This window comes from Lepisosteus platostomus, chromosome 4 (genome assembly GCF_059453375.1).
Source record: "Lepisosteus platostomus isolate fLepPlt1 chromosome 4, fLepPlt1.hap1, whole genome shotgun sequence".
NCBI lineage: Eukaryota > Metazoa > Chordata > Actinopteri > Semionotiformes > Lepisosteidae > Lepisosteus > Lepisosteus platostomus.
Window position 1 is genome coordinate 19,855,436 of NC_142614.1, and position 144,179 is coordinate 19,999,614.

At 37.0% G+C, this 144,179-nt stretch overlaps 4 protein-coding genes across 11 annotated transcripts; 2 read left to right on the forward strand and 2 right to left on the reverse strand.

Annotated features, from left to right (window-relative positions):
• Positions 1-1,612: 1,612 nt before the first annotated feature.
• Positions 1,613-76,494, forward strand: LOC148672911 (putative E3 ubiquitin-protein ligase HERC1). The gene is made up of 79 exons (XM_088628907.1): positions 1,613-1,864; positions 8,355-9,308; positions 10,565-10,660; positions 11,591-11,773; positions 12,710-13,021; positions 13,168-13,264; positions 13,554-13,697; positions 14,158-14,285; positions 15,183-15,327; positions 15,949-16,120; positions 17,086-17,220; positions 20,227-20,392; positions 20,561-20,686; positions 21,572-21,781; positions 22,414-22,566; positions 23,034-23,166; positions 23,385-23,576; positions 24,037-24,249; positions 24,786-24,959; positions 25,552-25,666; positions 25,966-26,092; positions 27,326-27,506; positions 27,955-28,261; positions 28,908-29,013; positions 29,152-29,200; positions 29,506-29,741; positions 30,911-31,108; positions 31,587-31,707; positions 31,940-32,180; positions 32,575-32,741; positions 33,269-33,430; positions 33,788-33,885; positions 34,283-34,381; positions 34,783-34,950; positions 35,202-35,441; positions 36,415-36,498; positions 37,670-37,901; positions 38,606-38,897; positions 39,563-40,323; positions 40,690-40,909; positions 42,114-42,271; positions 43,724-43,807; positions 44,603-44,801; positions 45,500-45,627; positions 45,954-46,162; positions 47,421-47,689; positions 47,984-48,036; positions 48,153-48,350; positions 48,769-48,943; positions 49,284-49,533; positions 49,947-50,160; positions 50,377-50,606; positions 51,005-51,132; positions 51,975-52,096; positions 52,561-52,776; positions 53,524-53,651; positions 54,004-54,203; positions 55,737-55,842; positions 56,090-56,230; positions 57,220-57,321; positions 57,844-58,017; positions 58,754-59,038; positions 59,804-59,869; positions 60,496-60,621; positions 61,150-61,288; positions 63,076-63,257; positions 64,025-64,180; positions 64,826-64,948; positions 65,132-65,234; positions 65,564-65,733; positions 66,706-66,844; positions 67,689-67,858; positions 68,561-68,730; positions 70,017-70,182; positions 70,863-70,939; positions 72,227-72,479; positions 73,209-73,361; positions 74,078-74,383; positions 74,881-76,494. The coding sequence occupies exons 2-79, from the start codon at positions 8,370-8,372 to the stop codon at positions 75,064-75,066; spliced, it is 14,376 nt and encodes a 4,791-aa protein (XP_088485033.1). The 5' UTR covers positions 1,613-1,864; positions 8,355-8,369; the 3' UTR covers positions 75,067-76,494.
• Positions 76,495-77,301: 807 nt separating this feature from the next.
• LOC148672912 (long-chain-fatty-acid--CoA ligase ACSBG2-like) lies at positions 77,302-96,251 on the reverse strand. 8 transcript variants are annotated; one of them, XM_088628900.1, is made up of 15 exons: positions 96,124-96,251; positions 90,175-90,278; positions 89,302-89,870; positions 87,904-88,187; positions 86,989-87,077; positions 85,290-85,410; positions 85,030-85,110; positions 84,524-84,673; positions 83,534-83,701; positions 82,347-82,528; positions 81,726-81,959; positions 80,704-80,921; positions 79,197-79,336; positions 78,519-78,762; positions 77,302-77,692 (listed from the first exon to the last, which is right to left on the reverse strand). In XM_088628900.1, exons 2-15 carry the CDS (start codon positions 90,264-90,266, stop codon positions 77,616-77,618), a joined length of 2,649 nt encoding a protein of 882 aa, XP_088485026.1. In that variant the 5' UTR covers positions 90,267-90,278; positions 96,124-96,251; the 3' UTR covers positions 77,302-77,615. The 8 variants fall into 8 exon arrangements, with proteins under 8 accessions (XP_088485026.1, XP_088485031.1, XP_088485028.1 ...); XM_088628905.1 differs by having other exon boundaries at positions 89,302-89,798; positions 96,124-96,250; XM_088628902.1 differs by lacking the exon at positions 96,124-96,251 and adding an exon at positions 95,301-95,454 and having other exon boundaries at positions 89,302-89,798.
• A 3,406-nt stretch (positions 96,252-99,657) lies between these two features.
• Positions 99,658-102,358, reverse strand: LOC148672913 (uncharacterized). The gene is made up of 5 exons (XM_088628909.1): positions 102,192-102,358; positions 101,536-101,688; positions 100,689-100,793; positions 100,195-100,267; positions 99,658-99,961 (listed from the first exon to the last, which is right to left on the reverse strand). The coding sequence occupies exons 1-5, from the start codon at positions 102,306-102,308 to the stop codon at positions 99,870-99,872; spliced, it is 540 nt and encodes a 179-aa protein (XP_088485035.1). The 5' UTR covers positions 102,309-102,358; the 3' UTR covers positions 99,658-99,869.
• A 92-nt stretch (positions 102,359-102,450) lies between these two features.
• mrps30 (mitochondrial ribosomal protein S30) lies at positions 102,451-107,053 on the forward strand. The gene is made up of 5 exons (XM_088628908.1): positions 102,451-103,063; positions 103,614-103,759; positions 104,649-104,754; positions 105,467-105,643; positions 106,667-107,053. The coding sequence occupies exons 1-5, from the start codon at positions 102,481-102,483 to the stop codon at positions 106,933-106,935; spliced, it is 1,281 nt and encodes a 426-aa protein (XP_088485034.1). The 5' UTR covers positions 102,451-102,480; the 3' UTR covers positions 106,936-107,053.
• The last annotated feature ends 37,126 nt before the right edge of the window (positions 107,054-144,179 follow it).

The window sequence follows — 144,179 nt, forward strand, 5'->3', positions numbered from 1 at the left end:
CAATAGCTTCTATCCACATGCAGTGCAATTGGTGAACACATTTGGCCATGCCCCCCGGACCACATCTACATCATCTACCTCACTGTAATTTTATTTATTGCACAGCTGCAGTAATCTTTTACATGTCTGCATTGTTTACATTTGACTGCTTACTTGTTTACTTCTACATTGTCTACTGTTTATTTGTACATTGTCTTGATGCACTGTCTGCACTTTGTGTTTTACACTTTTTTTAACAATCAAGAGACTTTCTTTAAGTAAGAATTCCATTGTACCAGTACATGTTACTAATGGCAATAAAGCTCTATTTTAAAGAAAACAATCCAGTTTATAAAGGCAAGATAAGGGCAGGAAAGGCAATATGGGAAGCTTTCCTACATTTGTTAAAATGCTTGAAAAATAAGCTACATTTATTTACATAATGCAGAAGTACCTTTATAAGTTTTGTTAGGGTTATTAATTATCTTGTTGAAATAGAATTATGACTGTCTGATAATTTAAGACCAAAAAATCAAGACCCATTACAAAATCAGAGAGTTGTCCTGTAACTGGTGATGCTGAGGCAACACCAACCCAGCATGCCTAAGGTAAGGTTTATTTGCAGTCTTTGTGCAGTTAACATTATAAGGACAGCATCTTGCAAGCTGAGTAACAGTAAGATGTTTAGTCTGGTGTGAATGTGGATTTCTTGGCTGTCTTCAGAAGTAAGAGCCCTATAAGTACTGCCTTTACCCCATGTAAATAATCTAAGAAATAAATGGGCAGAGAAGGAGCATTCCTTAAGAAAATTAACTTATCTTGGTTGGTTCAGCATCAGACTGTCACACGCCGTCACACAGACTGTCTACTGTATATGACAGTTGGAAAAGCCTATAAAGTCAGCATCATCACATAACAAGATTCCAAGAATTTCTCAACTCCTGAAAAAAAAAACTTACTGTCTTTTTTTTTCATGCCAAGCTTTACAATATATTTGCATATACAGTATAAGTACCTACTGTACCATATTGTCTATATAACAAGCTACCTGGCCATGTTGTTAAAGCCAATATATAAATACAATTATAAAACTCATTAAAAAGAAATAGAATAAAAACAGGAATAAAACACGGTACAACATGATCATATTTAGTTTAAATGAGTTCATTTTGCAACGAGAAAGTTGGATAAATATTACAGTATGTAAAATTTTGAATTGACGTTCTGTTCTCTTACTAGGATTTATTTCAATGCATGTTTTCGAAAACAAACAAACAAACAAACAAACAAACAAACAAACAAACAAACAAACGTTGTAATAGAATATTCTCCTCAGGATAGCATACGTTTTCTTCCTAAATATACCCCAGATAAAATTGTTCTTACATGCTTTATAACTCATATTGGTTCCCCAATATAAGGAAGTTATTGTCAATCTTCACTCTTTCTATATTGAAAATTAACGGAATTAAATCTGTTGGATATCGGTTGGATAGTTAGAATTAAAGAAATAAATTCGTAATGAAGAAGTGGGAAATAATGGATAAGCATTAATCTTTCAAAACCCTAGTTCATCCCAGATGTCTAGACAACGCAGTGACGTTTAGTTGCAGCTCCTACGACACGCGTGTGCACGCACAATGCGTGGAGGGCTGCGCTGTTTTTCATGGCAACAAACGGTAGAGTTGTTTAGAGATAGGACCACGGACAGTGTCACAACAATTACACAGCATTACTGCTGAATATCAGTTCCAAGGCACGAAGATTGCTTTTAATACCTACAGATAAAAACGTGTTTTTCTTTTTTTGTGAGCCGGGTAAATTTGTTGTCTAGTATAAGAATCTGACAGAGGGCACTGACTGGGGTGTGAATGACACAAGAGAGGTAGGATTATCAACCTTCGATTATTTTTATGCATTATTACTGTCATAAAGTCACGGGATTACAAATGTATGTAGTGACATAAATTATACTGATCAGACAAAATGTAAACGGTACCAAAGTTGCACAGCTGTGGTGGTGATCGGTTATGTTAGCGTGGCGGACAGGGGCTTATATCTCCCAATGATTAAACAAAATGTACAAGAATCAGCATACTATTTATACTAAAAATAGGTTTTCATTATGTTGCACAGTGCGTGAGACTACTGTAAAATACGTGTTCGTTGACAATAAGTGGTGAGAACCCACACTGGTTCTGATTAACCACTTCATATGGTTGAAATAGTCAGCGAAGTGTGAGTTTAAAGTAGGTTGTAACCTGTACAGTACCAGTAGCAATTAAATTTAACCTCCCCAAAGTAGTCGATTCGCAGAATAGCCTGACTTTTTTCTGTCTCTCAATTACTGTTAAGTACAGCATACTGCATTTCTTGTTGACCAACAGTTCTGTTTTTTTACTTATTCTCGTTTTCTAAGCGTTATTAATGCAATGTCGGAATCGGCTTTGCAGAAAATTATGTTTTGCACAAAACGTAAATAGGGAGCTACAGTATACTGTATGTATTATTGTATTCCCGTAGCCTGCACTTGGGTTGTCAGCAGGCTGTAACGTGACCACACCTGTTTGAGTCGGGACGTCCCAAGGCGGTAATCAAAAACAGTTTTTGGCTTGAGCCCCACTACTCCTTCCCTCAATCTTGACTGTTAATTGAAGTGATACAGTATTTGACCTTTGATTAAGTCTAATGAAGTGTGTGGAGTTATAGGCACGGAACAAATCTTTATGGACAAAATCCAAGGCCTCCAAATAGTGAACACGTAAAACAACATAAATTAATTGGCAATAATAAATCTGGATTGAACAAAATGTTACAATATAAAAGAGTCACTATTACAATAAAGACGAAGTAATTTTGCTTTAAAATCAAAATGTGTGAAATGTCATAATAAAACAGATGGGAATCACAAATTAGAATTATTATTTTTTAACAGTGGAGTCCCCAAACTACTGGTTTTGTGCATACAAAATGTTTTTACAAGATAACATTTCAAAACATAGGTCTGTTTTGAAGTATAGTAAATTGTGGTCCTGATATTTAGTTTGAAAAAACTGTGAGGTGTTAGATCATGAGAAGCTTCCTGTTATTTATAAATTCAGGAAATTGTATATAGCTCATACAATAAATTTTCTTGGCCTGTGATTAGGCCTTGACAGTTGTAGTGCTTTGCATTGCTTCATGTGATAGCCTCAGAGGAGACCACTCCAACACTGGTTCACATTTCTCAACAGAGAATCTCATTTAAATAAAGAACTGAATCCAGTTAATAAACTTCAGTTTGATGTAACAAACAAAAATTCTAGTGATATTCACGTCAGGCAACGTTAGTGACTATCCCATACACTAATTAGGTCCCAAATTTCTATGAAATAAGAAGTTTCTTATGCTTAAAATAATGCAACCAAAAATCTCCATTAGTTTCAGTTTTGGGTTTTTGTAATCAACTTTGTATGTTGTACAGATATGTAACATGGACAAATAACTAATTCTGCTGAGGAAGCTAAATAAACAGCGAGTGTATAACTCAGACTTTTTTAACATTTTAAGACTTCAACAAAAAATTCCATACCTACAAATATGAAGTGGTGGTGATTGGGCATACAGCATCTCTGTTTTTGAACACCATACTGTAAATTGCTAAGGATATGTTACAACAATTAGAGTCTGACAACAAGCTGCTGTTTTTAAATGTATTATGCAGCAGTTGTTTGAGAAAACATAGCGTGATATTTACAGTACATGTGAATAATAAGACTTGAACTAATCAAAATTTCTTATTAACAAAAATAGTTTTTTAATAAATAATGTGCAATCAAAGGCAGAATAAAATCCTTAACTGTAAAATGGAGAGTGCATTCAAAGTGTGCAAAATAAAATTGTATTGTACAATTGTATAAAATGTTAAAATTTGTGAATCAATATTTGTTCTACAAATTATGCATCTAAAATAATAATCTACACCATAACTAGTGTAATACCCTTACCATTTCTGTTAAGATAGTTAAGGCAGCATCTGAGAGAAAAAATAAAATAAAAGAACAAGCAGGAAGAGTTAATTCATACAGGTATGACAAAATACTGTAGGTACAGTATGTAAACATATTGCTTGTTTTAGTGAGTACTCTTAAGTAAAGTGCTCATTTAACAGGATTGTGTACCAGCAACTGAGTTATGACTAGTTGTTTCATATATTACCAGTTCTTGGCCAAAAAAAAACCCAAGTACAGTGTTGTTTACACTATTGCATACAGCTTTCTCTTTCCCTGTTCTATGGCTGAAACGTATAAAAAATGTTGTGATACACAGACATAACTATACTATATCACTTCAGTTCTGTTTTTTTTGCACTAAGGATATTTAGTCTAATGCAAAAACACAGAACTGACAACTTGATTTCAAAATATGTTTTATTATACCTATTCTGGTGTTCCACTTTGTAATTATAGATATATAAGTACTGCTCAAAGCTTTAATTTGACACAATTGCCATCTCCCTACTGTAACAGTGTATGCTAAGGTGATACAAAGTGTTACTGTGGCAGGTGTTGCTGCACAGCAGGGGAAGGGCAAAACCTCATAAACCATTTGCCATCAGAAAATTGAATTTTGTTATATGTCATCTTATTTATCAACCCCATTAAACTTGTGGGTCCATCTCCATCATCTAGTAGATTTGGAATTCAATAAAGGTGGCGTAGTTTTGTTGGGCACACCCCAACTGTAATTGTGTATTAAGTTGTTTTCACTTTTATTAGTAGTTAAGGTAAATGTTTAAGATGTGTAGATGCTGGGGAGATGAGAAGTTGTGCTGTTAAATTTACAATACAACAAGCACTTTGAAAGAATCAATTAAAGTAACAGATTTATCAGGGATTTGACAGTGTGTAAGAATGTGTTGCATTTTTATTAACATGTTCTGTACGAGCTCTGCAGGTTAAAGGCGGTTGACGCTGTCTTCTCTTTACAGATCATTCTAAGTTTGATGCAACATGTGACGCAAAAGGCTGTAGGACTTTGTCTTTTCCTGCTCAATTTAGACTCATTCTCAGGGCTTTAGAAAACATGCAGAGAGACTTTCAAAAGTACCACTGTTCCTTTTAACCTGCCTTGTCATTCATGATGATTGGATGGCGGCAATTTGTGAGCAGTGATCAGCGGCCCTTGAGTTGGTATCCTCATTGGTGGCTGTTGTCTTGAGGCAACCCAAAGGCTGGCTGGGACTTGTCATGTGATTGATGGGGCTCACTCCACCTTGGTTGGATTAATGAAAGGAGATCTGGGTTCTCGGTGACTGCCGGTAATTGGCTTCAAATTGAAGGTTAACTACGGAGTTGTTGCAAACTGGCACCAAATCAGCTGGCTGCTCATAAGTCTCTGCTAAAGGCTTTGAGATGTCAGAGTCGATTCAAATTGGTTTACGGCTTCCTTAATGGCCTCCCTTATCGTCTAAGGGGGAGAGGACACAGAACAAGACATCAACTATAGTTCGTCTCGGTTTCAGTACGTTAATTCCATAACAGAATGTATGTGGCAGTGGGTTGTTCCTGTAGGCGTATAACTAATGTGCTAAAATAATTACTTGAAAACTGTGCATAACTACTGGAAAGCTTGTGCTATATTTTCACATTTTGTGATCAGCTGAAATAATCTTATTACTGTATCACATATAACATATATTTGTGATACAGTGTTCTATAGTCGTGTTCTAGTCATTGTAATAGAATAATTTTATAACCAATTATCAAGACTTACAAATCTTATTTAGAGGAACCTTGGAAACCAGCTTTAAAGCAATCCATAGCCATGCAGACACTGCAAGTGTTGGTGAAATAACTACAGGAGCGTTTCTGTTGGGAGAGAAAAGTAGTTGTCATAATCTAGGGAAAAAAGAAATGCTCTTTGTCATAGAAAATTCAGAGAATTTAAAGGTTTTAAAAACACTTGTAATTTATTTTGGGTATGTAATTGGTCATACATGGATTCCACTAATATCAGTAAAATACAATTTTATAATATTTTAAAGTGAAAAACGAGGCTTTCAATTCCTCTTCATTTCAGCCTCAGAAAGCCAGATTTCCTGTCATCATTCAGCCAGGCGTGAATCATACTGTTGATTGACAATCATACTGTTGATTGTCATAAGCTACAGTACACTGCAGGTCAGAAGCACTGCCTCACAGCTCATGCGTCTTGAGCTCATCTCTGAGGTGGTTTGTCTTTTGTGAGGAGTTTGCACATTTGCCTCACGTTCAAGTATATTTTCTCTGTACACTCTGGTTTCACTCTGGTAGAATTAAAAGGTAGGTTGATTGGATTTGCTGAAGTTCCTTTTCCATGAAGAACAGAAGCAGAACCTCTTCCTCATGAATGTGCTTTTCCTGCAGCAGCTCTGCTACAGTGCTAATTGCAGTGTACTTTGAATAAGGTTCAGGTGTTTCCTGCATAATGAAACAAATGGCTTCAAATTGGTTGCCTTTCTCGTGGATAGCAGAAAAAATGTATTGTATGAATATCACATATATCACAATATTGTAACGCAATGGGGTTCAGGTGGGCGCCCTTGCCTTCTGTCTACACAGGTCGGCCCCTGCACCGTGGGGGACGTGAACCCGGGCCTCTGGCGTCACTCAACAGGGACCCAGCTTGTTGAGCTTGTTGAGAGATCTCTCTACAGCCCAGTGGCTGTAGTCCTGCTATTACAGGGAAGGGCGGTGACGTCACCGCTCTGGTAAGCCGGCTCTTACACACCACTGACGGCCGTATGCGTTACAATATTATTATGCTGGTTGTGGCAGAGCTTTTACTGGTTTGTTCTTGGAGTTATGTTTCTTAAATCATATTCTCAAATGTTCCTTTAGAAAAGAAACACATCTACTGCTCTAAATAAGGTCATCGGGCCCAGCAGATTTAACAGTGACGTGTTAATTCAGCAGCATTAGCACTGCATAGCTAATCTCACAGAGTATGCTTGGAAGCTTGTGTGGTAAACAGCACATGTTTTTTTCAGCTCAGCTCATTTAAAAAGTCTGTTTAGGTTATGATTATAGGAATAAAAACAAACTTTCATGACTGTCGTTTCCAGGACAAGGCTTACTTTTTGGTTTCTCTATCCGTTTCTCTTTTTAAAGGTTCTCATAATTGTTAGAGCATTTGGAAGGTATTTCTGCAATGAAATTGTTTTGCATAACGGACACTGAGGTATTGCAGGGATTAAAATGACTCTAATGACTGGGACTGGACGATATTTTCCTACCTGTACTTAAGGAAATGAAGGATGTGATTCAAAGAGCCTTAATTACAATTGTTCAACTCTGACTTAGAATGGGAGCTGTACACACAAATCGGTGAACTGCAAACTCAATAATTGCAAAACGGAACCAGAATATATAGACCAATAACTTTTATTTCTTTTACTGGTAAAGGACTGAAAACATTTGAGCTGAGCTAGAACAATATCTGCAAAATAATCACATTTATAGAGCTGGGTAACTTGCTAACTGTAAAGCATGATTTTCAGAAATCTTTAAATAAGATTCCATATAAAGATCAATCCTCAAATTAAAAGCAATAGGGACTTAATGCAATGTATGTGCATGGAATAAAAACCAGGTAACAGTTAAATGGCAAAACAGCAGGGGTATGACCTCTACCTGTACCAGTGTAAGCAGAAGTGTATAGCAATGAACCAGGGATCATACCAACAATGTAGTTTGTGGTCTATTTAGCAAATTATAAAGCACAGAATTAGTGGGAAAGAAACACAAAGAAGCAAAATAATAACAAAAACTCTGTGAAAATCATGGATTGGGCAGACAAGTGGCAAATGAAAGGAAGGAATGCATACTATACATGTCTCATGGGTTGATTCTGAGTTGCAGGAAGCTACTGATAAAAGGGATTTTGGCATTTATGTAGATTTATTTTAGGCTAACATCCTCATCAAGACAATATGGGGAAGCAATGAAAAGGTAAAGAGAATGCTTGTGTGTATAGCAGAACACATAATGTGTGAATTACAAAAAATAATTTAATTATATCATTATACTGTAAGTTTCCCTTCTTTATGATGCGCTGCTTCTTTCATGGGGGTTCTGTACAATACTTTTTTATACAATATGTACATAGTGTTCTGGTAATACATAACAAATTAATATAAATAATAAAAATACAAATGTAGTTTTCTATTTTAAGTCAAATAAAATGATAGCCATAAGCTCAGATTCTGTAATGCTAACTTTTTGTCTTCAATAGTTAATTGTACTGCTAGTTTGTTGCTAGTTTCTGATGTTTTTAATATCAGACCTGTTTTATGTCAGTTGCAAGTTCATCCCTTTTGCTGTCTATTTCTGAAACACTGGCATGTCTCGTTGCAGGATTATGTTTAGAAAATGGTTCCTTGTCAGACCCATGTGATGTTGAAGTGGCAGGAGCATCTGAATGCCTCATGGGCAGCAGAGGACAGTGTCCAGGTGACCATTCGCCAAGGCGCTGCCGCCCTCTACAGCAAACTCCTCAGCAACAAGGAGGTGGTGGGATTGGCCCAGCCTGTTCAAGACCTACTCGGCCCCCGGCTGCCCGACTTCCAGTACGAAGCGAGCGCCACGGAGGAGCGGGAGGAGTACCTGGCGGCTCTTCTCCACAGCCAGCGCTGCCTGGTCCGCCGCACGCTGGCCAGCACGCCCTACGCCCTGTCCCTGCATCACAGGCTGGTGGTGCTGCAGAGGATCTACTACGCGCTTCACAGCAAATACCACGACCGCTTTCGGGTGGGGCCCCCGGCCCAGTCTGTGCCCAGCGCGGAAAGTGGGGTGTTGGAAAAGGCCTCGGAGACTTGGCTGCAGGGGACGCGGGTGAAGTCTGGAACAGATGTGTTGATTGAGATGGGTGTGAGGACAGGCCTCAGCCTGCTGTTTGCCCTTTTGCAGCAGAACTGGCACCAAGCCCAGCTGGATCCCAGCTTGGCGCTGTGCAATGACGTCCTTTCCACGGCATCCTCTGTACTGTCTTCCCTTCCCCCTCTGTCCCTGGCGAACGAGAACAAGATCCCGCTGGTGGGGCTGGACTGCCTTGCTCAGGTGACGGCTTTTCTGAAGAGGACCTCGGTCCCCAGCTCAGGGGCAGACGTGGCGGGGAGGCGGCTGGCCCTAGAGCTCTTACTGGGGCTGGCCATGCAGCGGGGCTCCCTCAGGTTTCTGCTGGAGTGGATTGAGGTGGCGCTGACTGCTTCTGCTGCGGCGTGCTTGGGATCATCCAAGCTGTCTGCGAGTGAGGAAGGGATTGGCCATGACTTAATTCTCCAAACCCTGGCCCAAATGAGGCAAAATTCGGTATGTATTTCTTAAGAACATAAAGCATGCTTGCAGTTCTTAGACAAACAGCCATCAGAGGAATCAATACATGATAATAATATTTTGTGTGGAGAAGGTGGCCTAAAAGGTCATCTAAAAAAAAACATATTTACAAAAGGACAAATAGAAAATGTAAAATAGGTATGTGAAAAAGGTGAATTATAACCCTTTTTAAAAAAAAACTCTGAAATCCTAGGATGCTTATCATACTGCAACTATGGCCATCTTATACAGTATAACTGTCCACTCTGCAAGAAGAGATATTACAGTAGGATAAGGCAGTAGGCAATTGTTACGATTTTCAGTTTTGAATTCTGCACTCCTTATTCTACCTACATGAGCATTTGGCACTATTATAACAATGTTTTCATTTTCATTTGGGCCATCTGCTCACATTTACTGAAGCTTTTTTAATGATGAAGTTTTGTTTTTCTTCACAGAAGGAAAATGCACTTTATCATTTTTATATTGCCAAAAATGATCAGTCCAAGATTATATTGTAAGAGCTTATCAGAATCTGGTGTCTCAGTTTCAATAGAGAATATAAAGAGTAGATGTACAATTGTATTGGACAGGTGAGTGTCACCTGCACCAATTTGTGAGACTGTTAATTCCATTTAATTTAAATTTAATTTAATTCTTTATTTTACAATCCACTATTGTAAAATTACTTAATATATTTCTGTTATATATAGTGCATATCTCTTTTTATTTCTTAGCAAGGTTAATTGGTCCAGGTGTGCATTGTGAGGGTTTTCCTACAGTAAACCATATACACAATGTTAAATATGTATATATTAAATAAACCAAAAAAGAAATCACACATGTTGATTGATTGTGATATATTTTTTGGTAGTCTCAGAAATACACACCAAAAACATTTCAGATAATGCTTTAAGTGAAACTGGTCTGTATAGTTGCTGGAATTTATGACAAATTGCAAAAAGATAATCACAGTGAATTACGTCCCATTCTATATATATATCACTTTACAATCAAATGTTTTAAAATAAATTAGCATTACAAACCAGAAACCTTCCAGCAATGAAGTGATATTCAGGCACATACAGTACATATTCCAGTGATTATGATACTTGAACATTGTCAGGAGAGAAATATGAACACAGTCCCTTTTTAAAAATGGAGGAAAGAGGAAGTACTGTTGAAATACCTGAGTTCTTGCTTGTTACTGTGTTTGTAGTGAAGTGCATACTGTTTTTATTATTGTTCCCCAGGGTTTCCGTGGCGATTCTGTCAATGGTCCGGAGCTGAAGAAGAATGTGGATGGACTGTGCAGTCTTGCTCATGTGGCTCTCTGTCTCTTTGATGAGGTGTGTGCTTTCCTTTTGCTGTACAGCACCATCCTGAAAAAACTGCCTACCATCTTAGGAGTGACAGACAAGCCTTGGCTGTCAATCAGACCCTGTAGGTTAGCAAGTGACATCAACCCAGAGTATCACATGAGGCATATGAACAACTCTAGTTTATCTGGCGGCCATTTCCTCAGTCAGACCAAGCAAGACTGAATCCATGACAAGTGCACACTTCTAAATACTTGGAAAAGTACAAATAAAAAGCCGTTTGCATTATTTTTTTTTATTATTATTCTGAAACACAAGAATACACGTTATGTATGGAACTATTCCTCTTGGAATCATGCTAACTGAATATCAGCTATGTTACAAAAGCTGCAAACATTAGCAATGTATCATTTTGGGATTCAGTTCTGTGATATGTTTATGGTGAATTTCACAAACCTGGAAAACCAAGGTATTTTTCACAATAACAGTTCACAGAAAACGAGTCACACCTCTGCAGGATTTGCATGTAGCAAATCCTGTTAATCATGAATTTTCATGCCCTGCACATTGCATTGCATCGCATCTTTTTTCAATTAATTAAGATGATTAGCCATTGTTTTTTGGATTCAGTTTGAGAAAGATGAATTATGTGTAAATTAATTATTCCCATAATACATTGCATTGTACGCATCTCTAAATAATGTCTTTTTTTATACAGATTTACATTTATTTTTAGCCACTGAAAATGGAAAGATATACACGTTTTCTCTTGGTTAATCCAAACAGTGTTACCATGTATGTATATGTGTTTTGAAAAATGGTGTTAACTTTAATATTGTATTTGAATTGTAGTTGAAGATAAGACGTAGATAAAATAAGATCCAGTGTTTTACATGCAGTTACAATGGTGGTATTCCAAATATAAATCAGTGCCTTATTGGGATGTTTTTTTTTTTTCAGATCTGTAACCTGGCTTCAAGTTGCTTGTGTTCCTGCAACACCGGCACTGGATCCCTGGGGATAGAGAGTGACACAGTGATGGTGTATGTCTGGGGTAGTAACAGCAGTCACCAGCTAGCAGAAGGCACTCTGGAGAAGATCCTGCAGCCCAAGCTGGCACAGGGATTTAGTGATGCTCAAATGGTAGTATTAAAAGACATCAAATGTGTTTTCTTAGTAAGATTACAAATTTAAGAATCCACGGTAAAGAGGTATTGTTTATATGCAAACTGATGACTTAAATAGATATTATAAGCATGACATTTACAGTTGTGGGGTTTGTTGTTAATAAAACGCAAAAGGACCAGAGAGATGCTGCCTGTGGGGCAAAATAGAGACTGCTTTTGAAATTAACATCTCTGCTCTTTTTTTCTGATTTTACAAATCTGGCAAACGATTTGGTGAACACTGTCCAACTCTCTACAGTGAGACTCTGCTTTTCCCATGTGTGTCGGTGGACAGGAGTCTGTGGTTTAATGAAATCAGTTGAATAATGAGGTGTGACTATCTTTGAAGAGAATGCGGAAAATTTATGAACCCAACAAACATTTATGGAAGGTGTATGTACTGTAACTGTTTCAGTAAGTGAAACAGTTTGCATATTACCTTCATCAAACACTTCAGCATAACCCCCAAAATACTCTGGTTTTCCTAGACTTATGCTGTAAGTGCAGTGTACATGCTGTACCATCTTGTGCTGCAAAGTTACTGAGTCCAGTGACTGCTCCAGCTCACCTGCAGCTTTTCCATAAAAAGCCTATTAGATTAAATTCAATAAAGTATAACACAATTATTCTTTCAGTTTCCCCATTATACTGGTAGCTGCTTTGTGTGTCATGCATAAACTAAGACATATAATTGACTTATAGGCAAATAAATCTGTGTAATGTCTTCTTTCCTTTTTAAGTCATGAAATTGAGGAATTCAGTATCAATTATACTTAAAAGGTGAACCTTGTTCAGCGCTAGTTGAAAACATGAGATTCTGTATTTACAGCACTGTATACATTGAGAAATGGGTTGATTCCTAACTCATATTGAATTTTAAGCTGGGTTTGCCTTTCTGTCTGTGCTTTTTCAGATTGAAGCGGGGCAGTACTGCACTTTCTCGGTATCTGCCGATGGCTCTGTGAAGGCCTGTGGGAAAGGCAGCTATGGGAGACTGGGGCTGGGAGACTCGAACAACCAGTCTGTGCCCAAGAAACTGGTGCTGGAGCCCCCTCGAAACATGAGGAAGGTCTCCTCTTCCAAGGGCTCTGATGGCCATACTCTGGCAGTAACCACAGAAGGGGAAGTCTTCAGCTGGGGAGATGGGGACTATGGAAAACTGGGGCATGGAAACAGTGCTACTCAGAAATACCCTAAACTCATCCAGGGACCATTACTTGGCAAGGTAAAGAACAGATATAATTTCAAGTGTTTCATAATTGAACGAATATCTTGTAGCACTGAAAGTCCTCTGAAAATTTGTTTGCTAAAGTCTCATGAGGCGTTTGATTGATTCAAGAGATAAACTGAATGAATTGTATAACCTGGCAGGTGGTGGTGTGTGTGTCTGCTGGCTACAGACACAGTGCAGCAGTGACTAATGATGGAGAGCTCTACACCTGGGGAGAAGGGGATTTTGGCAGGCTTGGTGGGTGTTCTCTGTTTTTTTTTTTTACGTTAATTTTATGTAGCAAACTAAATGTTGCTTAACTGTTACATACAGGTATGTGCAGATATGCAAATAAGTAATTTAATCTAGGTTTTCTAACTTGTATTTACTTTTGAAAGCAGAATAATTTGGTTCCGTTTGTGTTGTTTCAGTGTTTTATTGGGAATATTTCAAGCAAAGTTTATGGGAGTACGTTTATTTAAAAAAAAGCAGTTTTCAAAACTGCTCCTTTTGCACTTCATTAGATGCATATTTTGACCTGTCACAGGTCACAGTGATAGCCATAGTCGTAATGTCCCAACCTTGGTGAAGGATATCAGTGGAGTGGGACAGGCAGCCTGTGGCAGCTCTCACACTATCGTTGTGGCTCAGGACGGAAGAGTGGTGTGGTCCTTTGGAGGAGGAGACAATGGTATGTAGTTCAGAAATTGAAAGAAACAAAAGAAGGCAAGAATTCTATGAAAGTACTGTATATTTGCAATTCAGAACTGAAAGATTGATGGGGTGAGTGTTCTTTATACAGTATGTATACTGTAGAATCCATGAGATGTTTAACATTATTTATATTATAATGTTTGGGTGGGTAAAATGATCAGTGTACACAGTACACTTATTGTACATGAATAACTGAGCTGATATTAGTAAAACACATTTATAGCCCATGTTGTCAAAATTTAAAAAGCACAATTACTGGTAAGTTAAGAAATCTGCATTATTTGTTTCTTGGATGACCTTGTATTATGGTATTTTTGCTTAATTTATTTTATTTTTTCTAAATTGTGCCACATAAGATTCTTAATATCCTTATACTCACTTAATAAGCTATCTTGCAATTGTATTGAAATGGGTACCAATCATCTATTTTTTAACAGGTAAACTCGGTCATGGAGATACAAATCGTGTTTATAGGCCCAAAATAATTGAGGCTTTACATGGACTCATTATCAGGAAAGTGTGTGCTGGCAGTCAGTCTTCACTGGCATTGACATCTGCAGGACAGGTATGGAAAGAAGAGTTATTGCTGGTAACAGAGCATTGGGAGACTGTTTTGTTTTACTTCTGTATGCCTGAAGTAGGTTAGAGGAACTGGAAATTCAAGAATTATCATCAAGGAATGCATATCCCTGCGATTGACTGGTGTCAAGTCCAGGATGTACCCTGCCTTGTGGCCATTGCTTTCTGGAATAGGCTCTGGCTTCTCCATGACACTGAATTGGAAGAAGAGGTTAGAAAATGGTTGGATGGAATGTGTATCATTCACCAGTTTCAAGTCAAGATTGCAGACGAAACGGAAATAGTAGGATAAGCAAAACATACAATGTGATGAAACAATAAAAAAAGACTAACAAAATGTAAAACATCTAGAACTCAAAACAAGAGATGTTATGTTCTGCGATGGATTGGAGTCTCATTTAGGGTGTCCGTTGCTTGCAGGTTTAGCCTCTGGCTTTCCCACCACGCTTTATTGGATAAAGTGGTTAGAAAATGGATGGATGGATGTTATGTTAAAATTGTATAGTGAACTAGTCAGGCTTCATTTATAACATTGTGTACAATTTTGATCACCATGCTACAAAAAAGATATTGCAGCTGTTCAGTGAGGAGCAGACATGTATTCTGGCACTTAGGATAAATGTTGTACACTGACAGACTGAACTGTAACTTTTTAGTTTAGAGCAGAGAAGGCTACAAGGGGAACTGTTACAAGTATTCAAAATCCTCAAAGGCATTGGATTACTCCAAATATTGCATAAGATTGCCTTGTTGTTCAGCACTGTGACTACACTTTTCTTGTTGTTCACCCTCTGAAACTTCAATTTGTCACAACAATTGAATATTTTTCCTGAATCTCTGGAAGTGAGCTCTTTTAACACTCTTTCTCTGTGCCTGTGTTGAGGTGTTTGCGTGGGGCTGTGGATCGTGTCTTGGATGTGGGTCTTCCGAAACAACTTCCCTGAGACCCAGGTTCATAGAGGAGCTGGGTGTCACTAAGATCATTGATATTTCCTGTGGGGACAGTCACTGCCTTGCATTGTCACACGGTGAGTTGTTTTCTCATTGCTTCGACCCTGTACTTGGTCTTTATTTATCTTTACTTGACATGTTTATCTTTACTTGATACAATTCTAGTTTGAATAAAGCGTTGTCAAAGCAATTAATGCAGTAGAATAAAATGAACAACAGTAAAAAAAGTACACATCAGCAAAGCATTTACTGTATTTTAAAAAAAGACACAAGGATTTATTTGGTTCTTTTTGTGTACTGTAAGTTGTAGTTATGCTGCGAAAGTATAAGCTTTTTATTCACAAAAAAGGCTGTGTGACATTTCCACCGTATGCATTTTGTGTCTCATAATAACTGTTGTATTTCCTTTTTAAATACTTCAATAAAAAGAAGGCTCATAGAAATAGTATCTCTAGAAATTTCTGAATGGTATATTAAGTAGTCTAATTTTTCATTAACAGTCAGCAGATTTGTTTAAGAACAGTAATACGTGATTTATGAACAGATGCTTTGAAGTGTAATAAATGTGAAATTATTCAAAAGAGAAGAAAAGAAACACAAAGTTTCTTCGCAGCCGAATAAACCTTTACCTGTTCCTTTGCAGCCTATGAATGCTAATGCAGCTCTCTACTTGAATTATTCAATGTTATTGATTTCAGAAAATGAAGTGTATGCATGGGGTAATAATGCGATGGGTCAGTGTGGACAGGGCCACACCTCTACCCCAGTCACAAAACCAAGGAAAGTTATTGGACTGGAAGGAGTGGCCATTCAGCAGATCACTGCGGGTACCTCCCATAGCCTGGCCTGGACTGCAGTGCCTACAGACAGGTAGGACTTGAGCAAGAGAAGCTTTATATTTTCTTTCTGTGGCAGGAAATCATACACTAAAGCTATTGTAAGGCCAAAACAGCTTTATCAGCTTCTAGCCTGATCTTGTCAAAGGCTAAGCAAAAAATGGCTCTCATCAATCCTAGGCTGGGCACCTACTGTAAAATTAAAATCAGTAAACACTACCGGGAGTGGTGTTTTGGACCAGTAGGTAGCACACGTTCCTCTGGACAAGAATTTTAAATCCATTGCTTCAGAGTGGTGAATGTGAACACTGTACTAAAGGAGGTGCCTTTGTTAGGATGAGTCTTTAAATGAGGTTCCTGACTTCTTGGTCATTAAAGATCCTGCTGCACTGTTCATAAGACTGAACTCAGTAATTCTCATAACTGGAATATAATTAGTTCAACTCAATTATATTAAACTCTGGTGCCTTGCTTAAATTTGGCTCTGGGATTCAACAGTCAATAAGTAAATTCTCCCTTCTGTTCTTAATTGTATTAGATCATTTCATCTTTTGAAGCTGGTGCATCAAGTACTTTAAGTCAATTATGACGAAATTGAAACTCTGGAAGAGGTTGCTAAAACTAATCACAATGAGTTTGTAAACAAAACTGGACTTTAGTGTTTCTTCAGATGTTACAATCTGTATTAATTAAAAAGTTGCATTATAACTGTGTGTAACTGATTAACAATAATACAAACATGCTACATGGTACCATGGTGATACATGGTGACACCAGATCTTCTACCCAATACTAATACAATACCTAATATTTTCAGATATTTATTTTAATTTTACTAACTTAAAAGTATCTGTGGTTTTGGAAAGATTAAATTGTCAAAACTTGTGAGATTTTTTTCATCTATCTCTAATCTCTGTATCTCTAATATCTAATTTTTAAAAATGAGCATTCTGAATTATAGCCATTGTCTGTTATTGACCTCCCTAATTTTATTTTAAGACAACTTGTGGCTTGGCACAGACCTTTCTGTGTGGATCTTGAAGAGAGCACCTTCAGTTACCTCCGCAATTTCCTTGAACGCTTCTGTGATGGATTCAGCTGTGATGTTCCTCCACCCCCTTTCCTGTCTAAGAGGTACTGGAGATCTTATTTATATGACTAAAAACCTTTGGCATGTGTCACCTTCTGATTGAAGAGTCTCTCATACACTGCCTCCATCACAGTGTCAGTAGTGTACAACACTGGAAGTGAGATGGAAATAATGGACAAAAAAAATGTAGTTTCAGACTTACAGTATATAATTTTTAGTTATGCTTTGTCGTATTGTATTAGTGGTTGAGTCATGTTCTCTGTCTCTGTGACTGAGAAGAAAGCAAGCATTTTTAGGGTACATGTGGAAAGATTTAATAACATAAATGGCGAAACATGAGTCAATTGTATTTTAATAGATCAACTCCTAAAGTCTGTAGACATTGAATATTTGTGAAAATAGGCATTTCGTTTAGAGCTTTGTTACCATCACTCATTAGTGTGGCAAAATAAAACAAATGGCAATCATAATGGAAAAGGCAAAATTTTCAGTCCTACTACATGAATTTGGCAAAATTATATGTATGTAACCTTAATCTTAATTTATTTAGTCTTGTGTGTTTTTTTTACGCTTTTTATACACTTGCCATCTGCTCACCAAAATGTTATAGGTCCTGCATTAGCAGAGATGGGAAACAATACTGTGCACTCTGTCCTCTGACACACAGTCAACATTTAGTACTGTATGAGCCCACAGCGCATCACAGGAGACTTTACATTGATTAGTATCTAATGCATTTCCCTCTGCACTTCCACTTTGTGGATCTCATGAGTTAGTGATGTGCATTAAGGATAACTTGAGCATTACTCTGATCTTTGAAACCCTTGAGTGTCACTGCTCAAAAAGTCTTCACTAACTAATGGTGATACAGTCTAGACTCCCATGATGAAGTCTGTTTGTGCAGTCATTGGAGCTACTGTATTAGTGGGACCCTAATTTCTATTATTTATCAAGAGTGTTCAACATTATATGCTGTATACTATACCATAAATTTGTACTCTGACATGGATAATGTATACAGTAGATGTAAACTAGAGTCAATATTTAATGGATCTTGTCACCCAAACCCTCCACTGGCTTAATATGGACACTTATTTCAATACCATTTATGCAGCATTTTTCAGCTGATTGGAAAGATACATTTCTAAGAGTTTGTTTTAAGTAGTTTTGATTGTTTTAAACTTTATATTGTTGTTTTTTTTAGTCAAATAGAACATGTATGAATCTGGTGACTGGAGAGCTTCAGAGACAGTTTGCAGGAATGCTCTGTTGAAACCCCAGCTAGGGTTAGCATTCCCAATCTACATTTTTACACTTACTGCTGGATTTTGGGTCCCTGTTGGATGTTAAGACAAGTGATAATTTGCTCCTATCTGCAACTTTTTTTTTGGAGACTTGCTTGGTGAAATTCTATGCTGCATGGTTCAGTATTTGTATTTTAAAACTGAGTCAGATGAAAAGTTGTAAAAAAAACTTTTATAATGGTTAAACTCTCTTTAAGTTTTTCATTTAACTAGATGCACAGTATAACTGGAGTCAATATGTAATGGTTCTTTTTACCCAGAGCCTACAGTGGCCGGTAATGAACACTAATTTCAGTATCTTTCGTACAGCATTTTTCAGGTGATTGAAAATTTGCTTAAAGAAGATGTATCATTGAAGAAGTTGAATTTCCAAGAGGTTTTTTCAGTGGTTTTGATTGTTTTAGAGTCACATTTTTTGTTTTTAAGGGACATTTATAAATCTGGTAACTGGAGAGCTTCAGAGGCAGTTTGCAGGAATGCTCTGTTGAAACCCCAGCTAGGGCTAGGGTTAGCATTTCCACTCTAGTTAGACATTTTTTATGCTCAGTGCTGGATTTTTGGTCCCAGTTGGATGTTGGGACAAGTCATAATTTGCTCTTATCTGCAACTTTTTTTTCGGAGACTTTTGGCTGCTTACTGTATATTGTATATTGCACGGTTCAGTATATGTATTCCAAAACTGAGTCAGATGAAAAGTTGTAAGAAAACCTTTTATAACGGTTAAACTCTCTTAATTTTTTCATTTAATGTGCAACTAGATGTATAACTGGAGTCAACATGTAATGGTTCTTTTTATCTAAAGCCTACAGTGGCGGGAAATTAACACTTATTTCAATATCTTTCATATACAGTACTGTAGCATTTTTCAGCTGATTGAAAATTTGCTTAAAGAAATTGCATCATTGAAGAAGTTGAATTTCCAATAGCTTTTTTCAGTGGTTTTGATTGTTTTAGAGGATGTTTTTTGTTTTGAGGAACGTTTATAAATCTGGTGACTGGAGAGCTTCAGAGGCAGTTTGCAGGAATGCTCTGTTGAAACCCCAGCTAGGGTTAGGGTTAGTATTCCCACTCTACTTAGACATTTTTTATGCTTAGTGCTGGATTTTGGGTCCCAGTTGGATGTTAAGACAAGTGATAATTTGCTCCTATCTGCAACTTTTTTTTCGGAGACTTTTGGTTGCTTACTGCATATTATATATTGCACGGTTCAGTATTTGTATTCCAAAACTGAGTCAGATGAAAAGTTGTAAGAAAACCTTTAATAACAGTTAAACTCTCTTAATTTTTTAATTTAATGTGCAACTAGAAATATACAGTAACTGGAGTCAACATTTAATGGTTCTTTTTATCCAAAGCCTACAGTGGCCAGAAATTATACACTAATTTCAATATCTTTCATACAGCATTTTTCAGCTGATTGAAAATTTGCTCAAAGAAATTGCATCATTGAAGAAATTGGAGACTTCTGGTTGCTGAAATTTTATGTTACAATCTGTCAAATTAAAAGTCATGTTCAGATTGGTGATCTCTCTTAGTTTTCTAATTTAACGTGCATCTACCATAATGTACATGTACATTAGAAATATTTCCTGGAACCAAATTATTTCAAATATTCTTATTTAGCCGCCAATGACATCGATTGTGCTTGGTCTGCAGATGTTAGTGAAACAGATTAGTGTATGTGCTGAGATTTCGGGATGAGTAAGTTCCTTGTATAGTAGCTGAGATTTCAATTTCTTTTCCCAGGGAGCACCACCAGTTCGTGCTGCTGTGTATGAAGCTGCTGTCCACTCACCTGTCCCTGGCCCACACTGGAGGAACAGGAGCCACAGTCCTAGGAGCCCAGGGAAGGCCTCTCCGCAATCTGCTCTTCAGGCTCATTGACTCCAGTGTTCCTGATTCTATTCAGGAGGTACAGTCCAGTACTTTCTGTCTCTCCTCTCCCCTTCCTTAATGCTTGTCCAGTCTGAGGAGTTTGACCGATCAAAATCTTTGTAAATGTCTTACAGTAAAGCATCAAGGATTAGATGGAAGGTGACTAAAAGTGTCCTTTTAACCAAATTATGCTGTTAATTTCCAGGCAGTGATGAATACTCTCTCCATTGGTGCTTCACTCTTGCTGCCTCCTCTCAGGGAGAGAACCGAGCTCTTGCACTCACTTCTACCTCAGGGCCCTGATAGCTGGGAAAACCTTACAAAAGGCCAGGTGAGAGTACACCTTAGTTTGTTGCCATTCTCAGGTTTTTTTTTAAGGTTATATAACACAAATCGTGTCAGCTACGTACAGTATGTCCTTGCATCCCCAACAGTTTCAAATAAATGTTCATGAAAATTGCAATTTGAGTCCAGCTTCTCAGAAGAGAGAGGAGAAAGAGATGCATTGAAAAAGAATGTATCCCCTGTGGTTCAGAAGTTGCAACTGATGGGATATACAGGCAGATTCACAGACTTGAATGGAATAATTAAATCTACACTCGGTATTGTTTGTCACTTTAGTTAGATCTCCATCATACTTATTTCTCACTTACTTTTATGCTAATCTATCTGCTAGTGTGAGAAGGGCAATGATGATACTGTAAGTATTTAAGTAAAATAATGAAAATTTGGAAAAAAAATCAAATACAGCAAGAAGATTCTTCATCTCAGTTTTCTGTCTCCCATTCTTTTTGTCACATCACCTACAATTCCAATATTTGGCTCATCTGTCTGTCTCACTTTGCCTCTATCCCGCTGTCAGCCCCTTGGTTTCTCTCTCAGCGGTTTGGGTCTTCGGCTCATTTGTGTGCTCTCTCTATTTCTGTCAGGGGCTTCCTTACTTAGCCCTTGAGTGTGCCTTTTCTCGCCTTCTGCCCGGCTACCTCACACACCTTCTGGAAAGAGAGCACTATTTTATATGGAGAGGACAGCAGCTGTCATCCATCACAGTAGAGATCATCTCCAGCTGCTTCCTCTCCAGACTCCCACCAGCTGACAGTCTGTTACAGTATTGTATTGATTTGTTCATATATTGACTGAGATCTGCGGCTTACATTTGTTTTTAAAAATGCCAATGAGAATCCATGTAGGGTAAGCGGAGACTTGTGTGTTTCAGAGACTGCAGCTGGATATGGTGCTGAACAGCCTTCAGGAGCAGTCCCACGTGGCCTGCTTGCTGGGGTACAGCTCACCTGGGGAGCTCTCTGTAGGGTTAACCTTCACATCTTCACTTGAGCCCCCATCAGGCACCTTGGAGACACCTGATCACTTTCACCTAGCAGAAGTCCTGTTGAAAACTCTACTACTGAATATTGGTTATTACACTGTGAGTACATCAGTTCTCTGTACCAATTCATTTTTTAATATTGACTGCATATTTCCAAAGAAAAGAGACCAAAATATATTGTCCCCTGAAAATAATTGGAATTTGCATCAAGTTCAGTACTTATTTGAAAAGATTTAGCTTTTTGAGGCTTGCCAAGGTTTTTTCTATACCTTGGATCACATTGTTGTTATAACTAGCAGATTTCCTTTTTAATCTGCAGTTTGTGATGGAAAACATTGCTTTATGTTCAAATTTCCCTGTGAAGGGTAATTAAAGATGCATGTTTTATCTTTTTCTTTTGAGCTGGTGTCAATTCAATTACCATGTACTTCACACTGAAGTCCAGACCTCTTTCGACATACTGTATAGTATATTTAATGATCCTGCAAATATGTGTGGGCACACTTCTCATCATTAGTATGGATTCAGTTTGATCTTTTTGCTCATAATAAGCCGAACAATAGGACTATACAGGAAAGATCACAATGCCTCCCCAATTGCTGTGTGTGCCCTGGATTTAGAACTACAACACTTTCTGTGATTTACAGTATGCATACAGTGCAAAAATAACTGTAGGTTCCCAAAAACACCATTAGAAAACCTAATGAAAAAGACACAATGTGTACTTGCAGGAACGATCTTTTGGTGAACTGGAGAAGAACAGTGACAAACAACAATGCAGCAAAGCTCAGAAGCAGTCCGATCCACCACCTCACTTTCATCGATTGCTGTCAGCCCTCCACAGACACCTCCTGGCACACTGCTACATCAGTACCAGCACCAAGGTATGCTGTCGTTTGCATTCCCTGTATACTCCCTATTTTCATTAGGCCTTTTCTATCTTTTTTTCCTTAGTTTAGTAATGTTCAATTATAATTGTCTTCACATAGTGTAGCCCTTTATGAGAAACTTCAAAATCCATTTTAAAATAACACATGGCCACAAAGTTACATCTTATTGCAAGTAACTAATCTCTTTTTTTTTCTATGACACCAAGCCCAGGAGTTATTCGCTATGTTTTATCACATTTCACTGCGTACAAAAGACTTTCTTTGCTTAGTCAAGGAGAACAGAGAAGTCGGTTTTGACTTGTATCGTTCCATCCCAAACCGGTCATGGCAACCCAGCTGGTTCAGTACGCTCAGCGTGTTCTCTCACTGGGGAACTGCATACCTTGTAATACAAAGTTTTTATTATTTTATATGTATTATTTCAAAAATTCTTAAAAAAAGATTAACTTCTTTTTGTTCAGGAGGACTGCAGCGAAACTTTGCTTCACAGACACCTTTGCCTGCTTTTGCCTTGTGCTGCAGAAACCTTCAAGCGTTCTACCATTTTTCTAGAAGAGAGCTCTCTTGACAAGCATGTTATCAGAAAATTGCACAGTAAGTTTAACATAAAATACAAATAACTTTTCAAGATAAATGTTCTTCTGAGATCCACTGCATATTTGTTTAAAAGAAAATTATTTCGATTTTGCTAAAACACTGAAGGACCACCATGCATTTTGTGATCTGTGCAGATTATGGGTCAAAGATCCTATCAGTGCATTTGTAACCATTTGTTCAGCTGTTAACCATTGATGTCCCTGTGTGGATTTCAGCTGTCCTGTTCAGCTCTGCAGCAGGTAGCCTGTTGTGCCAGGTGATCTACTCTCTCTTGCTCCTGCCTCTCCACGTTGTGCGGCCCCTGCTGCCTCATCTGCTCTCTCTGTTGGAACACATCAATGAACTCAACTGTTTTTTGCCTGACACTGGGCTTCTGGAAGAACAGGAGATGGAGGGAATGCCACTAGGTAAGAACATCACAGGCAGTACTGGCCATTATTGAAGGTCATTTCTTTTTTCAGGGCTTTGTTTGCTGTGTAACAGGTGTACTGTATGCATCTAGGTGAACTCATTTCCTTTTACTGTACATTGATGATTCATTCACAAATGTCCATAATACACCTGTGGTGTTGTTAATAAACATGCCTTTTTAGGATGAAAGTAATTTTTGTAAGAAATATTGAAAATATTACCTTCAAGAACAGTAATTTACTGTACTTTACATTGATCTACAGCCAAAAAACAATGGAAAGCTATTATATTATCAAGAATCTACATACCTTTTCTTCTGGTCTACTGTATAATTACACTGACATATTATAATTATCAAAAGGGGCACTGATAAAAATTGAAATTGAATTTTTAATAGATATAAGATTGTTAGATGTTTTGAAGTTGTGAATCCACCTGGAACTGACGTTGTTTCAGAGATTTCCGATGGTCAGGGGTTGTCTTCTGAGGATCAGTCTGTGGGCTGGGTGTGGCTGCTGGACTTGGAGAGATCAGTGGCCCTGGCCATCGGGCGTTGTCTGGGTGGTATGCTACAAGGGCAGCCTCCTTCCACACAGGAGATAGCTACAGAGTTCTGGCTGCACAATCCCCTTTTCAGAAATGGTCTAGAGATGGACTATGAACAGTTAGGTATGGATTTTTTGAATTTACAGTCATTTGTTTTCTACAGTAGTATTTAGAAAATACTTGACTCATTACACATCTGCACTTTTGCGTGGTTTACTTTGTTTTTTTTTTCTCATAACTACATATTTATTATCCCACAACATATTTTTTGTTCCGGTTGTTATTATTTAATATGTTTTTAATGTACTGTGTTGTGTGTTGCCGTCTGTTGTACTGTGTACGTATGTCCCGAGAGATCAGTGCGAATAAGAATTCCAATGTACATGTACCTACTGTATGGCCGAAAACTACTCTATTATTTAGGTATTTTCTGTGCTCATTTTACATAGTAATGTGACCTATTAGGGATTACAAATGACAGGCCTTCTGACTTTGAATGCCTTAAAAACTCAGGTTATCCTCTGAAGCCAATTATTGGATTGTAATAAGATGTACTGTAGTTCTCTGAGTATGGTTATATAAAGCAAATGTTATTGCAAAATAAACACCACTAAATCATGATTGCCTTATTGGTAAGATGTGTGTTTTTTCTTCTGTAGACTCCCTAATGACCTTGCTGACAGAGGCAGCTCTCTCTGGCTGTACTGATGGCAAGTTTGGTGATTTGAAAGTGAGTGAGGAAAATTCCCTGCTGGTAGATCTGGCTCTGGGCATATCAAGAGAGCCTGCTCTTGGACTCTGGAGAAAAATGAAGGATTACGCCATCAGCAAAGGTAAACTACATTTGTGGACAGAAAATGCTGAAAAATATACTAAATAGGTATACGTATAATCATAGATAGTCATGAAAAGGAATTTTTGGAATATTAACTTTTCCACTTATCAATGATTGTTTCAATCTACATGTTTTTTTTCCAAATAACAAAGAAGGTTTTATTGTTTATTGTTACATAGCATTATTATTTCATTTTTGTAAATTGTTTATTTTGCTTTTTAATTTAGAAAACGTTCATGTATTAATATGTATAAATATGGAATCTAGAATTTTAAAACTGCATGTCTCAAACTGCTAAGTATGAAGATTTTTTCATATCCCAAAGTCTTCTGATTATCATTATTTTCAGTGAGAAAGAATAACCATCATCAGTCATTAATGAATATTAAAAATGTATCTCAGAAATGTAAACTTTCTCGCCTTGCCAGGTGATGATATTCGAAGTCTATCCCTTTTCATTTCTCATAAATGCACAATGATATTGAACCATTGCACAAATTGCAAGGCGTTTGTTTACTTCATCAAAACCTTAGGTTTATAAAGTATTTGTACAATTTATGATGTTATTCACCTTTGGCAAACCCCTGAAGACTGGGACAATGGCAGTACAGCTGGAGACTCCCTGCTTGAAACAGCATGTCGCTGCAGTTTTGCTGCTTTACTGAAGCACACTGGCCTGCTTGATGAAGCTTACTGGCAAGACAGGTGAAAAATTAGAATCAATTACAAAAAATATGATTACATCTTTTTTTATAAATACTACTTTTACAGTGAATAAATATTGAAACAAAATGCTTGTAACTGCAGTATAATCCCTAGTAATAGAATATGTTTGTACTGTAAAAATTATATGACATTTAAAATTAAAAATAATGTTTTTGATGCTTTTAAAGGCTGTGTACTGTAAGTGGTTTATAGCTTTGCAATTTCATTAAATGTTATTGTTTCAAGGCATAAAACAGTGTAAGATCATTTTTAACCTTGAGCTTCTAATCACCTTGTAGGTATGAACCTTCTGAAATACTCATTGAAATCTATCAAGCTGTGTACAAGGTTCGAAGTACTCTTATATCATATAAAGATTCTACAGGGAGCACTGCAAGTTCTCAGACATCGACCTACACCAAACAGGTAAAAATTGTGTTTATTGCATCCTGATTTAATAAAAAGTTAAATAATATTTACAGATGTCATATTAAACACTCTTCAGTTTAACTGATATTATTAATGGCTCTTAATAAACTTCCATATTACTGACAGTTGGTATTAGTATTGAAATGTATATATTTGGGTTGAAACTTGGTTGAATGGATAGAAAACAGAGAGTCCAGTTAATTTCTGAATGAGCAGTCTCAGATAATTAGTGGAGTACCACAGGAATCCGTACTAGGACCACAGCTCATTTTGATATATAAATCTAGATAGATCTATTGTAGATTGTGGTATAGTTAGCATACTAGTCACATTAGCAGTAACATTACCAAAATAGGAGTACTAGAATACTGTACATTATAGGGACAACAAGGGAAATTCAAAAGGATTTAGAAGACTGGACAAACACTGGCAGATAAAATTACATGTAGACAAATGCAAGGATTTGCATGCAGTTAGCAAAAACATAAACTATAGATATAAAATCGGAAACACATACTGTAAGTTGAAAAGGCTGCTTTTGAAAAATATTTGGGCATTTATTGTTTGTGACATTGTTTACATATTCCAGACAATGTGGAGAAGCAATAATAAGGAAAACAAATTGCTAGGGCATACAGTGTACAGTTTCTAGAATTCTACAAATAAAATGTAGAATTTGAATCAAGAGTTGTTATTAAAATTGTGCAGTTTACTACTTAAACCTCATTTAGAATATCATGTACTATTTGTAATACCCATGCAAATGCATGGCAAAGGTGAAAGGATTGTGGGCATATGCAGCAAGCTGCCCAGCCATTTTTCAAACCTGGAATACCCTGGCTTCCTTCATGGAACTGCTGAATGAGATCTTTGAATCAGTTACAAAAAAAATGTAATCCCTTTACCTTTGTGTCATTTGTAAAGAGTACATGGGGATCTTAAGTTGCTTTAGGAGTTTCTGTGTTTGTAGTCAGTTCTCTGAGTGTCTCGGTGTGTGCGTGTAATCAGTTCTCTGATTGAGTGTCTGGATGTGTGCGTGTCGTCAGTTCTCTGATTGAGTGTCTGGATGTGTACGTGTCGTCAGTTCTCTGATTGAGTGTCTGGATGTGTGCATGTCGTCAGTTGTCTGATCGAGTGTTTCGAGGTTTGTGTGTAGTCAGTTCTCTGATCGAGTGTTTCGAGGTTTGTGTGTAGTCAGTTCTCTGATTGAGTGTCTCGATGTGTGTGCAGAGGTCTGTAATATCTCAGAGCCCTGGTGAGGGGGGGCAGGAGGTGTCCAGTAGCGGCTTTGTGGAGAGGGCAGTGAATGGCAGTGAAGGCCAGCAGGGCAGCCAGGCGGCCACTGCAGAACACAACCAGGATGAGGAACCGGAGGAAGACATCCCCAGCATCAGCAGTATGTACTTGCCTGGTAAACACCACACCTCTTTTTCACCACAGCCCTGGGAAACCTGTGGCACAGAAGCAAAGAAAGCTTGGCCAGTCGATTTTTTTTACACTTATATTGTTTAAACCTTTTTTTTAATAGGATGTCTATGTTTTGTGAGTTTAATTTGCATTTTAACATACCCTGTTCTTGCCCTGGTTTTGTCCCCCAGTCCGAAGTCATACAGTATTGGCAGCAAGTGAATTGAAAAATGCCCTGGCGTGAGCGTGTTTGTGTCTGTGTTTGCCCAGTGATGGACTGTAGTTCCGTCCAGGATATACACCGCCTCACGCCTGTTGCTTACTGGGATAGGCCCCGGCTCCCCCATGACTCTGAACAGGATAAAGCAGTTAGTCAAAATAGATCATAATAGATAGATGGAAAAGCCTGCATTCAATACAGGCACTCACGGGCCACCTGGGCTGTATTCCAGAGGTTCTGCAGTGTTTCCTGGCCACGCGAGAAGCCATGCATCTCCATCAGACTGAGACGGTGTACGAGTCGTCGGGGACAAGCACGCGGCCCAGCAGCAGCGACAGCCCCGGTTCCCCCGAGAGGGAGGTCAGCCTGCTGCGCCGTGACTGGGAGAGGAAGAGAGGGGGCTCCGAGGAAGGCCTGTCCTTCCCGGCTGCTTGCCAAGCCGTCATCTCCCGCTGTGCCTTCCTCATCCTGGGAGTCCGGGCTGCCTGGCAGGACAGAGAAGAGCTGACCGACCTGCAGACACAACATCTGGGATATAGGTGGGGAAGCTTATGTTTTGGAGCAGGCCCACTCAAGTTGTGGGTATTCTGATCCATTGCATTGCAGTCCTGTAGTATAGCAAACTCTTTAATTCTTTAAATACTGAACAAAGAGGTCAGTATAACAATTAAGGTGCTCTTTGTACCGAAGCTGAGTAACTCTACATTGCATGCTGTATGTGGTTATTAGTCAGGGAGTTTTCAGAGTTGTTTAAATTGTGTTGTAGACTTCAAGTGTGTTGTAGTCTCTAGTATCCATCTGACATTACCACCAAAGCTGATAATGTGCAGTAGCCCATGTTACTTTTTATTTACCCATACAGGTATGCAACCAAAACAAAACATTAACCCTAACATTATTCCTTAGGTGTTGAAATGTGTAAATAATGTTGGACACAGTAAAAAAAAGTGGTAAAAATAAGCTTTTGAATATAAGCTTTTCATAGTGAAGTAAGGATTTTATTTAATTTGAAGCATTCTAAAGATATTTGTTGTACTTTAAATACATATTTTTGGGAGGGGAGATGTGCTGGTAGAAAATTAGAAAATTGCTGGTCACAATTATCACAATATTGTGTTGAGAATGAAGTAGAAGACAAAACACAATTCAGATGATTGCCTTAATTTTTTTTTGTGTGTTATGCAGGCAATCAGTCTCTTCATCAGAGGGAGAACATTTACTTAATTTAAAGTCAGGATTCAGTGTGTGTATGTCTGGCATAGTGGAATCTGGAACAGTGGAGAAGAAAGCTGTAAGTATTGCATATAGACGTACAGTACCTCCATGCAAACGTACATGTTGAATGAAAATGGAAAACATTTGCTGTTAAATCATTAGCCTATAAGTTGCATTGTCTGTATTAACGTTTAGTGTTGCTCCTTGTGTTAAGTCTCCAGATCCATCAAGGGTTCCAGCTGGATCTTCAAAAAACAGAATGGGCAAGTTATTTCTTAATTTGCTGTGTAACCTTTTTTCTAATTCTTGTCACATTCATTTGTATGAATACATCTCTTATTTAGAATTAGAAAACTTCTACCTCTGTAGTGTAATATATTGCATTTACAATATTGCTATTTTATGTTTTAAATGGATCAATAATAATAATAATAATTATATTATTATTATAATCAAGGCTAGTTGCATAGTAAATTTGCTACTTTCATTAACTGTATTGCCATCCGGCCTGTTTTTGGAGACGAATTAAAAGCTAAGCGCACGTTGTTTGTGTTTGTTCCTGTGGCAGGCCTTCCCCTCTGTTCCCTGGGGATCATGAAGGATGCCTGGGAGAGACTGCGGCAGTGCATCAGCCCGACTCCTAACCATTGTGTGGGCTCAAGCTCCTATGTGCTCAGCCAAGTCTTGCACTTCCTGTGTGGGAGCCTACTGAAGACGTCCTGTCTTGTAGAGAAGGAGGCAGGCAGCCAGGCAGACCCTAAAGCCATAACCCTGGCAATGACACAACAGCAGCAGAGGGCCGAGGTAGGGACTTAATAAAGGAAACATGAACCGCTCATACTGTGTAAAATGGTAGCGGTTCATCCGTAGGAGCTCACCATTTGTGGGACCCAAGTTCCAGTTACTGTATATCAACTTTGACAAGTGAAACAGTAAAGAAATTATAACATATAGGACACTTCAAAACTTGTACATTACACCCGGATTACATTACATTGACACACGAAACAGGCTCCGCAGCCGAAATGTTGTGTTTTCTTTCTTCTCTTTTGAGCATGGAATAAACCTATTGCCTGTTCTTGTACATTACTGCAGTTCAGTATGAATATTGATATCCCTTCTGTCCATTGTATTAACGGTGTCTTCCTTTTTAATTCAAGAGATCGGTGATAAAGGGCTGACACATTAAAAGAAGAACTAATAAAACAAGTGACTAATATTCCTTATATATTCCTGATGTTAATAATGCTTCCTTTTTTGAAAAAACCTTCTGAACCAGAACTTTTCCCTTTTTACCTTTTCTTAAGATAAATGAGACTACAGGACTTCCCCATCACAGGCTTATTCGCTTTCAAATGCAGATACCCATTGAAGAGCTGGACTAGCTGGAGCATTTGCGTTAAAGTATTTTGCTCTGACATAAAACAGCAGTTCCCTAATTAATAGAGGACCTCTGATCATGGGTCATGGCCACTGCTCCACACTGCACAGTTTATGAATGATTTATTTTTTTTATTTTGCTTTTGGAAAGTGACAGTTTATCATAAGTCGGCAACGTTTTGATAAAATGGCTTATGATACCCATGAGATATTCCTAATAAAGAGCAAAGACACAGTATTGATTTAAAGTTATACAGAAATGTTACTGAAAGAAAAGTTGAGTATCATAGCAAAGTTTAGATGTCTTCGCTAATTAATCTGCTGTTTCAGTACAGTCAGCATTTTAATTTTGTGCACCTTTTCACAGATTGGGATCTTTATATTTTAAGTTTGCATTAAGGCTTGAATAACTTCATACCTGCAAATAAGAGGGCTTGAGATCAGAATCAGTACCATCAGTAACATAATATGCTTATATTGTGGGTGATATGCTAATGACCTTTCTAAATATTCCTGCAAATCCATCTGTAAGATACTGTATATGACATGGAAATTGATGTGAACTCAGCCAAAATGTCTGCTATTCATTGTAGGTGCGTTTAGAAGCCCTGTGCCAGATTTCTTCTTTCCTCTCTGAGATGGAGGATAAGAGACACAGCTCCACAGTGCCACCGAGGTTCCCTGGCTTGCTTCAGTCAGTGCAGCTGCAGTTCCTGTCTGGTTGCTTTGATCTTGGGACCCATGTGTCAACAAACCAGTCAGGGAGCAGTAGCAAGATGAACCATTACTCTGTAAGGCTATGTTAACATTTTGAAATAGTATAATGAAATTAGACATATAATGAAATTGAATAAGAAATGATAATATAATAATAATGAAATCCTTAAAATAATTAAATTAAGTGAAAACACAGATCAGTGTGTATTTCTGCTAAATTGTAGATTGATAGCCTACAGTACATTCTAATCCAGTTGTCAGATGCATATTGACTGCATGTCCCTGTTATACTGTATGTTTTTTTACAAAAGGTAAGCTAAGGTTTTGTTCATGGAACTCTTATTGCTATTTATGTGGATTTTCCAGAGTTTACAAACTAATATGGTTTTGTAGGATAACGTTTTATTGATTCCTATACCATATCAAAAACTTTTTTTGTGTGGTAAAAGTGATGCTTTTATCCTTATATAAGCCCAGCTGAAATGCTACTGTACAGTACATGAGAAGCTGAAGTGGTTCAGAATTAACATTTTAAGCTTTTCATCTCCCCAGTCTGGAACACGGTCTGCCAAGATGAGCACACAGCAGGAGCTTCAGGCTGCAGCGCACACCTTCCACCAGCAGGTGGTGCGAGTCCTCACACAGAAGGTTGTGACTGAGAAAGAACTTTCAGGTGTGTGTAAAAAAGGAAAGAAAAAAGAGATCAAAGTCATCATGAAAATATATTTAAATATACTGGCATTACTCTTTTCTAAACAGCCTTTAGTTATGTGCATACATGAAGAATGCCAGCAGATATGCATATATTGCACTGATAAAGTTTTCCCAACAATATCGGTTTTAGGTCCTTCATTGTGATCGAGAAGATCATTGTGTCTATTTCTCTTTTCCTTTTTGTCCTGCAGGGTCTTATCAGCATCTCCTCCTTGCCACTCTCTTTGCCTTGAATTTCCATTACCAGCCTGTTGACTTAGTTATAATGGTCAAGAGCGGCATTTTGGAGATTCTGTCCAAGCTGACAGACGATACTTGTATGCTCCTCAGCCAGTGCTGGCTTGCTGCCTCAGTGTCCGAACACATGTTGCTCAGTGGTGCGGTCAAGCTGGCGAGCGCAAGACTGCTGCAGATACTGGCTGTTGCTGCCAGGTACATTAAACCTGATACGTTCTCCTAGATTTAAAGGATGAGAAGCAATTCCTATTTGTTCTGAGACCGTGTTGAATTGCTAATATAGAAATTACAACATATTCAAGCCTTCATACTTAACAAGGTGCAAAAATGAAAAAGATTAGCAAATACTGTATGTGAATATAGTACTGTATGTTATCAAACTATATTACACAATCTGCAAGAAACATTCAGTTATGTGAATAGTATTAATATACGATTATACTATAATACACTAACAGAATAGTAAGGTACAGAAGTGAGATCTTGTCAAGATGAGTATAAATTATACAGATTAAAAAGTATTGCTGTACTTTCTGACTGTGTAAAATCTGCAGTCACGAGCGTAGAAATATTATGTGCGTCTGAATAGCTCCTGTGAAGATTCCCTACCGCTAGAGGTTCTGCAAGCCCTGATGGATGTCATGTGCGACCAGCTGCAGAGCCTACTTCACGTGCTTCACCAGCTAGATGTGCTGGAGAAAAATACAGGGGACAAAGCAGATGTCGGCGCTTCTGGCAAAAACTCCAAACAAGGAAGTGAGAAAATTTAAAACAATATCAAATATGAGAAATGTTCAACCATCATTGCTTTACTTTTCTGTTGTTCTTTATATTCCGTGGTTTTTTTAAGATGTTTTTCACCATATAAAATTTCCTTTGTTTCATTTTTAGTAAAAAATGAATGCAAGATATACTGTACATGTACAGGTATACAGTATAGTGAGATATAGTGAGAGAGTGTAGTGTAGGTTTGTGAAAATAAATGTTTTATCCTGGAAGCTTGTTATCATATTTATTGACTCACCGTTGTGTGTCAATAAATGACTCGCCTTGACATGAACTGCAAGCATGAATGCTTATATATTTAAATGCATATTTAATATTTTTAAAAATATTTTTACAGTTATACCTGATTAAATAAGTACTTTATACTTATGTGTTTTGGGGAAAATAACTCCTGAATATATAAATTTACAATTTCACAAATATCACTTCTAGTGGTTCTATTTTGTTTCCCTTTTGTTATTAGTGTTGATGCCATTCTGTGTTATGATTTGGTTTAGAAACAGAGGTTGTGAGGAGCAGCCGAATTGTGGAGTCACAGCTTGCAGATTTCTTGGTGTTTCTCCGTCGGATAGTCTCCCTGAAAAGCACCAAAAGAATCTCTGTCTTTGCTAAATGGATTGATCCTCTCATGGCAGTGGTGTCCCAGAAAAGCTCCTCAGGTAATAACAGTGGTGTAAAGCACGCTAATGATTTCTGTAGAGGGCTTCCATCTTCATAGTATCTATACAGTTTTCCTTGGCATTTGCTTAAGACCCATTTCTTCCTCTGCTGTGAATTTTCCACAATTTTCTGTCATTCAAGGACAAAAATGCCATGCAGTTCTATAAATAAAGTCTAGATTTATTTATTAACCGTGGTTTCACATTTCTGTCTGTATCTGTATTTCTGTCTGGATTCATTAGTCTTTTATTATTTCGGATCAGGTTGCTTGTCAGATAGACATAGACAAGTATCACATACTGTACTGATGCAGTCATAGGCTTTTTTGTCTTAAATATTTTTTTTGGCCTTGGTAGGTGTTCCACTTATTAAAAATCTGCGAACCAAACTGCTCACTTTTCACATTTTGGAAGCGCTGCTACCTGCATGTACAGACCCAGTGCAGGTTAAACAGGTGAGGCCTGTTCTGCATGTTTGGTTATTATTATTGTTTAATATCCACGTGGTTTAGTGCACTTTCCTAGCTAGCTTTCACTTTTCCAGTGTAACACTCTACCGAGATTTACATTTGAGAATGTTAACAACCGTATGTTGTCAAGCCACTGAACTTAGAGCTGGGCCTTGACAAGGTGCTTCTCTGAGTATGGGCTTTAGGGATAACTGTAGCTTACAAAAATAAAGACAATATTTCATCCATCTTGAGCTCTTAAATTCTAATAGGTCATTCACCCCAAGTCCCCACCCAGATATTTCTTGACATCATAAATCAGATATTTTCTAGATAATTGTTCTTGGCAGGAACTCCATGTGCAATTTTAAAATACAATATTTTTAATTTTGCTTTCCTTCAGATTGTTGATAAACTCTTTGGGTTGTTATCAACATGTATGTGGGAGGAGCCTCTAGTTGCCAGCAAAAAACAAGAGAAATCCCCTGAAAGCTCCAAACAGGTAAACTTGATCGTCCTACAGCATTCAGGATTTCAGTGTGCCGCAGGTCCTTTTCGCATGTGTATAGTTAATACAGTATGTCTCATAATCATTTGACTGATATCACGGTTAATTCAGTATGGAGGATAATGTAACTGTAGGATTGGTGATAATAATGTAGAAAATATCAAAAATACTTCAGAATGTATTTTGTGAACTTTATTATTGATATTGCTAGTTCTATAGTATACTAATTCGAGTCTTAGTTTTTCAACAACTTTACAGTGTACTGCGCAAAAAAGCTGAATAAGGATTCAAAGTAATTGGTAGATTTCTTATAAGTATTTTTTTTTCTTAGATATGTTTATTGCCTTTATCTGTGCATTAGTGGAACCGTTTAGATTGACTGTCCTTTTTCTTAGGATTCCATGACTGAAGATGAATGTATTCCTATTGGAGATTTCTCCTTTGATCCAGACAAAATGGTTTGCTGCTCACTGGAAAGTGGGAATGTTCTTTCACATGGGTCTGGTGGAAAAGGCTACGGCTTAGCTACAACAGGTGTAACGTCCGGCTGCTTCATTTGGAAGGTATGCTTATTAAGGAAAAAAAAAAGAAGGTACAATTAAAGTCACTTGCACAAATTAGATGCATAAAGGATGCAGAATAAGTAAGATGCAAGCACAGTTTTTATTTTTAAATGCATATTTTCATTTTTAACCTATTTAGCTTTCTTGATTGTTATTGATCAGCAGGGAAGGTTTTTGTTTTTTCCCCTACCGTAAAAATGTTGTTTTGTCTTATATGGACAATAAGATAATTTGATATCTTGTCTTATCAGTTTTACATTACCAAGGAGAACAGAGGCAACGAAGGCACGTGTGTGGGAGTGTCACGCTGGCCTATCCGGGACTTCAGCCACCGCACCACCACAGACATGTGGCTGTACCGAGCCTACAGCGGCAGTCTCTACCACAGCGGAGAGATGGGTCGCTGTCTGCCCTCCTTCACCCAGGGTGACACCATCACCTGCATCCTGGACATGGAGGCTCGGACCATCTCCTTCGCCAAAAACAACAAGGTAGTCACACAGGCCCATCCCTGCCACAAGACCATGGCACATTGCCCCATCCTGCACTGAATCTGTGTATAATGACACGCTACTGAGGTGGGACTTGTAGTGCAACCCAGGAATATGAGAGGACTCTCTTGCTGGGCGAGAAGCAGCCAAGTTGGGAAATCTACCTGCACCATTCAGGAAATAACTGAAGCTGCTTTCTGACAGGCGAGCTGAGTCACCATGCACGCAGACAGACATGGTGCTGTGACTAGCTCAGAAACCAGAGAGCTCAGTCAGCAGTGAAGGCAAATCTAAAAATCGTGGTTGAGTAACAGTCTAAGTTCAAAGCTAGGAAAACACTAAGAGATGTTGCAAGGGTTAGAGCTGGAAAAACACTCTACAAACACTCTGTTGATCCGAGGGGTGACAGGGTAATTACCAAGTATTATCAAGACGTGAGTGTACTGAACGAAGTATAACTAGGGAAACATAGAAACAAGGCTTGAGGGCTTCAGTGTCCAAACTCAATGAGCATCAGGTCCGAGTATTCATGTTCAAGAACACCTGGGGCTGGCGTAGTCATAAACCAGCTTCAGGTGCTCCAAGTCTCCAGGTAAATAGTTTCCATGGCAGCTGGTGCTGGGAGACTGGATGACAGTGATTTAACCAGCTGCCACGTCACAGCAAGCTCACCCCATAGGTGAGCAGCTGGGGTCAGCATGACATAGTGTTGCATTTTTCTGTGGTTACAACAAGCTCTATTTAGAATGAAAAAAATATTTTTTATCCATTTTTTTTTCTGGAATTTTTTACTTCAAACAAATGAATCTGAGTATTGAGTAATGTGAATTCTGATCATTCTGTTGCATTCAACAAAAAGAAAATGGGAAAAAATAGATAAATAGAATCCTTGCAAACACTGACATCAAATAAATACAGATTTTACATCTGGCATAGTAATTACTGTACATTAATAGATTTGTTTTCCTTCTAGGAACCAAAGCTGGCGTTTGAAGGTGTTGATGCCACTGAGCTGTACCCTTGTGTGATGTTTTACAGCAGTAACCCTGGAGAAAAAGTATGTGCTCAGGGAGTATCTCATTGCTGTTTGAAAATCATGGGCCTGGACTGATACTTTCTCACATGTCACAGCAGGCGGCCCTAAAAATACAATTTAGACTCATACCTAATTATATTGATTCTATCTCAAACAGTATTTGCCTCAGATTTCTCATATGAACCGGATGTATATAGGCAATTAATTATAGAAAAAAACAAATGTAATACTGTAAATAAAAAGTGTGATATAACCTTTTATACTATCAAGCTAATTGGATTTGCTCTGTAACAACTTCACTGGCTGCTTTTAATTATACACTTTTCTGCAACCAGTTATGTATCAATTAACAAAGTTTAATGGTAAAAAAATTAAAAGGTAAACTAGGTAAATCAACTTTGATGAATCATGCTAGCTACTGTATATACTGAATTATTCTGCTATACATTACTTCTTTATCTGATTATTCATAAATATATTGTCCTAGTTATGTTGGTTGGTTAGATGGTCTAACTGGTCTTTGCCAGTTAGATATTCCTAGATATAGATATTCAAGATATTCATTTCAAGGCATTTGTCCAAACCATGGGTTGAAATTATTACACTGAAACACCACTGCAAATATACAGTGTGTAATACCCTTGTGGACCAGATTCAGTGCCACTTACCCTGAAAGTCAGTGGGACAGAGCAACGTTTTGGATTTTGTGTTCATAATTCTGGGTGTTTCGATATAAATCCAAGTCTTCAAAATTTAGTAATGAAATTCAGAATAAAATCTTTTAATCTATATTAAGAATATTTTCGTTTAAAATGAACTGTTATTCTCCTTTTGTCTGATGTGAGAGTTATTAATGTGAATGCACATCTACAGATTGCACTGTATGGGTAAGAAAGAATAATTGCTTTCATTCCTGCATAGAATACACTCTTCACCAGAATGTATACTGTATATAAAATTGAATATTTGTCACTGTGATTTTGTTGCAACATTTCTTTCCCCAGAAAAATCAAACATTGTAAAGTGTTACTGTAAATCAGATTGCTAATGTGAGAGTCTCTATTTCATGTTTTTTTTCAGGGGGTTTGTCTGTTTGTTTGTTTTTCCTTGTCAGTGAAGTGTGGTGAACTTAGCTTTGCAGAAAATGCTTCTGAACGTGCTGTACCCCTTGTCCCTGGGCTTGTGAGTGCAGGTGGCCCTGTGTGACCTGCAGATGAGAGGGATGCCCAACGACCTCCTTCCAGGGGAGCCTCTGTGCAGCCCCCGAGCCATCGTCCAGCTGGAGGCTGCCATCCAGCTGCTGCGTGTGCTGCATCGGCACGACAGCTGGACGCCGCACATCAACAGGCACATGCAGACGCGGCTGGAGCTCCTCAGGCCTCTCCTGAAAGACACGGGGATGGGGAAGTCAGGCAAATTACAGAGTGAGTTCCCAGATGTTCTAGGACGCTCATGCCTTTTCACTTGATCAATCCAATCCCCTTTTCCTGCTTCTCAAAAATAAACTGAATTGCAGCTTCAGCTCTACACTCTGAGAGGGGAAGCATTTGAATTGGAAATTTAGAAATAGAAAGTAAATTTGGCCGTATTTTCCTTTTGTTGTCGTCGTCGTCTTCGTGAAAAGCGATGACATACAGTTCTATAAATGCTTCTGTTTCATTGTTCTTCCCCCAATCGGGCACTTTAAAGCATTTGAAAGTTATGACCTAAACTCAGCTTACTGTATATCATGAAAAAAAAGAAATGTGGCCTGTTTATGTAATTCAGTGGCTACAAAAAGATAGTCATAATTGGGTGTTGAATATACTACATCTCTTTCTCTTGAGCACATTTTGAAAGCAAAAGGTATTTAAATGCAATAATATCAGATAAAAACTTGATTTACATATAAGAACTCTCAGTATTAGTTAACATTAGGAATACTGTTAGAAATGTATTTATGTTCTTTCTTACAAGCCTATTTCTAACCAACAGTATTGGCTACATGGTAATTGCTTTGAGACTTCAACTAATTTCACATTCTTTATTTCAACCCCTTTATTTCATCTTTTAGTATTCCTTTGTACAGACAGTAGTGTGATGCCCTGTGGTGGCGGTGATGAAGTAATGTGGTAATATTATTCTGCAGTGGAGGCACCAGGTCACAGTAAGAAAGGTCCTGCAGATGACAAGGAGTGGAGTGGCGCGAGAGACGCAGACTCGGTCCCTGGCCCCTCCAAGCTGTCTGAGCCTCAGCTGACTGCTCTGTGTTGCGAGGTGTGGCCAGTGCTGGCAGTGATTGGGGGAGTGGACAGCGGACTCAGGGCTGGAGGACTGTGTCTACACAAACCCAGTGGCCGGAGGGCTACCCTGCTGGGTGTGCTGAAAGAAGGGAGCACTTCTGCCAAGCTGCAGTGGGAGGAGGCTGACCTGACTGTCAGGTATGTAACAGCAGGATCCCTATTTTCTTGTCTTTGAATCTGGAGAGAGAGCAAGACGTTTACCTGTAGGTGTTAATAACAATGTGTGTTTAAACTAAAATACTTGAATTTTTGCTTAAAATATGGTATATCATAAAAATATTTACTTTATTGTTCACTGTTGATCACTTGCAGTGAAACAGCTTTTTTTTTCATTTCAAAATAAAGCCCATTGACAAGTACAATGAGCATGAAAAGAAAATCTTATATCTCAAGTTAGCAAAAAGTTGACAGTGAAACACAGTTTGAATAGTAAACAATAATGAAACAGTGGTTTGTAAGTCTGGGTACAGCACTAAAGTAATGTGAAAAATCTTAATATTTAACAATGAAATGTAGTATACAACTAATTTCAGCTTACTACACTGATTTAAAAAGCTATTTATCTGTGTTGATTGTAACTGTGGAATACAATGCTGAAAACTTTTCTTCTGGCATATTTTTTGCATGCTTTACATTTCCCTCCTTTTATTTCCATCTAACCATTCCATGTGTCCACTTCCCTTTTGTTGACCTTTTTACTTTCTTTTCTTTCTGTTTTTTCCCCTTTTGTTTCTTCCTTCTCGCCACGTCTTTTGCCTTCCCTCTCCATGTTGCATGTCACGGTTCTCCTTCCACTAATCAAGCTTCCTGAATTCTTGGTCACCCAGCGACACCCCCCTGTCCTCCCTGGAGCCCTGTGAAGTTCCCCAGTTGGATGTCACCAGATTCAGAGGCCTGAAACCTTCTGTCTTGTTAGACCTGATCTGTCTGACGGGGGTGCTGGAGGAGCAAGATGGCCACATCCAGAGGGCCTCAAAAAAGAGCTGTCCTGAGGGTGGTCAGCGGAGCGAACTGGAGAGGAGACTGGACGAAGACATAGCCAGAGTCATGATGGATGAGGAGGGGTGTAGAGTAACAGCAACTGCTATGAACTCTGAGAACACAACCGCATCAGAACTCCTCTGGGAAAAAAAATCTCTTGAAGAAACCAAAGAGATTCGAGTTGAACAGGAAGGCAGCTCATGTCCCCAGACAGTAATCCAGCCAGATCTCTCTTCCTCTGAGCTGCATGCTATCCGGGTGTCTTACCTCTTGCTTGGTGCCTTGAAGTCTCTTGCTGTCATTTTGAGCTGTGGTAAATACGCCGATATGCTCTTAGTACCAAAGTTTGAATCTGCCTGTCAGAGCAGCCCCGATTTTTCCAAGCATCTCAGCAGAATGGAAAACACGGAGCTGCAGTCGGTCCTCCAGTTTCTGGTGCGAAGCATGGTGAAATGGGCTCTGCAGTCATGCCCCATTAAAAAGACTTTGTCCCTGGCAGACTTAGAGAGAGCTCAGGTCATGCTCTTCAAGGGAGCTCTTGACAGGATGCATGAGGAATCTGGAGCCAAAGACCATCAAAAGGGTACAGTATGTTAAATTCACTTTAATCTCCGGTATAGTTATACTCAAAGTATTTTTTGAGTATAGCTAGTAAAAAAAACTAGTACTAAAAAAAACTTGGATGGCTGGTTGTCTTTGGGAAGAAGCAGGAGGCTTCTGGATAACAAAATTACTTTGAGCACTTTGCAGTTAAGTTTTGGCAATCTTGCTCATAGATTTTGGTTATAAAAAAGCAACAGGCTTGCTTATCAGCTTGATACCATTAGTTACATGTGGTGTACTGTATATTGAAATATTGAATATATTCTATACTCACTAATTAATGCCATTAAATGTTGCTTTTTTATTATTTACTCAAATTCTAACATTAGTTCTGTTTTGTGGACAGAATCTGGGCTGTCGGCACAAGTCCCAAACCAGACAATGTCTGAATCTTCAAGCACAATGTCTCTGCACAGCAATGGCTCAGAGGGAAACAACACATTCTGCTTGTCTACAGCAGCTTCTACTTCATCCTCCAGCAATGACCTGGCAGCCTCCTTGCTCTCTGCGTTACAAGCAGATGGGCTGGAGAACTTCAACCCATTCCTTCCCATCAATTTGCTACAGTGAGTGCTCTATGGCAGGTGGCAGGTGCAAATAGGCACAGTGAAAGGAGAGGACATTTCTTAGTGTTTGAGCTTCACTTTCTGTACGCATACATAACTGTTGTAACTAAAGCGGTGTGCTGTTCCAGAGAACCACTTTCAGGAAATTGCCTAGTGATTTTCGGGAAAGATTAGTTTAATTAATTATTTTGTTTCCTAGTTATCTCTTAATGCTGTCTCCGGCACTAAGTTTAGCATTGCTAGAAGCAACACAAAGACAGAAATATATTTAACAGTACTTTTGTTTATGGATGTTTTGCATTACAGTTTTGTTACAACTTTCGTGAGTGAGTCCTAAAATTGTTTAACTTGCTTCTGAGGGTTTTCATGCCTCTTGAAGTAGTAGACATACTTTAAGTTCATGTTTTCCCTTTGTTTTTCTGCCAGTGCAGATTACCCAGAAAGAATATGCAGATATGGATTTTTCAAAGAAATAATTTTAACTTGAAACAATATCCTATCACATATGCTGTACATGCACGTTTAAGTTGCATCAAAGAGATTTACTGCATCATATACTTTTGTACCCGTTTAGTTTACTTTTCAAAGAAAACATGTTTGTGAGGTGTTTGACGGCTGCTGAGGTTGAGCTGGTCATTAAGACAAGTTTAGTATTCATGCTTGGGAGACCCTGTGATTTTGATTACTTTTCATTATGCTTTTAGTAAGACTACAATATGTACTGTACCATTTCTGTAAAAATGGAAAAGTCACTAATCAGAATAACTTGAAGCAAATTTCAAAGCCATTGATTTCATTTAAAAGAACCCACACATGAGAATCCTTTGACCAACTGCTTTGGGATGTTTTTGCTCCAGCTCTTCTACAGTAAGTGAATCAGCTGAAAAGCAGGTGACAGGTAAGCTCCTGGGCAAGTGAGCTAACCCAGAGTGGTTTGATTTGCAGAAAATCTAATCCTCTGTTCTTTGTATCCCAAAGAAAAGCAGATATACATGTACAGGTATGGAGAAACAGAAATTGTTTTATATTATTAACAGGAAACAAAGTTTTTTTTTTCAATATAGCCTTTTATAGAAATACCGAAAAACCCAGGGTGCATCTGCAGGGTCTGAGGCCCTTTTGTTTTGATTACACTGTTCGAAATGTAGCTCTGCTCTCTTTGGAATAGAATTTAGACCATCCTTCTATGTTTTGAATTTTTTAGGCAGATGGTCTTAGCAAGGTTCCCCACTTTGGCTGGCCTGCTCAATAACCCCATGTTGCATCCTGGCTTCAACATAGCAAATTCTGCTTCCTGTGAAGGCTTTACAGAACAGCATCCAAGCTTCTTAGGATCATGCAGCAGAATCAGTAATACAGCTGGTAAGGAAGGGGAGTATTCAGAAACAAATGGGATCAACCTTTTAATTTGAATTATATTTGGTGTAGATGTTGGAGATTGGCTTGCTACAGCATGCAGTGACTTTCTTTTCTGAAAGGAAAGAGCCTCTAATACCTTTGCTATCTCATCATAGATCATCGTGATCCCTGCATTGTAGCATGCTTAGTGTGTTTTGTGATGCTTGAAGTCTTGCCTGTTCACACTACCTTGCAAAGTAAATACAAAGTTCATAATTCAGGCGTTAGGTCATTGTTAAAAAAAGTAAAATGGAAAACAAAAATGAAAATAATTGCCCAAGTATAATTGGACCAGAAAATGGAGATCATTATTTGCAGACTTTGTCTCATTTGCAACTCAGATTGATAAAAAAGATCATTGAATTGAAGTGACAGATTTTATTTATCAAGTCCCGTCAAGCTACATTACAAAGACAGAGTTCAATATGGCATAATTTGCAGGAAATGTGTGTAGAACACGCAAGTAATCAAGTCAATACCATTTTTGATGAAGTTGCATCTTGGATACGTGAGTCACTTTGGTCATTTCACATTCCTAACATTTATTTTATAACATTTTTTCAAGTATTCAATCATAGAAATACTGTATCTATGGTATACTGTATATAGAAATGTTGCTATCAAATTATTTGCTGTTCTTTCGACTTTGGCACATTAAACTAATATTATTTCTCTTATCATTCTTTTTTTATTTGGATGATGCTTTTATCCAAAACAACTTACATTTGTGTCCATTCATACAGTTGGAGTTACATCTTAAGGGTGTGACAGAAGTGTCTCACCTAGTATTAGGACACACAACCTTGGAATTACAAGTCCATAGCCCAAAACCTCTGCTCTACCAGCTGTCCCGGTGGATGAGGTTGGGTGATTAAAATAATTTTTGGATTTAACCTGTGATATTGCCAAAATAAGAAAAATTAATGAATGTTATTGTTAAAAGAAGTTATCCTATATGTAAAGGCTTACATGGACTGTTATAGGGTATATACAGTATATATTTATAGAATTAAAAAAATTGTTCTACATTAGTATTGTCCGTTTTACAATAAGTGTATTTCTATTCTTAAAACAAGACTCTATATATCAGAGATAAAAATTAGAAAATAAAAATATGTAACAATTAACAAATGTTAATTGTGTTTAAAAATGAAGAAGTCTTGGATTGAAAGCCCATCTTGCAACTCCCTTGTTCTATTATGCAAATTAAAATGCGGTACTAGTACAGTATACAGTAAGTCAATGATTAAATTCTGGATGTGTTATGTAGAAGGGAATGATGAGTGATAGTTTCTTACTTCTTCAGTCATGGGATCCATTGATATAAGTTTACAACACGTGCCGTCGATTAAGATTTCTTTTTAGGCCAGTTTTATTGTTGCATTTTGTTATTTGGCGTTCTTTTTGAAATTCCAGAACGACCTCAAATCTGTGTTCCTATGCGATTACTAGAAATGGGCTTCACTATGAGACACATCTACAAAGCTATGGAAGCTGCAGGTACACTGGAATCTTCTACAGTGCCTTTTTCCAAATCCCAACATTTTAAACAAAAATATTGATCTGCTTCGATGAGGCTATGAGCACTTGTTATATAAAGGGCATGCAAAAACATGAAAACATTGTAAACATTTAAATCATTTGTAAAGTTTGATTTACAATACCAGAATATACTACTGTACTATGAAAAACCGAGACACTGTTTTCATTTAATGTTGATTATGTTTTTGTTCCATTACTAAAGGGAAGTGGGTTCAGGTCTTCAGCACAGACCTGTGTATCCTTGAACAAAGTATTCTGATTGCTCACAATTTATTTATAGATTAGTTTCCTTCCAAGGGAAATCTGCCAGGATTTCTGGTTCTATGAACTCATGAGGTCCTGGGAAGGACCATACCCTTCAAACTTATCAAATTTCATGTCTGGGTATATTTTTTTTTCTTGCCTAGACATGATTATTTGTAGCAGATCAATCATTAGAATCAATCAATACATCGAAAATAAAATAAAAAAATAAAAAATACATCTTAAATATTTTTTTCTGTACACCTTGTTACCAATTCATATTGTGCTGCTTTTTGATACCATTTTCCAACCATAACGCTTTGGCTGCTGGACACTGCTTAATACTTGTCACAGTCATGGTTTTAGATCTGTCTTTTCCTTACAAAGTTGCATTGCAGTGTCAAACTAAATTTTTTATTATGATTGTAATGAAGGGTGTGAAATATTTAAGTCGAATGAAACAACTATCATTCTCAAGCCTATTTTCTATTTCGATTGTTTCTTTCCAAGGAGTGACAGGGGAAGCAGATGCTCACACCATTGAGATTCTGGCCAGCTGGATGCTAGAACATCCCCTGTCAGAAGATGAGCCCCCCACAGAGATCCCCGTTCACAATGAGAATCTCTCTCCAGAGGGACCAGAGACTGTCCAGTGCCCAGAGTCTCCCACACGAACCTCCCTCCAGGAAAGCACTGAGGCAAACGACAGGTACAGTACATACTAAAATAAACAGTGAAACATAAACCACAGGACACAAGTATAAACCACATGGAAGTGCATTTAAACCCAAGAACAGGAGGCACTTTTTACCAAAAGGATTGTGGGAGTTTGAATATGAAACTAGCAGACCAGCCAATATTTTAGCTTCCTTCAAGAAACGGTTGGATGAAACCCTTGGATCAATAAGCTAGTAACTACCTATGAGGCAAGACGAGCCAAATCCCTATTCTAAGGCATAAAGAATCCGTTTTGCATGGCAGACCTTAGAAATCTTCTGGTTTCTACATTTAATATCAATATTTCCATTTCTGTCCACATTCATGGGCATTTTCATTTATCTGCATATGTCTTCATGGTTTGAATTATTAACTTAATATCTGAATTGAAGAGCTTGAGATAATAAGAGATAGAAATTCAGACCCATGGCCTGTGCTTACAGATATATTTTGGACATTTTATGAAGAATTTATTCTGTGATAAAATACGTACTTCTGTGAAAGCTAGTGAAATATCAAAGAACTTACATCAAATAAACAGAAGAGTCGAACAATGGAGAAATAAAACCTTGGCTTGCATTTTTATGTTTTTTCATGTTTTACTTTAGTTCACATTTAGTTCTTTACTGTGTGGCAAAGAATCTTTCCCCCTGATTTAAAATTCTTGATGTTTCAATTACCTTTTTTTAGGTTACTTGCAGGTCTAGACCTAGTGGAAAGAGAGAATTTCCTTGATGTCCATCTCACCAGGAACAGGCCTCCTCCAGCCCGCAGACAGCGCTCCGCTGTGGGGCAGAGGACTTTCATGAGGAGAGCAGGTAAGGTTGTGTGAAAGAGGCTGATGTTTTTATTCAAGACATCAAGACATTTTATTCAACATCAAGTTTCCTTTTGAAAATAGGCTTTAGATTTTAGAACTTGAGTGCTTTAAAGCATAAACAGTAATATGTACAGTACATATGTGTATAGACTTTAACAAATTAAAGGGTTGTTGGTATTGTGTGGGACAAAGATGCAGCCGTGTCGCAGAAATAGCAGAAATCACCCATCTTGGGACATTCTTTGAATTTCTAGCAGACTCGGGCCTACAGCTCAGTTGCTGCCTGTGCAAAGTTGAATTTAACAACGGAGGATTATTTCTCAGATTCTCCGTCGCCCAACCTGCTCCCTCCACTCTTTGGCCGGGAGCAGGGGATGTTGGAGTGGCCGGAGAGGGCAGAGACTCATCCTTTCCCTGCTGAGGAGGAACCTGAGCTGGGCTTCATGGATGACCCCCAGCAGGAGGAGCCTTACGAGGAGCTCCTGACACCTGAATTCACTAACAGTGAGAGGGACACACTCTGGGTGGTTGAGGTGCTACATTAGTTTTATTTTTTGTTAAATATTCAGTGCCTTTTTCTTACCTTGATTTGTTAAGTTTCAATGACAATACCAGAGTATACTACTATGTAAAATTGAGACAGTGTTTCTTTTTAATTATTCTAATTCTATTTAGTGAATTTCACAGACTTTTCTATTTCTATTTAGAGAAAAATAATCACAACTGCTTGAAAGCAGCAAGTGATTTGCATTAATGTTATTAATGGGTTTATAGCAAAAGTTCATGAGGTATAACAACAGCTAAGTTCAAGCAGACTCAGCTGTCAATAATTCACAATCACTCCTGACTTCATTTCCTCACCTAAAACATTATAAGTACTGTATGTTATTTTCCCTTCTCTGTCTCATCTTTTTTCATCCCACCTCCACCCCATCTCCATCTGCCCCTTGGTCATTCCTCATTCCTGTTCTATGGACCAGGAGGTTAGCCCTCAGCCAAGCTGGTTAAACCAAAGTTTGACTAAACATTCCATAATCTTTTCAATTGACTTAATTCATGAGTGTTATGTTATATGTGTTACTGACAGTGTAGAATTTAAATGAAAGCTCAAGAGACACTATTTTTACTTTTTTCATATACAGTATGCAATGACCAAGAGAGGGTAGCATGATGATGCATGATGCATGGTGAGGCATGATGAAGGTGTTGAACAAGACATATCCTCCTTGCTCTTATTGAGGGTACTGTTAATACAGTATACAGTAACAAGGTTCCAAATGATAAAGTTCATTTGGTTGCTAGTGGTTAATTGATCCAAGGATTTAAATGATCCAAGGATTAGCCATTTGTTGAAAGAAACGAGGGTACAGTATTTGCTTTAACAATAAAGTTGTGTAGCTTGTTCCATACTCCCACAGAATTTGTTTACAAACATGCTTCCTGTTCTCAGTTTTTAATTCCCCTTACCCATAGAGTCCATTTTGTCAGTGATACTGTGCATTTTGAATACTTGATTCAGATCCTCTTTTAGTCTTTTCTGTTCTTCACTAAAGACTGTGAGGGGAATGTTAATGTAAATGTTAATTACAGAGGAAAAAAAAACTCTCTAGGATTCCTGAAATCTCCCTTACATTTCTTCTGGTATCTGAATATAGTTAAAAGGAACTTGTGTTTGAACATGTTATATGAATTTGGAAGGAATCTGGTGCTCTTGAGAATCTGAAGAACCACAAATGTAATGTTTGACAAACAGAACCTCCAATTTCTTTTTTTCCCTTATGACTGTTACAGGGGGGAGAAGATAATACTGAAGCCACTGATATGGTGGAGTGTGAGCTTTGTGACACTCTGACCTTACAATTCAACAGTCACATGAAACGCCATCACCCAGGTTGTGGGCAGAGTACAGGTCGACGAGGCTACCGTAGCAATGGCACGTATGTGGATGGCTGGTTTGGAGGGGAATGTGGCTCTGGCAGCCCCTACTACCTTCTGTGCAGAACCTGCAGGGAAAAATACCTCACTGCTAAATTGGGGAACTGGCACTCCAATTCAAGCAGGTGGGTATCTGTAGTCAGGAACTCTATTAAGATTGTTAACCAGTGGACGTTTTTGTAAATTTTGGAGCCCCTTGGGAAATTCTGTAAATATTATACCAAGAATTGCACATCTTGAATTAATTACAACTCCTTCCTTTCAAAGGAAGGCTGTAAAATCACATTTCTGCTGACTTTGTAAAGAACCTCAATTTTACATTTATTACACACCATTTATTAAATAGATACTGTATTTACAAAGATTGTTAAAAAGCTTTCCATGTATACTGGTCTAATTGGTGAAACATATATTTACAGGATAAAAGGTTTTGCTTCAGATTTGGTTGGAAGATTGGATAGCAGTTCAGACGGTAGGTGCTCAGATGATTAAGTTTAGCTCTGAAGACTTATTATTTTACAGCCCAGTTTGCATGATTTTTTCTTATTTGACAAATACTAATTGAGGCTGCTTATTGTGCCTGTGCAGATGAGTGGGAGCTTATAGACCGGGAAGACAGCGACTGTGACAGGCTGACAGGATTTGAAGATTTTGGCGTCCTGTCAGGGCCCCTTGGGCTGAGTGAAAAGAAGCTTATTCCAGACCCCATCCCTTTCACAGAGCCTGACCCCCTGGGTGCTTTGGTTACCCATTCTTTCAGCTGTGAGCAAAGCTTACTCTACAAAGGTATGGGTTTCTTTATATACTGGCTCTGTGTTTACATTGGGCTATTTACCCAATGTATATACACTTTTTAATTATTCTAACAATATACTGCCGATCGAAGATTTACCTCCATGCTGTTGTGCAATTCCAGCAGCTATGCAATCACAGAGTTAATAGTTTTAGAAAGACTTCACTCTTCTGATACTTGCACTACAGTTCAATGAATGTTTCAATGTTTTATCTGAAATATATGTCAGCATTTTTAAGGATTATTTATTGTATTTGGTACAATATCTGCATAAAGAACAGACAAAAGGCAAAGTTCAGTATATTGCATGTTACACAAGAGCCAGGTACAATATATACTGTAGTATTATAGGAGGTACAATATTGTGTGTTACACACTGTGTTTAAGTGATCGTGTATCTCTCTTCTGCAGGAGGCTGCGATATGGAGGAAAAGGCTTCTTCTTCCCAAGTGAGTCTGGGAGAGCAGGCAGCTTCCCTGCGAGACCCCCAGGACCGACTGCTGGCCCTGAAACGAGTCACCTGTGCGACACAGGTCCTGCTGGCCCACAGCATGGTCATGAAGGCACTCTCACGGATCTCTGCCAGGTGAGAGCAACTTGTCTGACTGCTGTATTGAATTGTAACATTTGCCTAACAATGTTTTGCACTGTAGGTAGGAAATGAAATATAACTGATTACAGTTCATTTTCAAAACTTCGAGAAGTTTTTTTTTTGCTCAAAGTGAGCAAGTACTTTTCACACATTTTAGAGAAGATTTATGGAAAAATCTTGGGTGTAAGTAGGGAAAATAACTTATATAATAAGCCCACGGCGATCCACTTGCAGGTTTCAAAAGCTATTTGGTGCTGTTTTCTATTTTAGAATATTTTCTGCAGAGGGATTTGCAGAATATCTGTTATTATTCTCATTATCTGTGTGTTCTCAGTGCTTCACTTTATAGCCAGTCTAGTAGCCTGGAGGCTCTAGGACTTGCTGACATCCGTATACTGGTGCGACTGATGTGCTTGGCAGCAGCAGGAAGAGTCCATACAGCCATAAAGCCCCTGGGATCTGGACAGAGTGCTCCATCAGAGAGGACAGGCTCCACCTTCCTCACATTTCTCAGCTCAGCCATTGGCTGCCTGGTTTCAAACAGTCCCAGTGCCTATAGGGAGCTAGTTGACATCTGCACTCAGGTAGTGCCAGCATTCTTGCTCCTTATTTCATGAAGTTGTACATGTGCTCAGATAAGTACTGTACACAATATGAAAGCTTGAAAAATTTTATTGGATGAGTTTAGAGCCTATGGATTAAAGTAAATATGATACAGAAGAATCTTAAAGAGCTCTGAGTTTGTTTATAATTATTTGAATCTATCTATGCTTTCCAGTTATACATATATTTTGTGAACTTGTATGTATTAATTAAAGGAGCCAAATATTTTTCCTGTTTAGTAGCTACAATGGGTCATGTAAAATAATTTTGTTAGTTTGTATGTCTATTAATCTGCTTACCTACCTACATAGAGTATCTTAGCAGACATATTGAATTTATTACTCCCCATAGCTGAATTCTCCTCACACTCTGCTATTCCTTTGCAATTCACAAGGATTTGAGTGCTGCAGCTACTGGAATGAATATTGGGGCAATCAGTGACCCACAGCAGAGACGCCGTCTCATTTCCGCAATTAAGGGACCAGCAAGAGATGTCAAAGAGTCAACATCCTCAACTTTCCTGGTTACTCAGAGCCTGGTGTCTCTGCTGACAGAGAAGGGCATCCGTTACCGCCAAAGCCCAGAGAAAGCAGAGCTTGAGGTCAAAGGTGAGAGCTTAACAGACCCCCCCCCACACAGAGAAGCTTATAATGTTTTCAATATAGTTTCTTCCGTTTTTCAAATCCCTATCATTCTACAAAATATTATGTTTGGCTCAATATTGGGTGAGGCTTTATGGAGGTGGTCTGTGAGATGACGATATACTGTATGTAATCTAAGAAAAAATGTGTTAATTTACATTTTATCTACTGTATGTGTTGCAGATTCTCAGCCAGCGGTGAGGGTTGGACCACTGGAGCTGGCAAACGCGCTGGCTGCCTGCTGCCTCTCTGCCAGGCTGACCAGCAAACACCGGCAGTGGGCAGCTCAGCAGCTGGTCCAGGCCCTTGCAGCTTCAGAAAGGGATACTCCCATCAGGCCTCAGACCTACACAGACATGACAGGAGACTTGCGCAAGTGCCCAGTGGTGAAGCTGGAGGGGCATCATAACAGGGTAACAACAGACAAGGCTCTTCCATTCTTCTTTTCTCAGTGGAAATGTGTAATTATTTTAATTTCAATGTGAATTATTTCAGTATAATTCAGGAAAATGCATTGTTTAAATACCATAATTGAACAATTTGATAGTATCAAGCAAATGGCCTATAGGGGGTTTTGTGCTTTGTTGTGATATAGAATATAAACGATGCTATGTACCAAATAACATTTCACTTCCATATTTCTAAAATTAGCTCATATTTGTTATTTTATTGTTTGGGAATGCAATCATGAAAACTTGATCATATTTCTTTATGTTTCTGCTTGGGAAGCTGTTAGGTTCCTGATAATAATACTGTACATACTCTAACTGTCTGGAGTCTGGATAGATTGGAGCTCTCTTTTTCTGTGTAGGTCACAAGCTGTAGCTGGTCTAGTGAAACAGGCTTGCTTGCGACCAGTGCTCAGGATGGAACTGTACGTCTTTGGAACATCACCAAGACTGCCTGGGAATTGCACAGCACACATGCCTGCAGTATAAGGTACAGACTTAAACTGGAACGTCAGTCCCAATTTCTCAGACTGGTTATTAAATCTCAGTAACAAAATAAATTCATTGAGGTTATAGAATATCTTCACAAAGTTCAAATTAAGTACAAAATCGTGAACTTTGTGAAAGTACTGTGAGTCACCATGTTGTCGCAAACTTGTATTCAAGTTCCCACAAATTGCAACATGATGTGGGCCTTCCTGCTCACTAGTCACTATAATAACTAATGTAATGTGATGTACGAGCAAATATGTACAGGTTGTGCAGCAGATATTTTGCCACAGAAATAGTCCAAGGTGTTCTGCATGCAGACTTAACAAGTAGGTAGTATCTGTTGACAAATATGTCGCATTGCAGTTCCCCTATAAGGGGTAAAATCGAAAGGTGAATTAAAAAGAGACAGCAGGCAATTTGTAGATACATATTCAGTGTAGCAGTGGTGTAGTTTCAGACCAGTGGCTTTTCTCTCTCCACTGTGTTAAGAAATTGAACAATTTAAGAGGAGAAGAATTAAAGAGAAGATGTTCAACTGTTTCACATTGTTTTATGTTTGATTAAAATATAAATGTTGTTACATGAAAGTGTTAGCCGACACCTTTTACTGTCTTTTTGATCCCCTTCCTGGATCAGTTTTGCTAATGCTATAAGCTAATGTTAATTTAAAGTTTCAAGCAGTACAAGATCAGCATTACTTTCATAAACAAAAAAATCTAAAGCTTTGGGCCTGTCTGGGGGATTTCTTACGTAATGACAGTTCATAAATTACACATCCAGTTCTGAAGAGAAAATACAGTGCATCATATCAACATAATTTCTATAATCTATTGCCTATAGAGAAGAGAAGCTAAATCCAGAGAGTGGCATGGTGTTTGAGATATCTTCTGTTTCCTGGAGTCCTGGGGGTACCTATTTGGCTGCTTTTCTAAAAAAAGTCGTCTGCATCTGGACAGTGAGTGGTAAGAAGAGTTCAAGTCTTATCCCAGCTTTGATATTCAGTATATTTAAGTATATACTTATCTACTATAAGTAGATATTAAGTATATTTAGTTTCCTTTGATATTGATTCAGTCCCACATGTGCAAATTGTCTAAACATTGTACCAAACACTCATTCATATCTCTTAAAATAATTGAACTCTCAGCCATTCTAGGATTTGTTAGGATTTCTAATGACTTGTCACATTTAAGGCGTGTAAATACTACTGTGTGCAACACTGTGATTGTCTGTGGGTTGCATTTATAGTACTGTAAATGGTGCTGATACAAACACAGCAGTGCCTGGTTGTTTTGCTCTTTCCTTTGTGATGAATGTTAAAAGGTTTTGGGAAAGATAGTCACTTCCATAATGTGTAAGACTTGGGTTTACTAAATTCATCCTTTGGGAAACATGTGCACTGAAAACTGTATTTTACCTACCATAGGGTCTCAGTTCCACGAGGTGAGTCAGACCTCATGGGTGACAGCTCTGACCTGGCCGCAGAATGGCACTCTCTGCCCTAAGGAGGAAGCTGCCAACAGGCCCAGCACTGCTGAGAACCTGCTGGTGGGCAGACTGGATGGATCTCTGTGCTGGATAGAAATCACTGAAGCCTTCAGTGTCAATAGCACTGAATTAACATGGTGCCAGAGAAAGGAATGTAAGTTCCCCAATTTCTTTTTGTTTCAGAGTAGACAAATTACTGCAATAATAATCAAAAGTAGTCAGCAAGAATAAATCTAAAAGAAATCGTTTTAATCTAAATGAGCAAACTGTGCTCATTTTTAATTTCTATGATACTACGTCTGCAACTTCATCACTGTGCAGTCCACTGTAGCTTGCTTTATTGATTAATTTCAGACAGATGAAAACATTGTAAAAGACTGATTATATGAAAAATAAGAATAATATTTTTAAAGTAACTGATTCTTTTTTAAAGGCTTTAATAAGTAACTGATCCTCATCTAGACAGCACAGTCCATGTAACATCCATATTCTTCTTATTAAATGTCTTGTTATATTTCCTTTTATTATCTATGTTTTGTGAAAAGTATTTTTATAATAAAATGTAGTGATCCCAACAAAAATAATTTTTTGTAAGTCTTGGTGGACATGACTGATCTAAAAGCAAGTTCTGCTGTGTCGACTATCAGCTAAGTAGTGTGGAATAAAGTCTGTAAAATACACACTTGAATCTTAAATCTTACCTTCTGTCTCTCTTTTCTGAAAGAATTAACAAGGATTTTAATAAGCAGACAATGATTAAGAAAAAGCATTATGTACAGTAGATTCATCCAGTGATGATAAATATTGCAATGTGAGCTACCCCTAAGAGTAACCTTCATGATATGAAATTTATGTAATGTCATGGCACATCCACTAATATTGTCACCTTGTTTCCTAACAGCTGTACAGTGTATTGCTTGGCACAGACTAGATAAGCCTTTTGCTGTGGGTTACCAAGATGGGAAGATATTGATCTCCTCAACAGAGCCCTATGACACAGAGCAGCCTCTCATTTTGTCTGCATTTCCTGTAAGACATGCAGATCAAATTATTTTGTACAGTTTGTGATTACTTCTGAAGAGACCTGATACGTTCTTTAATTTTAATTGTGTTACACACCTTACCAACTTGTGTTATTCAGTTTATTATTCTGCTACAGCGATGAAAACGCTCAGATTTGTAGCAAAAGTCATTATCTTAACAACAAATGCACATGCATTTATTTACTGGCAGGTTATTTAAAATGTACCACTGTTGTAATTAAGCTAACAGTTAAATTAACACACCCTTATTGGCAGTTTTTCACATCTTGTCTAGATAGAAATGTTTTACCATTTTGATTTTCTAGTGAGTTCTATAACAGGTCACCTTTTTTGTGCAGGAGGGTGTAAGTGGTTTAAAATGGGATCCCACTGGCCACCTGCTCCTGTCAGTGGCCAGAACAGAAGTGGTGAAGATCTGGGGTCGCATGGGCAGCACCTGGCTGGCTCTTCACTCGCTGTTTCACACAGCAGCCATCAACACTGCGGAGTGGTGCCCGCTGCCAGGCACAGGGCCTGACCCCAGGCTGATGCTGGCTGTGTAAGTGCTTGACGTGTAGCAGAGACCCATTTCATTTCATCCACCGCTGAAGTGCAGCAGACACATGGAGAAATGCATGGCAGCCAATGTACACCAGCTTTCATGCTATGCCGCAGTTCAATTGGAGAAGTAAGAAATTGAATTAAGGGGGAATTTAGATAGAGCAGACTGTGCAAGGCCCAAGTCAGATTTAGTTAGGGCACTGGGGTTAATACACCTACAGTACACTACAGTACACAGCCATGGGATTTGTGGACTATGAAGTGGTCAGAGCCTTGGTTTATAGGCTCTTCCAAAGGATGGCACCTCCTACAACATGATATTCTCATTGATCAGGTATTGGTATCTGGTAGAGTGTCACCTGCCAGACCACCAATACTACTCAAAGCAGCCACCTTCTTTTCCTGAGAGTAATGTATGTTTGTAATGTTCCTAGAGGAGCCCTGTGTCCTCTGGAGCATGCTCCAGATGAGGTTTTAATCACAGGATAATTGGATTCAGTTTTCTCCTTGAGGCTTGTTTTTAAATTTGCTTTCATCTGTTTAAATGTTGAATGAGATTTGTAATTGGTATCAACTCTGTTGTAATTAGTAAGTTTCAGAACTGCTCAGATTCAGGTGTTAGCTAAAACGCACTTTCCAACTTGGAAAAATACAGTGTTAGTGTCAGATCTGTTATCATTTTCAACAAACAAAGCATACTGCTCACCTATTGAAAACAAGTAAGCTGAAATTGCTGGAAATAATGTACTTTAGCTTTTGGTATTTGTGAATCCAAGGCATGAGTGCAGACAAAGTCTAAACAAGCACTAGTGATAGCAATAGTGATAGAGAGCCCAGATGCAGTGAAATCCATCCCAGTACTAACCAGACCCTGCTGTGTTTAGCTACAGAGATACAATGAGGCCAAAATACTGGCAACAGCTACAGTAATACTATGTTCAACATGTCTATACAGTAAAATGTTCTATACATGTCCCCACCAATATTCCACACCTTATATCCACTCATCCACCCACCCATTCCTAAGCACTCCTTCCAGTTTAGGGCTGTGGAGGAGCCAGAGGCTATCCTCTCAGCAAGCAGAGAAGAGTACACCCTGAATGGGGATGCCAGTACATCACAGGGCAGACAGACATAAGCACAGACATGCACACACTCACACCAGGGCCAATTAACTTGCCAATATTTGTTTTTTGGACTATGGGAGAAAACCAGAGCACCCAGAGGAAACTCACATGAATACAGGGAGAACATAAAAACTCTACACAGATTACACCTTAGGTCCAGGATTCAACCCGTCCTGGGTTTCACATTGCTGTGAAGCAGCAATGCTAAACACTGTGTCAATCTACACCACATAATACAGTACATATATACCTTTTTTATACACATATTTGCATTATTCTAGTTTACATGTTCGACAGTGCCCATAATGAGAAGAACACCTGTGTTTCATTGTGATGAAAATTTGTAATTCATTTAATTTAACATTATTAATTTCAATCATTGGTTTCTGCATTTATTTTTGTAGGGGCTGTCAAAATGGCTTGCTGTGTATATGGACATTACCACAAGGGGGCACTGAAGCATCATTACCTAACTTTCTGAACACCAAACAGAACAGAGAGATCACAGAGGTAATGAAGTTTCTCCGGGGAAGTACTTGAGATGAATTTAATCTTTCACAATGATTTGTCTTGTAACAAATCATTAAAGATCATTAATATTCTATCAAAACATTAATGATACAATTTTCATTTTTTTAATTAAGCATGATGCATACATACCATAGGAATTATTACATAATTCAGTGTGTTTTCCGTGTAAGTGGCAGTATTTTCTGGTGTTTTTTTTATTTTTCACTTTGTCTTTTTTTCCTAACAGCATCAGCAGCGTGGCAATGCAAAGTGTGTCTTCAGACTGTACGGTCACATCACAGCTGTAAAGACGCTGTCTTTCAGTTCCGATGGGATGGCTTTATTGTCTGGAGGAATAGGGGGCCTCATTAACATTTGGTCTCTTTGGGTAAGCAGTTTTTAGTTCAGTTTTGCAAAAGGAAGTATTACTAGATAAATGTGATAGGGTTTCTTTGGGGTCCAGAAACCAAGAAATTCTCCGGGTTAGAAGGGCTGGCTTTCACTAATTTAGCTTTAATTTGATTACTTTAACCCTTCTCCTAATAGCTATTAAGCTATTAATTATTAAAAACCTACCTATAAAATCTGCTTGGAACGCCTAGTTTATGGAATAAGTAAGAAATAATATAAATGCATATGATTTACATTTTTCCAAGTATATTTTATTTTCTTCATACCTACAGAACTTCACTGTAATAAAATAAAATAAAACACCGCCATGCTAAAATGAACACCAATCAAATGTATCCCATGCATGACCAGAAAAATGTCATTACTGTCATGACAAAGTAAGGGGGAACAAGATATCGAACAATGCAGTGGGTCAGTTTAGAGTAGCTACTCAGCTTTGACTAAGATGTGTTTTTGTGAACATAGAGGAACTAAGAGCAACTGAAGAAAATCGATGTAAACTCAGAAAGAGCATGCAAACTCCATTTTTAAAAGAACTACTGAGCAGAATCAAACCCTGGACCCTGGTGCTATAAGGCACCTGGTGCCATAAGTGTCAATCATCGTGCTCCAGCAATTTAAATCCTAATGATACACATAACATCCTTCTACATGGACATCTGCACCAGGCCTTACAGGATGCACAAGACCAATATACTGTACTGTATATTGGACCTTTTCTTTTGTATTCACTCAGTTTTGTAAGAATATTTCTTACTGTAACAACATCAGTTTGCAAAGTGAGATACTCAATTAAGAGGCCCAGCTTCAGTTTCTTTATGTACTGTGAGCTTAGAGTTGTTTCATTTATTTAGTTCAAGTCAAATGTAATGAGGTTCACAACATCTTACTTAACCAGTACTTAACCTCTTACATCACAGCCACAATGTATTTTTCATTTCTATTTAATCCTTGTAATTCATACAGGATGGTGCAGTGCTGCAGACGGTCATGACAGGCCTGGGATCAGTCATTAGCACAACTTGGATTCCTGATGTTGGGGTGGCCGTGTGCTCTGGAAGGTCAAAGGTAGATATTTATCTGGAAAATTACATTTGATTTTAGTGCAAACTATAAAAGAGCTTATGTTTCTTGAAATATACATTTTTTTCACAACTATATGTACAGTAACCAGACTAAATTATATGACTTGTTGGGTAAATGTTTCCAAACAGAGAAAAATCGATGGTGAGTTGGTAAAATAAAGACCAATAGACCAATTTTTATTGCTGTTCATAAAGCTTACAGTATATACTGTAAGCAGCTGCTGAATGATCTCTAAAGTTTACAGTAGTTCCACTTATACATCCATTTTATACATAAAATGTCATTTTTTCAGATCACTTTTTATGCATGATTTTAGTATTGTCAATTTTCAGTGTAATTATTTTTATTATTATTTTTGTAGCTTTGTAACTTATTTTTCAATCCATGGAGTAAGTTTTCACCTCCCAGAAAACATCCACTTTACTTGAGACAACAGTGTAAATCCACAGTGCAATTCTTAAAGCACTTCTAACAATTGCATTTCATGCCATCCATTTTTGGCAGGATGTGCTGCTGATTCGCTGCTCATCTGACTGGATTTCTCAGAATCATGTCCTAGCCTCCTGTCGAATGGTCTTAAGATCTCAGGGCATTGTGGGGCTCAACAAAAGCCCCTGCATGGCTGTCTTTCTAGAAAGGCTGCCCCTTCTCCTACAGGAGCAGTACATCCATGAAAAGGTACTGTAACTAGGGTGGCACACATTCTGGTTTCTTCCATTGATCCTCTTGCCTCAGACTATACTGTATGTTATGATTTTAAGCTTACTTGTGGAACATAAGAAGAGCATCTAAAAACTATTTTTTATAATCAAACACGTGTCATGTGAGGTTTGCTGCCTGAGACATTTTTATATAATTTTTTTTTAGTTTGTAAAACATATTTCATTGTAACAGAAGTCTGAAAATGGATAAACGTCTTCCCAAAGTAACCAGATTCTCTTTATGCAGATCATAGAAGCTGACACCAGGGTTAAATTTAGTGAGTTCCTATAGCAAATCAACCATTTATTTTACATCACTTACTGTAGGTTCTGGGACTTCAGGCAGCATCAGCATGTGCGGCATAACTGGAATTCAAACACACAGTTTATGAGGCTGTATGCATCAGATTTTCAGATGCATACTCTAGGAGGCAAATAAAACTATGTCTAAATCAACTAATATGTTGACCCATTTGCCAGTTGCAATTTGTAAACATAGTACTTGATGGTGACATATTTGGGTGGGAGAGACTTCATAGAAACCTGCCGTGCAGAGTTCTGTGACAGGCAGGTGGTGTCGAATTGTTAGCTTTAATTTGGGCTTTTCAGTGTGGGCCATAGGCTTGTTCAAATGATTTTGCAAAGCAGCGTTATTAATAATTTTTTGAAGTTTTTTTTTGTCCCTGAGACTCTTTTGTTTTGTTCTGCCTTAGAGCCATGTTACTTCAGGAGAACAGCTCATCCACAGTGCCTTCCTCCAAAGCCTGGCCTCCTTGGCAGTGGGGCTTTCTTTAGATCAGCTGCTTTGCAGGACACCCTGCCCGCCTCACCATGTGGGCTGCGGTCTGGAGCCCGGGCCGGCCGAGTGGGGCTGGCTCTCCACCTTCTCCACCGCAGTGAAGACTGCTGAAGCGTTTGCCAAAGGAACCTCCTTCCCAGAATCCTTCACCGTTCCTGAATTCAGGCAGGCTGGAGAATCAGAGATTAGTAGACCACTGGTAAGATAGATAAGAAAATTAAAAATTCTTATTGCTCTATGTAAAAGAACAATTTACAACAGTGAGAGACCCCTGCTCTAGGCACTCAGTCACACAAGATGAGTAGACTGTCAGTGTAGACTCCATTCTGAAGTCATTATCTTCATAAACACACAGTATTCAACCTGATCATGTCTTCTCTTCAAGTACGGCTGCGAAGCTTATTCTACAGCACTATGGTGGGATTAAGGTCGGAAGAAACTGTCATGGCAAATTTGAAGTCTGTTGCTTTTCTTTTTTTTAAGTTATATGGGTTTAGTTGCCTCCGTTAAGAAATTCTATTATTTCAGAGATTGATGTGATATACTGCAGCCACTTTACTATAACTCATTGTGCATTCTTCTTTTTTTTTCCAAGTGTGGATATCCAAAGTTTTCATCTAATTGGTTGATAAAATATTAGAATACTGACAATATTGTGGAACTGAGAATACGTTATGGTACAGTACAGTAATATCTCTTGCATGTAGTTTTTTTAAATGTAGTGTTTCATGTACAATATTAGAAATTGTAATGGAAGTAAAATACAGTCAAATCAACAGTAAGAGATTTCTGTAAGAAATTAGTAAATATATTTTTAGAATAATAAAACCTAAATTGGAGATTATTAAATTTTTTTCATTGGAACATTAAAAGGAATCATAAGAACGTAGAATGTTGCAGTACAACACTGCACTGTTGTTGTCTGTGTGACCAAATTACTGTAAATTCCTTTACACTTTTATAGGACAATAGTAAATGGACCTTCATGATGGATGAGCATCTAATGTCGTGGGCCACAACCAGACCTGAGGTAATTGACTCCTCTTGCATGTGCATTTCAGTGAGTCCACAGGGTAATTATTGCATCGTTGAAGTAATAATTCTTATAACATACTGTATATGTTACAACATGGCTGGTGATTGGTCAGAACCCAAGCGAAAGGAACCAGAGAGTGGCGGAATGCCCAAACAGACCCAATCAGTTGGGGCTTGAGTGCTCCGGGACTGGGGGAAAGTGAAGTGAAAGGAGAGTGATAATAGAATAGTAGATTACTGGCCAGCAGGGCTTAATAGCAGAACAATAAGCCTGTTTAATATTAAACTTCATAGGCTCATTCTTTGCCAGATCATGACGCTTAATAAAATTGTCCAAGGTTTTATACAATAAATAAGGAGAGTACTGTGTGATTGTTTTCAAAAGATCATACCAATATTTACTGAACTATTACATGGTTTCCGAACTTTAAAGTTTGGTGCTGGATATCAATATAAACTAGATACAACAGAGAAGGTAAAGACTTTTTAGACATTCTAGAAGTCTGCTGTTTCTTTTCGCCATGCTACTGTGTATTTTATGTGTGTGCACGCCTTTTCTGCATGTGTATCTGTAGGTGTGTGTGTTGATGTGTGTGTGATACTGTAACTTTTCTTTGGCAGGACTGGCAGCAAGGTGGGAAAAATGAGGTGTTCCTCTGGGGGGGAGGGCGCCATGGGCAGCTGGCAGATGCAGGGACAAACCTCTTGGTACCAACCCTGGCCCCATCACTCTCTCAAGCACAGCAGGTAAACTGTGAACCTAAACCGCAGGATAACATTATTGCACACCTTCAGTGCACCACAGTTGAAAACAGAACATTTCCAGTTCTTGAACGGCACTTTGTGAATGTCCATTTATTAACATGAACAGAGCATTCAGCTTCCTGCAAGAAATGGAAAGGATTATGTCCTGATCAGATAGTCTGTTGACACGCATGATCTTTTCAACTAGGTCCCTATTTAGTCTTTTTCCAGCGTTGTAATAGGGCTTCCAGGAAAATCTGCCAATACTTAACCAGTAAATAACACTTTGTAGTTTAGCTTTGCATGCTCATACCTAGGCTGTGTTTAGTATGTCTTACTGTAAATACAGATCTGGACATAGGCCCTTTATACATTTTAACATTTGGCAAGACTTCATTTATTGCTTTTTTCTTAGGGTCAAATATTGCACTTTGCTTTCTGTAGGTTTGCAAATAATTGGCCAAGATAATAAAAACTTTTGTAACTTGGATATCTGTGTTCCAAGCTTTTTTTTTGCCTTGCGTCATGTAGGTTGTTTGCGGACAAAATTGCACATTCCTGGTTCAGGCCAGTGGGACAGTACTGGCCATTGGTGAAGGGAGTTATGGGAGACTTGGGCAAGGAAACTCAGATGACCTTTATACCCCCACTATCATCTCTGCTTTGCAGGGTAAGGCTACCTCTGAGAGAGGCTGTCATTTTCTTCTTTTACTGTGCATATCCATCAACTGAGGAAAGGCTCAGTTCTTGTTTTATCCTCCTTTGTTTCAGTGTGTTTCATTTCTGAATAAACATTGACGTTTCCGCTTCTTTTTAAATTATGCTTGTGCTCAAAGAAATGAAAAAGAAACATGCATACAAAAAGTGTCCTCTGGTGCTTATGTGTGTTGAGAGTTAAACATGGTATTGAATAAAATTTGAAGACAAAAATCCAGAGCTGTAAAAATGAAAATACCATGTAATTGCTGTTGCCGTTTGTTTTCCTCAATTGTGGCATCTTGTACTGTACTGTACATCAGTTTTGTACTTCTCACAATCATCTCACAAACTCACAACCATACAGTACATGTACTGCAGTGATATATTTTTTCATTTCTTGCTATAAAGAGATGTAATGTGCAGAAAAAGAGGATGCAAGCTCCATTTTTCCCTACAGGTATATCAATAATTATCCTGCTCAAACAACTAAATATGTTAGTGTTGCAGAATAAAACCATTAAGAAGCATTAAGAAACATCACAAAGTACTTCACTATGTTGTAAAATGTCAGCTTTAACACAGACCTTAAAGTATTTTAAAAGTAAGTTAAGATTTGTTCTAGTTAGAAGAGTTGTCAGACAGTGTGTTTCAAGCTAAAGAAAATTTGGTGACTGGTACCCATGATCTCTTTGTTCTTAATCTACTCATCCAGTGACTTCGTCGCAATGCAATGTTTTACAATTGCAATGAACTTTATTTTTTAAGCGTATTACTCAAGTAATTTTGCCTTAAAAATGAATTTCTATTTTACAGTATATCACTTTCCAAACTGCAGTGTATTTCATAATTCCAGCCCTAACTCCAGAACCAGTTGGGCAGCTGTAAACTGATGGATGCAATTGAGTAATGTTGAAATTGTTTAGTCATTTATTTGACATTTGACTGAACTGACCAAAAGTGACCTTAGTAGCATCAGCTGTAAACCTTGAACATCAGATAACTGTGTCAGAGAGCTAGATTTACCAATGTCTCCCGCTGATCGCTTTGTGAATTCTGAATTTATTTTATTAGTACTTTTTATATTCACAGTAAACACAGCAAGAAAGACTAAATAAGTTGTTATTTAAGATTAATTATATGTTTAACTTGTATTATTGCTACTGTATAATAACAAATTATAAAAATCTTCAAAACTAAAAGCTTTGGGATATGTAATGTTAATTGTTTTTTCAAGATGGCTTTGTCATGCGCCTGTTGCTTTCTTGGTTTGACCATATCATACCATTTAGAGTGATAACTTCATTTTCTATGTAGGAGGATGTGCAGGGATTAGTTTTAAACTTAAAGCTACTTTGATTCCCTTTAATAATCACAGTAGGAAATATGCATTTTTTAAAAAAGAAAGTGGAAGGTAGTGGAAGCATTAAATGCTTGCTTATTGTGAAAAAAACAAGTCCTCATTTGCTGTTTTATTATTACTTATAAATTCCTCAAGCAAAGTGCTTACATGCATGTTGTTATAATCAGAGTTGACTAAAAATCTGGTGTTATATTGTAATATTTGTGTACATCAAAAAATACATTACAAATGTAAGGGATCTATACTGTAGTTCGAAAGTCTGATCACAGAACCTGACTTGAGTCTTCTCTCCAGATGTGTTTTTGACGCAACTTGAAGTATTAGTGTGCTCCAGTTATCGGATCCTTTTTTCTGTTCACTTAGCCTTATTTGGACATGCTTTCCCGGGCTCTCTCCAGGTTATGTGGTGATCCAGCTGGTGACCTCGTGCGGGTCTGATGGCCACTCCATGGTGCTCACAGAGAGTGGGGAGGTGTTCAGCTGGGGAGATGGGGATTATGGGAAACTGGGGCACGGCAACAGTGAAAGACAGAGAAGGCCAAAGCAGATTGAGGCCCTGCAAGGAGAGGAAGTGGTTCAGGTACACTAGTAACAAGTTTTCCCATCCTAAATGTTGTTATTTACAGAATAATGAATACATGGGAGTACTGTAATACTGTAAGATATTGTAAAACTCTCAGTGTCTTGTAATATGTGTAGCGGAGTAGCTAGATAGAACTGTATCTACAGTAAATCCACTTTTGATCTGTTTTTTGCTGTTACAATTCCTACTTCAAACCGCAAAACTAGTGTGACCACACAGCGATATTCTCGGAAGAGGGGAACAGACTGACATGCTTTGAAATTAAATTAATATATGTTTTAAAACAAACATGGTAAAAATTACAAAAGTAGAATAAACTTAACTACAGTTAACCCAGTACTGCACTTTGATTATGATATTCTTATCATAAGTATTATATTCAAGTGTTATACTCTTGTAAATGTGTAACATACAAGGACAATTGAATGATACTGAATTGTGTGTTTCTTAATGATCAATATAAATTCCGTTCATGCATTCAGAAACCTAGATGTGGCAGAAGACAAAGGCAGAAGTGATGTTCATGTCTCCGTAATTTACAAAAGTGTCCTTGTAAATGAACACTAATGTGGAAAAGAAGCATAGGTGGTGGTTTTTAAACTTCTTTGACTGTAAGACTTGATAGTGATATCCCATTTTATTTACTTGGTCAAATTTACTTCAGTAACATTTTGTGGAGAACGTTGTTCATTTTAAACCTTTTTTCTTAGCTTTACTTTCTTGTTTGTACAGTATCATCATTTTTTAATTTTTTGTATTGCAAGCTTGCCTGTGGCTTCAAGCATTCAGCAGTGGTCACAGCTGATGGGAAACTGTTCACTTTTGGTAGTGGAGATTATGGACGTCTAGGGCAAAGGTCAACATCTAATAAAATGTTACCCGAAAGAGTCATGGCCTTGGAAGGGTACAGTATAGGTCAGGTAAGCAATACTGCATGTTTGAATTAATCCTGTTCTGTCCTATTGGACAAAAAACTTTGTATTAAAATCATGGATAAATCATTTTGCAAATCTAGCCATCTGCAAAAGGCAAATACAAAGATAGTTTTTCCTCTGTCTTATCAGAGACTCAAACCTTTTTATTGACTGTACTGTATGTTTTGAGGTCACTTCACAAGTAAAGTGTATTGGTTCATCTGAGTTTGTGTAGTTCAGTAGACATTTTTGGTCTATTATCCATTGCAGATAAGGTCAGAGCATTGTTTTATTTGCAGAATAGATTGTTTAATAAACCTCGTAAAGACCCCAAGGCATTAGCTAATACAATACATACTCAAATTTATAGGGAAATAGAGGGTGAGGTGAGGTGCCTTCTCACTTTAAAAGAAAAAACACTTTCAGGAAGGATGAAATGTTGTTCATTCCACAAATTGACAAAATTTCATTCAGGCAGTTCTTCCTCTGGTTGGAAAAATTGTTAAAGAGGGACACCCACTAGTGATCTTTACCCTAGTTATAGTTTAGCAACCTGAATTCCAGTGTCACTGAAATGGGGCAATCTAATCTCTAGATTTCAATAAAAATTAAAAGTGCCAATACAAGCTAATTTCCTGTGCTCATTTTCAGGTGTCCTGTGGTTTGAATCATACACTGGCAGTGTCATCTGATGGCATGACAGTCTGGGCATTTGGAGATGGGGATTATGGGAAACTTGGAACAGGCCCCTGCAATGTAAAGTGCTATCCTCAGGTATTAACCATTGCTTTAATTAGAAAAGCAGATATGATAAAAAATTAAGCTTGTCATGCTGTTACAAAGGCTAAGACTATTTTAATAGTTACTCTTATTTGTAATTACTGTCTCTTAATAGCAAACAACATGATTCATTGTGGAAGTAATATGTGAAGTACTGAGTCTTTTTTTATTCTTTAGACAGTGGAACATCTGTGCAATAAAGGAATAAAAAAGGTGGGGTGTGGGACTCAGATTTCTGTTGCACTGACAAAGGATGGACATGTGTACACTTTTGGACAGGGTAATGTTTTTATACATTTTGCTCTTGTTGATTTGTTCATTATGTGTATCTGTCCTAAAATAGTCAAAAACAATTATAATTGTTAAGTGGCCTACAATGGTAAAGATTGCTGAATTTCTATAAGATATACAGTAAATATAGTTTGAAGCTTTGGGGACTGGAAGAAGTAGAACCTTTGTGTTATGGAGCTACTTATTTTCAGCAGAAAAGGTTAAGTTTGCTTCAGGATCTTAAAATATTATTTGTGTCTGTACAACAGTTGTGTTTCTTTAGAGGCAAGTCATAGTATCCTAGCCTCTCACTCGTTTATCTGTCTCTTTTCCTGTCAGAGCGCTTACTCGGTCTCCCCGACTCAATGCTGAAAAATCACAACCGGCCCCAGGTGGTACCAGCCCTTGAGGGTGTGTTTGTGGAGGACATTGCTGTCGGGTCAGAACACATAATAGCCCTTTCTTCTACAGAGGACGTCTACAGCTGGGGCTGTAACTCTGAAGGCCAGGTAATTGGGGTAAAAAAAAACCAAAACTTTTGATTAGAGAAGTTCTATGAATCTAGTAATCTTAAAATATTTTCTAAAATTATTTGACAAATATTTACTGTATTTAAAAAAAGCGTATTATAATTCAAATAGAATTGTATCATTTTTTTCCAAAGAGATTTTTCCATCAACTGCCAAGCTGTTAAGATATTTGTGTAGTTATTAATGTTCCCTCTCGCTAAACAAGTAACGCTTTAATACTTTTTTACTTATACTAGTTGTGTTTGGCTCCAATGTCTGCTCTTAATAGGATGGCACCCATATTTTTTCTGGCTTTCTTCTCTCTCCCTGGAAAAATGCTCTTTAGTGTGTTCACGTAATTCTTTTTGTGGACATTATCATTATCTAATCATTTCAGCGTCACTCCTTTCTGACTTTATTTTCTTTATTAATCCAGTTTATGCATTTATGTTCTTCACTGCTGTACAATAGTGCAGGTACAATAGTGCGGCTATATGTATACAGTACAGTAACACATTTAGTGGGTGATTACTGTGTAGGTACCAGAAATTACTTGTTATTACTTTGTTATTTAAGTACTATTTTAAGGTCCAAAATTAGTAGATTAAGTGATTATATAGACCTCCGGAATGCATTTTAAGCTTGTATGTGAAAAATAATGTGAATTTAGTTCTCACTATCTGAGGTTTTGGTTACGAGCCTATTTGTTTTATTTTTATTTTATTTATTTTAAAAAATAAAAAATTATATTTTATTTATGTCAGAACTAATTGAGATTGTGTTGCAAGAGGTGAGTACTCCATTCTTGGTATTAGTTTTAATGCTCTGTGATTTAAACCACTAAAACATTTGGCAACTTTACTAGTTCTTTTAGAAAATAACTGACAGATAAGGGGATACCTTTGTCGATAATGTTCTTTTTTACCTGTATCTCTGTTTTTCTTATTTATGTACTTATAATTGTCATTTCAGCTCGGGCTAGGCCATTCAAATCCAGTGAAAGAGCCCACCTTGGTGACCGTTCTGCAAGGGAAAAATATCCGGCAGATCTCTGCAGGACGCTGTCACAGTGCTGCCTGGACCACTCCCTCAACAGCACCCAGGGCCCCAGGTATAAAGCAGCTTATACTCTACATCAAATGCTTAGTTCAGGTGGGTAGCTGCGTCAGCATGCGTAGGCTGCAAAGGAACAAGTAATAGGTTTATTCCATGCTGAAAATAAGAAGAAAGAGAACACAACGTTTCGGCTGTGGAGCCTTCTTCAGGTGTCAAACCTGTCAATCAAATACTTATATTGCTCCCATGAAGCAGGTAACCCTTTTTATTTTTTAAAGAGACGCAGGCCAACATCTGTGTCATTCTTACGCTTATTACCTCAAGAAAAAGCTATTACATAAACGTAAGCAATTTAAAATATATTACATTATCATCAGTGCAAATTTCACAGAAGCCTGTAGCTTCAGAAAGTTGAAATAGATTCCTGTTTGTCATTGCCTTCATCTTATGTTATCAGTAATACTGTATATTAAGAGCCCCAAAGAGCAATAAGGTTTTATCCATATTTACCAACTGAAATGTGTACGCAAATCCAGTAGGTTAGTTCTCAGGGAAGGGGTGGTAGCATTGTTGTGTTTAAGCATTTATTTTCATTGTCCATTTTTACAAGCTGACCTACAATTACATTTCACTGTTTCTTTGTAAGTACTGTATCAGGCTCTTGATGCCTGACTCTCTTGAGCTTTCACTCAATACAAGTAACAACTTGTATTGTTCCTCATAAACAAGTACAGTATAGGTCATAAACATAAAAAAAGTTTAAAATAAATCGACTGGAGAAGAACAAGCGATTCAATATTAATTTGGTATTCCTAAAAAATTCCAGCTACATTAAATCGAGTGAAATGCTTTGACTGTCCATGTTTAATTGTACTTCTATCTTTATGATTGTCATCCAGGCAGTGCATTACCCCTGCAGCTGGGCCTTCCTCAGTCAGTGCCCCCTCAATACAGCGCTCTGATTGGCTGCAGTCCCGAGGTCCTCAATGCCCGGCTCAGGGTCCTGTTCCATTTCTCAGACTTCATGTACAAGTCCTGGAGACTGCTGAACCTCAACCCCAGGAGCCAGGTTGCTATGCTATCATATAGAATTAGTGTTACAGTCCAGTTAGTGAAATGAGCTTATCATGCTGTAATACTGTTGTAGCGACTTCACAGTGTCATTGTGCTGCACCAGCTAGAGGACCATGTTATTTTAATGGATTGTTAATGCTAATAGTAATAAATGTTAATGCTAATTAGTACTGCTAATGCAGTCTCAAGTCCTATTCTTTTTGCCTTTCATTTTGTTTAGTAATCAAAGAAACGTAGCACCCCAGTTACAAACATTTAGTTTATGCCTGCTCTTGCCCTGTAAAAGTGTGTAAATGCACAGAACTCTGTCAGTCTTGAGGTTCTCTTGAACTGTGCTACTGTTCATGTGTTTTTTGTATGTATGTCATTGGGATTTTAAAACGTTAACTAGTTACATGGAATACAAAGTAGACATGGAATACAAAAATGCTTAAATTAAACATTAAATCGATGGCAATAATAAAAAGCTTAAATCCTGTGTTATTTGTCTTGAAAAAAAACTAAAAAAGCATAAACACAAAGATCACCGTGCTTTTGTTCATTTCCTTCATTGAATAAGATTATTTTGTGTTCTTCTGTTGTCAAGAAACACCTTCATTGTAGCATATGCCTGCTCATACAGGCTGATTCAGAGGCCACTATATAGTATCATGATACTTACAGTACAATGTACCTGCCCTTTCCGTTTCCATTGCAGATTTCTGCCTCACGCTATAGCTCAGGAACCTCAGCAATTGTGCAGGGACACCTAAGAGGCCTCCTTGCTCCAAAAGTGAACACTCTTCCTCTGGTGAGATCGATTGGAAAGACCATGACACAGGGCAAGACTTATGGACCTCAGATTACTGTCAAGAGAATCTCAGCAAGGTACAGTACCTCCTTAATGATGGCATTTAGGTCTCCTGAGATATAATTAGTCTGTTTATGTTCTATGTCATAAAGGCTCAACCAGACTTCATGGACACCTATAAGGGTAAATTACTCTAACATAAATGTCAATTTTAGTCACAGCTATTCTACAGTATTTTCTTATTAGATTGGTATTATTTTCATGGTAAGAAACTTACTGTCCCATGATATGCAAACATTCTGTTTTCGGTTGCCATGGCAGTATAGCTTAACTATCACAGCAAAATAGGAGCTTGATTCAAGGGGAAACAAAGCTCTGCTTTAAGTCACTAGAGGGCAGCAACATTTCATAGATGTAAGAAAGTAAACTACCCTGTATGAAGTTATACAGTAAATTGCAAAGGAACAAGTTAAGGTTTATTCCATGATTAAAAGGGAAAAGAAGAAAAGAAACAAAACATTTCAGCTGTGGAGCCTTCTTCAGCTGTCAGCTGTCACACCTGAAGAAGGCTCCACAGCCGAAATGTTGTGTTTCTTTTCTTCTCTTTTCAGCATAAAATAAACCTACTGTATACTTGTTCCTTTGCAGCCTACGCATGAGACACACAGATGGGGAGAGAGAAGCTTGGGTTCAGAGCGCAGGCTCAGCCATTTATACAGCACCCCTGGACCAGTTGAAATGACTTTTGAAATATTCTTTTGCAGCTGGACAGAATAAGGCATTACCGTACCAAAAGGGGTGTATACAATACTTCTACCAATGAAAAGCTTCTACTTTTCTTTGATAATTTTGTTTACGTCCTACTGTACTTATGTTTTCTGCTTTACTGTTAAGTGTTATTTCGAAATATTTCATTCTCTTCATGTTTTCTGCCAGGCCATGTTATCACAAATACGTATTTTGATTTTACGTAAAGATTTTATAGCATGTTCACACCTAACACCTGTTTTGGCAAGATTCAGGCGTAGCAGTTTCTGTCAGTAAATTTCGAGGTAACTAAAAGTGAATGCTGCACTAATAATACTTATATGGCACAATGGCAGAAAAATATTATATAAAGATAACACAACAAGGTATATTTATTATATACATGTACCTTGTATATTTATTTTCAATGTAGTATATTTACTATGTCATGTTTACATACAAACTAAACTATACAGGAATTACTATCCACAAAGTACACCATAGATGGTAGCAGTAAGTAAAATCTGACTTGCCTGACTTGGTAACTGCTTTGTCTCTGTGTGCATGTGGTACAACAGTTTGTTACTGTGATTCTCCCCTGGTCTGTTTCCTGCAGGGGACGTTCCAGCAAGCCCATCTTTGTGCAGATTGCCAGGCAGGTGGTGAATCTGAACCCCTCAGAGCTGCGGCTGCCCTCCAGGGCCTGGAAGGTGAAGCTTGTCGGGGAGGGGGCAGATGATGCAGGTGGTGTATTTGATGACACCATCACTGAGATGTGCCAGGTGAGTCTGAATCGCAGTGCAAAACTGTCATTTGGCTCAGGGATGAGGAGCTGGTCTTGCACACAAAATATTACACTATGCCTAGTGTGCATAGATTAAAAAATGGCATCTTAATTTTGGGTAATTTCCTCCTAGGATCCAAGGGAAATAGCAGGGATTTAGATCAGTGATAATCTTGGTGTAGGGATCTAGGTACACAAAGAAATGCTAGAATAATTATCCTGGTCCTCTCTTTGTCGCCAGGCTTTGAGTTTGACTATATGAACAACCGATTCTACTTCACCCATAGAACATACAGTAGTTTTTCTTTCAAATTTACTGTTGTCTTAATGGCATCCCTAACTAGATTTGTCTGGCTACTCAGTCTGGAAGGTCAGTCTCTGAAGTGAAGTTAAACCTCTTTGATAACACATAAACAGAGATCATTGTGCTAATGATGTGAGCTTTCGAACTATTATTATGCCCCTGAACTGGCAATCTCACTACCATATTTCTTTAGCTTTATCATTTTGGCATAGATTGTGTAGATTCTATAAAGCCCTCTTTGAAAGTGTGATGATTACGGGCTCAGATGGCAACAAACAGCAGGAGAGTAGATACTTTGCAAGGCACTGTATACTGTATGTATTGTTTTAGAAAGACAGGCATGTTGAATTAATGTGACTTTTCTTGCTCCTCAGGAATTGGAATCTGGTGTTGTGGACCTACTTATTCAAACCCCTAATAGTTCTGCTGATGTAGGGAGCAACACTGACAGGTACAGACAGTGCTTGTAAAGTTCATTCTATTTCTAGTACTTTCCATTCACTGTACAAATGACAGAAAATGTGAAATCTTTCAGTAAAAACAAAGTAGGTTATAAAGTCTCATGAGACTCCAAAGAACAATATCAGATTTACGTGCATTATTTGTCAGAATGTTTTTCAGATTTCATCTGTATTTGTCCTTACAGTTGCCCCATTTTCAGTCCATATGAAATTAAAATCATTCTGACATTTTTTGGTTAGAAAAAGGAGATTTGTTTTCCTAATTGATGTTGTTTGCTTGTTTTAAATCTCACACTGGTGCTTGGTACTGGTCCCTTCAAAGATGTTCGAAAAGCATATTTTAAACTTTCACCAAACCTTTAAAAAGACCGTGTGGATTAAGTGCTATCCACAAAGCTTGGCTATTGTGATTTTATTAGATAAAAAACATTGTCTCATGAATTGTACAGTAGATTGAAAAAATAAAGGTGTCTATTTTATCAGTTACTATTACGGTAGACATTGGATGATTTAAAAGATGACCTGCGTCCTCTGGCCTCTCAGAGAAGCCATACTGTACCATCCATACCAGTGGTACAACTGTTATCTACCCTGCTTGTTCTTGCCTTTGGCTCTCTTCCTGGAACTGTGGCAGCAGTTGCTGGCATCGCCCAGTCTATATTTTCTCACTAGCAATACTAATGCTTTATTATGACAAACATTTTTAATTTCCCCTAAAAGCAGGTTTGAACTACAAAACATGAATAGATTTGGAGGAGTAAGACTGCACCTTCTGATTATTTTAAGCATTTGTATAGAAATAGAAATGCACCTACAGTACTCTATGAATGTGAAGGAGCAACTAATAATTACATTCATCTAGCTGTGTGTCCTGGGCTAGTCTGTGGCTCTTATATTCTTATGGGCAGCTCTTTGTAAACCCGCAATGTGAAGAGACATGACATTTCCAGCTCCTCATTAGAAAAATAACATTTTTTTTCATGCCTTCTCCTCCACCTCAAGTACTACTGTAAGCCATGATTCTATGACGACACATAGGCAAAAGCAATTGTTTGTGCTGCTTTAACTTAGAAACATACAAACATAGGAGGTTTACAGATGCCAGGCATCCCATAACCACTCTACTTTTATTTATTCTGAAACCTGACACAAAGTTTCACAATTCTTTTCTCACTAAAAGGTTTTGGAAGATATTTATGTTCTTTGCAGCTCATTAAACTATCGTCAGTACACCCTGTTTAGGAAAAGATTTTAACAAACTGTAATTGGTTCTGCAGGTTCTTGCTGAACCCTTCTGCAATCTCAGAGGAGCACATGATCCAATTTCGATTCCTTGGGATCCTGATGGCTGTGGCAGTCCGGACCAAAAAGCCTCTGGACCTGCATCTAGCACCTTGGGTGTGGAAGCAACTCTGCTTTATCCCTCTGAATGCTCAGGACTTGGAAGAAGTGGACCTTCTCACCTCTCGTAGCCTGCAGGGAATACTGCATCTGGAAAACAGTGGCATCACTGAGGACAACTTCCCTGTGGTAAGGGGGGGAAGGCAGCGTCTGAAAAGTCGAAACTGTATCACCACTTACTCATTCTTGAGTAAGAAATTCATTCATGCTTTTTTTCCATCCGGAAGGATCCATAAACCTATGGAGGGGATATATTTTTCCTCTACAGAATTGTAGCCTCCACCTGGGTGATGCATAGTATACAATATACACAGGTAGCCCCATCTACTGCACAGTGCCCTATCACCAGGATCACAGAATTCTGGTCCGGAGAACAGAGTGCCTCCTACTGGTGCATAAATGCTACTTACAGCAATAACCTGGTTTACATTAAAAGTCTTCCATCCCAGTACTAACCTGGTCCAACCTTGTTTAGCTTCTGACATCAGATGAAATCTGGCTAGAAGGTGATAGCACTGTTGTCAGATCGTAGACCTCTAATCCAGATTTCCATTTTAAAAAGGGGATTAATGATCAAAATGAAAGCAACAGAAAACTACATTCTTTTCCAGAAAATAGTCAGTGGAGATTATCACCACTCAAAAAATAGTAGTGATCTGGGTGGTAGCATTGATCATTTTTAGAAACTCCTGATATACTTTACATAGTTCAATCTCTCCGAAGTGGGAAGTTATCTTGAATAACCTAAAAAATATGAATCATTGTATCAATAAAATAATGTGTACACAAATTGAATTATATGTGAATGGGGATAAAAGAAAACAGTTGTGTAAAAAGATCTGCATGTCTTTTCCCTAGATGATTCCACTGGACTCTTTTACTGCACACAGTGCTGATGGGAAGTTGGTCCCAGTAGTTCCTGGAGGGTACAACGTCCCTCTGACATTTGCAAACAGAAAGGAATATGTGGAAAGAGCTATAGAGTACAGACTTCATGAGATGGATCTGCAGGTAAGTGAAATTTGGATTACCATTTTCTGTCCATTTGTTTGGACACTGCTTCTTTCAATTCAGGGTCACGGGGGAGCCGGAGCTTGTCCCATCGAGGCAGGACGCCAGTCCATCCCAGGGCAGACAGACACAAACATAGACACGTACACACTCACACCAGGGCCAGTCTTCCCAGAAGCCATTTAGCCTACCAGTATATTTTTCGACTGTAGAAACACAAAACTGAGCACCCAGAGGAAACACACATGAACATGGGGAAATTGTTCAAATTTCACATAGGATTTGAACCCAGGGCTCCAGTGCTCTGAGGCAGCAATGCTGACCACTGCATCCCCCATACTGCCCAATTTGGATTACAAAATTTGATAAAACGTAAAAAAAAATCTGTAACGACACTGCTCACAGTGGAATAACTGGGTAGGGAACTCACCATCTTCATTTGTTTTCTGGCAAGACCACATCAACCTGCCAGATACCTGGCAGATTTGTGGTGCTCTGATTCTGTTCTATACTTTGGAAGTATGAACTTAATGATCAGGTTTCTTAAAGCTATTGCCTCCATTCTTACAGGTAGCTACGTAGACTTGTGACTTACCTTTGTACATTTCCTTCAAAGACTGCCATTTTTAGTAGTCTGCATTTTCCCCTATACTAAGAAAGGTCTGACAAAATGGATGCCTATCGCTGCTGTACATAACATTATATTCTGTGCTTAGGTGGCAGCAGTGAGGGAGGGTATGTCCTCCATCATTCCTGTGCCCCTTCTGTCTCTGCTCACGGCCAGACAGCTGGAGCAGATGGTATGTGGAATGCCCGAGGTCCCGGTGGAAACGCTGAAGAAAGTTGTGCGGTACAGGGATGTCACTGACACGCATCAGCTGATTGGCTGGCTGTGGCAGACTCTGGAGGAATTCACCAATGAGGAGAGGGTCCTGTTCCTACGCTTTGTATCAGGGCGTTCAAGACTGCCTTCAAACACAGCTGATATCACCCAAAAGTTTCAGATTATTAAAGTGGATAGGGTAAGTGAAAGCAACGAGCTTAATATTCCTAAATTAACTGGGTTACTATGCACTATAAATATGCACGCAGTAAATAATGAAAAATGTTTTTCAATGGTGTTAATTAAAAATATAATACTAAATATGTGCTGCTAATGTACAGTATTAACCGGTGCAAACAACTTATCGTTCCGGCTTTGAATCTGCTACAAACAGAAAATAAAAGTGAATATAAAAAAAGTAAGTTATATGACAGTAAAAACTACACTTTGAAAAACAAAAACTAAAATGTATTGGATGCATAAGTATGCATCCCCTTTGCTGTAGTAAAACTACTGTAATTTGGTTCTGGTGCACATTCTGTAAGTAAGTACTGTGACATGTCACAAGACTTGATCAATGGCCTCACATAGAGGAAAACCTTCTTCAGTTTGCTAACACTTAAAACTGGGTCAAATTAGAATGTAGTGGCTTAAAAAATTTTTTATAAGAAATATTTTTTTCTTCTGCTCCTGTAGCCTGTCAATGGCCTTCCTACAGCACAGACGTGCTTCTTCCAGCTGAGACTGCCCCCTTACACCAGCCAGGCCGTCATGGCAGAGAGACTGCGCTACTCTATCTACAACTGCCCTTCCATAGATATGGACAACTACATGCTGTCCCGCAACACAGATGCTGCAGAAGGCTTAGAGACAGAATACTGAGAAAGACAAACTCTCACTACCTGGAAGCACATCCCTCTCTTCTGAATGCTGCATTAGAGTGCTCTCTATGCAAGCGGAGAAGTAACTGCATGTAAAGTTATAAAATGTTGTAACTGAATTGACTAGTGCCACCACATTCATTTAAGGATGCACACAGAGAAAATATCCGATATCTGAGAACTGTGCAAACCCTAACTAAATAGACTAAATAGACCGTTGTTATGGATGACTTTGGGTCTTCAACTTTGTGCACAGAAAGTCCCAAAAAACAAAAACTGCCAATTCAAAACATTTTATTTGGCAAAATCAGAAAGTCATTGGCAAATAAATTAATTAATTGAAAGAGTTGTGACTTCCCAAAGTGAATCAAGTTTTTAAATCTGAAAACAAGATAATTATCCCTACCCAATGGGATTTTAGTTTTGAACTACATTAATTGCAGTTCAGCAGTTTCATAATTTTTTGTTGTTTATTTCTAATGTATCTGGAAACAATTTCTTAATTACTGCCCCCTATATCAAGATGAAAAAAGCAGGACCTCAGCTCTGCCTGCAGCACTAGCTGCAACATGAACAACTGGCTAGTGATAAAGACAGTTGAAACTGACTGTTACTACAACTGTAGATGATACAGAAGATAAGGATTCTATTTAAACTTTAGACTGCAGTATTGTCACTGAAAAAAATGATTACATCACAGCCTCTCAGGAGTGAATGTACAATATATATATATGTGAAAGCCAAGCACATATGCACTCAAATCACTTTTTTTTTGCCAAAAAAATGGTACTATTGCGTCTTAAACTGAGTTTTAGTATTTCATCACAGTAATTGACAACTGCTGCTGTTGCATTGAAAAATGTGTAGAACTCTAAATTTTTATTATTTGCACTTTTCCTACAAATTCGAAGATGTTTTGAAAGTACTACGATTTTAAGTAGCCTTACTATTATTGCTGTAGTAAGTTTGGCTACACAACTTATAAGGCTAATACAGTTAGCTGTGAAATCTACACCTTCTTTGAACATCTGTCAATATTTACTCTTATGAAAGGCCTACAGCCAAAACTGGATTTATTATTTGGGCTCTACAGCATGATTGCAGTGATATTATAGTTACAGCTTGCAGCGTGTTCTTATTTTACATTTCAAAAACCGTTAATGCTATAAGAAAACTGATCTCAATAAATGCCCGGATTGGTCTTTTTCAGGGTTTTAAAATTCACATTGGAAAAGTTAGGTACTTGATCAGGCACTATAATGTGTGGTGTTACAGTAACTGGCATGGGTGTTGACATAGTGTTTGCACTTTATAGACTTGGATGTATTGCTGAATGAGTGATGGTTTGTGTTTTATGCTTCTGAAGAAAAGTCATATTCAAGAATGTTACAGGCACTAACCTCTGTAAGCATTAAACATTTTAACAGTGGTAAGCCTGCTCATGTTGAATGCTTCTCAAATCTATAGTACTGTACACACATTTCCCCTATAAAAATACAGCTCACCTCAGACACCTCTTCATTAAAGATATCAAAATGGGTGTGTAGGGAGATGGAGAATGTTGGGGGTAATTTTAATATATACTGTAGTACATTAATAGAGCATTACAAAAAGGTAGTTCTTGGAGAATCTTTGAAGTGTAACTGTGATCACTACATTTGGAAGCCCCTTTTCCCAGATGCTAAGTGTTCCTTGTCAAATACAATTATTCCCATAGGGGATCGGTGGCTTTGTCCCTTCAGCTGTAGCCTCCATTTTGTAATTACAAATGTAGGGACATTGCCTTTAATACTAGTTATTGATCAGCTTGTAGAAATGTGAACCCTCTGTATCCTAGAGTGGGTTCTATCATAACTATTTTTTTTTATGGAAACATGGAGCTAGTACTGTTTCATGATTGTTTAAAATAAAACTGCAGTACTGTATAAGTGGCAAAGTGACATTAACTGTATAAAGAAATGATTCAAAAATAGGTACACTAAAAGCTGCCCAGGTTTAGTTACAAAACAAGGAAAACAAATGTAATTTTATATATTGCCAAGCTTCAAAGTTCAGCTGCTGAAAATAAATCCCTAAAGGATCAAAAATATTTCTTTACAGTTGCTACTGTAGGGTGATCATGGAGCCCTTTGGAACATGCATTTTTCTTAAGTGAGAAATAATCAATAAATTGTGCTATGAGCTATACTTCATTAAAGAAGTTAAGACAAATACTTCAGTAAACAGAAACTGCAGGTTTTAGATAGTGATAGAATTTAATTCAACAAGGGCAAGATCTTAAAAACAGCAAAAAAGGATTTTGAAAATGTGTACAAATTGTATTTTGAAGAATGTCATTAAAACTTACCTACAATAGTGCACTTTAACGGTGTAAAACTTCATACAAGAACAATTTTAAGTACAGATATGCTGTAGTCACTTATAAGTGCTTTGTGTCAAAATTAAGAAATGAACAATCCTAACAAAAGCATTTGAATTCACATTTCAAAAGCATTCTGCTTTAAAAGAGCCAGATTTTCACCATTCCTCTTCAGATTTTGCCTTTGGCAGTCACTCAGTGTAAAACTTTTCAATTTCTTCTTTGTACATTTTGTGCACTACTGGTCTTTTAAGCTTCATTGTAGGACCTGAGAAGAGAAACAAGAAGTCAGTTTACACATCTCTCCTTCCTCTTTTCCACAGAAGGTTGATAATTTAAAACCTTTAAAATAGTCAAGAGAAAAACATTTGCTTTCTGAGCTTTCATCTTACAATTTATGAAGACGTACATCTCTTTAAATGCTGTATCATGATTTCACCAAAAGGTATCGGCATCTTATTATGGGTCTCCTCCATTTCAAGGATTGCAAATACAATGGACATTTATGAATATGACCTGGGTTTTAACAAAAGTAGGTCATACATGTACCTTAAAACATTTTTTAAAGATCACCTACTGTATGGTTTTACCTGCCAAACCAGTTGCAAATAATTGGAGGTATTCAGAAATGGAATGCAGACTGATCATGTGATCTGTAACCTAACATTAGAGGATTTGCATCTAGCAGTCTTATTTCAATGTTTGTTTCAGCCTGAGAAGAATCCCTAAACAGTTTAGACTTTAAACCCACAATTACACAGTTCACATCCAAGTTCAACTTGGATACATCCCATTAAAAAAAAAAAGTGTACATTATGGCTACACTACTCCCATCTTTTGTTAAAGATTATACTAGGTCTCCCATATTTGTCTATTAAAATTACTTAACATTGAACTTACAACCAATGACTTTCTATTGTACAACAGATCTGAGTTTTTACTGCTTTAGCTGGGACTTTAATGGGTATTTTAAAGTCTTGTTAAAAATGCAGTTGTTTTAAAAAAGGGATTTATTGCTAAATCCCTCTTTAATTTGTACACATACAGAATACAACACATCACATTGATTGAAGTTGGCACTTATTTTCACTCACCCAGCTCTCCCCCTGAAATGGAGAAGTCTCTTTGTAAGATGGTCCACTTTTGGATCTTCTGTGCATTTGAAGTGGCCCTGCTGTTAACCCTGTCTATTCCATCCTGGATGGCTTTGAAAACAGAGGGATTCATATTGGCTGTAATATCAGATACCCGAGTAGCTTTGCAGTCCAGCTGCTTGAAGAATTCCACGGCATGGGGGGTCAGTTGATCCAGGGGGTCCCCAGAATCATCCACATTGCTCTAGTATGAAAGAAACATACTTACAGCAGCTCCAAAAGCTACAGTGGAAAGACCAACTGGCACAACCTTATAGTTAAACTTTTGATCAGGCTGATGGTGAAGAAATGTCTATTCTAGCATCAACAGTTTAACCTTTTATCAGACTCTACTATAAACTCATTTTAATTTAAGGGAGTAAACTACAGTATATGTATTACCAAATGCCTACACATATGTTTATGGAAAGAAGGCAATTATTTTTAGTTTGCCAATCCAGATGCAAAAGTAAAGAATCTTGTTTTGACAAAATGACAAATACAGTACCTGACATTTAACAAGGAGACGCGCTGATCCATACTGAAGTCTTAAAGTAATATTTTCTGTTGAATGAGCTTATGCATATCCTCTAAATTAAGGATAAAAATGGTACAAATGTTAATACTTCTGGAGCCTACCTTCAGTGTCAACAGGACAGAGAGGAACTTGCGCTTATCTCCCACCAGCATGGCATTGCTAATCACAGGCAGCTCCTCTTTCACAGCATCTTCTATGGGAACTGGAGGAATATTCTCTCCTCCAGCTGTGATGATCAGCTCTGTACATCAATGGAACGGAAACAGCAGAATAAAGATGGCAAACACTGATAGCCAGAAAACACGATGAGCATATAGGTCTTTCCAAACAGCCTCCATGACACCGGACACTTAAACAATTTCATTTCTGTCTACAGAGTTGTAAACAGTGAGAAATAGTTGCACTAACACCTGTTCTTTGAATCATTCCAGTTTTAAGTGCCTTGTCATTACGAAACACTTAAGCAGTTTTCCAACATACTGGTTTATGGTTTATTATGATTATGTTTTAAACATGGTTTATTAGTTATAGCTGTGCTGATATTAGAAATGGACAAATCCCACCAGATTATGACCGATTCATAATACTACAGTACAGTAGGTTGTTTGAAAAAGACAGGCCAATATGGGTTAATTAAGTGATATTCCAACCATTACATCATACAACAGCCATTGATTTGAATGTAAAATAACCATATATTGCCAGATTTTTTTTAAGTGCGAGATTGCACTATAATGTGTCCTATCATTGGTAAACAATTCTATTTCCTAATTTCTTTAAAGTCAGATGCTAACAATGTAATATATTCATTTTAGAGGATAATGAGTAAAGCTTTGCCATTAGTTTTAGTTCAGTGTTTTTCCCCCAGTTTTAGTTTTGTCTCAATACATCACTTAAATTTAACTGCATGGTTTCTGAAGGTGGTAAAAGATTGCTGTTCAGTTTATAAATGCTTTACCATTTACATTAGGCTTACAACCATTTATCAAAAGATTGTATTTAGCCCTTTAAGCTAGTACAAAAATTCAAAAGGAAATGTGCCGCAAAACATTTTAGTCAGATTTTGACATAAAAAGTGATTTTAGTTTAAAGTTATACATCATGTTTATGGCAGGTGCCATAGTACACTGATACAAGATAAACTTGCATTCATATTTATGAAGCTTACTGTATACTGATGTAGCAATATCCAATGAAAACATGCAACCCTTACAAAATTGTATTGTTGTATATACAGTACGATTAAGCCTGTTTTGTAACCCTAAAAGTTCAGATATACCAATAAACACTCTTATACTTGCATCCATCTTAAGCAATCTGGGAATAGCCTTTTTACAGTAGTTAAGAGTTTACTAGTGGTGTTCTAAACTAATATACAGAGCATTTCCTTCAAGACTAAGAGATTAATCAAGTCTTGAAGTTGGGATTTCCTTAAATTTCCATTAAATTAATGCGCCTTACTTCTGTTCCAGGGTCATCTCTAGTTAATTGAGGTCCAGCTATGGCTCGAGCATTGTTCTAGACCATGTCAGAAGTACAATGAATGCTTGAAGGGTAACAGATGGATCGTTGAACTCATGCACACTAAAAGCAAAGTCTGTTCAATACCTTTGATCCTGCCAGTGATGTAGAGAAAGCCATCCTGGTCATGTTTGCCCAGATCTCCAGAATGTAGCCAGCCCTCCTGGTCCAGGGTTTCCTCAGTCTTATCGGGCATGTTGAGGTAACCCATGAACACATGCCGCCCCCAGAAGCAGATTTCCCCGGTCCCATCCTGGTCAGGTTTATCCAGCTTGGTACTGCAGCCAGGAATCACTTTGCCACAGCTTTACAACAAGACCAAGGTACAGTAAACATGTCAACATCTGAAGCCCACTAGTTTGCATTCTTCACAAAATACTGGGCTTGGAGTCCGACAAGAAAATCCTTCAACGACTAAATTGAACCTTAAAAACAAGATCTACAAACCTCTCAAAAAAGGTTTTTAAGAATTTGCTAATTCAATTATACATATGGAAATCAAGCAAATCCACCTCTCCCAACAGGATCAGACACTACACAGAAAAAACAAATTGTATGTCAATTTCAGTATGAAATTGTTTACCAGTTTTAACAGAGTTCCAAAACAGCCTGGGATCACTTTTACCCTCTTGGTTTGAAATGACCATTTATCACCTCAGTTTACTGCTGAAACCTCTGTTCGCACAGTGAATGAGTATTTGTGCAAACAAATTATACTGTACATATCTACCCATCAAGACCATTTAACACTGGGCACACTTCAACCTCCCATGGCACCTCTCACTGATCTTCCTGCAAGGCTCACAGGTGCAAGAAAGTCCCAAGAGTCACTGTTGCACAGAAAGCCAAGGAAACAGCTGCCACCTCATGCCAAATACAGACTACACAGGGGGTTGGGCCACAAGTGAAAGGAGGCCTCAAGATCAAAACAATCTGCTCTGCTACAGTTAGGAAGTTTAAATCTTTCTCCAACACTTGCACTCCACAAAATGATGATTACGGTTTCAAATAACCTGCCTTTGGGTTTGCCAAAGCCAACTAAAATTTATTCAAGGACCAGGTTTAACAATTCCCACTGAAATATTCAGGAAGCACCCTCCCATGCCGACCTCATGATGTGGTAGGCAGCCTCGTGGGACACTGTGTGCGGGCCCGTGCTCTCACTCATGCCATACAGCTCGAACACTGGGATGTTAAGGCTCATGAAGTATTCCAGCGTGTCCTTGGTGATGGGCGCCGCGCCAGTGAAGCACCTGGTACAGCGGTCAAGGCCCAGGGCCGCTTTCACCTTCTTAAACACAAGGTTGTTGGCCAGCATGAAGCCCCAAGGTACCGACTCATTTCTATATCCAGAAAAAGGTGGGACATGTTAACCATTTAACCTTTCCATGCAGTAGTTATGAAAACTGCAACACAATGACTTTCCACTAAAGACTCTTTGTAAGTGGGGAAAAATGGCATCTTCACAGGAGAATGTCTTAACAGAGTGAAGACTTTCAGTAAAATTAAAATCAAGACACATATGGTCAAACCTTCTAGTAATACCGTGTAACTTTACATTCATTAAAGTTAACATACACAGGATAATTTCTACAGGTCCCATCTACAAATTAGGGTGTAGTACATGATGGATGGAAACAAGCTAATGATTCATTTAATTGTCCTAATTTACTGTACAATTCTTGATCCCTGTGCAGTTTTTAAAAAAGCATACCGTACGTCCTCCATACCCATTCATGAAGTTGTAGCCAGCCTGCAGTCCAATGTACTTTGCCCAATCCGCAACCATCCTTCTAACAAAAGAGGACTTTGCCCCCACGGCCTTCATCTTTTCCTGCATCTTCTCCCAAACCCTAGGCACTCCCAGGAAACTGGTGGGGTGCACCTCTCGCAGAGTGTTCACCAGAGATCCCTAACACCCCACACAAACATGGGAAAACTGATTTACAAATATTGTAAAACTGCAGTCTCCTGTGACAGTAAAAGGAACCTCAAGCATATTACGCGAGGCCTAGCTGGTACGTAGTGTCTTGTTAGTGTGTGCTGTGTGTTCCATAGGCTCACTTCTTTTTCTGAACTCTGTGGCTCTTTCACTACTTTGGGTTGAAAGCAGATTTTATTCCAATTAAATATTCTGGCTATCTATATAATCCGATTAAATTGACTGACCTTCTGAAAAATGCAGTAATAAACATGTTCAATAAAAATTCTTTCCAATGTTTAACTTCAAGAAGCCTTTTCTAAAACATTCAGTCCAAAATAGCAGTATTGATAGAAATTATTCAGCCATTTGTTGCACATTTATATGATAGAATTTGGTGACAAGAGAGAGTCCCACAAGGTTTTGTGGAATTTAAAACTTATACCTGTATAACAAGACAAAAAAAAATTGTGACAGTGCCACAAAATAAGTATAATTTAGTCCATTTTCATCAATAAAGTGATTTACAATCCTAGAACTCAAAGTGTTCTGACATTCCCTCCGAGCTTGTATTCAAATAAACCCTTAACTGCCCCTATCTGCGACTTAGGCATGTTGTAATGTTTGATAAGATCTATAACTTTTACAAAGTTGAAAACAAAGGTAACATTATGTTAATTGTTCAATTAAGGATTTAATTTTTAAAAACTCAGCTACAAAAAACTTGAAGGCTCTGTAGTTCTTTGGACCACTAATCATGAATCTATGAATAAGGAATAACATTAAATTACAGGGCATATTAGAAACATTGCATTCACTACAATTTCTGCAAAAGAAATCTGTGGTTATCAGTCAAAATTAAGACTTTCCCATGATCCGATTAGATTTGGTCCACATCACGTTCTTTACTTTCAAAAAGAATAATTTTGTATAAGCAAAGTTCCCAGTTACCATTTAATATAGGCAAGAAATAATTAAATAAAAACAAATGTTCACCTTCAGTGCATCCGGGTCTGCAAAATACACAGTTGCTGCAAATCGCATCGCCAACCACATGTCATTGACCTGGGCTGCAACGTGGCTGAGAGGCAGATAACTGACCACAACTTCTGTTCTCTCCTTCAGCTTCACCATGCTTCCAGCTGCGTATGCTACCCAGGTCAGCTAGATAATAAACCACAACAGTTTTTAATTACCATTCTTTTTCACAACCCACTAATCTTCTTCATAAAGGAAACTTGATCCACTAAATTACCTTACAAAAACATCCAAAGAAATAACTAAAGAAAGAAATGGTAACCTGAATCTAAGTTCCTTTTTATAGAGTTCCCAAAACTTGTTTCCCAGGAACATTTTCTCCTGACTTCTAGTTAAATAATCAATCATTAAATACAGTAAATGGCTTAGAACTATTTTTCAAAACAGACAAGCGTCTCCATAGAATTTGGAAATCTGAAGTTTTTAGAAGCTCCAAAGAGTTGTCCATGACATTAAAAGGTTCAGTTACAGTACATAGTATTTTGCAGAAATAACATCTAAACAACTGAAAACTAAAATTAACCAAAGGCAATGGTGATAAAATCATGGAACACATTCTTGTTCACTATTTTTAATCAAATAAGATATGACATCTGTTTAATATATCCACGTACTCTGCTCACAGAAAGAAAAGACTCAAAGGATGTCGCAAAAGAAACCACAAAAATCATGCAATCCTAAAAAGTTACACTTACACGGGAAAGATCTCAGTAATTAAACCTTTTGAAGCAGCTAAATACCAGCATGGTTCTTTACCTGTGTTTGCACACATTGTAACTTATTTTAGACAAGTGTAGGTTTGTATACCTGAAGAAACCCATCACTAAGAAAGCTCGTGCTGGAAGGCTGTAAAATACTGTAGGTTCTTGATCTATGATCCAGGTTAGCAGAGATCTTCCCACAGTGGAGGAGATCCTATGGATTATAACCCACACTACCAGCACTCACATTGTCATGGCTCAGCATGACTCCTTTGGGCTGGCCTGTAGTGCCTGAGGTGTAAATGAGAGTACAGCACTGATTGGCCTTCTGGGAGTTACTGATCTCATCAAGATCCTCATCAGGGACATCTTCCCCCAGCTCCAGGAATTCTTTCCACTGCAGAAAAGAAATATAAAAAGTGACTATAAAAAAAAAAATTAAGCTCTTCTGTAGTGGGCATTCATATTTTCAGGAGCCTTCCCCAGTAATCAAAACTTTAATTTCTTGAAGTAAGAAATTAGGAAGGCACTTGCTCATTTGAATGATACATAGATACAACCTTCAATAAAGCATAAATCTTGTATGTTGAAGGCCACACTGAAAATTCATTCATCCTTCAGTTGAATGCTTGATTTAAACCTGAATCTTCTGTGCACAGAAAAGACTTTATTAAGACTAGTTTAAACTTAAGCTTGAAAAGCAAAACTACTTCCAAACTTATGTTTCAATTTAGACTCCAAGTTGCACTCTACCGTGTAAAGGTTTGGCAGCTTTTCTTCCAGTTCATCCTTGTACTGAACAATAGCTTTCAAGTGAGGGAGCTGGTCTTTAACCTGAAAGGGAGAGATGGTACAGTAAATCAGTGGGAAACTAATGAAAATATCACACTCATTTTTCACTTCTACTTACCACGACAAAAAGTCAAAACTAAACCATAGTATTCCACATCAGCAAGAGCAGACTGATAGGAATCCCAGTATGAAAAAAATGGCAGACAAGTGACCAAACCAACCTTCAGGATTTTTTCCAGTTGCTTCCGATTCTCTACAACAAGTACATTAGCTTCACAGTTATGGGCCACATATTGACAGGCTTCTGGAGAGTTGGTTGTGTAAATGCCAGCTGCAAGGCCCCTAAGAACACCAAAAAAAAATCTTATCTTTTGTAGTAGAGGAAACCTTAGTTTAACAGGTCTCACTTTTTCCTTCCTAATTCATAATACATACAGTATAGAGTAATTCTTAAAATAACAGACACCGAGATTTTAAGCTGACCCAGTCCCTGTAAGACATTTCTGGAGTCTAAGGGAATGACTAATTTGAAGAGTTTAAATTACTTTTCCTCAAGACCAACTGAGCTGGGTAATAAAGGATGTTGTCCATTCACCCCTAGCTAGAATATTTCACTTTGAATGGGAACAGTACTCCCATATTGGAGAACTGTAACTTGAACAATGTCATCCAGAAGGGTGACATCTTAAAGGAACTACGCACCAGTTTGTTTACAGAAATAGCAAAATATTTATAAATCCAAAGTCATTTAGAAATGATTGACTAAGCAAGAAGTACAGCTGAGAATGCTAAAGCATTTGCTATATTTATGTCTTCAAAAACACACAGCCCCCCCCCCCAAAAAAAAGTTAAACCTTTTTCAATTCAAAGTAATGGCAATGTAGGCATGTACTGTAGATTGAGAAGTAGTTAAAAGAGCAAAAAGCTGTATGTCTTAAGGGACAAACTCCAATTGGGCAGATCTAAGCAGTGATTGGTGTACTGTATAGCCAGAATTGTGCTGACCCATCAATTTAGACCCTGGGATAGTTAGCAGTTAACTAGTTGCTGAAAACACAAAAATAGGAAATACATTTTTACATTTCCTGCAGTTTCCATTTATTAAAGTCTTATCAATTCACTATTGGCAAGTGCAAAGTGATTCAACAAAGATGTAATAACACTACGTAGCTGATTGTACATGAAAAATGGGTTCTTCCATGTCTGGAGAAAAAAAAGACTTTGGATAAATAGCAAAAAAAATGTGTTCTAGGGTGGTTATGATCAAATGTTACAACACACTGGTAAGACCTTATCTAGAAATTAATACTGTTCAGAAAGTAACAAGAATAATTCATTGACTCAAGAGAACGCCTTATTTGAATAGGTTAATTCTTTTCAGTCATAAACAATGGAAAATGTATGTTATGGGCATTTAAATTTCAGATCCAGTAGCAAAATATGGGTATGGGGTCACAATCACAAACAAAAAGGGAATTTGTTTAGGATGAAGAAAAGATAGCTCTTCGACCATGTTTTTTGTGGTCTGGAAAAGGCATTCCAGCCAGGTGGAGGATTTTTCATGACAAGGCTGAATAATTTAAGATTCACTTAGCATCTAAACTACAGCCCTTGCTTAGAACCTTTGAGTTTGATGAAAAAATATTTAAATGCGTCTGGATGAACTACAAGTTTTCTTGAATTCCTTAATTAATGTTCTCAGCCCTCAGCCTTTACTAATCGTAAAAACAAAACCATCACACTGTCACTCAAATGTTTCAGTACAGCACAGTATATGATTTTTAACCATGCATTAATTATCTGTAACAATTTTCAATGTAAGTACCAAACCATTAATACATAAGTGAAGCCATGTCGATTGTTAAATAAAACTAATATTTATTTGAAGAAAACCACTAATTCTAAAGATACTGTTCTTACCCTGCCAAAATTGATCCAATATTGGCAATAAACCACTCTGGCGAGTTGAACCCTAGAATACCAACACCTCGGTAACGTTCCAACCCCAGCTGTAAGAAAAAAAAAGGTTCAGAAATAAAGAATGGTAGCAACTAAAGTCCATCCTATTGAGAGGTTTATTTTTTTCCCCCCCCAAAGTTTAACTACATCATGTAGACTTTTGCCAGGGTGTGAAACTAGATCCTAAAACCAAGCCACACCCGAGTGCTAGATTTCAGTATTCATGGAAACTACTGAAACTGTGGCTGGAGGTTTCTATCACTGCAGAGGTGATACTGAATATTTTGCAATGCTTGCATTCATGTGTATGCACTAAAAGTTACTCTACATTTTACTGTATAATTTTTCCACAAAAGATTTAGACTAAAGTCAGTACTTTCGATCTAGTCTTGTGTGGAGTATAATACATAAATTGTCACATGAATTAAAGCATTTGTAGAAGCAAAATGCTTGAAATGTGAATTGACATGCTTCGACTAGCTCAATTGGCTCTCAAGAGTTGAATGTGAGAGCATTCATATATATGTTGTAAAAAAAAGATTTTCTAAGGAAGTTCTATCCAGCATACACCCTGATGTAAGGGGCTAAGAAGGATGACCCAGTGGATATCTCGACTTGGAACTTCAAGACTGCTCAAAATCATGGATGGGGCACCGATGCAGTAACTCAAGCAAGATATTCAACTCCAATTTACACAGTTGATCATTTTGCTGAAGAAACAGGCACAAATATTAGCTGCTTTTGGATAAAAGCTTGAATCAAATTAATAGTCCGTTTCCGGAAGTGAAAGACTACTAATCTACTAATAAAACTGCAGGACCACAGCCAGCTCCCCCAAAACTTTAGAGAAATGTTTGAAAAGGAAACATACAATACCTTTAGAAAGCTCTTTGCGGCACTTCTACACTGCTGGTAATATTCCTTATAAGTCAGAATCTCCCATTCACCATTAGTCTTGGCACAGAGAGCGGGATGGTCTCCATGTCGCTCTACCACCTGCTGGAACATCTGACTGATAGTCACTGGGTCCTCAGACCCAGGCCCAGACTCGCATATCCTCAGCTTCACCGCCTCCTCTCGGATACAGCTCCACAGCTTCGCCGCGGGGGCCAAGACTGGGTTCCCCCGGGAAGATACTGCTTCATCCAGAGATATCCCTTCTGGGGGAAAGCCAGAACAAGGGCAGCACTTCATGAGTCAGTTACCTTTAGTTCTCCAATAATCCCACAGAAACTTTTAAAAGATTCCAAAAAGCTGCTAAGGCAAACCAAAGCAAAACTCTCCCTCTCCTTTTAAGAGGACATTTTAATCCACTGTCGTCTCTTGTCACAAACAAGAAATTAAAGTCACCTGCGGAGAACAGTGTCACACCTTGAAAGAAAACGTATTACATAAAAGAGCTCAAAGTAGATCATGTTACAAAAATACATCCAGAGAAGGGAAGGAATGTAGTTTCCAACAAGGCACAGCACAGTGAGGAATTCTAAACATACAGTACAGTAGACGCATATTCAAAATTGAACATCTATTAAGTCTAAAGCCTTCTTCATTGGAGTAATTTCCTGATTCTAAATTAGTACTTTGATTCACAAAAACAGAGCAGTTAAATAAAAATATCACCATGATGTTTATGAAGCTTAAAAAACAATCATTGTCCCTCCAAGTATTAGGTAAAAGGTCACCATATATTGAAGGATTAGAGCACCAAATCGCAATGCTAAATTTTACATCTGATACCAATGAGTAATAAATTAATGTCTTTCATATAAATGCTTTCTAGAGAAAACGTAAGAAATGCACCAAGTACAGTCTAATCATTCTAGTTTTTAAGAAAACTCTGGGAATTTTAAAAATTTCTGATCAGGTCAACTGGTGATAAATCCAAAAATAATTCCACAAACAAAAGCCAGTTCCAATGGCTGAAATTACCTGAAAATGTAATCTATAACAAATCCAACTTTCTGGGTAGATATCAAGGAATACAGACTACAGGAAGAAAACAGAGGAGTATCAACTAGCAACTTAAAGACAAGAATTTAGCTGGGTACTCCAAATAGTTTTTGTATTCCATATTTTTATATTTTAATTGCCTCAAGCTAAAAGCTCTCCCCATTTTTAATAGTCAAATCATGAAACCGAAGACTTAAACTTAAGTGATCAAAACAATTTAAAATAAACAGTCCCTTGTCTGAGCTCTAGAATCTAAAAAAAATCAGTCATACTTCTTCCCTTTTATCAACTCCAACCACCATAAATCACAGCCAAGTTGTTTACCTCTGCCCAGTGAAGGTCCATCTGGTCCTGGAGATCTGGGTGACCCTGGTGGAGGAGGACCTTCTAACCGCAGTGCTGCTGACACGTCAATGTGGTGACTATTTGAGGAAATATCCTGTTTTGGCTTCCAGGTTGTTTCTATGTCAGCAGGGAACTCCAGTAACAAGTCATTTTCTTGGTCCTCTGCAAAATCTACCTGAGAAACTTTGGGGGTTGAGCATGGTATGTGCGCATTACTCTTCTGGGGCGTTTCTAGTGGTGGCATCGACTTCAATTCAACTACCGAACCCCGGGCTTCCAGATTATTTGCCCACTTGCCATTCTCCAATTCCTCTGCCAGAGTTGAAGAGTTAACGTCATGTTTTTCCACAGAGGATGCGTCGTTCTTTACTTCCAAATACGCACCAGCTTTCTTTTCACCCTCTTGACGGGCAAGAGAATTTCCCCCATTAATGGCAATATAGGGATAGCTTCTATTGGTTGTGACCTTGAAATCACTAAAAGAACCAGAGTTCATTGTAAAAGGGCTTCCAGGTACATCTTTCACAAAAGGCGAGATATCTACAAAACTAAAAGGCATAGAATTAATCTCCATGCAGCATTTGAAGGTCTAACCACAAAAAAATTTAATATGCAGGCCTAATATTTCGATGCATGTGATTAAAGACAACAATAAAAGCCACAGGTCAATTTCCACAGATTCAATACAAATTAATGAAACTGAAAATAATTAGTTGATAGTCTTTTGTTTATATACCTGTATTTACCTGTAAGCTGAATATCTCCAAAACAATGCAACATCTCTGTGCTTTAAAGACAAGAAAAATCCTAAGTGTTCCAGAACAATTTTAAGACATGAAATGCAGAACTCACCTGTCAGACTTGCTTTCCAGAATATCTGGATGAACCCCATTAGAAGGATGTATATGATCCTCAACTGGGTGCTCAACACCATTGACAGACATCTTGCAGAATCACTAAAAAGAAAAAAAATTACAAAGTCATGGAACTATACAGTATAAACATACTGTAAACTTGCTGGCCAGTGCTCTATTATCCAGGATATTTGAACAACAAGATCTCTCTACCTGAATATTTTTGACTGCAGGTATCCAGCAGATAGTTTGCACAACAAAAACCTTTGCAGCTTTTGCTCCAGACCACAATACAGTACTGTAGATCATCAGAAACAATGCAGATTTTAAGACCAGAAAAAGGCATGGAGAAACTTTATATGCACCACAAGTGTAGGACTGGTCCATTTTCTAGAGGCATTGCAAAATCCTCAAAGGAACACACTGGTCATGTTTGCATTGCATAATTTGCATGACAAGTGACGAAATTCAGAAATGTGTGCCAACCAACTGGTCCCAGACTAGTGCTGTCTGAATCTCTTCTGGTCAGAAGAAAAGGAATATTTCTTCTTCTACTAAAAAATACTGCTAATGCAAGGCTTCCACAAGCACAAAGACATTGATGTTGGAGATTAAGGAAAAAATGAAGGCTGTTTAATAATACCACTCACCAGTTATAGTTATCTGTGTTTTTGACACTCGGACACTACACAAGAAAAGGTTGTTGTTACTCATTCACATGGTAAATCCAGTTAATGTTTTATCCAACAAGGAAACTGAATACATTTTGGTTTCCTTGTTTTGGGGTCTCAAAATCCATTTCTAATACTTTATAAAGCAAATATACAAGGCTTTCCACATCTAGCCCTATACTGTATATTGAGTGGGCTTACACATGAAGGACAGAACATTCAATTAATCTGGATTGTGAATTACTGTAGTATGACTGCTATTGTTAGAATTGGTGGTTTTATAAGAGAAGAATGGGAGAAGTGTAAACACTGCCAGACTTAAGAATTCCATTAAACATACAAGTAAAAAGCAATTCTTGTAGGTTTTCACTCAGATTGAAAGAGCTTTCACTTCTATCCTGCACAAAGGCATCTCTAAATCCATCCTGGAAATATTGCATAATTACTCACTCCCCCTAATTACTTTCAGTATTTAGCAAGCTTAACAAAGGGCACCTTAAAAAAAATTACATAACCCATTTTATGAAGCCAATAATAAAAACAAAAGTAACTCTCACCATTCGTGTTCTCCCTTAGAAATGTGATACTATAAGCTGTGCTTAACAATCACCAACGAAAAGAGGTTGAATCTGAACCTCTTACTTCATATAATTTTCAAGGCTAGACAAGACATGATGAAATTCAGTAGAGACTGAACTTCTCTATTCCAGCATGATTTTGTTATGCAAACATCATCTTGGATGAAATGGACACTATTACAGTACATCAAGATGTTCATAGACAGGGAAGTTTATTGCTGTTCTTGCTCTCATGTTCTATGCTCCTACTTCTAAACAAACTCTTCCAAGATACCAGCAAGCATGCGTCAATAACAGAAAAAACTGGAGCAGGGCACATTACTTTGTGCTTTATTAAAGCTTTATCACATATGGTCATCTAAAAAGTATATGAAGAAATAAAGATTTAGATTCAGTTTTAGGTTCAATCTAACTCAGTATGGAGATGTTCTCACCTGAAATGCTGCCAAGTAAAAATCTATTTCCTTCTGTCAGTACTGTGAAACTGAGTAGCAAACTTAATGAAGCAAGCCAGTAACCTTTGCGTACCTTGGCTAGGCAGAGGCTTAAGTACAGTGTTATTGTTATAGCCATACACAATTAAACAGAGCTAGGAAATTTGTTTACTTTTCTCATCGAAAAAAATAGAAATGGGCTCCCTAATGTACAGTATTGCCCTTCTGGGATTTTGCAGTAGTCAGGTCCTGAGAGTGCTGGACATGAAGGCTCAACTTATGCATTGATAATTATCCTCACAATCTGGATTTTGACAGGCAAGATATAGCACCTGTAGGTCACAGATGACCACCAAAAGCATTAAGACTCAACTCCAAAATAAATGTTTTGCCAAAGAGAAAACAAGTGAAAAAGCTTAGTGTACTATATTTTCACAAGGTTGCATTAAAAAAACCTTTATGACAACCGTAGCTTACAAAGGACAAGGTTCTCTTTTAGCAGTTACTTAATGACCTCTGTAACAAATTACATAACAGAAAAAAAATAAGGCAAGGGCTGTGGGATGAATGTAATACTACTTTGAAATGACCAGTTTAAGACATCACAGTCCTTTAACACTCATTATAAAAAATAAATGAGCGAAATAAATACTTAAGATGTGGCTCATTAAAGGTTTTCGACCTGTTCAATTTGTCCTCAAAATCATGAAAAGCATCCATTGCTAACGAAAGAAACTTGCATGTCAAATTATCTAAATGTGAACTGGACTTTTCACCATTCTTTAATCATCTTTGCATCCAACTTAAAGTCATTGCCAAAGCTACTGTACCTCATGTTTTTTTTCTGCAACTTCTACACAGCAGAAAAGAGAATTATCAACAGACATCAAAAGTTTCAAAGCAGGACAGAAGATGGTTTAACGATTGGATACAGTTAAATGACCTTTAAAGATGGCAGTAATGGCTACAAATTAACATTGTTTAATTTGAGAGCTCAACATTGTATAAACAATGGGATTTATAGAAGCAATTCAGTACAAACAGTTGCAAAGTATATTGTTGGTTCATTGCTATTAAAAAAATGAAACTGGTGACTCAGAATTGCCATGAAAGGTGGGTCACTGGAATAATACATCACCTATCTTCCCTCATCAAGCCTTGAAGAAAGGTTGGTTTTGTACAAAAATGGGGTCAGATGCTTGGGACATATTTTACTTAAGATCTAACATGGCTGGGTTATGTAAACCTTTGCTTCCCCCAAACCCCTCTACCATAAGATTTATCCAAGTAGCTCTTTGCTTAACCGATTCTGCTCAGAAATATAACGGTATAGCCCAAAGATCTAGAACAAAGGACAACGAATCAAGGATGTGCAACTATTTTAAGTGCTTCACATCTACAGTACCATCAAGAAACCATTTTCAAAATCACAGAAAACCAAACGAACTTTCAAGGGTATGCTAGCCTAATCCTTCAAATACGACTGTAGAAAGAGGTCCACTGATGCCACCTAATGGCAAGAACGAGTACATGCACCTTTCCACTTTAGTGCAGTAGTTCATAGAAAGAAAATTAAGATGTATACAATAGCTCATATAGTTACAGAGTCAAACCTTTTCTAAAATAGCTAAATCATAAGATATTTAACACCTAACGCATTAAAAAGAAAAGATGGCAATGGTCAGTAACAGGACATAACGATTATGCAACCCAAACCTAAATATTCTATTCCTATACCTATCTATGCTAGAACATTTAAGGATAATGAAACGCCCTGATCATGATAAGTATGCCACTATCATCAATAGTATAGAGATATTGCACAATGTAATCATGCAACTGAGGAACCTTTTCACAAATGGCTGATTATCTTATGAAATTAGATCTTAACTAATTTAAAATCTGGACATGCTTAAACCAAGGTACCTACCTGTAACACTGTTTCAATGTCTCTGCTCAACAGTTCTTAGAAACAGACGAAATTTCACAAATTATCTGACACGTAAATGTTTAGGATCCCTAGATCCTTGTCACTGGTTACATGACACGCAAAGCAAAGGTCAGAAGTATAATAAAACTTTGCCCATGTGGCACTGTAATCCAATCTGCTGGACTCTTGGACAGAACTGAGCAAATTTTTTACCCGTTGTCAAACAATTCCACCTTACACAGCAAAAAGGTGTATTGTATACAAAAAAGTTGTTGTTTTTTTTTTACTTCAAAGAGTGGCTACAAGAGACAAGCTGTTAAATAATGCCAGTTAAATTGGTGTTATTTTGTTAATTACTGAACGTATAAAATAACCTATTATACTTTCCAATAAAAACATCAAGGAATACCAACAGGCTATATAGTTACAGCAACGTTATGCAAATAGGAAAATTATAACGGAATCCATTTTTATCTGTATCAAGTATATACACATAAAAAGTACAATACTCTGTTCCTGTTTTCCACCAACCTAACCTCATTATTCCACTCAACTCGGAAAAGATGTTAAGTGGGGAAAGCCATGATTAATTTCATGTAATCGTATTTGAAATTGAAATGCTGCGAATCACCAATAAAGCGAATCAAATTCAAGAAAATCTCGAAAATGTACTTGTAAACATTTAAAGCCTTGGTGTGAATGCTAAACCTTGGGGAAAAAAACCCGTGTTACCGTCAAAAACAAATTGCTTGAAAAAAGGTCTTGCTGTATAAAATACATTGTAAGCGAACTAAGTTTCTAGATCTTCACGAACCTTGTTTAAAGCGTAGGTACTTAAGATTCTCAAACAAGAATGGTCTTCGTTAAGTAAGCACCGTGCTTTTTGATATACTTGCTTCAATTAAATTGAGCTTGAAATCGGTAGTCTATATATTTATTTAGACAAAATAGTTTTTTGTTTAACTGTTTAACATAGCCTAATGTTACACGCAATTTAAAAGACTGAGTTCAAATAGAGAAGTGAAAGGAAAAATGCTACGACTTGGTAAATTTAACATTTACTGTACATATCAAACCCGAGTATGATATCTTCAATAGGAAGATGTTGTAATTTAAACAGTTCTAGTGGCACTTAGCACAAATCGTAAGCATCATTATAAAAAGATAACATGTTTCTAATCTTTAATGCAACATTTAGTACAAACCGAAAGCATTTGTCTACTAGCAATAGTTACCTCTATATACTTTACTCCTAATAAAAAAAAAACTGAATTAGGTTGTAGCATAGTATTGTCCAAACTGTACAATATAGAAAATAAAAGCGCTTAATCAAAACTGAACCCTGAAAACAAAACATAAATTCTTAATTCTAAAGAAAATCAGCTTTGCTCCCCCCCCCAAGCACAATAGAAGTTGAGATTCACAATTTAGAAATGCAGAATTCAAGAGATAACAGCTCAAAATGTGATTAATTTTTTAAGAAATAAAACCTACTAAAATAATTAACTTACCTTAAACAAATTTATGATAACCCCCTTATGTCTACTCTGTTTAACAGGGTTTGCTAACCACACAAATGCAAAAAAAATGGTGTGACTACTAAACAGAATGCAACCCCCTGCAGCGCTGTATTACTAACTGGCTCTGCTACCAAATCCTGCAGGTTATGTGACAACTTCCTCAACACCTGTTTCACTTCGCTTATTAACCAATTGGCGGCGGGAGTGAAAAATCGTTTTCTTTTGTGTATGCTTAAGCGTTTTCTTCAATTAGCATTAATGAACATTATTTCAGTTTTTATGCACATCTATCAAACTTTATATTATGGCCAGCTATGGCATTATTGTATAAGTAACATTATTATATATTTAGGAAGTGTTCGTGCATCCAGTGTAGATACTGTACAGTACATTTGCACAATCCTAAATTTTTGCAAAAAGATCATTTAAACTAGGGATGAAGAGGACAGTGTGTCTATTAATGATCTGCTAAAAAATAAAAAATTAAAAATGGATGATTTTGACTCCACTCCGTTCCGAATTCTGAAGTGTTCTATATTTTAGTTTTAGAAGTGTTATACATGTACTGTACAGTATGTCGGTGCGTTAGTAGTGATTATGTTAGTTCTGGGATTACAGAGACTTGGCTAACAGATATTACATAGTACACAATAATAGGAAATTAAACGTGACCTGAACAAATCAGTATTTCAAAATTTAAATGGGTAAAATTCATTGGCAACAACTCCCAGAGTTTAAAATATTAATTAGTTTGATTAAATACTCAAAAATGTAATAGGAACATCTCACTACATAATAGTAGATTGTAACTTACCCAATACAGGATAGAATATTCAAGTTTGAAGCACTGTAGTCTAAACTGTGATGGTAGAAATGGTTAATTACTCTTTTGACCCAGTTTGTCACAACATTCAGGAGAGGTGGTGTTTATATTGATCCAGTGTTCCCAAACAATGAAGATAAAGTAAGGGGAACAAAGGTAAGAGATATACTAGAGAGTTGTAAACATAACATATTTGTTAGATTTATATCTATATTTTTATAGGTAGATTCTAAAGTTAAGTGTTATTTATGTTATGTTATTACATGTTACTGTTATTGCTATTGTGTTACTGTCTATTGTCTTATCTTCTGTCCTATTTATATACTGCACCTGAGTGACTAATGAGAAACACTTTTCATTATACTATGCACCTGTGTAAGTTTAATGACAATAAAGTTGAATTGAATTGAATTGAATTAAGATCTCTAATTTTTAGAAATTATGACAATGAAGAAGCAAAATGTCATTTTCAGTACAGTATATAGATTGTGGTCAGACATACTGTATGACAAAATAGATACAAGTTTTAAAGACAAGGCAAATTCACCCCAATATTAAATCAAAATGATGCACATTTATAAAATTAATAGTTTATTCAAAACTTGAATTCTCAAACTGAAGACTTCAAAGGGTAGGGTAGTATGTTACTTTAGATTTCAGCAAAAACTAAAGAGAAAAAGATGATTGCTTAAGTACTCAGACCCTTGAACTCAACATTTGGTGAAAGTACTTTTAACAGCAATTACAGCTGCACTTAGGATAACACCAACTACAGTATATCTAAACCAACTTTGCACACAGGCTTGCAATGTTTGCCACTTCTTCTTGGCAGATTTGCTCTCTCCTTTATGGATAGCACTTTTCAGCTCTTTCTACGTATTCTCAACAGGATTCAAGTCAGTACTTAGGGCTACTCAGGGATATTTCCTGTCTTGTCTTTAAGCCACTCCAAATGCAGTAAAGTTTTGGTCTTGTGCTTTGGTTCATTGTCAAATTTCCCAAAGTACTTTGCTCCACCTACATTCTCTTCAGTCTAGACTAGCCTCCCGGTCTCTGATGAGATGCAGAACTATAACATACTATACTGTTGCTGACACCATGATTGACAGTAGAGATGGTGTAGACTGCGTGATGCCATTTTTTCTGTTTGTCTAACCACAAAACCTTTTGCCACATGTTTACAGTATCACCGAAATGCTTTGTTGCAAACTCATTTCAGCTTTTGAGAAGGGATTTCCACAAAACAGTCCAGCTTTGAGGATCTTGTTGAGTGATGGACATCTTCTCCCTTCTTAGCCATTGAACTCATTGAAGATTTTTGAAAGTCACCATTGGCCTTATACAGTACAGTACTCGGATGGACAGCCTGATGTAGGCAGTGTCTGAGTGCGCTCCACTTTTTAATGATTGACTTCACCATGGTCAAAGTAATAATTTTGTATCTTTATTTTATACCCTTCTTCTGATCTGTGCCTCTGTACAATTTTATCCCTGAGTTGTTTTGACAGTTCCATGGTCTTCATGGCTGAATCTTTCCTCAACCTTCACTATCTGACTGGAGACAGGTGCATTTATTGTAAACTCATGTAACCCACTATTATTACGTACAGATGGAGAACACGTAACTCATTGTGTGGTTCATTAAGGTAATTTAATGTACCTAAATTTAATTAGATTGGACACAACAAAGGGTTTGAATTTTTATGCAACCATGAATTTTCCATTTAAGTTTAATTTTATTTACTTGTTTTTTTTGCAGTAGGATGTGTATAACAAATATTAATTGCTACTTCAAAACACCATAATACCAAGCTTTAAAATTGCGAAAACTGCAATAGATGAATACAATATTGAATACTTCTACAGGTCATTGTACATGGAATGTTTGTATGATGATTAGACAATTACCAAAGGTTTGTACACTTATTTTCAGCCTTAAGTCAGTATATTTGATTATTATGCAAAGGAACAAGTAATAGGTTTATTCCATGCTGAAAAAAAGAAGAAAGAGAACACAACGTTTCGGCCAAGTTACTGTATTACCTGTTCCTTTGCAGCCTACGCATGCTGACGCAGCTACCCACCTGAACTATTTGATTATTATACCTTCATTCTTTCCTTGTCTGCGCAGCTTCATAAGGACAGTAACTATGCAGTGGTATACAAATCTCACATTTCTCATGAAACTTTTGGACAACACAGCCAAGTTTCAATTCGGAACTTGAACTAGTTGGTAGAGGTTGCACAAGAACAATTATGGTAGTACTTGAAAAATGAATTAAGTATACAGAGTGCCTGTCTAAATATCTAGTATTTCAGTGTCAACCTGCTATGGTGCAAGCTTTTAGCAGTTGCCATAGAGAACTCACCTGGTAGTTTAATGGTAACTAACACGGCCACTATTTTATTCTAGATAAACTTGCAAATCCTGCTGCTCAAGGACATTGGGTCAGGACACTGAGAAGTACACAAATTAGTGAACTAAAGTTCTGTTCCAGGTTTCTGAAATACTCCTCTGCAACCTCTGCCTTGGTATTCAATAATAATTAATGAAATTGACAAAAATAAAGGGTCATGAAAAGTGTCCTCTAATATGCCTTTATAAAACAACTTTTTTTTAAATGGTTTATTATATTTCTGAATCATCAGTTTTAATGTATCTTACTGTATGTGACATATTAACTGAGGTATGAAGTTAAATGTAAAGAGAAAAAAGTTAAAATAGACAATGATTAGGTGTGGTGCTGGATCTTCTATTTAAAGAAATCTATTTTTCTACTACCTTTGAAACACGAGGCAAACTGTGATAGAGAACAACCTTCAGGAGTTTCCGAGATACTTTAATGCAACTTATACCTTAAAACAATGAGTTGCATTGTAACATCTTTTCAGTCCTTGAGCTTTACAGTAATCCTCCTCTTTGGCACTGAATAATTTTCTCATCCCTTTTTCAGCCTAATGTCATAGATCATCATTTATCCATTATGTATTTTCTGATGATTAGTATAGTAAATACACACCCAGCACCCAGAGGTTTATTAATTTAAGTGACTCTGTTTAAATGATTAGCAGTTTTACTGTTAATGACTGTTGGGCATGTGATGTAACACAGGTATATCAGTGCTCAATAAAACATCTAAATCAACTTATCATAGACAGGCAGAAACTGCAGAACGCATTTTATTACAACAAAGATGACCTGATGATGCAGATAAAAGCAGTCTTCATTTTGGACGTTTTCAGCTCAGGAATAAATTTGTAGCAACTTACACCATGTGACCATGTGAAATTTTCTTATACATACTGTACATTCATGGAAAAGCTGGCTTCCAAATACACTAGCTAATCTGTAATCTGGTTTATCTGGTTTAATCGTGTACCAGGAAAGCAAAATCTGAAGCCAAACAGTTAACAAATTGGATATCCTTCTGTCGTCAGATCCTCTGTAGGTCAGGATGACCTCAAATTTCACTCACCTGATGAATGTAAATATGCTGGCTAACAGATACACACAGAATTCAAATATAGGTAAATTACAGGTTTTCAGGCTTTATTGTAAGTGGCTCATACATTGTGTGTTTAAGCTTATAATGACTCCTAGGCACTCTGATGTGAAAAGGGCTTGATATTACTTACAACTGTTTAATCACAACAAGACAATCCATATTCATAATTACCTTAATATATATGTATTTATATCAGTACACCAACTGGAATGTTTTAAGAAGGCCTGTCTTCTAGCCAGGAGGCCAGGACATTTGTCGCCCTCCGAGTACGTGGATGTGCAGGTGATACACTGATTGTGCTCCATGCTTCCCATCATTAATAACTGTAAACACAAAAAAATTAAGACAAAGAAAAAAATCACTTTATTTAATATGCCTTAAATTCTTGGAAAAATAATTTGTTATTGAGGCTGCATATAGTATGGAGTTAGTATATAAGCAATGAAAAACCAAGCAACATCTGTCTGGAGAGAAGACCCTACAGTACAAACCATAATGTTCACTGTGACACACAAGAATAACTCCAATCTACGTAATTCCCATTTTTTCCACTTACCCACTCTGTAGCCTTCTCGCAATCCCTCTTTTGCTGCCACTTTTTTAGCCACTACCAAGAGGTGACCTAAAAGCTGGAAATAATGAAAAAAACATCCACGCACAGATATGTAAAAGAAGAGAATCTGAGCTCATTACACTTTACTAACAAATACTCTCTGCTTGTGAAACCGTATATTCCACTTTATTTTACTGTGGTGTATTTCTCCTCTCAGGAATAGAAAGAAACAGGAAGGGGCACTTTACTGTCATGGGTAAGAGTTTAGCATTTTCTCTACATCTACATGAATGTTTTTCCAGTTGTCTCTTAACCCTGGTCCTGGAGAAACTCCCAGTTAGGGCATTTAGGGTGGCTTGTAATGATTTCTAAAGATTAAGTAAACTTCTACGTACTGAAATTTATCTTAAAATAGTACAATATTTTAAGCTACAGGGCCTACAAGCCTTTGAGCTTAAGGCCTCTGTTGCCTCTACTGTCAGAACTGAAAATATTACCTGTGCTTCATCATCTTTTGCCTCACTGATTCTTGGGATTGGAGTCCTGGGGATGACAAGAAAATGCACGGGAGCCTGCGGACTTATATCTCGGAATGCCAGGCACTGCAAATTAAAACAAAAATCATTGTTTGGATTAATTTATCTTTTGATTTTCATTGAAATTGTAAAACGGATGCCGAGAGCCTAAAAACCATTACAGTGTCCCAATTAGCTTAGTTCAACAAACCTGCACTGGAACAGCATCTAATTTGGCTAGTTTGGTAATCTCTAAACACAGAACTTTACTGTATATAATTGCCACATACAAAATTAGAATACAATGTCAGCACATTATACCACAAAACATTTGGTCTGTACAAGCTTCCCCTTGAAACATTTTTGCAGGATGTCACTGTAGCTTCTCTTTTATTTTACAAAAATAATCCTACCTTAATTTTAATTACAAAATTAAACAGTCCTGCTTTTAATGGGAAAACATGCATTGAAAAATATTAGAACTATAATTGTGCTTTCCTAGATACTAAATGCATAGTCTATTGCTTAAATATATAAGCATAAAAAACAAGATTAAATCATTATGACAGAATCTACATGGCATTTCCTTTGAGTGCACGTATTTTGTATGCATCTGTACAAACAACGTTTAATAGAAGACAAGTATATTTCCCATAATAATGATAATTAGACTGTCCCTGTTACAGGAAAATTGCTTTTAAACCTAATCTGGTTGGTGCCTTTTTAAATGGTCCTCAAGTTTCTCATAGTGTCTTACTGGTTGTTCTATGACAGTGTACTGAATAGGTCAATGTACAGTACGAACAGTTTTTTTTTCTGAGCACATCACCTTCTCATCTTCGTAAATGACATCCGCGGGTATGGTCTTGTCAATGATTTTAGAGAAGATAGTAGAAGCTGGGTTTCCATATTTTCTCCTGGCTTCTTCAGCAAGACGGGCTTTTGTTACTTCATCTGAGCCTGTCCCCGCGCAATACCCTCTCTGGCACAGAGAAGGTAACACACGTATGAAATTAAAAGGTTTTCTTTTACATGGAAGTTTTGCATTATTTATTTTAAATGTTGTCATAAGTCGCTTTAACAAAAACAAACTGAAAGATCACAATACAGCAAATGCGCTATTTCTACAAATTAACACGACTGATTTTGAAATAAGTGATTTTTATTGAAGGTGGTTATTTGTACAGTACCTCAGTGCTTACTTGTACTAGTGTATACGATTTCACATGTAATTAACCTGGAAAACACGGCACTTAAAATTTTCACCTCCAGCTTGAATGTGACTTTTAGGTCACGGTTTTGCAGATCCTTCCAAATATCATGGAGAAAACACTTAGAATACGTTTTAAGGTAGATACCTGAATTTAGGTATTGCACAAGTTCTATTTCTAAGTTGCGAAATATAACTTGCTACTTATTAGCTCCAAGTACAAAAGCTATGGCCTGTACAAAATACATTTTCACAATAAAAACTTTTCGTCATACCTCAACATAGCCCTTAACCCTAGGTGCAAGCAGTAAAGCGGTGAAGTTAATCAAATTTATTTTCAAACACCGCGTTGACACAATTAGTGAATTTGTCCCGAGTTTTAACCCCAGCATGATAGTGCTGCAAACACCAGTCTGCTTCCTCCTCCAGGAGCTACAGATTGGCTGACCAGCAAACAGATCCTGGTCGCACTGTACGCTTTGATTGGTTCACTGTTGCTTCAATCTAAGATTTAGGTAAAATAATGACTCTCGCATCTCGCGAGAATTTGTTATCACCGGGAAAATGGCGGCGTCCAGTAGGTTGTCATTGCAACCGTTTGCCTTAAAAAGAGGGCTTGTTTGGACTTTTAGAAGAGTTTTACATACAGAGCCTTCAATTAGGGAGCCTGCATACCCTCCTATTATTCCGTCTCGGACGGCAAAGAGTAAATCGGCAAAGAAACTGAGGGAAGAAGAATTTATCAACCAAGTACGATCTGCAGCGACGGTGCAAGAAAAACTTAGGCTCCTCACCAAATTTCAGCGAAAGAAGTACGTGCTTTATCCACAGACATTTGCATTGAATGCAGACAGATGGTATCAGCATTTCACCAAGACGGCATACCTGCCTGGTCTCCCTAAGACATTTAGTGTAGACAGTGGCAATAAGTTGAAAGAGGCAGATGTCATTGATAGTGATGTTTTTTTCGAGCTTCGATCCCTTGTGTGCAATGCAATTTTACAGGAGAACTTTTATCTCAAGAAAAGAAGGCCTTTTCTGCAAAGAGAACAAGAGCACTTCGTTGCGCCTTTCCTATCAAACATGGTGTCTGCCGTTACCAACACTTTAGCTAAACACAACCCAGTACTGAAAGTGTCAAGCCTAGGTAAGTACATTTTCTGAACACCTCACATTAATTGTTATTATTTATTGTGTTGTATTTAATAAGACGCGTGTGTGGTACTCTTTCATTTACACCTACAGCTATTTTAAGCTTCTTCAAGTTGTGGTTGATGTCCAGCTTTTTTATTGACTTTAGTCACATGGCAATGTTCTTCAACATCAATTAACCAATATGTGCTTAATGTGGAACAGTTAGATTTTTGCTTTTCCTTAAGAAGGCTGTTATATTTATATTTACTGTCTCTATAATGTTGAAAATGATGTATAGATAATGGATTGAGAACCTCAAAGTCCTTTAAATGACACTTCATTAAAAACAGAATCATTTGCGTGTCATACCTTTTTCTATATTTGATCATACCGTCAATTTTCCATTATTTCTTATTATCTCTTCTCTGCCTTGTACCTGGTTTTAGATATGATATTGCTGCTGTAATATTAATGTTAAATAGGCAGTTATGTGACCTCAGTAAACTACATTCTAAAGTTTTCATCACTTGAAATAAATGCTCTTGGGCTGTTTCCTCCTGTAGATTTTGGCCCTCAGGTGAACTTCTACTGGATGCGAGGAGAGAGGACTGTTCCTCGCGGGCACCGACGTGGGCGAGTTGATCCAGTGAGATTTCAGATTGATGACCAACCACACAGTCAGTTACGAGTGCCCCAGCAACTCCCAGAGGTACTCGGATGCTTCTTTTGTTCTAGATTTGTGCTCTGCACAGATGCTTGGTATTGGGATTTGAATTATGAAAAAATAGGTTGAGCAAAACAATACCGATCTATCTTACTGGGCCTCCAAACAGCTGATCTGAAAATGTCCAAGTCTCTTTTGAGTCCAATTTATACCCTCAAATCCAGAGATATCACTGGTTCAAATCCTGGATGTACTATTTAACTGTAACCACACTTGCCAAGGAAGGGGTGTATAGCTTCCTGGTAAATGTCCACTGAGTTTTTTTTTTTTTTAGCATTATCTCAGGGGCTGTCAGTTATTGGTTCCACACACCAGGCTGGCTGTTTATAGCATGAATTTGTGCAGTGGAAAATAGATGGCTTGAAGCCCATTTTTGACTGTTGGCTGTGTCTCTTTCCTTGGGTGGGAGTGTCGAGGTGGTAGCTGTGAGGAAATGGGATTAACAGAATTCTAAAGCTGTGAAATATTGAAAGAAAAGCTCTTAAGTGATAAAGTAATTTTAATAAGAATATGTTAATAATGCACCTTTTGACTGTAATAAGTGCTTGTGAAACAATGAAGTGATTTAAATTAGAAGCACAAATTAACTTTTCTTTATTGATAATAGTAAGAGGTAACTTTGTAAGAAATACATTTTCAGGCAAAACCCAATTTATCCATCAAAAAAGTATCAAGTAAGTGGTTGATAGATTAAACTGCTAATATTGCATGAATATTTTGGATTATGACTTTAGTTTATTTTTTACATTTTTCTTTAGAACTTCTCCCTTATTTTTCACAGTGTGTGCTACTGAAAAATTAACAAATTATTTTGTTATGCATACTTTTTTGCACATTCCAGGTATGATGTTACATAATATCTTGCTTGTTTTAGTTCTTGCCTTTGGAAGAATCAGGTTCTGCAGAAGTTCCAGTGATACATTTTGCACCAGACCTACTGCCAATGTTCAGAAGACAGTATGATAATAATATATTCATAGGTAATGTATGTTGTTTTAAATAAAATCTTATTTTAAGTTAAATTGCTCATAAGCATCAAAATAGTGATACAGTATAGACCTTCCTCTTTTTGTATATATAAGGACCCTACTGTGAATGTATGTTTAATACCTTCTATAGTTACTTTCATATTGCTGAAAAATGTTAGTTTTTCTTTTAAAGCATTTAAATGTTAGGGGATTAATTTAGACAAAAACAATGTGGAAGAGCACATCATGAGAGGATAGTTATTAAGTGAGATCTAATTTCCTTTGTGTTGCTTTTCTTTTTCATTTCTACCTTCTTTTACATATGTAGAAATAGCACCTTCAGATGGATCATAGCATTTCATATTTTGCCACAGGTAGCTTTTAAGTATAACTTCAAAATTTACACTTGTAATTGTCCTAGACACTTCAGAATAGGGTGATTTCTGAAAATGGATTCTGCAGCATTTATACCAGGATGTAGTTTCTTATTTGTAAATTCCAGAATCCACTTCAAGTGTAATTAGAAACTTAGATTAGTCATGTGTCATGTGTCATGCCAGTGAAGATCTGATATATGAATAACCTGCCAAACTGAAGAAGTTCCATTTATCATAATGAAGAAAGGGAAAAACAGTTATACAATAAGATGAAAGGTACTCTTTAAAAGTTCATACCGCCAGGATGAAAATGCATGGAATACCCACTAAATGGTTCATTATAACAGGGTCGAAGGTGGCTGATCCATGCTGTTATGGCCACACACAATTCCACCTTGTTGGGGACAGGTTGAGGAGAGACAAGCTAGCCAAGGCCAACCTTGCTGACCAGGTAGAAGTTGGTTTGCGGGCAAATGCCATTGCTAGCCTGTTTGCCTGGACTGGAGCTCAGGCTATGTATCAAGGTGGGTATAGTTTTGACTGATAAGTGCACATACTGTATGAAGTAGACCTGTGTAATATTTTCAAAAACCCTGAAGCTGTTTGCCACCTACTGAACACAATATTAGCAGTGAAACATCTGGTGTCATTTATGCTCTGCAGAGGAAGAAATGTTTGTAACTATCTTACACACTTAAGCTACTGAGATTTGAGAAAATTTTAAATGTATTGATTTTTTTAAATTTCATATTCAAATCGTTGCTTTTGTAGAAATATCTGAAATGTGTTTCTTTTAATTGCTTGAACAGGTAATAGAATGAAGTGCATTGGAGTATGTAGAAAAACAGAATTGAAAAAGATTCAGAGGTGTCTATATTCTAATTCCCCCCCAATATTTTTTTTTACATTCATATACTCATTTGGAACAAATTGTAAACCAACTTTTCACAGGTCAAATGCTGTACCACTTGGAAATAGGTTCTTAGCTTTGCACACATTTTCTGAAAATTTGAGAACCTTTATCTAAAAGGAAAAATTACTCCAGCCTTAGTCATTTTAAACTCCTTAAATACACCTTAAATCATGTACAACTTTCCAGTCGTTTGAAATGGGAAGGCGTAAGAAAACGTGTAAGGTAATTTGGAATGCTGGGGTTTTTGTTGGTGGCGTTGATCTAGTAAGCGGCTATAGGTTTTGAGTCCTTTTCAGACCTCTGAATAAATCATTGCAAGATTGCAGCGTGTTGAAAAAAGGAAGGACCAACCTATTCTCATTACCAAGTACTATGTTGTGAAATATTAGCATGGATTATACCATTTGCTTGGGGTCTTAGGAATTTTACTTCACCTTTTAAAAATAGGTAACCAAAACATCAATATTGAAACATTTTTTTATGAAGAAAGGTCATGTTTTTGAAGTGATACCAGATGGTACCCAATAAAATGTTCAAGTGTCAGCATTACTTTATATGTAAAATACAAATGCTTTATGTTAATCATCATACTCTCATTCCGTTATGTATTAAATTGTTTATTCTGCATTATTAGGATTCTGGAGCCATGAAGACGTGACGCGTCCCTTTGTGTCCCAAGCTGTAATTACAGATGGTCTTCATTTTTCATTCTTCTGTTACCAGCTCAACACGCTGGGCCTTACTGTACAGACTGACTCAAATAACCCCAGGAAAAATGTGTGCTGGGGCACAGAAAGTATGCGTCTGTACGAGGGTGTGAAGGACGGGAATGTGATAGGGTGGAATGACAGTGTTTTGAAACTGCTTGTTCAGTTCCTGATGAATAGACCACATACAATGTGAAAACTTGGTACTGTATGTAGTGTCCTTGTTGTGAAAGGCAGATTTTTTGGGGGGGCAATGCTAAAAAGAGCTGTATGTTACTCATTAATAAATGAGATTTGTCTTTTTTTTTCTTAAACACTGAACGTCAGAGCTTTTTTATTCCTATAATATAAAGTATTTTGTAGGTATGTCTCCATTTTTTTATATCAATCATACATCCAGTTAGTACAAAATCTTAGTGTGTTGTCTCTTGCACGCTCTCACATAACATAATATGCCATGTGCTGAATTCAACCTGATTCCTATCCTTTATTTTTCCTCGAAGTTCACCTAACATACATCTGAAAATACGTTTCTGCAAAAGTGTACAAGAATTTTCTCGGATTCTTTTGAAACGCATTCTAGAATTAGATGTCATTTAAGTAAGTAAAACTTAAACCAACTACTAAGATACAGTAATATCTAGGATGATGTGCCTATAGGCATCAATTTCACACACTGCAGCACAGGGATGTCAGGAGGGTGTGTGCTTTGTGAGGTCCATCTGGCATTCTTTCAGATGGTGTCCTCTAAATAACAAACTTATCTAACAATTCCCTTAATTCGATAAATACTGCACACTTTACACTGTACAGGAACCATCAGTTTGGATTCTCTGCATTCTAGAGTACTTTAACTGTTCTAGAGTATCCACAGTACACCTCTCTTCTGAAAGTTTTGATTTCTGGAACTTTATTATAGAAGAAAGTATTGCACATCAAATTGAGTGTATGAAAATAAAATATCAGACTTATCACAGTAGGATGAACTTTCACATGTGGTCTCAATTTCTTTAGTCCTAGAAGTGTTTATGTAGAAAGGGACAGTTTTGACCTGTCTGCAGGGAAACTGCTATTCATCTAGTAGTTTGGAGGTGGTCTGTGGGAGCATTTCTTGATTTTTCATTCCAGTTAATTTTTCCTGGAGGTGTTCTGTGTGATTGACATCTGGTACCCGCTTTTCTAGATAACTTAGAGAATAGAGAGTTCATATATGGTTTATTGCTGTAATTCTGCCCATTCTGTTTTTCTAATTCACTGAAGTTTTTTTTACACTTTTAAACAGTTGCTCTTTGTTCAAGTTGAAAGGAAATTACACAATTAATCCAAACTGACTATATGCTCTATCTTTAGATAAACACTTTATCATCTTTTTTTGCAAGCAGTACTGTGGAAACATATACAGGAGTAAGCATCATCACACCTGCATGAAGCTGAATCATCATGTAGTGCAAAATATATATGTATGTTTAGATATATTATAAAGGTGTTGGAATACTTTTTATAAAACTTTAACTATTTTAAACTTTATATACAGTTCAATACACTTTTCCAGTCTGTTTACTGTTCTCATCTGAAATGTACAGTATCTTTTAATATTTATTTCTGCAAAAAAGTATCACACTGTTTTAGAATATCCTTGCATTTTTTAGAACACTATGTTTAATCTAATATATAGCACATTTACATTTATGAGTGTATAAATGTCACCTTCCCTAAATAGCCCCAAGAAGCTGCTCTACAAATATTAGATCATTCATTTTATTAAAAAAAATGAAATCTAAAAATCAGAATCATTAATATCACAAAGCAACTATACCATGCTAAATTAGTTTTACTTTCATATGTACAAGAATTGGCTCCTTTTTTCCGGCTGTCCTCTTGGTATCAGAAAGTCAGATATTCTCGATAGTCACGACAGCTCGGATCCTGACTAGGAAACACAGGACACAAATTGAGACTCCCCCATGGAAGACAGGCCCATCTTAGGGCACACATGCATGCATTTTAGAGACACCAATGAACCTACCCAGCATGTCATTGGTCAGACAAAGCTAACCTGCAAACTCTACACAGAAGGCAACCCAGTCCAGAATTTAACCTAAGAACCGGGAGCAAGCAGCACTACTATATGGCTCCTTTTTTCTATTGACTGTGAACAGTCCTAACTAAACACTAAACACATTAAGAACTTTAGGAGAAGGTAGAGTTCTATTAATAAAACTATTAAGAAGGATACAGCATTATTCATATCCTACCTGGAGATAACCTGAGATCATTCCTTATTTTGTCCAAGCAAGAGATGAGATCATGTCTGTTGTCTGGAGATTAGAAGCCCCTGCACAGCTACCGGATGGCAGCTAAGGTAATAGGTTAGACACATTATTGTGTATCTCAAGGTTAGGAAGAGTCACTTGTTTAAAGTTCAGGTCTGTCTGACATGATCCTAAGGTCGACAAAAAGATTGATGTTAGAGAGTTTTCTGCAAGGTTAGCTGTTTGTCTTGAATCTTTTTTGTTATTGTGAATGCATTTTAATTTATGTCTAGACCAGATCTATGACTTTCAGAAACTTTTGTAGAATACTGCTAGGGTAATACTACATTGGACAAGAAGGACTTGTGTGAAAAAACAGTGTGTGCTCATACTGTTGAAATGTCTTTTGGAAAATATTTAAAGTTCAAGTACTTTTTATACAGTATATAATGTCTTAATCAGGTGTCTTTATGAGTAAAAAAATAATAGTAAGTTATGTATGGAACATACCTACTGTATAGTTCAGGTGGGTAGCTGCGTCAGCATGCGTAGGCTGCAAAGGAACAAGTAATAGGTTTATTCCATGCTGAAAAAAAGAAGAAAGGAAACACGTTTCGGCCATGGAGCCTTCTTCAGGTGTGAGGTCCTTCTTCTGTATAAGGTTATATTCATAGGAATGATGTTTCAGTGCTTTATAAAGCTTCTATATCAATACTATATTGTGCCATTGTGCAGGACTTAAAATATGCCAAGTGTTTTTTGTTATGTTGTGAACTTAATTAAGAATATAGTATAATCAAGAATATTTTGGTTTCACTGTAATCACATATATTGTTATTAAAATATAGGTATAATGCTATTAATAAAAATATTTTAATTAAAAACCTATTGCTTTAATATACAGAAGTTTATAGGATAGCACTGAATTCCAATACAATCTAGGGCAAATATCCATAATTACAGTTAATCTGTAACACATCTATTTAAAACCTATGCTGAAATTTCAGGTATTAAGTTCAATTAGGTAAGTCAAATCACCTCCTATACCTACAGTACAGTTTCTTCTGCATGCTCAATTTCTTTGCAATTAAATAAATAATGTGTTTGAAGGATGTAATTGTACAACTTTATGTCTGTGAGCAAAACTAATCACATCTAATTTCATTATGAAAATCCTGAAAACATGAATAGAGATACTTCGTTAGGTATCCTGAGCGGTATCCAAATTATTCTGATTTGATATTTCAGGAACATGAAGATGGTTTTATTGTGTTGCATAATGTAGAGTATTCATGAGCACACTCAGACCTCGGGGGGAGACAGCAGAATGGCAGCTGGTAGTATTGTCTTATAGTTCCAAGTTCAAGTTCAGGTTTATTGTCATTATACTCATATACAGGTATATGGTATAATTAAATGCTATTTAGCTAGCTCTCAGACGATACGTTGTACAAAAAAACAACAATACCATTGTATAATAAAAGAAAGACAGAGACAACAGGCAGTGTGCAAAACAACAACAGGTAATGTGCAAAACAACAAAAGGTAACAGGTAATGTGCGAAACAACATCAGATGTGCAAAAACATACATCAACAGAATGAAATAAAGGATAGAAAATTATGGGCAGTGAACTTATTGACATGTGAGGTAGAGGTAGATTTCAATGTGTGTTTGAGTTTTTGGTAGTCTGATTCCAGCCTCAGCTCCTTGTAAAGTGTGCATGTTCTACCCCCTTGTCTGCAATGGTTTTCTCTATGTGCCCCGGCTTCCCTCCACCTTATGAAGAGCTGATGGATAGGCTTGATCAGCTATTCTAGATTGTCCGTTTCTCAGGTCACCTCAGGAGAAGATAAGTTGTAGACTTTTGTATTGTTCTAGCTTGATGCCAGATGCCACTTCGTCACGTCAGAGAAGGGAGAGGGCCCTACCTGAAATGAGGAAACATCTCCATACCATTTTGTTTGTCAAGCTGCATATGAAAAGCCGATTAGAGTTAAAGGTATAAAACAAATGATTTTTTTCATCACACAGTTAAGTAGAAAGAGATTTTGACACAACTTCAAGCTAAAGTAAGGATCTTCATAGTATTTCTCTTTGAAGGCTCTGTGAACAATTTTGTAATTATGACTTAAACATGCCATAATTTATGGTAACGCAGAAGTACAAACATACAATAAAAGCTCAAATGGGCATTTATACAATTTCCTCAAAATTTCTATGTAATTTTTGTAACGTTTCTCTTCCTTTTTTCTTCCTTTATTATTTATTTAAATTTCCTTTATTAAGACAAAGAAAATGTTAGACAGATGCTGTTTTCAACAAGTAGTGGGCTGTAAATATTGTGGGCATTGAAGGCTCATCACTGATGAGGTGCAAGTTCATCTACAGTATGTGGCCATCCTTCAGGGGAGAGCTGTTCATTTTAAAGCATGCATCTGAAGATACAGTCTGTGATGTCATCATGCCAAATATTGACTAGAACGGAACTATGTTTTGCCATATGATTCCACAAACTTGAAGATTATAAAGATGGAATTGAAATTAAAATTAGCTGTAATTATTATAATTTTTAATTTGGAGAAACACAAAACCAGGATTTTACAACCAGATTTCAGGTAAAACAAATTTGATTTGACCTTGACCTTGCAATTCTAAAAAGTAACATTACATAACAGAGGACTAAACTGATATTTGAGGCTTTGCACAAAGCAGAAATTATAGTATCGTTCAGTACAGGTTCTACCAAAAAGAAATGTTCACAGTTAACAACAAGCATATCATACAGCATATCACAGAACAAGCATATCATACAGCATTCATCTTTATTGACTACCACAACAAAATGTGATACAAATGGAACTGGAGAGTTCAGCATTCAGCATTAATAATGGTTGATGTAACCTGTAATTCTGCATAGACAAAAAACCTACAGTAATCCATCCACGTCCAAAAAGTGCACAGGAAATTTTAATAAAACAAAATAACTGAATGATGAAAGAAAAGAAAAATTTGATCTTTCCAAAATATCACTTTTTTTGTCATTTTTCACACAAAGCTTATTGGAGAACATTTACAACAAAAACAGTAGTTATGTGAAAATCCAATAGGTGGTGCTGTTGCAATGAAATTAAGATTTGTGCTGGTAATGCATTTAATATCTATGCGTAGACTGACTATGTGTCTTAATAAAATGGCACTGAATAATGATAATGAAAATATTTGTAAAAGTGTGACTATTAAGCAGATAAACACAGAGAAGTATTTCATTATAATAATTTTTGTGACAGCACAAGTACATTGTGATACTCACTATACTGTACGTGTCTTACACAGTGAGAGACAGCATCGCACTGCATACATTCATCTTTACACATTACAGACCCATGGAGGTGGGTCTATACTAGGTGAATGACAAAAAGGGGGAGTTGCAATTTCATGAGGCTGTATCTTTATAAAATTAAAAATAATTGCCAGAAAAACAAAATGGCAGAGGATCCTTTAAAACTCTCTTTTGCATCTTGAGTTGCAAAAGCACAAAAAGTATTTTTTTTCCATTAGTGGAATAGGTTGAAACTGTAGAAGATTTCGGACTTTGTTTTAGAATGTTAAACAACCGTACATAATGCAGATTGTTTATTCTGAGGTTCAGTAGAAGGCTATGCTGCTGACAGACTAAATTACTACATCCATCAACAGTGTCAGGTACTCTTTTTAATATTAGTTTATATAACACGCTGCACTGCAGCTATCTAAAATATGGGGAAACAATGTCAAAGAAGTAACACCAATAGAAGTAAATTATTAGACAATCTTTCACACTGAATAGCTTTTTTTACATCTGTTATTTTTTTATAACTGCTTTTGTCATTTCATGAGAAGGAAATGAACTGTTTTTTTTTTGCCCTGTTGCTGCTCTGGAATCAGTCCAGAGAAGTGCAATCAGATACATTATGGGATTTAAGCAAATACACTGACAATCTGAAGGAACTGAACGTTTTTAGTCTACCCAAACCATGGGAGTATGAAACAAGTTACCCAACTATGTGCCGATGAATTGAATTCCTTAGATCAATAGACTACCAGGTTTGCCAAATGGCCTCTGTTTTTTTGTAACCTTTCTGATATTCTTATGTAAATAATTTCATGCAGGAACAGACTAGACTGGTGTGTTACAACACTGCATTCATGCCAGAAACTTTTACTTATATATTTTCTTATCAATGCTAGACAAAATTAATCACCTTTCCAGAAATAAACGCCACTTCATATTCTAAAGGTTTAGAAAGTAGTACATATTTGCAAATGACTTATTTTCATGGAGTAATTTAAGGCATGTTTCTTTGAGCATTGCGTTCAGCAGGTTTTTATGGTCACTTTCCTTATGCAGTACGTTATATAAAAAATATTCGTGAATTGCACCTCTAAAAAAAACTATTGTAGAATTCCTATGAATATTTGTTCAAAATTGGCTCTTATATTGGTAGTCCCAACTATACTGTAACTCTACATTGAAAAACAAGAATATGTCGGATTCACTCACAGGATACATGCCCTCTAACCTCTTATTGTACCCGTCAATACAGGGGAGGCCCCTAACATTCAGACAGGGCAAAGGTCACACACGTTTGAGTAAAAGCATGACACAATCCTGTAGAACAAAGCCAACAATGTAAGACTGTACAGTTCCAAGATACTTGGATGCAAATACTCTTTCCAGTCCCAAGTATTGGTCCACCAGCTGTGTTGCTGTGGCCACTAGAGCATACATGGAACTCCCTTATTCCCTTATAGAGACAACAGTGTAAAGCCAGTGGCAAATGCTGGATAGGAAGGTGAGATACAGTATTTCTGAAAAATGTTAAATCTAACCCATGCTGAAATACTGTATACATACTGTGTGTAAACCATTTTAAGGTTGACACAATAACATTTACAGCACATAATCTATAAACACATGGCACTTGGTTGAACTGAAGATTTTAATATAAAAATAATTATTCCTCACAAAACTACACACATCAATTTAGCTACAGCATTATGGGATTACTGATTTATTCAGTTAATAAGGCACTAATTATATTTAAATTCTGCAGGCAGTCCTCTTTCTTAAGTCATTACCTAAAAGCTTTACATTACTTATTAAAGCTGCTATCTTATATTTTGACAAAGTGGAACATTTACTGAAACTTGCTGGTGCCTTTGAGGTTCCAGGCATTTCCAGCTCTATAGCATTAAAACTAATTACAGAAATAAAGGAAAAGAAAACATATACTGCAAATTACACATGAGGTTACACACCTGTTGTGTAAAAATGAAATGTTATCAAATACAATATTACATTAACATGCTACAATTCTATTGATTGTCAGGCAACTTGTCAAAAAGTGCCTCACCACCTGAAAACCTCATAAGTATAAGCAGTGATACTATTGTAGAGTTTTAAATATGTAGTGAACACTATGGCTGCTCGGAAGAAAAAATAATCTGATAAGAGCATAGCTATGCAGCCCAAGACTGTTAAGTCTGTAAGAGTGCTGATAACAGAAGTGTCAGGGAAAGAAAATCCAAACTATTCAAAAGTAATGCAAAGTTTCTTAAAGCAAACTTCCTGAGTGATTGAGGAAAATGTATTAAATTCGATGTTCATTTCCACTAATGTAGCTGTTTATTTAACTGACGATAAATAGTTTTCAAGTTTGGACTCACTATTGGACTCCTACAGCTCCTACAGCTACAGCTCCCCCAAACTTAATGAGCTGAGCTGTATGCATTACTTAATCTCAGTTTGCTTTCCCTTTCACATTACAGTTAAAACATTCTTTGAGGACAGCTATCTTGTTGTAATATTTCCCCTTATAAAATTTCACATGGGTTGTAATAGTGCCTTCCTTCATGTGCTCCATGATTCTTTATAATCTAATTAATGAAGTTAAAATAAAGAATAAAGAAGTATGGCTTATTTAAAAAAATAAAGACCTCTTGGTTAGGTATCAAGGACCAGAGATGACATACAATTTGTCCTCAATTTGCTTCTCAAGAAAACTGAAAAATAATGCAGCATAGTTTAACATAAACTTACCTAAGACAACCAAAGAATTACACCATGGCAATTCTTTGGTCTCACAGCCTATCTTTGTGAGTTAGATCTCAAGGGTTAAGATGCCATCATCCATATCTTCAAGTGGACATGTTATGCTGGCAATTGATTAATGTAATCTGATTTCATTTTCTGCTTGCTTTATATTTCCCTTCAGCTGGGTAAGGATTTCAGTACCATTTTCTGGTGTCCTGCCTGTCTGGCAGAGAGGCACTGAGCACAAATTAGGAAAGGTAATTAAATTTGACCTTACAGATTACTCTGGAGTGCAGTCACCCTGACACGTGCCCACTAAGGAATGGAATTACTGAAGAAATTAACTCGCCATTAGGTTTCCTTTTAAAAAAAAAATCTGCTTTGTCTTGTTAGGCTCCTTATTATATGTATTTTAATCTGTATTATTATCTCTATTACAAAAGAATTCAAAAGTGCAGACTAACTTGACGGGTCTGATAACAGGCTGGGAGATCAAACATGGTCTCTACTGACACCTTTTTCAAGCCTCAGCATTTATTCAGTCTGACACACAGTTTTCCTGTCTGTCAGGTTTTTAATAATTAGATGTTAAACTGCCTCCGAAAAGGTTTTAGTGTTTTGATGCTAAAAAAATAAACTTAGTTACTGAAATTCTTGTATTTTCAGATGCCCAGAACTTTTTGCACTTACTTCATCATTCTTTCAATCTGAAGACTTCATTGGAAGACATTTATGTATTCCTGAGAGGAAACTCCATCTATAATTCAGATTGTCCTGTAACTGTAGGCATAGACATATACAGTACTGTAGGCATATACAGTACAGCACAGCACACCTTACACACACAGTGTGTAAGAAGTGTAATTAAACTCCTCAGCCATAAAGTTGTGTTTCTTTTCTTTTCCTTTCAGCATGGAATGAACCTTTTCTGTTCCTTTGCAGCCTATGCATGCTGACATGGCTACCTACTCAAACACCTTACTCTAATGTATCTAGGGGAGGGTGTCATTGAGGGCAACCTGTTCTGCTTGTCCATTTCATTTGTTTCCTATAGTCATAATTAATTTCTAATCAGGTCAGAGTCGAATCAGACAATGGACAAGGCTTAAGCCCAAACCAGAACAGCAAAATGCAGACAATGACACATGCAGTACAACCTGTCACACTTTCAATAAACCGTTTTTCCTGGTTTGGACATACAGTAGAGGTCAATTATATATTTACTGGATATCTTTTTTTTACTCCTCTGAGAGGTAGAGAAAGAAAACTGGGAAGGTTTCAAATCCTTACAGTTCTAGGTCTAAGGTATTTTTATGTCCATTTCCTAAAAACTTTTTTGGGACTTGTTAACTGCCATGGCATTGCCCCCGTGGCTCCAGAATTGAAAGGGAGGCATTTTAAACAATAATATGTTTTTGTAGATTGTGAAGTTTAGGTCTCTGAAACCAACAGGATATGTACTGTACATTGCCTTCAAACAGGACTAGTAGCTGAAAAGGGATCGACAAAGGTAAAATGCAGAAGAATAATCCAAAAGGTTAAAACACCAATGCCTCTAATGACTTATGGACAGATGTGAGAGGAAGATATAGAAAACCTGGACCTGAATTTCTTTAATTTCTGTAAGCTCCATGATGCAAAAGCGTTTTCTCAATCTTACATTTAATTGCTCAATAAGAAAGCATTTTATCAATTCAGAAATCACTATATTCTAGACACGTTAGTGGGCATCATGAACATGTGGTGTTTTTTATTTCATGTAAAAAAAGTATTCTCTGGCTCTTTAAATACAAACTGCAGGTTTAGCAGAAGAAAAACAGGTAAAAATCAAATGTCCTCCTCAGTCAATTGAAACCAACATAAATGGCCAGAGCATTTATTACTATGACTTCAACCCTAAGTCCAAAAACATAGGAACGGGTTCTTCTGCCATTATAAAGGAGATAGATGACTAATGATGGCACTGGCAATGAAAACAAAGCAGGTGAATCACTGGCAATGAAAACAAAGCAGGTGAATCACTCAATCAAGACACCTGAATAAGCCACCAGTCAACTTAAAAAGTTCCATGGGAATCTCATCACCTCCATCCTGCTACAAGCACATGTCTAAGTGGTAGTGTGTAGAGATACTGATGTTGCAGATTAAATCAATAAATATGTGTGAGAGAGAGTTTTCTTCTCCTGAAGTTATTATCTTGAAATGGGTGATCTGGGAATTTCTAACACAATATGCAGAATCTACAGTTTATACTGTATACTATCCCCAAGTTCCATCAGGTTATTAGAAACAGGGGGGCTAACATTTACATACTGTAATACTCTTTCAATGATGACAGGTCATCTTAAATTCTAAATCCAAAACCATCACAGAAGAGTTCTTGCATATTACATCAAAAAGTAGGATCTGTCGATTCAGACAGTGCAAAACCTTGTTTTGTCCAAGAGGACAAGAAACAAACTTTCCAAAATTTGAAAAAAGTTTTTTCCATGATAACGGCATTCACTTTTGAAAAGAGAAACATAAATTCTGTGTAAAGGGCGCCCTCAGCTTCATGAGTAGAGGAGACTAGTTTCTCTGTCCTCTAAGTAAGCAGTTTCAAAAAAGGTTATGGACCCATGAGGTTTGAAATGCAAGCTTTATGCTTTTTTCCAATAATTATTGGGTCACCTTTCCCTCCTTTTCTGGATTTTGCAGAAAAATATGTTCTGTTACAAATGTACAGCTGTAAAGGTATAGTTTTTCCTTTTTATCACAGCTCAGCACTTCAGGGTCTTTAGAAACACGGTATGAAGTGGCACATTTATTTTCTGTGTTCTCGTATCACAGACATCTTATTCCTTATTTCCATGTCTTCATCAGCCCTTATCTATTTTACATGCTGTACATGGGAAAATAAAGGAGCTCCTAGTTCTTTTATTTCTTCTTTGACTTCTGTAATTTTTCAAGAGACACTCAACATAACTACCGCAGCCATATTACATTAATCTTATTTTAGCTGTAAATACAGTATCTTCCAAAGCCTTAAGGTACTGTACACAAGCCTACCTTGCACCTCTCTCTGAATTGTTTTGAAAACCAAAGCCAAACTCAACACTAATATTCTTTAAGAACACTGACTAAGCTGTAGGCTTTTAACACCTTATGAAATCTTTACTAGCATGGTGTCTGATATTTTCACTGCATGTCTTCATTAATGAGATAATCTTGTGTCAGGTGTTGATGACTGCCCTGTCATACTAGCTCCAGGGACTGGTCATAGTATGTCCTCCCAACTGTATCACCATGGCAACTCTGTCAGAGTGGGTTAGGTCAGATGGGTACCTTTCTGTCTCTTTTTGTCTCATTGGGTAATAAGGCATCTGCAACCCTGGACCTGGAGAGTTGGTGCATCTTCTCACTTTTTTTTACTGTATGCTGTTAGTAACTAATTGTAACTCATCGTTTACATACAAAAATGGCTATGCAATCACAGGCTTGATGTGTTTGTGTTTAACGATGCAGTCAGAAAAATAAAATCCAAAGAGCCATAGCTCTGGGCCTCTCTTTTGTCTGTTTAATTGAAAGTATTGAAGTCATCATCAGTAATGCTAGATAATCAATACAGTAGTTGTCTTTATTGCCAGTTTAACAATGGCTTGATGTGATACAGTATGTACAACAAATGGAAAGAGTGTGTTATGATTAATTTGAAAGACAGTATGTTTCTGTTTTGCTAAAATAAACTAAAAGCTGGGTTATATTAGTTCATGTTACAGTGCCAGACAGTCCCCACTGGTTAGATTCACAGCTTATTTTTAACAGTTTTCCCAGAATAATCATGGCAGAGTGTTTGATGCAACCCAAGAGGATTACAAAGTACTCTGTATCTGCATACTGTATACAGTATGAAAACTGAGAGGTAGCCATTGGAGTATAAAAGGTTGGTTAAATCAACAATTTTGTTTTACATAATGGAAGATTTTTCCAAGAGTGTTTTAAAATACATATAACCTGCGCTATATATTTTTTTTATTTTAAAGACTATCTGAGAATTTGAGTAAAAAATCCTTTATCTAAAAGCTGCGTTTTCTTCACTTTTGTGCATTGCATAAAAATGGTCTAATTATTAATACTGTATTATTTCCAGGTTGGCTACTGTACAGCTTGATTTTCTTATATCATACATTTATTTAAATATTTAAATCCAGAAGTTCAGGACATTTTAAGTTGGTCAAGAAAGAAGAATTTCTATTGTTTCATCATGTTGTTTTCATGTGAAATAGATCCCTCTTAATTGTAATTAAATATTAATAATGAATTAGATGAATTTCCTGGGACCACATATCAAATGCTATGAAGAGCAAGATATTTGTAATGAAATATGTTCTTAAGAAAACATAAATTATTATATCTGCTCATTCTTCACTCTCTCACTCTCTGTGCTGATTATTTATTGATGTATTTAATGCAAATTGAATTTATTTAATAATTTTCATTTGTTCTTAAACAATACGTGAAACTAGTCTTGCAGTATTGCAAATAATTAGAAAACTGAAGTAATTAAATGTAAAGGAATGGGAATCAAAATGTTTTACCACTGAAAAACTTTTCTCAGAGAGATACAAGAACCTGGCACCCTTAACAATTTTCAATAACAATGTTTTTCGAAAGTGTTCTCAGTGTATTGATATACTGCATATACTGTACCATAAAATGTGTGGATTATACAACTAAAAAAGCACTTTTTTATTTTGGATTTGAATTTATTTAATATTTTACACTTCAGTAACATCAAAAGTTTGAAAGATTCTATACCTGATACCTGACATGCTGAAAAAGAATGTTCTTTGTTTGATTTTTAGGTCACAAAGAGCTGTCTTGAAGTTATTCTTGGTTTCCACATGGAATGTGGAATGCTTGACTGTTCTTGTGGTTATTCTTGGATTCTACATGGAAATATTGTATATAAAGTCAAAGCCTTAGGACTCCAATTGCATTTGGATTATTACTTATTTTGTCTGCACTGACTGATCCCATTTATTTCTTCAGTTTGTTTGTGTTACAGTTTTCAGCTCCTTTGGCATCATTTGCCTTGATCTAATTTTTTTTATAGTATCTAGCATCACCTCAGGAAAGACTGGTGCACATCTTGAAAACTAACCATAGGAGCCTCACATTCTGTATCTGGCCTGGGGCTGTTGATTTCTGGTTTAGCTCTTACTGTAAGTGTCCAGTGTGTTTCGATTTCACTACAGCTGAAGTGAGTCATATCTATTAATATCGGATTGCAAAATTTAACCAGGAGATTTTGGATTTCATAAAATAGATTCTTTAACATTCAAAAGTTCTTTCTAAATTTAAATGTGGGATTTAATTAAACACTAAAACATAGTCTAATGACATTGTAGCTAGATACTATAGCTGCTCTGATTTGCTTTCAAGAATTGTTCATTGTTTCACATACTGTAAGTTTAACAGGTTTAATCAAGGACAGCAATGTTTCTGAACATGAATATCAAAGAGTTAAGTCTCTGAGTTCACAAGCTACTTCTTTCTCTCTGGTATATCAATGATTATGTAATACTGACGTTAAGCATAGTCTGCCGTATCATTTTTTTTAATATGTCTGGCTAGAACTAATCCTTGAAGCAGCATGTTAATGCTTTAGATGAGACTTGGAATAGCTGGGCAGTGTTCAAGATTTGATCTTGAGGCCCAATGAGTTAAAATGTTATACAAATCATATTGAGAGTTCTATTTTTAAAACCTTTATAGTACTGAAAAATTTAGGAAGCTCCCTGAAACACAGACAAATTAAATTTTCAAAGCTATGAAGCATGCTTTTGTTTGATTGTGCTTGGAAAAAAATACATTGGTTCTGTATTGTTGTCATAAAGCAATGACCTTCAGCAAAAGAGACGGTTAGAAATCTCTACACTCTTGCCTATAGATTCAAGTACATGGTGTGCTCCAAATTTATTAATACCTTAATGCAATGCATTTTTAGACTGACATTTGTTTCCAAAATGATGTACATCTGTACCCTTTGATACATTTGGGCAGTTTACTGAAGCAATCTGAAATGCTTCGTTACTATCACTTCAGATAGCAGTGATACCATCTTCTAGGCTGATCATGCCAGTTCTCAAAAGCTAAGTAAGGCTGTGTCTGCTTAATACTGCATTGGGAGACTGCCAAGAAAAAAAGAGCAGGTGGTTGCAAGTGATTTCAGTAGAGCAGCAGATGGCACTCTTCCTCCTGGACCACAAACATGTACCCACCTAGTGTATGGTCAATTTGATGTTGTAGGTGTACCATCAATGTCCTGACTACCTAGCTATTAATTTTACAAAGTAGATCAGGTAGAAAAGTGATTTGCTTCACTAATTGAATTAATGGGGGACTATTAATTGTGAAAGCACAGAATAGTCCTTGATTCTGGTTTTAATACCCCTTTTCTTACAAAAAGTGCAAGATCCCATCTTTCATGACCAAGTAGTCAAAACTCCAAACTGGATTCTGGTCCACAGGAAAGAGTACCACTTACAGATCTACCAAAATCCCATACTGCAATGATGTAGTTTTCTTTTCAATCTTCAATTGCAGTATTTACCAGGCACAGCAGAACTTACTATAATTCCAAAGATCCAACAAAATCAGGGCAGAAGATGATAATGTTGATATCAGAATGTGGCAAATCTGACGAACCATATTCAGATTATTTCAATGGCCAGATGTATAAATATGAAGTCATTTTTGATGTACTTGTTGTCCAAATAAATTAATAATAATAATGAAGAGCTGCGTTTTGGAATGCTCATCTTAAGAACTAGCAGTATGCTATTCTATTATGCACATTTACAAACAGGAGACTGCACATTTTTTAATTAGCTAACATTTTTTTGCCTTAAAGCCTTGCCCATCTGTTTAGATCTGACCATAACAATCATACAGAGAGATTATGTAAGGTTCTCTGAAGCAGAATCAACTAATTCTGTATGTATAGTATGTTATATCCTGAGCATTTAAGAAGATAAGGCTTCATAGACATAGATTTTGAACAGAAAAAAAAGATTATTTTCCATCTCAAAGGATGGATTTGAATTGCCGCAATGCAGCCCACTGGTAAACAAACTGATTCAGCAGAAAAAGTACAAAAGTATGAATGAGTTGTCACGTTTTCATAGAAAACTCATACAGTACATACAAATGTACATATTTCCAAAACAACCAATAAAAGTGCTGACAGCACAACCTGCATAGGAAGGATGTCAAGAGTCCCAATATCGTTAAAATACTGTACCAGCATTTCTATGCGAGATAGGCACAACATTTATTTTCATAGATTTATTACCGATTAAATAAACTATAACATTCATTTTTTCACACCATTGTCAAATTAAGTCAAACTGTAGACAAACTAACAGACCCTTTATTATGTTTATTTCAGCAATTATTTCTTAACAGTGCTTAAAAGGCAGTCGCTGCTGTGTGTTTTTAAAAATTGTGCTTCCACTACAAATGGTAGTGGAAAAATACAAAATGGTATTTATTTAATAATACAGTATTTTCAATGTTAATGAAAATTTCATTGTTTTAAATTTAGTCATAAACGTTTCTGAAGCACAGAAACAAAATAACAGTATAATTAATCTTAAAATTCTTAAGCTCAAAGTATCTTGTGGCTGGAAGAGAGCATTGGAATTAAATGCAGAAAAAATCCAAATGTACAGTAAACTAAAGATCAAGTCTCCCACAAGAGCTGTTAAGTTAATCATCATGCTTTATAGAACATCTGGCCATGGCAGATGTTTGATTTTTACTAAGACCTCATGGGGAGCATTTTGACAAAGGTATGCTACTGTACAGTATGTGTCAGTTTGGCCATTTTGCTTGAACCTGTAGTTTTCACAAATGGTTCCCTTGTTGACCACTTAGCAGATTGTCTGGACATTTGACAGATGATTAGGACTCTCCTTTGTATAGACAACAGATCATATCACATCATATACGCTGTTGACATTTTTGTTTGGTGTCATGATAACCTTTTAAGGCTGTTTCAGTACTGTTTATATGAACAGCAGAAGTTAACCTTTTGTGCTCGTCAGTCACATGTAGCTCATTATACATTATTTCTTGGCAATCCGACTGGTGAGAAGCTGTGAATTTAGGCTTAGATAATGTTGACTATTGATGTCTTTCTGGAGTCTTTTAATCCCTTTGAAGGATGAAGAATGAAATATTAATGTAATCACTGCCAAAAAAGGTAAAACAGGTAATTATCAGCCTGGATTCTGACACATTTCCAAAAGAGTCAGCCGGTCTTCTTTCTGTTTCTCCAAAGAAATGGCACTGAGAAAACAAGAAAATTAGTGATTGACAGTCAGGGTCAGCACGCAGTTAACTTCTACTAGACCATTTTCAGCTATCTTGGTGATTCTGTTCTCGATAAAAATCAATATGGTTGAAAATACCACTGTAGGTAATGTACACTTTTTACATTATATCAGCTCTTTTTAAGTTTCTTCACATTTGTTCAAGTGGTGTTGACTGTGTTATTTTATTTCCAGTTTGAATTCTCACCTGTTTCTTTTTTTTCCCAAAGTAAATTTAACCTTTGCTATCACTGTGCTACTAATGCATACTGTATATACTTTAGGACATGACAGATTTTTCTTAGTGTCAAAGACTGTCCTAGTCATTTATACTGTATAAGGCATTAATAGTGTAGATTTTACTTTTCCTCTACTGGTTTGCCTAATGGGTGACAAAAAGTTATGTCTAGTTGCAAAAGTCCATTAAACCCTAAATGTTGCAGCAAACAAATGAAATAATTCAAAAGGAGTGCTAAAAAACACTTTTCTCCATTTCTATTATCAAATTAAAGTAATTTGCCAAAAATGTATGGCCAGGTCTAATGTGGATGACAGAGAAATGATACTCCACGAATGATACACAGCAAGTGAGAAAGCTGAAGAGGTAAATGGACAGTATAATATGACAACGCTTGGCACTTTCTTTAGGCTATGAACTTAATTTTAGTTTAATAAAATGAAACATGTAGAAGTTAAAATCTAATATCCATGAAATGGATACATTGATTTAATTTATTTTCTGATTTGGTTGAATGGTTTTGTAGGTCATATCTTAACCTTAGCAATTCTGCCAAATTAATTTGCTTTCAGATTTTGGCAAAAGAACTAAGTGACATTCCCCTGTTTGTAATGTAACTGAGAGTCCTGCTTTCTTTCTACTGTCCGTCCCATGAGGTTCTGGGCTTTAGGCAAATTTTTAGAAGCTAAAGTCCTTACTGAACCAGTCTTGCCTGCTAGGGTTTACATTACCATTGTGTTTCCTTCTTGGAAAATGAACATTTCATTGTTCTCTTTAACAGAGTTCTGTATAGCCAGTTCAAATCAAAGAGGCAGAACATTCTCTACACATGTGGGGTACGTCCTGAATAGAACAGAAATGATGAAGAAGAGGCATAAAATTTGCCAGTCTATAGATTTATGGACTGAGTACATGAAAGCTTTTAAAAATCTATTTTTGAATAATTAATGCATGTACCTTTTGTTCTTCTTTGAACTCTTTCTAAAACTATTATATCCTTTATGGTGTGGATAACAAAACTGAACAAAATATTTCAAATGTAGTCTTACTAGTGCTCTGTAAGTCTTGTGCTTAAAGTCCACACTTTACATTATCTAACCAAGCATTCTATGTTTTTTTATTGCATTCCCACATTATCTTGATGAGGCACAGAAGGATCTACACATCCCTTTCCATTGTGCATGGAGTTGTCCTACTTCCAGCATAGATCACTTTACTCTTTACATACTGTACATGTAGATCAACGTTACACTTCATTTTTCAGGTGTTTGCCTAATCCATGTTTATATGTTTTTTTTTGCTGTTGTTTCTGTGTGTTTGTGTCATCTGCACATTTTATAAGTTTGTGAACTATACTAGAAATAATTGTAGAAACTAAGAAGGATTCTTGCACGACACAACCCAATTAAAGGCCATGTCCCTTAAGACGATGTTATATTTGTTGTTCTTTAAGCTATTCTTGATCCATGCACATACTGTAGATGAAGATTTGACGAAGACGAAGATTTATTTAAGAATTAACCTTTTATGAGTGACCTTATGAGTGAAAAAGTTTTCTGTAAAGCATACATTTTATTGTTATCATCAATCTGAAGGTTTTTTAAAGAAATCAAATGACCTTCCCTTACTAAATCTGTGTTATATATCTTTTAAAATATCTGTTTTTAAGTAGTCTTCTCATTTAGCTCTCAGTTATTTCTATAACGTTATCGTTAATGGTAGTATGACTGATTGACCTATACTATTCTGGTTCTGATTTGTCCCCTTTTTAATGAATTGGTGTTCCATCTGTGGTTCTGCAATCTGTGAGTTCAGTTTCAATTTTACATGACAGTTGATATATTCTAGGAAGGGGTCTATGAATAACATTCCTCTTTTCCTTAAGTATGACTGGAAAAATGCCATCAGGTGCTAGTGATGAATATGCAGACTCTACAATGACAGACACCTCATGCCTGTGAGGTTGCAGTGACTTTAGTGGAATACTTCACCAGTAATTGCTAGGTCTTAAATAAGGCACCGTGAAATGGTTCACATCTGCTCTACTCCACTGGAGTAGTGTATTTACTAATGAAATAGAGACTCCGTAACTGTGGGAAGATAAGACTGGCCATTCAAAGTGTTCAAGGTCTTGGGAATGTCCAAACACAGGTGACCTCCCCCCATTACCATGGTAACAATTTGCATCAGAAACTGCTGAAGTTTGTTATATAAACTGGAGCTTTACAACAATTCTCTGAACAATTCCGATTATTCCTTGTATGCAATAAACTCAGTTGTTCAGCTCATCTTGGGGTCCAGAACTTATTTGTTTGTTACAACACTATGTAGTCTTTCCTTAGGGGCTAGTGCAGGGGTTTGGGTATTGAACTGAGCTGATTAGTACAGGCAATTCCAAACTCCAAATGGAAAATGGATGTAAAGAGGAATAACTAACTGGCAATTAAACTTTTTATGTTTTTGTGCTACCCAAATGTACTCCAAATCCTTTACAAGATAATCTCCAGTCCTACCAAAGGGACTTTATGTTGTATGTACTGTAAGTGAGTATGTACTGTATTGTTCATCATGAATGTTTCAAACTTGTCATAGAAATTCTGCACATCTTCCTTCCTTCTCCTGCGCCACTAAGCTGATCGATTAATGAAGTTGGTGCAATTAAATTTATTTAATAAAGTTATTATAAATATTATAAATTATATTAAATATATTATAAATATAATTTATGAGTTGTAATATAAACCTAAATATACAGATCAATCAAGACAGGCCTTCTTAAAGTGATTACTTTACTGACTATAATAATTTCATATTATTACTATGTATTGATGTGACTTAATTTAAATACTGACTCACTCAAGAAAGCCCAAGGAAAACAGGAATTAAGCCGAATCTATTACAAATATTCCCTCAGGTTTTGGTGTGGTGTCTTGTTGAATCATACAGTGACTCACTCAAGTGCTTGGCTGTTTGAATAAAACAGACTTTTACATTCTAAAATGAACAGAATGACCAGAGGCAGGTTTTTACTGATCACACGGTTAAACTTCACTACCATCACATCAACACAGAATTTGGACTGTGTATCTTTCATCTGATGTAAAGGGGTATCCAATCACTGATATGTCCTGAGACCATTAAGAATGTAATAAGTCCTATCAGTTTCAATATTCATTTGATGCATTTGTAATGTCTGATTTCACCCAGTGAAAACCCCCGCAAACATAAGCAAATGGCTGGGGCCAGAATCAAACTCAGGATAAGGATGCCAACACTGACCACATTGCCAACATTGATGCTCTGACGGACAGATCACCAAAGAGAGCACAACCTAATTTAGTCCAGAGACTGAGAAATTAATTTTTTTTTGAGGGGGCAGAGGGGCAGTTTTTTTTCAATCACACATATGCGCCACGTTTTTATTGTCTAAAGTCACAGATGTCCATAGTAATTTGTTAGCACATTGCCCATCACATACTGTATTGGACATTGAAGAACATCCTAAATTTAGCTTATTGACATGGGAACTGTTTGCTTAGAAGTATAGAAAGAAGTTAGTACTGCTGATGAAGTTGCACTTTTAAATTGTCCATAAATATACAACAACTCAAAACCTAAACTCAAGAATTGCTTTGCTCTGCACAAACAGACAATGCATAGTACTCTACTTGTCTTTTTATTCATGTGTTTCACATCTTAATACAAGCTGTGAAAGACTTGCATTAAACTATACACTTGCTGAAAATATAAATGAAAACAACTTCTTTCCTTCACTGCTTTCATGCATGCTTTCTATGCTGAGACCCTTAGGAAAGTTATCTGTTGAAAATGTATCTTCTTTTTCTTTTAATGGCACATTTCACTGGGTCGTTGAGCGAAAAGCTGGACTACTGATGTCAATGGAAAACAAATTAGTTTACTGTCAGTTTCCATTCCAGGATATACAGTACAACAACTTATGACTTACCATCACAGATAAGTGGACAACTGAGCTCATGGTGAATTATTTGAGTAGTAAAAGTAACTGTTTTATGGTAACATTTTTGAATACTGAGATGTTTCAATCCAAATATTCTGGGAGAACCTGCGATTCTAATCTACAGTACCTACAGTAAGCATCTTTGTTTCTCTGTATTTCTGTGTGGTTATTTTTAGTAATGTAATACTGTATATTTAGCAACTGTCATGAGAATAAAGGAGATCTTTAGTTTTCATCACGACAAGATAATAATTTATTTTAAATCAGAACTGTATGACAGAGTGAACCTCTCAGTATAAAAATTAATATCACTTTAGGATTAAAATGAAGTGTTGTGTGAGTATTGTATTATTGCATTATCATGCAGTTTTCCTGACCGATACAGTTAGGCAATATGACAATACAGTTGAATGTAATGGAGTTAACATGAATATAAGCAGACATTTCTTTGTCTGTTATTGCTGAGCAAGCTGAATCACATCATTCATGAGTGAAATAAGTTTGCTGGAAGACTGGAAGATGATAATAAGGGATGAACAGCAGTAGATGACACCATCCACATCTCCTGGAGAGAGAATATTCACTACTGCCTTAATTGGCTTTTCCCATGTTTGGCTTTCACGGTATGATTTGGAGCAATGATGGCATTCAAAGTTTATTAGTTGGATGTGATTGTCACCTGCCTGCTTTAATTGTACATAAATAATGAGGTGTTGAGGAAATATGAATCTTTACATAACATGAACAACATTGCTTTAAATATAAATTAATTCTAAACTCATTCTATATTCTACAAAATTAATTTTGTTTTCCTAAAAAACTTGATACTGGTCCATTGTATCACTGTTACTGTACGTTTGGTCATTGTCAATGTTTGCTGCTGAGTGATAAATGAAGAAACAAAGTCCAATGTAATAGATATTGCTGGTGCATTATATTCCTACCTAATCAGCTCTGGAGAAAACAGTGACTAATTCCATCAAACCAGTTTTTTGTTAGTTGCATAATGACATTAATAAACATGTCTTCTTCAAGGGGTTCTCTAACAATAGTGTCCCTGCACACTATCTTATTTACAATGGATTTTCTGTATAAAATTTTACTATAATGTATCTGAGTTTTGTAAGTATTGGAAGTGAGTTTCTTCACCTTTCCAATAGTTCTGCTCTTGGAATCATTGTCTTGTTGGAAGATAAATCCCTGCCCTTTGAGAAGCACTCTTAAGGTAATGGCATGGTGGATTGAAACTTGACTTAACCTGCCTGCAGTTAGGGTGTCCTCGGTTGCTGACACCTTTGGGTGAGATGCAAACCCATAACTGGATTGATGATACTCTCATGAGAGATTGATGCTTTCCCACTTTGGCTGTTGTATACTACAGTACTCTTCAATCGGACTTTGAAAAAAGTTCTGTTTGTTGCTGTTATGTATTGTTCCTTTACTTGTAAGGCTATAACTGCCATAAAATTTGCAGACAGGTTTGTGTTTTACAACTTAAAGGCTGGTTATGCTCAAGGCATTTGTAATGTTTTCATGGTCACAAATGGAGGACGAGGCAATACCACTAAACCGTCAGTAAATGTGAATCAGCAGACTGATTCATCATCATAAAAGTCTGTTTACTGAGCCTGACAGAGCTGGCCATCATAAATGTTTATTAAAACCATTGGTGTGTATTAAGAAAATATAAGCAAGCCAGCAGAATAATGGTCTAGAAGGAAGTGAATAAATTCAACCATATACTTTTAATAGCTGATGAATGAATAATATAATAAATCAAGGCAGTGTAAAGAAATTTTGGGTAGATAGGTTTGGAGCTCAGTATCTTCTTATTATGAAAGGGTAATTACAGCATTAAGAACTCATTGATTCTTTTTTCTTTAAAGAAATTATGAACCTTGTTTAATATTTTTTGTCAAACTTTTAAGTTATAAATTAAAAATGCAATGCATATGGCAAAAATGTATAATTATAATATATAATTACTTTATACATTAATGAAGATTCAAGTAAAATACAATCTTTCTCTTGTATACCTGTACATTCAAATCTTTGCATGTGTAATGTGTATTTCTTATTTAATACAACTTACTTATTCATTAGACTTAAAATATTCTAAAAAATAACATTAAGAAAGCAAATAAGAAAAAACAAGTAACAAGTAACAGTCTTATGATGCCTCCGACTCATCAGTTGGATATAGATGTACATAACTAAACTTATGAGAGGTACTGACAGGATTAAAAGAATTAAAACAGCAGAGACAAGAAGAAAGCATCTGAAACCTCCTTGCTACCATCTTGGAGTATCTTGTCTGGAATAAAATAGCAGCGAGGGATCAAAATAAGTTGGACACTGTGAAATGCCAGTCTGTGGATCAAAATAAATCACAATTATCCTTATCAACAACATCCCTGAGAAACATTGCCTTTAAGATCTTTAAGGCTATTTCCCCCAACCTCCAATGCAAAAAAACATTATTTCCTCTTAGCTCTCTTTATTGCATTTTGCTTCTTCTGAAGGACCTTTTTTATTGTTTTGTATGGATTTTCCCATCTTGTGAAATAGAGGGAGCAATCACATGTCACTTACCCAGTTTGACAGCACAGCCCCTTCATTGCCCAGATGCTGAGAGAGGGCCTCAGACTGCAGAGTGCACAGGCACAACGAGACTTGCATACTAACCAGGAAAGTATGAAATAAGCACTGACATTTAATAAGTTCAAGGACATAATCCAAATAATTAAAAAGTGAAAAGTGTCTAATGAAGGAGAAATAAGATTTAATGTCTGAAAACTTTGGGGATAGAATACACGACAGTTAAAAAATGAGGTAATTTCAGTAACACCAGCACTTTTGCCTGTATGCATTGTCATATACTGGGTATTGGGTATTTGTTGTGACATTGAGCACTTTTGATTAGTTTTTATTTCCAATTTCTTATCCTTTATTTCTAATGCATATATGTAATTTTATTTCTCCTCCGCCTATTCATATTCAGGAATTCTTTCCTTAATCGATAGAAAAACAGAAGTCATCCCTGCTTTAATGGAGTCCTGTGGAGTCAATGAGTGCAACCTACATGTTAGTTTTCTTAAAATTGTTTCTCAATGGACATCTGAATAATGCCCATAATAATTAGGATTCCCTTGCTTGTGTCAAATCTTCTTGGGTAGTATCTGTACCGGGGATATTTTTCTTGGCTCTGTCCTGTACAGTAAATCTTGAGTGGAGTTGGAAAGTGCTTATAATCATGTCGACGAGATGAATGTTTGTCACTCCCACCTACATTTTTAGTCCATGTTCTATCTTTATTGGTCAATGACTGTCATGTATTTCAGACAAACTTTCCTCGGTATGTTAGTCAATAAGGCAAATATTTTATTTGTCTGAAAATGTACAATGGTACACTTATCTCCTAATGATGATTCGGATTCAGATTCAGATTCAATAAATATTTTTAAAAGATCTTCAGTAGTAAATATTCTTTGTTTCTGGAAAATTAATCTATTTAATGTATTAAATAGGTGTCACGGAAGCCGAATCCAACTCCCGTGGGGTGTGTTGTTAAAGACCCTATGCGTGACGGTATAATCCAGAAGTGTCTAAAGAAGCACATCAGGGGAGACACAGCAAAGTCAGGTCGGGTCAACAGATAGGGGGCAGAGACCGTGGTGATCCAGTGCATGGGGAAAGGCCAAGACGACAAATCCAATAAAGTAAAGAGGCGAGTTAGAGGGCAGACCAATGTCCAATGCCGGGAGGCCCATCCGAGACGAAAACAGTTAAAAACAGGAAACGGGGAACTACAGTAGGAACACGGAAGATTAAAACCATGATGGGGCATGGTGCTCTGAGCCCCGGACTCAGAGGTCAGCATGCCCTGATAAAGCCTACAGTATGCCCTCAGGCTACTCCTGAGCCCGGTGATAAGCGGGCTTTCAGGCGTCCATCTTCCAAAGCTGAGCCTGGAACTGCGGAGACGCCAGACTTAAATAAAACAAAGTGGATGAGACACAGGTGAAACTACCAAACTGAGAACAATACAGAAAAAGGTAGGAGTGCCCTCTAGAGGAGGGATGACGACCGTGACAAAAGGGTGATTTAGAGTGTAAATAATAAGTGATTTGTTTTTCTAAAGTAAACAATTAACATGAGATATAATTCCTAATCATGTACTTTGACCTTAATATAGTCTGAGAGGAAAGGATTACAAAACTTCTTGTTGTGTTCTTTTCATAATCCTCAACCAGTTTAAGAAACATCTATTTCTTTTAAGTGTGCTTTGGTGACATTAAATCAGATGCAAGCTGTGCCCATCTGGCATTGTGTCCTCAATTTATGCAGAGTGAAAAACAAACAAAGAAAAGCACAGGTCAGATGAAATGAAGAGTTTGAAATCATTGTCTGTAATCCTAATTGTGTTAATAATATGGCTACTGTAATAATATTCACAGAGTACAAGGTAAGTAAGGTAAACCAAAGCACTTTGTCCTTTTTGATTAGTGGACCATTGGTCTAAAATTAATTATGCCACATCAATGAAGGTAAGATTAAGACATTCTACGGCTGTGCTTATGTTATTTCAGATTGTAAATTGAAATGAAATGAAAATTAAATGCAAGATGTTAATGCAACACTGAAAATAAAATGTTGGTATGATAATTAGGAAAACTATATATATATGGGTTTCCGATTATAAAATTGATTAATTCTCATTTGTTTGGTTTCAGGCAATCTAAGAAATAATTAAAAAGGTCCACTGTGTCTACATGATCATAATTATTCAGTTCAACAAGAAACTTTAATTAAACCGTTTCCTTGGGTTGATGTTTTTCCTAAAAAAAAATTAAGTGCTCCTACCTTATGCTGGTTACTTGCAGGGATAGGTTCCCTCTAGCCCTCTACCCTAAACTGGAAATTTAGGGTATTATTGTATTATTTTCAGTGTAATACAAATTGGGTGGAATTTAACATTAACACGTTTACTGAATGCTGGGCTTCAGAATGTCTCTCAATTACATGTACTGTATGCTTCAGTGGTTTGGTGTGTAGAATTCAAATGACAGGGTGGCTGCAGGACCAGGAAGACTTGTTATGGGAATGTTTGGCATTGTGCAGGCCTAAGTTTCACCTATTGTATGTGTGCATACTGTATCTTTAATTTCTTGGCTAGTACGTACAGCAGTATACTGTACATACAATAAAAAACAATGTGAAGATATGAAGATGTGAAGATTTGTACCTTATTTAACAAACTGATGTTTAATCTGAACTTTGCTGAAGGTTGACATTAACTACTTATTCAATGGGGAGTGATCTGCACAGAACTGCTAGGCTGAAGGAAGTGGAGGGGCGATAGTTTGATTTTCGATTAATTCTCAGTTTCGATTGGAACTTGTTGAGGATAATCTCAATGGCCCAACACATGTGTACATCATCTTATGACCAGTCCTAATTTCACTGTTGCTGCAACACTACCAGCTTAAATTTAAACAGCAAAGCTGACTGCTACACAGCTTGGGTTCCTCTTACCTTAGCAGTTCCTCCTTTCACACCTCTTTGAAATGTTGGATTGGCTTTCATGATCCCCCAATGTGAATCCTATTGCCAGTTTGATTCTGAGCAGTCTGGACTTGTTTCCTCTGCTCTTTGGATTGGTTAATTACACCAAGTGATGAATGCACCAATATATATGCCATGTACCATGTAGCAATAAAATGTTTTCATTCAGACGACTGCATTTTTATTACCTCTCAGTATATTTATACAGAGTCAGGACTGCAATAATATACAGTAGTAATGAAGCTGAACACTTGAGACATAATAATATATCGAAATAATCCAATATTTTAAAAAGAAAGAGTTGAGTGCAGAAAGAAGATCTACAGTAATTAAGGGTGTTGTTCAACTGAGGTTCAATAAGATGAAGCAGCTATTCTCATCTGAAATTAAAAGAGTTTTCGAGAAAGCACAGATTAACCTTTTCTTGTCTTACCTTACTAATAGAAATGTCTAATTCTACTTATACACATGCATATGCACAAGCAATGTTAACATTTCCTAACCATATAAACTGACAGTTTTACTGTATAATGACCTATGAACATACTGCAAATGTTTTTTCTTACATTTCTAATAATTGTTTGGTTTGTGATCACTGTTTTTGGGGAGAAACAAAAAAATATGACACATTAACAAAATAAGAATCTTATTGACTTCCATACTCCCCCACCCTCATTCCCAAAACTCTCCTCAAGTGGTAACGTACTCCAGGGGACCCTAAGAACCCCTGTCAGATACTGTATACTGTACAGTATGTTAGTAACGGATGGGGTCAACAAGGCTTTAACGAAGTCCAACCCCTATACAGTACAACAGGTGATATGATACAGTAGTTGCCTTTCATAACCCACTTATGGCTCCATGGATCTGCACTATGGGAAACTCCATAGGTACAACATCAAGAAACCTGACACCAGGAAGGAATTAATTTGATCTGCTAGAGTTAAATAGGGTGACATTCAAACCATTAACAACTTAATCTGAAAAAAAAAAAATTAGCATCTGATGTTCCTGTGAACTTAAATTTAGACTTCTCTTAGGCAACCAATCAGACATAGGTGGATGTTTTTGGGGTAATGGTGATTAGCTCCACTACTATACCTCAAATTTCCAGGGTCCTGGGCTTTATAGTTAATTGGGTCACCTGTCTTTGTTGAGTTTGTATTAGTTTTCACTTGGCTGCGCCAGTTTCTCCCTACTTCCCAGAGATATACTGATTAAATTTGATTTGCTGCTACTGAAATTGTCCTTACATATCTGGGTGGTTTGTTCTCAGTGCAATCTGTACTGGCTGTCGGAACACAGGGAAAAAGAACCAAACAAGCTTGATGGGCCAAATAGCCTCCTCTCATTTGCGATCTTGAAATTGATGTTCTGAAGAGGTTTCAATCTGAATACCCTGTGAAGAGGCTACACGTCACTCTAGATTGCTGAGAAAGATATGTTCAGATAACAGCACTAATTTACATCTTCAACTCAGACATCCAACATGCCCGCCATGCTTGATTTGCATTCAACTCTAAATTCTTCATTCTCCAGGCATTTGTGTGTATTATACTACTCATTTAAATGACATGGATCTATTAAATATATTGATCTGTATTTCCTTTACATTTTAAATATTTCTTAAATGAATACCAGTGCATGATTTGTGTACTGTATATGCACCATAAGTGTTGTATAAATAGGGTACAAACTACAAAGATTGTAGCATGAAAAGCAGATTTAAAACATTTTATTTACTGCAGGTACCATTGCAAAGACAAGCCTTGCTGATTGCAGAAATTGAACTTTATTCTAAAGTGACTCATAATGGCTCAAGTGTTTAAAATTAGAAGATCCATTAATAAACTACTCGCATTTAGAAAGCATCAGCTGTTGGAGTGATAATGAATGATTATGATTAGTGTAGATTTTGTCCTTCCTCAAGCAGTGGACTATAATACTTTCCAGGGGACATTTATTGGCACTTTACCATTTCTGTGAAAGCAGATTCTGTTCTTCCCTTCAAAGGGCATGTAAAATGTGTCTTAATGAAAAACTTACTAATATAAAATAAAAATCACATTAGAAGCAACATTAGAGGGACTGAACTATGCTGCTAATCTTGTATCTTGTCCCATGAAAAATTGCAATTAGACAATATGGGCACCATTGTGCAAAAGGGTGAATTATGACACAAGCCTAATTGAAAAAGACTGTGACTTGTTTCGTGTGTATTTTGGTATTTCCATTTTTTTCTATACATTTTGTATGCCTCAGAATAAGTCAAACAAAACAGCATGTGTAATTAGCCGTTTGTCTGGAAAATCCTCCTAACTTTCCTTTTATAATTACATTATTAATTAACAAGCAAACATGCTTGTGGTGCAATTTTTTGCCAGTGGTACCAGAAAATGCCGTAATGTCGCTATGCATGATTTCTTCCTAATGTCCTGTCAAACCAGCTGTTCGTCAGAAGTTCAAAGGTTGAAAGATACTGTAAGATAGCTATTTGTTTTTTTTTTGTTATGGCCAGCAGCTGTATCACTCTGCAGCTCACAACTGGCAGCCCACTGAAGCTAAACAGGTGTGAGCCTGGTCAGCACCTGGATGGGAGACCTCCTGGGAAAAACTAAGGTTTCTGCTGGAAGAGGTGTTAGTGGGGCCAGCAGGGGGCGCTCACCTTGTGGTCCATGTGGGTCCTAATGCCCCATTATAGTGACGGGGACAAGGCGCTGTCCTTCGTTTGAGACGAGATTAAAAATCCCAGGGTGTTTCTTGAAAAGAGTAGGGGTGTAACCCCTGCGTCCTGGCCAAATTTCCCATTGGCCCTTACCAATCATGGCCTCCTAATAATCTCCATCTATGAATTGGCTTCATTACTCTGCTCTCCTCCCCACTGATAGCTGATGTGTGGTGAGTCTTCTGGCGCACTATGGCTGCCGTCGCATCATCCAGGTGGATGCTGCACATTGGTGTTGGAGGGGAGTCCCCATTACCTCTAAAGTGCTTTCAGTGAAGTGTCCAGAAAAGCGCTATGTACTGTAAGTATATAGCAATTAATTATCTTTCAAGAAAAGTTTGGATCTAACCACCAAACAAGTTAAAGGTTTAACAGTCTTTTTTATCTAATCTTGGATTTTTAAAGAACCCCTAGGATTAAACATGAATATACTGTATGCTGCAGAAATGTAATATTTAACAGCGCAAATATTTAGCCATGTTAAAATAGATTGTGTAAACTTGTCCGTGTCCTGGAGGATCTTCAGGTTGTCTATTTCTGTTCGAATCACCAGGTTAGTATAATATTGATTTGTGTGGTTAGGAATTGAGTTTGAATGAAAACCTGCAGACACAACAGCCCTCCAGCCCTCCAGCACTTTGGATTTGGCACAGCTGGTGTTTAAAATGAAAATAAAATAAATAAATAGAAGAAATCCATCAAGTTGCAAGTATGATTATGTCATACTGCAGAAAAAACAGCAGACATACTTAATTTAAATCTTCAAGCCCTTTACAAATGTACTTTTGGAACAATTATATATTATTAACAACCGTATATCATAAAAACTGCAATAAAATATAGATGCGTCATCTTACTTTCTTCAGGATAATAGAATGACTTTCTGGACCTGGAGAAATACAGTATATTATGTTTTGAAAAAAAACATCTAGTATTACAAGCAACATCTAATATTACAAGCAACACTGACAATAAACTCTCCGGTTGATTCAAGATTGTAACAGTTTTAACTTTATGTGACTGTTTAAAATCCAACTGTTCATCCATTTTATAAAACCCTTATCCAATACATGGTTATGGGGGTTGCAAGATCATATCCCAGCCAGCAATGGGTGCAAGGGGGGATACACATTGGATAGGACGCCAGTACCAGAGCACACAAAGACAGACACTTGGACACTCACATCAGGGCCAATTTTTGCAGAAGCCAAAATGTTCGGGCTGTGGGAGGAAACCGGAGCACTTGCTAACAACCAATAAAAAGCTTAGGAAGAACATACAAAATCCACGCAGATAACACATCATGACCGGAACTGATTTCAGGGCCCTGGCAGTGTGAGGCAGCAATGCTAATTACAGTACCAACTTGCTGCCCTATTTGTTTCAAATAATTTTGAAAATAAAGAAGATATCACAGGATAGAACAGTTTAATGGTGTTTTTAACAGAAGTTTACTCTCCTACTCATAAACATCTCTCCTGCTGATTACCCCTTTTTCTTCACACTTTTCTTAGAAAGCGATAAAACATGCAAAAATATGAGTATCCAGTCTGAAGAGCCAGTGATTTCTGTTTTGTTTTTTTTACAGCAGAGAGGCTAAGAATGAGCTTAGGTCTCTGTAGTTTTTCAGATGTTTTTCTGCATTAGAAAACATGGCATACTGTACAGTACGTGCAAAAAGATTCACTCCTTCAGTTTTGAATTATGAAGGTACATTTTACATTGTGAACTATACCACTGATTTTATGTGAGGACATTTCATGCTGATGAATAGATCATAACACAGTTTGAATGTGCAGCCTAGAATCTATAAAATCTCTAAATGTATTAGAGGTAAAACTAATAAAAGCCTTTATTGAGTAATCTTGATAAAATATGTGTTGGAAAAGGATATCAAAAACATATCGTTGTTCCATAACGATTGAGAAAGTCAGTTTTGCATTAAAATTACAAAGTGGCACAGTAGGATGTCCATTTTCACTGAAGGACATCCTATCATTAAAACTCTTCTGCTGAAATCCATATTCAGTCATGAATGAGTCATGGATTTTACATGTTTTGGATTGAAATATCTGTATAAGTCCCTTACTTAGTAATATAGTAATTTAGCTGTGTTGTGTTAGTGATGCTTGTGATCCCACTTGCTTACATTCTCTTTGCACTTGTTGAATTTGAGACCTGAGATTTAGATTGAAAACGAAGGGATGAAGGCTGAATCATTGAAAGACCTTGCTGGTGGACAAACGTTTGTTAAAAAAAACATCAACATTGATACTTCCTAAAGGAATTAATTACCATCAGCAGCTTTCATGTGCTGCATTTGTAAAGGGAAATTATGGATCCCACTAGAACGTTTTCTTTTGAAATATTTTCTTGATGAATGTGATTGGTAGAAGAGCACATTTGTGGAAAAAAGCATCTACTGCATTTCTTGAGAATATTTCATGGCTGCAACTAAAAAGGAATCTTTAGAATGGAGGACAATTGATGGGCACAAATAAAAACATTAAATTAACTTAGTAATCAGTTTTGAAAGTATAAAAATGAAATAAATGTGACATTAAAGTCAACATATACTGTACAGTGCCATTTGGAAATTGGTCATTTTTGCTTTTGTCATTAAGCACATTTTAGAATGAAAAAATGATACCCGCATATTGTGAGCAGGTTTTGAATGGATAGACAGTGTGAGCAAGTAGCTCATGAATGTACACGTGCCTTTCTTGTTGTTTTGGCATTACTTTGAGATAGTGTAATTAGGTCTCTCTGGGTATCTATAAAATGTGAAATATGGGATAGATGGAAAAACTGTGAAACCATAAATAAGCAGATGATTAGCTGCATTTTCTGCCAAGATGAGCTCTGGGCTACAAGCAATTAAGTTGCATAATAAGTCAAGTTCATCACTGAAACAAACCAAATTAAATTTTTTTGACACCAAGCATTAGTGTAACTGTGCTTACAATATTTTCTGTGAAAGGACACTGCATTTCCCCTTAGACCTGTGGTGTCACTGCGTATCATCATGTTTCATCAGGGTATCTTTGTTCTTTTTATTGCACATAAAAAGCTAATATCCTGTAAATCTTTTACTGTATGTAAAAAAAGCCTTGGAAATGCTGTTTCTAATTAGCTTGGTCTGAAACAGAAACACAAATTTTCTATATCTAGGCATCAACGCAAGGAAAGATTAGGCAACTGGCACTTAGATATTAGCTTGTGTGCATCAATGGGAAGTAAAATAGGAAGGACTTGATTTAAATCACTAATAATTAACTAATTCCTTGTTAGGGGCTTCCTGTAATGAATACAATCTTGGTTACACAGGTGAATAGATAGGGTAGAAAGGTAAGAGTAATACAAATGAATGGGTTATCTTGATTACATTTGCACCTCTAGTCTTACTTCAGCTCTGAAGGATTTTTCTTGGGTAAATGTAGTTTGGAGTTTGTAATACAATCACATGTTTGTGTATTCACTGCTTACTACAGCCTGAGCATTCTTATCTTCTTACAGTATATTCTTATTCTTCTCACCATTATTCTCTGTACTGTACAGTATATAGTATATCTGGGATATTTCATTCTCTTATTACTGTCACGATCGCAAACCCCTCCTCTTAAGGGTGCTCCAGCCCTTCCTTGTTTGTTATTCATCTCCCACACCTGCTCCCTGTTCCAGCCCCTTTTCAGTTCTCCCTTAAAAGCCAGACGCTGACGCTATTCCGGGCTCTGCATTGGTTCCCACATCAAGCGAACCCGGGACCTGGATGCGCCTGGCCCTGTTAAGCTTTTAGTTCCCGTTCCCGTTTCCCCTGACGGTCCCGACCCGGTTCTGTTTTTTTAATCGTTTGTCTCGGATGGATCGCCTGGCCTTGGACGTGCTCTGTTTTGGATTTCTCTTTTGACTCATCCCTGGATTGTTTGTCTCAGCCACACCTCCCCTGACCACCAGCACTTCAAGGACACGTCCCCCCGTTTTCATTTCCGTATCCTGCATGCCTCTTTCCCAGTGTTTCCTCACTCTACCCTGGATTGTGTCGTCTGCACAGGGTCCGGAAAGAACGCATCCCTGACAATTACCTTTCAAACTATTTTTCTCTATATTCCCTTTAAATTTGTCTAGGGAAATTGCACATTTGGTCCTTCCTATTGATTCCAGATTTCTAGTTATGATGACTTGGGTGGCACAGCACACTTGTTAGAAAAATGCTGAATTACATCTCTTATATTAGTTTTCTGAAGTGAGTCTCAGGTCTGTCACAGTGCAACAAATGTTTTTTTTGGTAATACTCGATATACTTCTAACAGTTTTACACAATGTCAATTACATTAAGTGAGAAAATATAGTTATTCCTTGATAATAATATTCAAAGGGGGGAAGGCAAAGATGGACTATCTAACCCCAAGTCTGTCCCATAATTCACCAGATAAAAAAACTACATTCTGCCATTGAGATTTACACTCAAATTGTACAGATTGAGATTGGAAACTGTCATAAATGTATTGCAGTTTCATTTCATATAAGATAAACTGAGGCCACAAACTCTTATTAAAATTTTATTTTTCATATTAAAAATGACAGTTAGGTGAAGTCCATTCCAAAGCCACAGAAGGTCATCATACTGACTTCCATACTGTTAAGTAAATTAGAGAGCTTGTGACACCCCCCCAGATGGGACCCCTGATTGAGTGCAGGGATTACTCCCCAACAATGCTGGTCCCCACTAAGACAGCTAGGTGAAAAAATAAAAAAAGAACAAACAGGAACAGTGACGATTCCCACCACGATACATGACAATTAGACCTCCGGCATTGCATTGCAATGGATATGAGAGAAGGTTTTCTGGAATGAATCCATTAATATTATGGTCAAATGCAAACATTTGCACATATTGTGTGGATTTAGTTATGTAAAAAGGATCTGGATTCAAAGATTATGCTTTATGCTGCACCTTGCCCTTTACAGTGCCTTGCGAAAGTATTCGGCCCCCTTGAACTTTTCAACCTTTTGCCACATTTCAGGCTTCAAACATAAAGATATAAATTTTTTATTTTATGTGAAGAATCACCAACAAGTGGGACACAATTGTGAAGTGGAACGAAATCTATTGGATTTTTGAAACTTTTTTAACTAATAAAAAAATGAAAAGTGGGGCGTGCAAAATTATTCGGCCCCTTTACTTTCAGTGCAGCAAACTCACTCCAGAAGTTCAGCGAGGATCTCTGAATGATCCAATGTTGTCCTAAATGACTGATGGTGATAAATAGAATCCACCTGTGTGTAATCAAGTCTCTGTATAAATGCACCTGCTCTGTGATAGTCTCAAGGTTCTGTTGAAAGCGCAGAGAGCATCATGAAGACCAAGGAACACACCAGGCAGGTCCGTAATACTGTTGTGGAGAAGTTTAAAGCCGGATTTGGATACAAAAAGATTTCCCAAGCTTCAAACATCCCAAGGAGCACTGTGCAAGCGATCATCTTGAAATGGAAGGAGTATCAGACCACTGCAAATCTACCAAGACCTGGCCGTCCCTCTAAACTTTCAGCTCAGACAAGGAGAAGACTGATCAGAGATGCAGCCAAGAGGCCCATGATCACTCTGGATGAACTGCAGAGAACTACAGCTGAGGTGGGAGAGTCTGTCCATAGGACAACAATCAGTCTTACACTGCACAAATCTGGCCTTTATGGAAGAGTGGCAAGAAGAAAGCCATTTCTCAAAGATATCCATAAAAAGTCTCGTCTAAAGTTTGCCACAAGCCACCTGGGAGACACCCCAAACATGTGGAAGAAGGTGCTCTGGTCAGATGAAACCAAAATCGAACTTTTTGGCCACAATGCAAAACGATATGTTTGGCGTAAAAGCAACACAGCTCATCACCCTCAACACACCATCCCCACTGTCAAACATGGTGGTGGCAGCATCATGGTTTGGGCCTGCTTTTCTTCAGCAGGGACAGGGAAGATGGTTAAAATTGAGGGGAAGATGGATGCAGCCAAATACAGGACCATTCTGGATGAAAACCTGTTGGAGTCTGCAAAAGACCTGAAACTGGGACGGAGATTTATCTTCCAACAAGACAATGATCCCAAACATACAGCAAAATCTACAAAGGAATGGTTCACAAATAAACGTATCCAGGTGTTTGAATGGCCAAGTCAAAGTCCAGACCTGAATCCAATCGAGAATCTGTGGAAAGAGCTGAAAACTGCTGTTCACAAACGCTCTCCATCCAATCTCACTGAGCTCGAGCTGTAAGGAAGAATGGGCAAGAATTTCAGTCTCTCGATGTGCAAAACTGATAGAGACATACCCCAAGCGACTTGCAGCTGTAATCGCAACAAAAGGTGGCTCTACAAAGTATTAACGCAAGGGGGCCGAATAATTTTGCACGCCCCACTTTTCATTTTTTTATTAGTTAAAAAAGTTTCAAAAATCCAATAGATTTCGTTCCACTTCACAATTGTGTCCCACTTGTTGGTGATTCTTCACATAAAATAAAAAATTTATATCTTTATGTTTGAAGCCTGAAATGTGGCAAAAGGTTGAAAAGTTCAAGGGGGCCGAATACTTTCGCAAGGCACTGTATGTACTGTATGAAAAGTGCAGCCTGTTAAGTACAGTATAATGCCACTGGCTTCTTTCAAAATCAGCCGCTCACTATCAGTCTTCCTTATCCAGATGTCTTACAGAGGTGGCAACTTCATTAGGTAAAAGACAAAGAAATATTTTTCCCTAAAGAGCAATCCACAGCATAGTCAAGCCAAGCAGTCCTTTAATGAAACCATTTAGTTTTATGAACATCTCTGATGAAAAGTGGTATAAAAGGAGATCCTTTTAAATTCATTATCAAATAAAAAGTGTCATCTGAAGAATTTTACATAGGATCACAACAAATTATCAGATGAATAGGATCTCTACTTTCATGTAAATCATTATGACATTTTACATGTACAATCTAAATTGCATTTTGGAAGCCTTACTGTATCTCTTTGTAAGAAACAATTCATTCTAGAATAACAGAAATTATGACCATTATTTGGATTACTGAACTGCATTCTAGAACACTATTCTAGTGTATTAGATCTTTTTATATATTTTAATTACAGTATATACACTGTATATACTGTAACTACAGCTCCCACTATTATTATTATTATTATTATTATTATTATTATTATTATTATTATTATTATTATTATTAATTAATGGGTTTGAGAATAATTCTGTGTTAATTTTGTATATGAATCAGTTATGGTTTCATAGGCAATTTTAGAATTGAGCCTGTGCTGATTTTTGTTAATCCCTTACTGAAAGCCTACAGTACAAGATGATAATGGAATAGTCTGTAGTGCTTTCTGTAATGTAGTCATCCATTTGCTAATCACATAATGTGAAATTTACTAACCTGAAAGAAGAGCTCCTGCAGATATTATGGCTTTGTGGAAATACTGCCAGCTATTTTTTTTTCATTTTTATTTCTAGTAATCTCTTAATCTTTTTTGGCTATTGTTTGCATTCTCCATCAGCATTTAACCTTTAATTCGAGGCTAAACCAGCTCAGACTGAATCCAACTGAAATCAAGAATTCCAATTGCACTCCTGGCATTATGTTAAGCACAGCACAGTGGAAAATTTCCCTACTCATACAACTTTATTTTATTATTTAAAATTACAGTGATGTGAAAGTATGTCATTGGTTATTTCCTACATAATGTTGTTTATTTTATGCAGCTTTACAGCTTTTATATACTGTATCAGCTTTTTGGTAATCATAATACTAACATAGGCGAAGAAATAGTACTGCCTGATAATATTAGGTTCACTTTTAATAATATTGATGATCCTTAATTTTTTGCATGTGTAAAGCTTTGTTCTGTCAGAAATGTCACAAAAAATGCTTGTTTGGAATTTACTCAGAAATTAGAAGCATAATTACATGACAAAATTTAAGATACTGTTTTGTAACCTGTTTTATTTATATAGAAGTGATTTATTTTGCGAAGTGTTCAGTATTGCATACTAGGTTTAGAACTCCTCACAGAAATTCAATATTTTTCATATTGTCTCTGCTTGACAATATAACATACATATACTGTATATATAATACACATTTTAATGTCTTGGAGTATAAATACTGTTTTCTCAAAAGTCTAAGCATTGAGACACAATGTTAAGTACATATATACATTATATTGGTTTTAAATAATTTTATTTTTTAATTGATTTGGTTTACTTAAAGGAA

Bases quoted from the DNA above. Each gene is read 5' to 3' on its own strand.
- LOC148672911 (XM_088628907.1), top strand. From the start codon at position 8,370: ATGGTTCCTTGTCAGACCCATGTGATGTTGAAGTGGCAGGAGCATCTG. The intron at 31,109-31,586 runs GTAAGGCTATGT...TCATCTCCCCAG, and splicing joins GCAAGATGAACCATTACTCT to TCTGGAACACGGTCTGCCAA. The intron at 43,808-44,602 runs GTACACTGGAAT...TTTCTTTCCAAG, and splicing joins CAAAGCTATGGAAGCTGCAG to GAGTGACAGGGGAAGCAGAT.
- LOC148672913 (XM_088628909.1), bottom strand. From the start codon at position 102,308: ATGCTGGGGTTAAAACTCGGGACAAATTCACTAATTGTGTCAACGCGG. The intron at 101,689-102,191 runs GTATGACGAAAA...TCTCTGTGCCAG, and splicing joins GGGTTAAGGGCTATGTTGAG to AGAGGGTATTGCGCGGGGAC. The intron at 100,268-100,688 runs GTAATATTTTCA...CATTATTTCCAG, and splicing joins CAAAAGATGATGAAGCACAG to CTTTTAGGTCACCTCTTGGT.
- LOC148672912 (XM_088628900.1), bottom strand. From the start codon at position 90,266: ATGTCTGTCAATGGTGTTGAGCACCCAGTTGAGGATCATATACATCCT. The intron at 85,111-85,289 runs GTTGGTTTGGTC...TCTCCCTTTCAG, and splicing joins AACTGGAAAAAATCCTGAAG to GTTAAAGACCAGCTCCCTCA. The intron at 81,960-82,346 runs GTATGGAGGACG...TTCTGGATATAG, and splicing joins GGCTACAACTTCATGAATGG to AAATGAGTCGGTACCTTGGG.
- mrps30 (XM_088628908.1), top strand. From the start codon at position 102,481: ATGGCGGCGTCCAGTAGGTTGTCATTGCAACCGTTTGCCTTAAAAAGA. The intron at 103,760-104,648 runs GTACTCGGATGC...TGCTTGTTTTAG, and splicing joins TGCCCCAGCAACTCCCAGAG to TTCTTGCCTTTGGAAGAATC. The intron at 105,644-106,666 runs GTGGGTATAGTT...CTGCATTATTAG, and splicing joins AGCTCAGGCTATGTATCAAG to GATTCTGGAGCCATGAAGAC.